General features: G+C 36.2%; 26 protein-coding genes and 3 long non-coding RNA genes across 42 annotated transcripts; 10 read left to right on the top strand and 19 right to left on the bottom strand.

Moving 5' to 3' along the window:
* Positions 1–3,353: 3,353 nt before the first annotated feature.
* LOC108862271 (heavy metal-associated isoprenylated plant protein 37) lies at positions 3,354–5,154 on the bottom strand. Its single transcript, XM_018636355.2, has 3 exons — positions 4,739–5,154; positions 4,572–4,647; positions 3,354–4,477 (listed from the first exon to the last, which is right to left on the bottom strand). Exons 1-3 carry the CDS (start codon positions 4,775–4,777, stop codon positions 3,525–3,527), a joined length of 1,068 nt encoding a protein of 355 aa, XP_018491857.1. The 5' UTR covers positions 4,778–5,154; the 3' UTR covers positions 3,354–3,524.
* Positions 5,155–9,517: 4,363 nt separating this feature from the next.
* Positions 9,518–10,696, bottom strand: LOC108855507 (heavy metal-associated isoprenylated plant protein 22). The gene is made up of 3 exons (XM_018629356.2): positions 10,560–10,696; positions 10,366–10,441; positions 9,518–10,029 (listed from the first exon to the last, which is right to left on the bottom strand). Exons 1-3 carry the CDS (start codon positions 10,644–10,646, stop codon positions 9,734–9,736), a joined length of 459 nt encoding a protein of 152 aa, XP_018484858.1. The 5' UTR covers positions 10,647–10,696; the 3' UTR covers positions 9,518–9,733.
* Positions 10,697–12,912: 2,216 nt separating this feature from the next.
* LOC108862280 (uncharacterized) lies at positions 12,913–14,479 on the top strand. The gene is made up of 4 exons (XM_018636366.2): positions 12,913–13,073; positions 13,175–13,268; positions 13,365–13,577; positions 13,656–14,479. Exons 1-4 carry the CDS (start codon positions 12,999–13,001, stop codon positions 14,324–14,326), a joined length of 1,053 nt encoding a protein of 350 aa, XP_018491868.1. The 5' UTR covers positions 12,913–12,998; the 3' UTR covers positions 14,327–14,479.
* A 447-nt stretch (positions 14,480–14,926) lies between these two features.
* On the top strand, positions 14,927–18,130 carry LOC108862240 (pentatricopeptide repeat-containing protein At1g22960, mitochondrial). 5 transcript variants are annotated; one of them, XM_057010233.1, is made up of 3 exons: positions 14,927–17,504; positions 17,593–17,928; positions 18,030–18,130. In XM_057010233.1, the coding sequence occupies exon 1, from the start codon at positions 15,124–15,126 to the stop codon at positions 17,377–17,379; it is 2,256 nt and encodes a 751-aa protein (XP_056866213.1). In that variant the 5' UTR covers positions 14,927–15,123; the 3' UTR covers positions 17,380–17,504; positions 17,593–17,928; positions 18,030–18,130. The 5 variants fall into 5 exon arrangements, with proteins under 5 accessions (XP_056866213.1, XP_018491811.1, XP_018491827.1 ...); XM_018636309.2 differs by lacking the exon at positions 18,030–18,130 and having other exon boundaries at positions 17,593–18,018; XM_018636325.2 differs by lacking the exon at positions 18,030–18,130 and having other exon boundaries at positions 17,581–18,018.
* A 375-nt stretch (positions 18,131–18,505) lies between these two features.
* LOC108812117 (2-oxoglutarate and iron-dependent oxygenase domain-containing protein ICU11) lies at positions 18,506–20,683 on the top strand. The gene is made up of 9 exons (XM_018584288.2): positions 18,506–18,887; positions 18,974–19,021; positions 19,112–19,288; positions 19,356–19,506; positions 19,583–19,669; positions 19,766–19,890; positions 19,999–20,117; positions 20,247–20,358; positions 20,459–20,683. The coding sequence occupies exons 1-9, from the start codon at positions 18,609–18,611 to the stop codon at positions 20,522–20,524; spliced, it is 1,164 nt and encodes a 387-aa protein (XP_018439790.1). The 5' UTR covers positions 18,506–18,608; the 3' UTR covers positions 20,525–20,683.
* A 233-nt stretch (positions 20,684–20,916) lies between these two features.
* Positions 20,917–23,468, bottom strand: LOC108812102 (thiamine biosynthetic bifunctional enzyme BTH1, chloroplastic). The gene is made up of 8 exons (XM_018584268.2): positions 23,122–23,468; positions 22,939–23,014; positions 22,757–22,832; positions 22,537–22,671; positions 22,359–22,423; positions 22,114–22,241; positions 21,740–21,993; positions 20,917–21,645 (listed from the first exon to the last, which is right to left on the bottom strand). The coding sequence occupies exons 1-8, from the start codon at positions 23,437–23,439 to the stop codon at positions 21,117–21,119; spliced, it is 1,581 nt and encodes a 526-aa protein (XP_018439770.1). The 5' UTR covers positions 23,440–23,468; the 3' UTR covers positions 20,917–21,116.
* Positions 23,469–32,808: 9,340 nt separating this feature from the next.
* LOC108806650 (uncharacterized) lies at positions 32,809–37,576 on the bottom strand. 2 transcript variants are annotated; one of them, XM_018578828.2, is made up of 11 exons: positions 37,199–37,576; positions 36,966–37,084; positions 36,446–36,890; positions 36,249–36,364; positions 35,427–36,168; positions 34,909–35,328; positions 34,634–34,822; positions 34,323–34,553; positions 33,929–34,247; positions 33,660–33,840; positions 32,809–33,577 (listed from the first exon to the last, which is right to left on the bottom strand). In XM_018578828.2, exons 1-11 carry the CDS (start codon positions 37,388–37,390, stop codon positions 33,127–33,129), a joined length of 3,405 nt encoding a protein of 1,134 aa, XP_018434330.2. In that variant the 5' UTR covers positions 37,391–37,576; the 3' UTR covers positions 32,809–33,126. The 2 variants fall into 2 exon arrangements, with proteins under 2 accessions (XP_018434330.2, XP_018434323.2); XM_018578821.2 differs by having other exon boundaries at positions 33,660–33,843; positions 37,199–37,575.
* Positions 37,577–40,389: 2,813 nt separating this feature from the next.
* Positions 40,390–42,524, top strand: LOC108842505 (COP9 signalosome complex subunit 5a). The gene is made up of 6 exons (XM_018615473.2): positions 40,390–40,846; positions 41,115–41,396; positions 41,489–41,636; positions 41,750–41,832; positions 42,092–42,169; positions 42,262–42,524. Exons 1-6 carry the CDS (start codon positions 40,457–40,459, stop codon positions 42,349–42,351), a joined length of 1,071 nt encoding a protein of 356 aa, XP_018470975.2. The 5' UTR covers positions 40,390–40,456; the 3' UTR covers positions 42,352–42,524.
* A 1,772-nt stretch (positions 42,525–44,296) lies between these two features.
* Positions 44,297–46,679, bottom strand: LOC108805949 (probable RNA-binding protein ARP1). Its single transcript, XM_018577946.2, has 6 exons — positions 46,326–46,679; positions 46,108–46,240; positions 45,718–45,826; positions 45,272–45,311; positions 44,921–45,152; positions 44,297–44,821 (listed from the first exon to the last, which is right to left on the bottom strand). Exons 1-6 carry the CDS (start codon positions 46,497–46,499, stop codon positions 44,775–44,777), a joined length of 735 nt encoding a protein of 244 aa, XP_018433448.1. The 5' UTR covers positions 46,500–46,679; the 3' UTR covers positions 44,297–44,774.
* Positions 46,680–50,920: 4,241 nt separating this feature from the next.
* On the bottom strand, positions 50,921–52,829 carry LOC130512341 (uncharacterized). 3 transcript variants are annotated; one of them, XR_008945847.1, is made up of 4 exons: positions 52,592–52,824; positions 52,093–52,234; positions 51,841–51,953; positions 50,921–51,673 (listed from the first exon to the last, which is right to left on the bottom strand). It is a non-coding gene; the product is annotated as an uncharacterized LOC130512341 (long non-coding RNA). The 3 variants fall into 3 exon arrangements; XR_008945848.1 differs by having other exon boundaries at positions 50,921–51,179; positions 51,258–51,673; positions 51,841–52,234; positions 52,592–52,821; XR_008945846.1 differs by having other exon boundaries at positions 51,841–52,234; positions 52,592–52,829.
* A 2,570-nt stretch (positions 52,830–55,399) lies between these two features.
* Positions 55,400–56,153, top strand: LOC130512340 (dirigent protein 2-like). Its single transcript, XM_057010215.1, has one exon. It carries the CDS (start codon positions 55,448–55,450, stop codon positions 56,003–56,005), a length of 558 nt encoding a protein of 185 aa, XP_056866195.1. The 5' UTR covers positions 55,400–55,447; the 3' UTR covers positions 56,006–56,153.
* Positions 56,154–57,253: 1,100 nt separating this feature from the next.
* On the top strand, positions 57,254–58,112 carry LOC108854938 (dirigent protein 2). The gene has a single exon (XM_018628618.2). The coding sequence runs from the start codon at positions 57,310–57,312 to the stop codon at positions 57,865–57,867; it is 558 nt and encodes a 185-aa protein (XP_018484120.1). The 5' UTR covers positions 57,254–57,309; the 3' UTR covers positions 57,868–58,112.
* Positions 58,113–59,397: 1,285 nt separating this feature from the next.
* Positions 59,398–59,888, bottom strand: LOC108812762 (serine rich endogenous peptide 13). The gene is made up of 2 exons (XM_018585112.2): positions 59,750–59,888; positions 59,398–59,611 (listed from the first exon to the last, which is right to left on the bottom strand). The coding sequence occupies exons 1-2, from the start codon at positions 59,856–59,858 to the stop codon at positions 59,523–59,525; spliced, it is 198 nt and encodes a 65-aa protein (XP_018440614.2). The 5' UTR covers positions 59,859–59,888; the 3' UTR covers positions 59,398–59,522.
* A 75-nt stretch (positions 59,889–59,963) lies between these two features.
* LOC108812753 (SUN domain-containing protein 3) lies at positions 59,964–62,961 on the bottom strand. Its single transcript, XM_057010205.1, has 3 exons — positions 62,654–62,961; positions 62,228–62,423; positions 59,964–62,114 (listed from the first exon to the last, which is right to left on the bottom strand). Exons 2-3 carry the CDS (start codon positions 62,373–62,375, stop codon positions 60,220–60,222), a joined length of 2,043 nt encoding a protein of 680 aa, XP_056866185.1. The 5' UTR covers positions 62,376–62,423; positions 62,654–62,961; the 3' UTR covers positions 59,964–60,219.
* Positions 62,962–65,402: 2,441 nt separating this feature from the next.
* Positions 65,403–69,779, bottom strand: LOC108844915 (SCY1-like protein 2 A). Its single transcript, XM_056989567.1, is given in 15 exon segments — positions 65,403–66,035; positions 66,038–66,421; positions 66,424–66,581; positions 66,688–66,806; positions 66,910–67,071; positions 67,175–67,237; positions 67,439–67,567; positions 67,914–68,027; positions 68,336–68,422; positions 68,530–68,616; positions 68,714–68,775; positions 68,866–68,992; positions 69,188–69,370; positions 69,453–69,491; positions 69,702–69,779. Coding segments are annotated over 15 exon segments (2,148 nt in total). The 3' UTR covers positions 65,403–65,679.
* Positions 69,538–75,301, bottom strand: LOC108812727 (vacuolar sorting protein 3). Its single transcript, XM_018585067.2, has 14 exons — positions 74,108–75,301; positions 73,732–74,007; positions 73,415–73,611; positions 73,159–73,300; positions 72,580–72,855; positions 72,405–72,477; positions 71,787–71,835; positions 71,335–71,620; positions 71,139–71,194; positions 70,945–71,013; positions 70,726–70,837; positions 70,514–70,603; positions 70,046–70,216; positions 69,538–69,970 (listed from the first exon to the last, which is right to left on the bottom strand). Exons 1-14 carry the CDS (start codon positions 75,185–75,187, stop codon positions 69,878–69,880), a joined length of 2,970 nt encoding a protein of 989 aa, XP_018440569.2. The 5' UTR covers positions 75,188–75,301; the 3' UTR covers positions 69,538–69,877.
* Positions 75,302–76,155: 854 nt separating this feature from the next.
* Positions 76,156–78,525, top strand: LOC108815061 (uncharacterized). The gene is made up of 7 exons (XM_018587744.2): positions 76,156–76,701; positions 76,841–76,893; positions 76,969–77,061; positions 77,159–77,382; positions 77,507–77,573; positions 78,034–78,144; positions 78,327–78,525. The coding sequence occupies exons 1-7, from the start codon at positions 76,314–76,316 to the stop codon at positions 78,354–78,356; spliced, it is 966 nt and encodes a 321-aa protein (XP_018443246.2). The 5' UTR covers positions 76,156–76,313; the 3' UTR covers positions 78,357–78,525.
* A 165-nt stretch (positions 78,526–78,690) lies between these two features.
* Positions 78,691–79,704, bottom strand: LOC108838674 (cytochrome c). Its single transcript, XM_018611564.2, has 3 exons — positions 79,515–79,704; positions 79,102–79,235; positions 78,691–79,015 (listed from the first exon to the last, which is right to left on the bottom strand). Exons 1-3 carry the CDS (start codon positions 79,624–79,626, stop codon positions 78,923–78,925), a joined length of 339 nt encoding a protein of 112 aa, XP_018467066.1. The 5' UTR covers positions 79,627–79,704; the 3' UTR covers positions 78,691–78,922.
* Positions 79,705–79,847: 143 nt separating this feature from the next.
* On the bottom strand, positions 79,848–82,385 carry LOC108838675 (pentatricopeptide repeat-containing protein At1g22830). The gene is made up of 2 exons (XM_057010199.1): positions 82,194–82,385; positions 79,848–82,101 (listed from the first exon to the last, which is right to left on the bottom strand). Exon 2 carries the CDS (start codon positions 81,995–81,997, stop codon positions 79,952–79,954), a length of 2,046 nt encoding a protein of 681 aa, XP_056866179.1. The 5' UTR covers positions 81,998–82,101; positions 82,194–82,385; the 3' UTR covers positions 79,848–79,951.
* A 4,205-nt stretch (positions 82,386–86,590) lies between these two features.
* LOC108813778 (ethylene-responsive transcription factor ERF019) lies at positions 86,591–87,228 on the top strand. Its single transcript, XM_018586436.2, has one exon. The coding sequence runs from the start codon at positions 86,630–86,632 to the stop codon at positions 87,020–87,022; it is 393 nt and encodes a 130-aa protein (XP_018441938.1). The 5' UTR covers positions 86,591–86,629; the 3' UTR covers positions 87,023–87,228.
* LOC108813761 (putative methyltransferase At1g22800, mitochondrial) lies at positions 87,200–89,553 on the bottom strand. The gene is made up of 11 exons (XM_018586411.2): positions 89,281–89,553; positions 89,093–89,176; positions 88,927–89,005; positions 88,683–88,833; positions 88,515–88,584; positions 88,348–88,412; positions 88,193–88,271; positions 88,029–88,116; positions 87,870–87,934; positions 87,688–87,777; positions 87,200–87,579 (listed from the first exon to the last, which is right to left on the bottom strand). Exons 1-11 carry the CDS (start codon positions 89,464–89,466, stop codon positions 87,469–87,471), a joined length of 1,068 nt encoding a protein of 355 aa, XP_018441913.1. The 5' UTR covers positions 89,467–89,553; the 3' UTR covers positions 87,200–87,468.
* Positions 89,554–89,720: 167 nt separating this feature from the next.
* Positions 89,721–91,413, bottom strand: LOC108813769 (uncharacterized). The gene is made up of 3 exons (XM_018586424.2): positions 91,253–91,413; positions 90,162–90,832; positions 89,721–90,036 (listed from the first exon to the last, which is right to left on the bottom strand). Exons 2-3 carry the CDS (start codon positions 90,728–90,730, stop codon positions 89,967–89,969), a joined length of 639 nt encoding a protein of 212 aa, XP_018441926.2. The 5' UTR covers positions 90,731–90,832; positions 91,253–91,413; the 3' UTR covers positions 89,721–89,966.
* An 876-nt stretch (positions 91,414–92,289) lies between these two features.
* On the bottom strand, positions 92,290–98,031 carry LOC108806054 (protein GIGANTEA). The gene is made up of 15 exons (XM_018578082.2): positions 97,675–98,031; positions 97,102–97,449; positions 96,909–96,980; positions 96,779–96,833; positions 96,542–96,684; positions 96,185–96,450; positions 96,040–96,095; positions 95,727–95,964; positions 95,505–95,655; positions 95,199–95,408; positions 93,598–95,124; positions 93,437–93,505; positions 93,112–93,330; positions 92,911–93,003; positions 92,290–92,835 (listed from the first exon to the last, which is right to left on the bottom strand). The coding sequence occupies exons 2-15, from the start codon at positions 97,192–97,194 to the stop codon at positions 92,494–92,496; spliced, it is 3,534 nt and encodes a 1,177-aa protein (XP_018433584.2). The 5' UTR covers positions 97,195–97,449; positions 97,675–98,031; the 3' UTR covers positions 92,290–92,493.
* Positions 98,032–100,556: 2,525 nt separating this feature from the next.
* LOC108806346 (uncharacterized) lies at positions 100,557–102,742 on the top strand. The gene is made up of 2 exons (XR_008945835.1): positions 100,557–102,107; positions 102,186–102,742. It is a non-coding gene; the product is annotated as an uncharacterized LOC108806346 (long non-coding RNA).
* Positions 102,440–102,975, bottom strand: LOC130512330 (uncharacterized). The gene is made up of 3 exons (XR_008945836.1): positions 102,812–102,975; positions 102,658–102,747; positions 102,440–102,578 (listed from the first exon to the last, which is right to left on the bottom strand). It is a non-coding gene; the product is annotated as an uncharacterized LOC130512330 (long non-coding RNA).
* Positions 102,976–103,609: 634 nt separating this feature from the next.
* LOC108806300 (uncharacterized) lies at positions 103,610–105,683 on the bottom strand. Of its 4 annotated transcripts, none has more exons than XM_018578393.2 (9): positions 105,406–105,683; positions 105,259–105,310; positions 105,113–105,186; positions 104,891–104,992; positions 104,641–104,784; positions 104,484–104,535; positions 104,231–104,304; positions 104,067–104,156; positions 103,610–103,917 (listed from the first exon to the last, which is right to left on the bottom strand). In XM_018578393.2, exons 1-9 carry the CDS (start codon positions 105,537–105,539, stop codon positions 103,899–103,901), a joined length of 741 nt encoding a protein of 246 aa, XP_018433895.2. In that variant the 5' UTR covers positions 105,540–105,683; the 3' UTR covers positions 103,610–103,898. The 4 variants fall into 4 exon arrangements, with proteins under 4 accessions (XP_018433895.2, XP_018433887.2, XP_018433903.2 ...); XM_018578385.2 differs by having other exon boundaries at positions 103,610–103,913; XM_018578401.2 differs by having other exon boundaries at positions 103,610–103,908.
* Positions 105,684–109,402: 3,719 nt separating this feature from the next.
* On the bottom strand, positions 109,403–112,477 carry LOC108806287 (MA3 DOMAIN-CONTAINING TRANSLATION REGULATORY FACTOR 2). 2 transcript variants are annotated; one of them, XM_018578356.2, is made up of 4 exons: positions 112,321–112,477; positions 111,651–111,877; positions 111,517–111,572; positions 109,403–111,436 (listed from the first exon to the last, which is right to left on the bottom strand). In XM_018578356.2, the coding sequence occupies exons 2-4, from the start codon at positions 111,811–111,813 to the stop codon at positions 109,592–109,594; spliced, it is 2,064 nt and encodes a 687-aa protein (XP_018433858.2). In that variant the 5' UTR covers positions 111,814–111,877; positions 112,321–112,477; the 3' UTR covers positions 109,403–109,591. The 2 variants fall into 2 exon arrangements, with proteins under 2 accessions (XP_018433858.2, XP_018433867.2); XM_018578365.2 differs by having other exon boundaries at positions 111,651–111,873; positions 112,321–112,474.
* A 1,309-nt stretch (positions 112,478–113,786) lies between these two features.
* LOC108806325 (co-chaperone protein p23-1) lies at positions 113,787–115,062 on the bottom strand. Of its 3 annotated transcripts, none has more exons than XM_018578421.2 (6): positions 114,910–115,062; positions 114,615–114,801; positions 114,376–114,532; positions 114,264–114,292; positions 114,123–114,162; positions 113,787–114,005 (listed from the first exon to the last, which is right to left on the bottom strand). In XM_018578421.2, the coding sequence occupies exons 1-6, from the start codon at positions 114,912–114,914 to the stop codon at positions 113,893–113,895; spliced, it is 531 nt and encodes a 176-aa protein (XP_018433923.1). In that variant the 5' UTR covers positions 114,915–115,062; the 3' UTR covers positions 113,787–113,892. The 3 variants fall into 3 exon arrangements, with proteins under 3 accessions (XP_018433923.1, XP_018433930.1, XP_018433914.1); XM_018578428.2 differs by having other exon boundaries at positions 113,787–114,035; positions 114,615–114,807; positions 114,910–115,058; XM_018578412.2 differs by having other exon boundaries at positions 114,615–114,807; positions 114,910–115,057.
* Positions 115,063–132,201: 17,139 nt separating this feature from the next.
* On the top strand, positions 132,202–133,089 carry LOC108844894 (uncharacterized). The gene has a single exon (XM_056989561.1). The coding sequence runs from the start codon at positions 132,202–132,204 to the stop codon at positions 133,087–133,089; it is 888 nt and encodes a 295-aa protein (XP_056845541.1).
* Positions 133,090–135,396: the final 2,307 nt, after the last annotated feature.

Here is a 135,396-nt window from a genome sequence, read left to right as displayed (position 1 = left end):
TTTTCGGCCATTCACAACACAACACGTGTCTCCTAAGGACGACACCGAAAAGTCCTTAACTAAGGACGTCCCAGCTTATCTTACCTAATTTTGATTTAAATTAAATCAGTTTAATCCTAAGATATGTCCTTAAGGACGCCGATAATAGTGCTCTAAGAACACAGAAAGCGAGGGAACATTGATGAGAACATGCAAAAAGTAGCAATAAGTATAAGCAAATTTCATTTAGCTCATGACGTGACAAACATTACTCAGATTATTGCTCGCTTAAGTCTCATAAACCTTATAAAACAATGAAACAATGGCGCACTAACGTTTCTGAAATTTTATTTTATTTTATGAATTCGAAAGTTATAGTATCCCAGACGTGTTTTGTATCCTCCATTATTCTTTATCCTCCATTATTCATGTGAAAGCGTTTGAAAAATGTATCCCAGACGTGTTAGCAAAGCACCTAATTACATCAAGGGACCGGAAGCTTTATACTAAATCTGTTTTTATATCTATCTACAAACTATAGACTATTACAATTTACAAAGTGTTTGAAAAATAGGTTTCATCATGAAAAGGTATACTTTACACAAAATTGTTCAAACACATATTTATGCTCGAGGACTTTAGCTAACATTTTTTGGTTGGAGCCACCCACATAATCCATTTTTCATATTTTCTCATAACATTATATAGTAGTGGCTCGTTGAATATGAATCTGCCATGTCAAAAAAAAATATGAATATGCATTCTGCAGTTGCTTAAATATTGATGCAGGTCGTTCGAACTCATGAAATGCAGGTCGTTTAAACACACAAGCAGAGAAGTAGGTCGTCAATGACTTTGAAAATTCATCAGACAAAATCGGATGATATGAAAATAAAGGTGAAAATGTCACGGCTCGTGTGTCGCAAAAGGTAGGAGCTCAAGTGTGAAAGGAATTTGAGAAATGGGTCCACTACCCTAATTTCTTACATGGATTCTTCTTCATTTCATGTATGTGTCCATTTGGTAATCCACAATAATGCGCAAACCACATTATAATATTAACATCAGTAAGCAAAAAGACCGAACATCAAGTAAAGTCATTGCACCTACCAAATATTTATTTATTACTTCTTGTTGTAGACTTGTTAATAGAAGTTTGGCAAAGAGTTTTTTTTTCATATATCGATTAGGCATTTTAGTTCAAACAGATATAACATATATTGATGGTATATTTAATATGAATGGTTTTAAAAAAACATTTTGTGAGAGATTATGTCTAAAACATATCAAATATCGACGCATTAACGAGAATTCTCTAGTTAAGAACATCTTCAGTCTTATGCTTTTTATGCTTCTAAATACTAAATAGAATGAAATTTATTCCAATCCACCTTTATTTTTCTTCTAAAATATAAATTGCTATTTTTCCTCTATATTTATAGATAAAAGTAGCATTTATATATAACAAAGACAAACCTTTTTATTGGTAAAGTAGTCTTTTAATTATAACTATAACTAAAATATATGTCTATAGAGAAATATAATTTATTTTTACATATAAGAACACATTTTTGTTTACATAATAATTCTTAAATTTCACAATTATAAAAATAAATAAACAATATTATTATTTTATTTTAAAGGAAAACTTTTATTTAAAAAGTAATATTTAAAGTTTTATATGTAAAAAAAATTAAAACTAAAATTTAATTGTGAAAAGTTCAACATAGATTTTTCATAATAATAACATATTTAAGCTCAACCTAAATATTAATTAATACAACATACTCCAGCAACTTTGTTCTCACTTTTTACTTCAGAATGTGTTGATTAATCATTTATAGGAAAGTATAGTAATGTTAATGGTTAGCTATTTTATTTTATTTTTTACTATGTCTGTTTAAAATTAAGTTTAAATAATATTGTGATTTCATGAAAAGGTCAAAATTACCATGAATAGATTAATTTTCAATATTTATAAGTTAAATGTGTTAATTGTAAAATATAAAAAGAATCTTGTAAGAATGTTTCTTTTTAAAAGAAAAAATAGAGAAATATATTAAACATGAACTCATTTCTTTTATAGAGAAGAAAAAAAGAGAATACAGTAGAGAAGGTCTGATACTTTTTTCCATGTTTACTTTTCCAATAGAAAGTAGACCCTATAATAAAGTGAGATATATCAACTTATCACTAAAAGTGACTGGACCATTCAAATATGACTATTCCATAGACACAGTCTTAGATGGTTGTCGTAATTAAGGAATCAATTAATTCAACACACAAACTATATGTTATACACCATTTGCATTTAGCTCTTAGTTAAAACTAATTCTTTACAACAAATAAATTATTTACTTTCTCCTATTCACTCATGGGATCATGATGGGAAAATCACATCTGGTTCAATGGATGTTGTGGTTGTGGCTGTGAAAAGTGAGCTTTTATTGAATTTTCAAAAAGCTAAAGTTGTTATTTGTTAACACATTTGAAACAAGATATACTCTTAACTCAACGTAGGCACAAACGATCAAGGCATGAAACACAACCAATTCGTATCAAAGAAAAAACACAACCACTTATTTCTGCGTTTGGTATGGTGATATATCGAATAGCCATACCAAAGTTTGATTGGTGAACAAAATGTGAGAATGTGGTAGCCTAGATAGATCGAAATCAATATAACATTAAACCCCGGAGCTTAGGGTACGTCTGTAAAGCGTAAATAAAAGATAAAATCTTCTTCCCGTATCCCGTTCCATCACAAAAATAATCAGACTATGTGTCTATGTTTTGCGCATTTGTTTGCATGTTTGTGTCACCTGGTTGAGGAATCTTGTGTGGTTGTCGAAAATTTTAAATAGGTTTCTGTTTTTCGTTTTACATTGCGGAACTGGAAACCCAAGTTGGGTTACCTTATATAGGCTCATACATTAATGATAGATTCACGAAGCCCATTTTCTCAAATTGTTTTGTATTTTCCATCTCCAAAATAATCTTGTAAATTGCAACTTTTAATCAGACTTGATTGATGCATGTCTGGCTAACACATTAACTTTACTAGTCAAATTTAAAAATAAACGAATTCAATGTCGCATTAAATAGTTTAGGTGACCCGTATAACGAGATACCTACCGAGAATCAGCCAGCAGGTGGAATCACTTTTGAGTAGATAGAGAGAATATCTTTTCCGAGGGATACACACAAACCACGTTCTGACAAAATCAACCGCTCCAAACGCTCTTCCACAAATGGTCGCAACGCACCAAACGCATTTCATGAATGTCTACTACAGATGTGGTGACAAAAGCCAAGAGGCTAACGCAAACCATCTAATATAACATAAGTGACTCAAAACAGTAACAACCAAAACGTTATACGACCAACACACTTCATATCAATCCAAAATGGCTTACATGAGAAAAAAAAAAAAAACCTAGTTGATAAAAGGGGAAATAATTAACACTAGTAACATATCACATAAGCCCTTGACAAAATAAAAGATTACACTTCAGAAAGGTACCTTCCTTAGCAAGCAACAACACTTACATGATGTTGCAGCTGCTGTTATTGCTAGCGTCTTCATCACCGGGCATGTTCGTTGCAGATGGATGACTAACATGCTGCTGTTGTTCTGTTGGGTAAGGATAATAAGGGTAATAAGTGTAAGGACTAGGGGTATAATTGTAGTAATACCCATTGCTTGGAGGTGGAACGAAAGCTGGTCGTTGGTACATCATCTGTTGAGGCTGATGATGATGCATCAATGGTCTGTTCTGCATGTTCATTGGATTGTATCCGTTCATGTTTATCATCATGCCTCCTCCGTTACCAGTGTTCATGCTGTGATTAGTGACGCTGTTGATGTTGTTTAACGGAGGAGCTTGAAGTTGTTGCATCCCGTTTTGGGGGTTAACGGCGGCGTTAGTTGCTGCGCCGTTAAATCCAGCTAGACCCATGAGAGCTCCGATCTCGTTGTTTTCTACACCGGAGTTCACTTTTGCGGCGTTTCTCATCCTCATAGCCGCCGCCATTGCTTGACTATTGTTCTGGTTTTGGCTGTTCTGTTTTTGGTTGACTTTCTTTGTCGCGTTGACTCCGTTGTTCCCACTGTTCACTGGCCCTCCTCCACTGTTTTTCTTGACGGCTTGTTGCTGCTGATTCACCGGTTTAGGTAACTGAACTTCCCCCTCTTCTTCCTCGCCTCCGTCCTCACCTTCTTCCTCCTTGACACATGCCGCACCTTTGGGGTTGTTCTTGGGTTTGAAGGTTTCAAGACCACTTTTGGCAGAGCCTTGCTTTTGACCCTTTTGAGTGTTCTTGACAACGTCATTAGTCTTGGGCTTCTGAGGCTGGTTAGGGTTGGTGGTTGGATTTGGAGACCAAACCTCGGCGTGTTTGCCTGCTTTCAGGAGCTTGTTGATGAGTGTGGCCGAGTCAACAGAGCCTGAAACGGTTACCTTTTGGTGCTCTGCTTCTACCTTTACGTGATACACTCCTGTTTGTGGTAAAAAAAAACAGATAATGCATATACTTCAAGATTCCAAGAGAAGTAAAGCAGAAATGTTTTGCATGTTTGAAGTAAAACAAACCTTCGATCCTCTGAAGAAGTTTCTTGACTTTCTTGTTACAACCTTCACAATGGATACTGACTCTGAGGGAATAAGTCTGTGATTTCATTAAAATATATATTAACTATTAACACAATCAGAGCTTAATCCAATAAAAGAAAGTGTTAAAGTCAGTAGATTAAAAGTACCTGAATCTTTAGGAGCTTAAAGTCTTCATCTTTAGTCATGGCTTGAAAGAAGAAGAGGAGTGAGTAAAGATGATGCTGGAGAGAAAAAGGTTATTGATTTTACAAACTTTTAAGGCTTTGAAAAGAAGAAGCTCAAGTTTTGATGGTAGGCAATTGAGTGGAGGCTTTGGGTTTAGAGACTTTTTGCTCTAAAATCTGAAACAATGTTGAGTGAGTGAGTGAGGTGGAGACTGACAGCTAAAAGTAAAAACAGTGACCTGACCATTTCCCACATTAAATGTCTTGAGTACTGGAGTTTAAATTGTATTTGAACAAAACATTTTAGAAGCACTAGAAAATAAATAAATAGACATTTAAGAAACATTTTGAATTGAAGGTTCTCATTATTTCAAGGCATGTAATTCTAGTACGTCCAAGTATTTTATTTATAAACTAGTTATAATTAATGCCAAAGAAGTTTAAAATGAACAGTATTATATTATAGAGAGAATAAGAAAGATGTCAGAAGAGTGCATGCATGCATGAAGAGTCGGGCCCAACGGTCTGTGTCTAGTCAGTGTTTTTGGGGTTTGCCTTCTCCCACACTCTTCTCGAGTTTCTCCCTCTCTTTCCCCAACCTTTTTCTCCCTTTCTATTATTTTTATAGTTCGCGCGTGCAACATCGTCTTCTCCTTTCTTTTGCTCTGTACTCCATTTCTTTTTGTAACATTTTGTTCTATTTTTCCATTATTTCAAGAATTTATAGGTTCTAGAGAACAAGGTACATGACATTTATTTTTGGTTTAAAAGTACATGCAATGCTACGACCTCGCGATATGTCTTAAACTTCGGGCCTTTAATCAATTTAGGATGTGGCGAAAAATAAACTTAGGCCCATATTGGGCCATTAATGCATGAATGTCTGCTTAGTGTTAATCTTTTGAACCCACTTCACTTTATCAGTTTATCCTACCTTCATGTAAGTAACGGGACGTAATTAGTTACCTTTTTCGACAGATTTTTCTTCTTGATCTAGTGTGAATTTAAAAACTATAAATATGTTGATTACGTTATATTTCACTTTCTCTTTTGTAACTGTAAACTCTGCATTTCTGCATAACAAAAACAAAACACCTGACAAGCATATGTAGCAACTATCTTCTTGTTTATTTTCCCAAGAAACCTGGAATCATATTCTACATTTTTTTTTTTTTGATAAACCCTATCGGCTGTCCGGTCAGCCCCGGTAAGAACGCACCGAAGTGCTACATTGTGGACTAACTCCCGCGGTTCAACGGTTCAACGAACACCATGAGCTCCGAGCAGACTCGGGTCGAACGGGCCATGAGATCCAAGTTGGACCACCACACTACATGTCCCGAGTTTAGAATGCATTCCGACTAATGCCAAAGGTAGACATGCCACCTACATTTCTGACTACCAGGTAAACCAATTGGGCCAAAGCCCAATTGACAGACTTCACAATAAAATGTTGTTAACAGCAAGGGAAGAGAATCAAACCCATAACTTGGGAGTTACACCCTTAGCCAAGAGCCGTCCTACCACTAGCCCACCACTTTGTAGGCAATTCTACAAAATTTTGTAAACTACACATAACAAAAACAAAATATCACTCATGTATAAAAACTATATATGACAGATTCAGTCTATATTTAGAAGCTGCCACCTCCAGTTGTCCAATATATTTTTCTCCAACGTAAAATATAAATCCCAAAAAATCATATTAATATTCTTTGCTGTATTGATCACATGATTTTGTTAGACGATAGCCAACCTTTCATTACATAGTAATAACTGTTGATGTAAACGGCATGCACATTTCAATACTGTATAATCTGTGTCCGGTGAATACTCATATGTATTCCCCGCCTTGATTAGTGTTCAAGTCGAATAATTTAGCCGTTCATGTCCCAAACACCGTACACGTTGCAGCAATATAACATAAGCCCCTTAACCCTGGGCCTCACCTGGTCGAAATATCATATCGGCATTATCGAAACGTTAACTCGCAGTTTCCAAGTCTTCGATCTCTAGCTATCTTATAGGCCACGCGTTTGATGTGTGGATTTCTGTCCATTTGTCTGTCTACATATATATCCATAACTAATCACATGCCATAATATTCAAGAAAATGTTGGGGCCGTTAATAATAATAACTAGTCATGTCATTACCCGACAATTTGTACTTAATGCCATATCTGATCGTGTTATCATATTTCAGTTGGAGCGTATATCTTTAGTTCTAGTCTTCCAGACTTCTAGTAGTTGACAACAACAAAAAGATAATGCATTAAGCTCTTTGCTCAGATGTAATTTATTCGTTAATAACATACGTGTTGATGCTACATCGAACTTTATATAACTTATTCAGGTACTTACATGTGTTTAATTTTTGTCAATTCGGGAAATAAATATATTAGACTGACATCATTCACAAGGTTTACTTATATCAATCACACAACATTGTTTAATGGCTACTGTAATACCTTTTGTAGTAAGTATATATACATTTAAGAAAAATGTTTTTTTTGTCGGGTTTATTATGCTATTAGAAACAAAGAGAAATATTACATAGACGATATTACAGCTGACCATTCTACCTGACTTATGAGAATTCATGTCTGACTGCATCACCATGAACTGCCCTATGAGATCTTTTCCTGACGGTATTCCTTGCGCCATGCTGAAGATCCCTTGTAAAATTTGTCTCCAATATTCTGCATAATTCGTCTTCTCCGGGAATTGAAACCCAGACCTCCTGGTGTAGAAACTGCGTCGCCTGAGATTCGAACCCCAGACTTGAGTGTATAAGCCTTTAAACCTTGACCATTAGGCCACGGTGCTTCCACAAGAAAAATGTTTTAACTAACTAATCGCATAAGTTAATATTTTTCTTAACCAACCACGTAGTCTTATAAGGAGAAACAGTTAATGAAATCGTTTTATTCACAAGAAGACTTATCCCCTTACTGGTGGTCGGCAGAATTTGCTATGTCCCAAAATTTAATAAATTCTTCCAAGAAAATGACCACAAAGGAAGATAAGCGCTAGCATATTGAATTATCTACTTTCGAATTGTATAACCAAACATTTGACTGACTGACACATAATCTTCTTATCGGAAGACAACATTAGCGACGTATCTAATTCCACCGAGGAACAATCCCATTAATTACGTAGAGATACAACAGGACCCACGAGAATAAATATATATCAACCGTAGGATCTTACATGTGTCCCCGTTGTGCAATTGAAGGCCATATATGGGATAGAAATGTTTGTTGTCTGGCTTTTTACTTGCCAAAGATTTCTCCAGTGTCATAGAATCTTTCAACTTTTTATCAACCAACCACTGCCTCCCAAAACTCATTTAATTAGAGGATTTCCATAATAATTCATTTCCACTTTTTGTTTCATTTTTTATTCTAATGACACTTTATTTCTTTTCATTTTAAAAAACTAAAGAATTGAACGGTATTTCTTAAAAATTTTAAAAATATTTTTCAGTTCTTCAATTTTAAGATGAACTTTTTATTTACAAAATAATCATTAATTTTAATTTATTATTTTTGTACTTAAATAAATTTAAGTGTTGATATCACCCAATTAATCATGAATATTAATTTTCAGAGAACTCCATGTTCGATTTGGAAGAATTTAAAATAATAAATCTTATTTTCTCGTTTTGAAATGTTTTATTTAATCACTTAAAGATGTATATATAGAGTGTTTCTTTATACAATCTAGTACTTTTGTTTATTATGTAAGGTAATTCTCTTAAATATCTAACTTTAAGTTTTGTTTCCAAAATAATCCTCAAAAAAGAAAATTACCAAAATAGACCATTTTTACTTTAAAAAAAAAGTTTGAAATCTCACCACTGAACCTTCACCTCTTAATTCCAAACTCTAAATGTAAGATAAATTCCAAACTCTAAATCTAAGATAATTAACCTTAGAGGTATAAGTATATATTTACCCTCTAACGAAACATATTTTGGTCATTTTCATCTTTGAAAGTTGTTTTTGTAAAAATAAATTTAAAAAGTTGTCATAAGAAATTTCTCTATTATATTTATTTTATATGTAATAACTATATCTTATATAATGTTTAACTTATAAAAAATAATAATTACTACTAAAAAATAACCAGGTTAGATTAGTAAACAAAAAATCCTATTAATAATTAATTATAAAATGGTGATAAAATATATTTAGAATATTTGTTTTTGAAAGAAAAATATGAAGCAAACTATTGGAAAACATGTTACTTCATTTTTGAAAAACTTCATATTTTGAAGAAATAAATGAAGTTAACCATTAGAAATGTTCTTAGTACATCAGATGAACACAACAAACATTGGTCTTAGATAGATAGGTATTTAAATACTTATTTCATTCTATAGGATATGAATTTGATACTATTACATATATTTTGATATTGTACATCTGTACTTTTGTCTATATTATTTGTTCACCGCCATACTTATCCATTAATCTCGGAAGCTCTTTTGGATAAATAAGGATGTCATGACCGTGAATGACTCTCTCACACCAAACGAATAAAACATTTCGCAGTTCTTGCGTAAAATATCAAATCTGATTCATGTAAACGTATATAAGTTTTGGGATGCAAGTAATCCAAGTAAACCGAACATAATATATATCAACTAGTTTTTGTTTCAGCTTGGTTCATCCCAATCACCTATTATAGTAGGATATTTTTCAAGGCGTATATATATAAAGTTAATCTTAGTTGCTTGCATGCCGTAACACAATGTAAACAAGCTGAATTATTCATTAAGATACGAGTAAAACTGTATACATGAATATAACAATATGAAACTGATACATATCTATATATGGTATTGGTAACTACTAGTCTATAAGTTTCTTTGCTTCTGATTCTATACACTAACAAAAAAAAGGTTCCAACATCAACTTTATAACTAAGACGTTACACCAGTTATAACGTCACGTGGTGAACTTATTCAATTCACATGATGGTGCAGGCGTTAGGGTTCTCGTCGCTGAAAAGGGACATGAGCTTATCGTCTGTACCTCCTGGTTGCGCCTGAGCTTGCTCCGACTTCCTCACAAATCCCGGTGGGGCCCTTTTGTCGTAAGCTCCAGCTGCGTATGGATAAGCCACCATCGTATATGGGACGTACGGCCATAGCTCAGCTTTCTTCTTCCCAGTGCTCTGCACTTTCTTCAACACTTTCTTAGGATCCACGTAACCACTTACCGTCACTTTGTGCATCTTTCTATTCACTTCCACAGATTTTGCTCCTTCAAAATAAAAAAAAGTGATGATCAGTATGTAATTAGTAAGGCCGTGTTTGGCTGATTTGGAAAGGGAGTTGTACTATTCCGATTATGGGCCTTTAAATTACATAAAACGTGGCTATTATTTCGCTAGAGAGTCAAAGTTCGGAACCTTCTTGTATGTGGTATAAGCGAAATTTCGTGTCAACGATAATTTACTTGTAGCTCACAATTAATTGATGTCATAAGCAATACAAACTATAACGTAAGAAAAAAACAAAAAACAAACTATAACGTAGAAAATCTCCTATATGAAAAAGTTGGGTCGTGTTTGACTAATGGAGGAGCTTAGAGATAAACCTTTCATGGAGGAAACTGCGTTCTTGATTTTGCGTTCGCATCCGTCACAGTCTATCTTCACCTTTATATTCACTGTCTGCTCGATAAAAAGGCTAAACAATTAGTTTTTTTTTTGGAACTGTTTTTCTAGGCTAAACAATTAGTTAACGAGGAAGTAATAGATAAACGCGCGAGTCGTTTAGGAATTATTATACCTGCATGATTTTACGCTTCTTCCTTTTTCTTATTGAAACGTAGAAATGATCAGATATATAGTCAGAGAGAAAATTTATAGCTCCCATGATTACAGACGCACGAGAAGAGAAGAGAGAGAGAGAGAGAGAGAGAGAGAGAGAGAGAGAGAGAGAGAGAGAGAGAGAGAGAGAGAAGAGAGAGAGAGAGAGAGAGAGAGAGAGGAGAGAGAGAGAGAGAGAGAGAGAGAGAGAGAGAGAGAGAGAGAGAGAGAGAGAGAGAGAGAGAGAGAGAGAGAGAGAGAGAGAGAGAGAGAGAGAGAGAGAGAGAGAGAGAGCTAACTCGTAGTGGATAGTATGGGAGCAGTGTCTATATATATAGGCTGGTGAATATTATGTTCCGAGGATTAGCAAACACACGTTAGATTATTTCTTGATGAAGTGAGCATTAGTTAAGTGTCATTAGGTGTAACGATAATTATTTAAACTTGGAGGTGTCCCTCTAATTGATGTGACCCTCTTAAATATTTCCTGGCGGACAACGAGGCTGTAGCCTGTAATTTCATAGGTTTTTCCTTTTGCTCATCGGGTCATCTTCATATTTTCTTACTTTCTTAATTGTTTGTGGAAATATAAAAGCAAGTGGTTTATTGAAATTTTTGGTTATCGAAGTTACTAGTTCTAGAGGGTCAATTTATGTAATATAAGGCGACTTCAAAGAAAAAAGTTGCAAAGCATCCGTTGATGAAACCAAATAAATCCGACTTAACTATTATAGACACTTTTAAGAATGTTTTTTTTGTTTCTGTCAGTTAATCAGCTCTGAGCTTATACCTATGAAAACTGGGGACAGACTTGTGTTTTACTTCCGGACAAAAGTCTTTTGGTTGGTTGTCTGGATTTGCAATTATCTTGCAAACATGATATGAAAACTATATAGTATCTGCAACGGAAAAATATATGAAGTACGTAACAATTATTGCACTTGGACTAAAGTTGCCTCTTAGGATTGATATTATTTCGGTGTATCACGCAAGATGCATTCCCGACATACACTACTATTACGGAATAATTGAAACATGAATATATATTGAACAAATTGGAGCCCACCTCCGAAATCAAAAATGTATATAGTATATGATTCAATCTCTACTTTACACATATATATCAACCAACGCAGGAGATGCATGCATTTTACATTTTTTTCCTATTCCATCGCGATTGCTTTTGTCATTGTAAATCCTCCAAAGATCTTCTTGCATCGAAATATATAGTGTTTTTCAGCAAGATGTAACTTTAGGCTTTAAATCAAGACTTAACAAGAGTATCAATATCCGTGTGGTTGAAACACATGGTAATAAGCAGATTGGCTGGCTTGTAGTCAACATCGTCATAGAACTGATCATGAGCTTATTTGCAAATTGACGGTTGGTTATAAGTTATAACTTAATAGATTAATCAACTATTGGAAAGCCATAATTTAAACATATAAAAAATAAGAAAACAGAACATGTTAATAAGATTATTTACATAAACTTCACAAACTTCTCTCTAAGTTAAGAAAAATTATACAAATAGACTTACTTACAGGAAGTGCAGTGTCAAAGGACATACATGCACCTTTCATAGACCACAAAACTTATTTGATAGAATATTTTAAATTTACAGAGTTGATTGTGATTAAAAAAACAAATTTTTTTTTGGCAAAATGGGGCGGATTAGGTTGAAATTTTGGTAAACGTCCCTTTTACCTATTCGGTAATATCTTCTCCTATATTTAGTGGTGCAAGGCAACTTGTGGATGCGATTTATCAATACTCCAGTAACTTGTTGAGACGAATGATTAATGATTTAGTTGCATCGCATCATGCATCAAAAGATATACTTTAATAATACAATTTAACTGTAAGGAGTATATATGGTTTAAAACGATACGAAAAGAAATTGTAATGCCCCATCGATTGAGGAAAAAAGTCGTATCCAACACTTGTTACAATCCCCACAGTCTTTGAGACTTTGACTCACACATTATGAACATGACATCATTTGTCTTACATCATTTGGGTGATGATTTAATTTTCATATACTTGTGGAAATTCAGGAGTTTTTTTTTTTGAGAAACAGGAAACTCAGGACTCTTAATCTATATATTTGTTTATTAGGATTAAGAGTTAAGTAACTTTACTGGCTACCAATTCCATTTCTATAAAACAAGCTTATGTAGTTTTTGGTCGAGTCCATGAAATGGTCAATATATAGCTCTAGAAATCACAGTGTCTGAATCCGCGTCACGCTATATTCAAAATGATCAATTTAAAAGGCCCAAAGGGCCGAAAAGCCCAAAATAACCATTTTAAAAAATCTTTCTGAAGACGACGTCGTTTGTCTGTAAAAGCTTCGTGCAAAAACCCTTGGCCACTAGAGAGAGAGGCGCAAGAGAGCTGAAGAAGGAGAAGAGGAGAAATGGGGAAAACAAAGAAAGAAGATCTGAATCAATTTCTGATCACTCATCTCAACACCATCTACGATACTCTCCAGGTAAATTCTTCTTCTTCTTTACCTATTTTATAAAGTGTATTAAATGAAATTAGAATCGTAATTTTAGACGCGAACTTATTGCTAAAACTTTTCGTTTGCAGTTGTTCGAACGAACAGCGTCTCCGACAGAGGAGAAAGTGAACTGGAGCGATGTTCTTCAGATGTCTGATCACCTCTCTAAACAAGCCACCATAGGTTTTTAACCCAAAAAAAAGTCTTCTCTTTTAGGTTCCTCTCTCTCTGAATTAGTCTCTTTTTTTTTTTAATTTTCATTTGTGAAACTTTGAATAGTGGGAATGCTGTGGAACGGAGGAGAAGCTCCAAAAGCTGAGTCACTTAAGGAGACTATGGAGTCTTACTTCAACGCTCTTCAAGGCTTCTTGCTTTGTTGCCATGGTAGCACTGTTGGTGCTGGGTCAACTCTTTCTTCGCTCATACATGTCTCCGTCAAGAAGATCGTTGATTCCAGCTTCAGATTGTTGCAGGGCTCTGTCTCCTTATACGGTAAATAATATTCAAAGGCTCTTACTTTTACTAGTGTGTGATCGAGATTACTTAATGGTGAATGTTTTTGGGAACTAGAGGGATCATATGAGAAGGAGAAGAAGCCGTCTATTCCGCAGCTTTCAGGAGCAGTTTGGGAAGCATGCTCGAGTTTCAAGAAGGTTCCTGCGACAAACATCACTGCCATTGGCAGGGCTATCACTCAGGTTGCTGTTTCTATGAAGGATGTTCTCAGGGAGATGAAAGAAGTCAAACCAGCTTCCCCCGAGGACGAGGCATCTGCTGATGACGACGACGATGATGATTTGGGGAATGATCTGTCCCCTGAAGAAATGGAAGTTGCTCAAATGGTAGCTGAGCTCGTGTCTGATACCATCACGGTGATAAAAGAACTCATCCGAGTCATCACGGGGATGATCAAGCTGGAGAATCCCAAGGATAACGGGTTTGTGGACTCGCTTGAGAAGCTGCTGAAGCTGTGTAAAGGAACCGGAGATCAAATCGATGAGATTGGAGCTTGCGTTTATCCTCCGCAGGAGATTGTCAAGATGAAGCAAGCGCTGAAGGTAATACAAGGAAATCTAGGTGAAGTCGAGGCTGAGGTCGAGGGTTTGAAGAATTCTTCAGAGGCGTTTACGGGAGCTTGCGGGAAGCTAAGAAGCTCGATGAAACACATTGAAGCTGAGCTAGACAAGAGATGCGAGGATGAAGTAGTTGCTGAAATGCAGAATGTTACTCTCGGCAGTTAGAGAGGGTTTGGGATTTTTGCAAGGTTTCTTCAAAGTTAGATTTTTGTGTGTGTGTTTATTACATCGTGGACTTTTTGTTCCTGTCGGAAAGTAGAACATTCATGTAATATGCATTGTTCAATGTGTTGCGTTATATTGCATAAACTTTATAGATATGTTTGCTTAGATTTTGCTTTCGGATCTTACCAAAGTTGGAACAATGAGAACTTCGTTTTGGAAATTAGATTAGATTTGGAACATTAATTCTATGGATCATTCATGTGGTATCATGTCTAAAGTCTTTGGTGACAAGGACTAGTACGTAATTTCAGATGATTACGTTGTTTCAAAACCGAATCCGATGGTAATACCGATGACATTTTTGGGTAATGGTTCAACCGGTCGTGGTTTTCTATTTCGTCTTACTATTCTATAAAATTTGTTGTAAATTACATTTGATTAGGAGCAGAAAGGTAAACAGAGAACCGGATTTAACGATTTTAACAGTGGTTTAAACTTTCTAACGGTTTCAGACAAAAATCTAAACCGGATGAGAAATTGGAAGAGTATTAAACCGATCCGGTTAAGAAAAACATTGGGATAAACCCTTGTTTTTGGGTAGTAGCAGCCTCCGGGAAGAGATTGAGATTGATCGCCGACGCCCACACACGGGAGGAGAGTGGGGAGAGAGAGAGAGAGAGAGAGAGAGATGACACAACAAGGCTTCGTGGAACTTTAATGGCCGCTCCCTCCTCCTTCTTCTCTTCAATTGATTCATTCCATTTCGTTCCTATGTGTTCCTCTTCTCCGTCTCTTCAATGATCCTATGTCTCCGCCTCTGCCTCAGAGCTTCCAGATCCTTCTTCTCCACTTCCACTTCCTCCACCAACACCAACAACAAAACCGTCTCCATCTCTAAGCTACGCCTCCTCTTCCTCCCCTCCTCCTCTCCTCCTCCTCAACCCCCGAATCTCGAGTCCCATTACGCTCATCTCATCTTGACTTCCCACGGCTACAATCCCACCAATCCCAATCGCAACTGGTCTCTCCGCCGCTTCCATCCCCTCGTCACCGACCCTGATCTCCTCATCAGAGTCCTCGCCATGATCCGAGACAAGCCCGACGTCGCTTTCCACTTCTTCAAGTGGATACAGAGCCAGCGCGATCTCAAACAGTCCCTCCTCTCCTTCGCCTCCATTCTCGAGATCCTGGTCGAGAACGATCTCATGAGCAAAGCGATCTGGGTCGCCGAGAGGAGCATCGACCTCGGTATGCACGAGATTCACGATCTTTTCGTTGTTGATAAAGGAATCGCTCGCAAGATTCTTGATCTCTTGCTCTTGGTTTACGCCAAGAAGTCTATGGTGAAGCATTGTTTATTAATCTTTGATAAGATGATTAGTAAAAGGTTTTTGCCTAGCGTTAGAAACTGTAACGTAGTTTTAAAGGTTCTTAGGGATAACAAGATGGTCGACGAGGCTCAAGAGGTTTATAGTAAGATGGTGAGGCACGGCGTTACGCCCACGGTTGTCACCGTGAACACTATCCTGGACGCTTGTTTCAAGTCTTCTGGTGACGATTTGGTGGTGCAGAGAGTTCCCGAGATTGTGTCGGAAGTTGTGCCTAATGTTATCACTTTCAACACTATGTTAGACTCTTGTTTCAAGGCTGGGGATTTGCAGCAGGTGGCAGAGATTTTGTGTGAGATGGAGAGGAGGGAGGTCGAGGCTACAGAGGTGACTTACAATATACTGATCAATGGGTTCTCCAAGAACGGGAAGATGGAGGAAGCGAGGCGGTTTCATGGAGATATGCGGAGATGTGGGTTCCCTGTTACGTTTTACTCGTTTAACCCTTTGATTGAAGGGTATTGTAAGCAAGGTTTGTTTGACGAAGCTTGGGGGGTTGTTGAGCTGATGCTCGACGCGGGTGTTTCTCCCACGACGTCTACTTATAATATTTATGTACGCGCGCTCTGCGAGTTTAGGAGAACGGACGATGCTAGACGGGTGCTGCTTGGTATGTCGGCTCCTGATGTTGTGTCTTATAACACTCTGATGCATGGGTACGTTAAGCTGGGGAAGATTAGAGAGGCTTTTCTCTTGTTTGGTGAGTTGATTGTTAGGGACATCGGTCCCAGCGTTGTCACTTATAATACTCTGATGGATGGTCTGTGCGAGTCAGGGGATTTGGTAACTGCTCAGCGGTTAAAAGCTGAGATGTTCAGGCAAGGGATTGATCCTGATGTGAAGACGTACACGACTCTTGTAAAAGGGTTTGTTAAGAGTGGGAATCTATCCTTGGCTACTGCAATTTATGATGAGATGTTGGAGAAAGGGATTAAGCCTGATAGATATGCGTGCACTACAAGGATCGTGGGGGAGCTGCAGCTTGGAGGTACGGACAAAGCGTTTCGTCTGCAGGAAGAGATGGGGGCTAAGGATCATAACGCTCGAGATCTGATCACATATAACGTTTGTATAGATGGACTCTGCAAGGTTGGGGATCTAGAGAAAGCGATTGAGTTTCAGCGTAAGATTTATAGAGATGGTCTCGTCCCTGATCATGTTACTTACACCACGGTTATTCGTGCTTATTTGGAGAAAGGTCGGTTTAAGATGGCCAAGGTCTTGTATCAAGAGATGCTGAGGAAAAAGTTATCTCCCTCTGTGGTAACCTACTTCGTGTTGATTCATGGTCATGCCAAAGTGGGGAGGCTACAGCAAGCGTTTCAGTATTCAGGCGAGATGGAAAAGAGAAACGTTCGTCCAAACGTCATGACGTGCAACGCTCTTCTACATGGGATCTGCAAAGCTGGTGAGGTAGACGAAGCTTACAGATACTTCCGCAAGATGGAAGCAGACGGGATTCCACCGAACAAATACAGCTATACTATGCTTATAAACAAGAACTCTGACCTCGGTAAATGGGAAGAGGTTGTCGAGTTGTATAAAGAGATGCTAGATAAAGAAATTGAGCCGGATGCTTACACACGCTGGGCCTTGTTCAAGCATTTGGACAAAGACCACGCATCACGAGAGGTTGAGTTCCTTGAAAAGATATTACGCAGTTGATGGGGAAGCAAAAGTTGCTGACTTTGAATGAACATATTTTTCTTGGAGCTGGCCGGTTTTGTCCCTGAGTGCATAATTTTACAATTACTATGCACAAAGATCTTACTGATGGCTCAGCTTGATTGGTAGGTACAAAAACTCTTCTCTCAGCTTTCACAAATACTTCTGCATCATCTATGTTATATCAGATTATAAATGCAGCTACTTCTTCAGGGGAAAACACAGCTCTATGCTATGGCCGGAATCGATCCAGTGTTGTTGAAGCTCTCGTTTACATTTAGCATATAACTCACTCTTACCTGCAAGTATGGCGCTATTATTTTTACACAGCAGAGGCAAGAAGAACAGGAATAAAAAGATGACACATAAATGGTGGTGTTGTTTGCAAGAAGATTCATGTGTATTTGTTTAATTCTTTTGAAAACATTTTTGTTTTTTTGAGGGAAAGAGAGAAAGTGTGAAACACATAACTTCATTGTAGGACATTTATGGGAAGAAAGCGAAAGTAACAAGGCTCTGCTTCTCTCAAGACTCTTGAGCATGTTTTAGGTAAACATTGTAGTCAATGCTCTGTTTTGTAATCTGTCACTCATTCTTCTTTCTGTCACTCTCTCATTAATCATGATACACTTTGGGTCATTTTTGTACAGATCATATGCACAGCAGTGTTATATCTATTTGCAGCAAAGAACCCAACAAAATGATTATTCAAACCTAAACTTTCACCAACAACATTAATCAGGTTTACTGTCTTTTTGGTTAAATATGTTTATACATATTATGTTTCAAAAGATATATGTTTTTACAAAATGATTTTGATTAGTTTGATAAATTGTAAAATTTACAAAACCGAATTTATTAAATTATCGTTGATATTAAATGATTGAAATTTTATTAATAAATCATAATGCATTAATAATCTTCAAAATGTTTAATGTGTGGAGAACATACATATTAATTCGAAACAGATGAAATATAATCTCAGATAAAGGATCAAATGATTTTCACTAATAAGATTCCAAATAACTTAATTACAAAAAAAAAAAAAAATCAACGTTACTAAAAATGACAGTGGTCCCACCACATTTTTTCTTGGGTTCTTTATAAAGACTTAACCCTAACCCCCCAGACAAACCATCATCATTCATCTGCCCAAACGTAAACCCTAGAATGACCACCATCGCCTCTCTCACCTGAATGTTGTCAATCCAACTCAGCTTAGATCTCTCATGGCTCTCGATTCTTCAGGCAAACAACCCGACCATCAGCAACCACCACCTCGACCCTACTCCAAAACCCGCGACGCAAGATTGAAGCTTCGGAGAACCCCTAACGAAGAGCACGAGCCGGAGAACTATGAGGATCTGCCGCTCGATTTCAGCCCGGCTCTGTTCAGCTCGCTGGAGCGGTACTTGCCCGAGAAGGTTCTCAATTCGACAAGAATCGAAAAGGCTCGTTTCATGAGTGAGCTTCTTCAGAGTTACTCCCCTGACAGTGAGCGGAACCGGGTAAAGTCTCCACCTTTTTTTTTTATAAAAAAACTCTGTTTCTTGTTACTTTCGAGAGCTCATTTCTTCTTCTTTGGGTAAAACAGATTCAGAGGCATAGAGAGTACAGGCAGAGGATCTTGTCTTCTTACCAGGTATAAAAAGTTTCTATCTTTTTTTCTTTCGTCTTGTGTTGTTATCTGGATTGTTGTCATTGAATCTTTGCTTCGTCTGATGTTCCTCAGCGTCTGCATGGAGATATCTATACTCTTGACCCTGCTAGGTTCTTCGTGCCTTCGTTTCTTGATGCTGTTAGTCAGCCCACCGAGGAGAGGCTTAGAAGCGCAATTGTTCGATCTGCTCCTGGGATTTACACTTTTGATATGCTTCAACCGCGGTTTTGTGAAATGTTACTAGCTGAGGTATATGTAATTGAGTTTAAAAAAGTTTTCGTTTTTTGGCTCAGATTCTAAACTTGTTTTTGGTCAGGTTGAACATATGGAGAAGTGGGTGTATGATTCAAGATCCACAATAATGAGACCCAATACTATGAACAGATTTGGTGTTGTCCTTGATGATTTTGGCTTTGAAAGCATGCTTCAGAAGTTGGTTGATGACTTCATTAGTCCTTTATCTCAAGGTTTAGCATTCTACTTTTGTTTGCAGAAGTTATATTCAGAGATGTGCTCATGGGTTTGGTTTTGATGTTCTATCAGTTCTGTTCCCGGAAGTCTCTGGAACCGGTTTGGATTCTCACCATGGCTTTATTGTTGAGTATGGAAAAGACAGGGATACTGATCTTGGTAAGTACTGGGAAGCTTTGCTATAGTCTCTTCATTGGTTAGTTTTGATTTGGACTACTGGTGGGAACTTCTAAAACTTGCTTTCTTGATTTTTAGGGTTCCATGTGGATGACTCGGAGGTTTCTTTGAATGTCTGCTTGGGTAAACAATTTTCTGGTGGGGAGCTCTACTTCCGAGGTGTGAGATGTGATCACCATGTGAATTCCGAAAGCGGTGAAAATGTATTATACTGATGTTGTCTCAACCTGAAAGATGTTTTCTCCATTGATTATAGTGAGCTTAAAACTTAGCATAAGCTCATGAAGATTCTCCACTTAATTTTTTTGTAGGAAAATTACGATTACTCTCATGTACCTGGTCGAGCCATTCTTCATCGTGGACGTCACCGTCATGGTGCTAAAGCTACTACTTCTGGACACCGAGTCAACTTGATTCTGTGGTGTAGAAGGTAAAAAGCCTTTCACATTGATCTCCCATTTAGCTGAAGTTTCATCAGTCAATGTCTAATGAACAATATCGAAAGTGGGAAGTTTTGTTCATGGTGATTTATATATTTCCCTGTCTTTGTCATGTATAGCTCAACTTTTCGAGAGATGAAGAGTTATCAAAGAGAATTTTCAAGTTGGTGCGGAGGATGCAAACTTGATAAACATAATAGGCTGCAAGCGTCAGTTAAAGCAACTACGGAGGTATATCAGTGCTCTGCATTATAGATGTAATATTTCAAGCAATTGTTTTCCTTTTCCTCACTTGGTTGTTTCTATTCTGTTTTGGGTGGGTAATTTGCAGTTGCTGAAGAGGAGAACAGCAGAGAAGACGCTTGTTGAGCTCTCTTCACCACCACCTGCCGACTAAACTTATTAACTGTGTAAAAAAATACACTACGTTCCTTGTATCATTTTGGTGTCTGACTGTGTATAGAGGCAATGGAAACGGTTTGTTTGTACTCATTTAAATTAAAATTTGTCACATTTTTCAGATTTCTGTATCAATAAATGAGAACACACTTCAGTATTTCCTATTAACTGCATCTGTTGGAGAGTTTGAGAATGTGAAAAGATTCTGAGGAAAAAATGTATGAATCAGGTTATGAGCAGGCGAAATAAACTTGAGGTTCTTCTTATAGCTGCAGAGAGATGATAATCCGGTGAGAATCTCTTGGATCACTAAGCTCCACTCTTCAATGATACAGCTTCTGAAGAAGAGTAGAAAGAGGCTGAGTTGTTGCACTATGTAGACTAAAACGATGAACGAAGGTTATGAAACCTACTGATCGGTACACAGGCCCATTGATAAGCACATTATTTACAAAACAGTAACAATTTTATTTTGGTTTCTTGATTTGCCTTTTGGTAATTTAACAAATTATTATTATTCATGATACATCTATCACCAGTTAAAAAAATAAATTGAAGTACCTTGCTGAAGTATTTTGTGGGGGTCTTCTTCAGTGTTCCCTTTTGCTTTCTTGAAGCGTTTTATGCAACTTCTTAGCTTGACTCAAAACACACTCTTGGTCGAACAAAGCCGACACAACCGCTACTCCTTTAAGATTCGGTTCATCGATCCTCATAACAGACTCTGCGTTTGAGATACCAATACCTCCGATGGCAACCACTGGTAATTTCGATGCCTTGCATACTTCTTTGAGTCCATCGAGTCCTATGGTACGATTGTTGGCCTTTGTGTTCGTTGGAAAAACTCCTCCTGACCCAATGTAGTCTGCACCATCTTTCCACGCTTGGTGGGCTTGTTCTTGTGTCTTACATGAGACGCCTATGATCTTGTCCGGGCCAAGAAGAGACCGTACTTGATCAACCGGCATGTCTGACTGGCCGACATGGACTCCATCAGCATCACAAGCAAGGGCAATGTCGATCCTGTCGTTTATTAGCAAACAAACTCCGTTGGAACGGCATATGTCAACGCACGCTTTTGCTTCTTCGAGAAACTCACGAGTTTCAGCTTCTTTCTCCCTGCAAAAACACTGATATGTTATTAACGGGATTCCATAAGAGAGACAAAACATAAAAGAGTTGAATCTACTCTAGGAGGAAGGCTCCAGTTTACCTTATCTGTACGATTGTGGCCCCTCCTTGTATAGCAGCTTTGACGGCATCCACAATGGACCGGTTCCATTTTTTGTTCATTCTAGAATCTGTAACAGCGTATAGAAACAGGTCATCTGGATTGAATGTGCTTTGTCGATAGCTTTGAGGATCCTTCTTAAGACCCAAAAAGTGGTCAAAGGGTCCTTGCATCCCTTTGCCAATCACAATATCTTTGCTATAGTTTAGGGCAGTGTCTACGAAGCGTTTAGCCACCTGCAAAAACAGCAGAAAGGTCCAGAACATGAGATTAGCGTTATTAAATACAGTTGTCATATCCAAAAACAGATAATCTCAATCCCAAAATACTGTTTCCTATGAGAAAAGAAATATTACCTTCACGGCTGAGAGCATGTTAGAGCCTTTTGCAAGCTCAGCTGCAATACATGAAGCCAAAGTGCAACCAGTCCCATGAGTATTTCTTGTAGCTATGCGAGGAGAATGGAGTTCATGAAACTCATTGCCTAAAAAAGAAAGGTCCCACACGTATACAAACAACCACATAAGTTTAAGTACATCAAGAAGAAAAAAAACAGATAAAAGAATCTCATTCTGGGGGAGAAAGGTGAGCTATATCATACCATCAAAGTAAACATCTACTGAATCTGATGAGTCAGGAAGATCACCACCTTTGACAAGCACAAATCTGAATAATTGAAAAGACAAGTGGATCAACATCACACAACAATGATGAACAAACTTTATATCCTCATAACTGCCAAGGAACAAGAAGGAGAAGGATGAGAGAGAAGGGGAAACCTAGGACCCATTTCATGCAACGATTTTGCAGCAGACCGCATCTCTGCAAGAGTCTGAATCGGGACACCACCAAGCAAAGCAGATGCTTCTTTGACATTAGGGGTTATAATGTCAGCAACTGGAAGCAATCTCTCTCTGCAAATTAGATAAACCATACTCAGAACATGCCTCTATCACTCTAGTTACAAACAAAGAACTACAAAAAGTTTTTTTTTTTTACCGAAAGATGGAGAGGATAGAAGAACCAGCAAGAACATGCCCACTTGTTGATACCATCACAGGATCAACAACCAAAGCTGCATTGATCAAAAACAAACTAACATTAACCTATTGAAAGACACAACCTTTCGTATCCGAAAAAAAAACAGAACAACAAGTGAGTATGTGTTTCGGTTTCTCTACCACGGACAGGATAATCTGACAGACTCTGAAGAAGAACTTGGACGATTTCAGGGGAAGGAAGCATCCCAGTCTTCACCTGTGACAGTTATCATCATCATCATAAGAGAACAGAGCAAGAGAGAAACAGAGCAAGAGAGAAACAGAGCAAGTCAAATCACTCAGAAGAAGAATGAAAGAGCTTACGACGTCGATTTCGAAGTCAGAAAGGACTGATTTTAGCTGCTCGGAGACGAAGTGCGGAGGGAGAAGATGAACGGATTGAACGCCACGAGTGTTCTGAGCTGTGACGGCGGTTATGACGGAAGCGCAATACACGCCACGAGCCGCGCATACTTTTATGTCGGCTTGGATTCCTGCTCCGGCGCCGGAATCTGATCCCGCTACGGTTAGTACCTGCGCGACTTTTCTGACGCTCTCCGTCGTCGTTGTCGTCGTCGTCATAGACGCCGTCGTGGTTCTCCAAGTCGCCGGCCAACTCCTAATCCCTCCCAAGCTTTGCATTTTTCCTTCCCTTTTTTTTAATTCCCTTGTTTAATTTCATTTTATTTATAACCATTTTTTTCTAAAGTTTGAAACCTATATATTAATTTATTTGAAAAAATTACTCACTCCCTTTCTAAAAAATAATTATTAAGAAAAAAGAGTTACCAATGCTTGTTTTTAATTAATTACTAGATTCTGATCCGCCCTTTAAAAGGGCGGGTATTTTTCTGTTGTTTTTTTCAATATAAAAGATGTTATAATATTCATTGTGTGGATGGACCATAACCAAGTACTTAACCAAGTACTAGACAAGTCCAACAAGTACAAGAGGAAGTCCAAGGAGGTTTACACCCGGTCTACATCGGTTCATCTACAAACCGGACCGAGATCAAAAGACTCAGTCAACCTTGGAGTTATCACCATGACCAAGTCTTCTCTATGACATGAATGTAGTCAATGTAATTAATGTATAGATTTCATTCCTTGTAAAGCACTTGTACAAACCACTATATAATGTGGTGTTGGCTAATGAGAAATATACACAACTTTCTCACAAATCACTCTCCACATTCTCTTTAGTTTATAACACGTTATCAGCACGAATGTGCTCTCCACCTGAGAAGTCTCTCTCCACCTGAGCTCTCTTTTCCGGCCACAAAATTCTAAATCCAGGCGCAACTTTAAACCGCCGTATCTCTAAAACCCTGTGGAGCCAGACGACGATCCACCTATCAATCTGAAGCCCAAGACGAGAAGAATCCGTTTCCGAAGACGGCTTGTCGATCCGATCTCTGACGCGTCTTCAATCGCATATACAATCGGCGCCGCCGACTCATGGTGTTTCCGGCCAGCTCCTCCACCTCTCTCTCAACCAGTTCATCCGTGGATCAGCTCTCTCTCATGGTGGTCCATTCAGATTCTTGTGGTGTAAAATGGTAAACTAATCTATCCATAAAATCTAAGAACACCATTATATCTGAAAAGAAATCTAGGATCTATATGAATCCATAATATTAATCTTGTTTCTATGATCCATTGATCCATAAGAAACTTGATTCTGAATTATGTTGAATCCATAAAAATTATCATCCTCTAAAGGTTCTAAGTATCTCAAAAATAGATTAAAATACCTAAAGATCTATATGAATCTTGTTTATAAAAACTTATGAACCATAAACTATTTGAGATAGCTTAAACCTATGGATGCTTTGGCCAATTTACCAGATGTGATAAACATGAATGTATAATCTGGCCAAAACAAAAATCCATGAATCCTTTTCTGTGCCACTTTCGGCCAGATCTCCCAAATTCAGTCAACACATTTATAAAATCGAAATTAAAATCATTCATTGCATATCCTTGACCAATAATTTTTATTTTGTATCTGTCAAGAGTTTTAAAACTTTTCTAAATGCAAAATCAGATTTTATAAACTGAAAATCGATTTTATAAATGCTTGCTTGATTTTATTAATTGCATATCTTTGACTGAAAATGTTTATAAAAGTTTTATAACATATAGTCTTGTTTTTAAAATTGATATGTCATAAGATAGAATAAATATGCATGAAATCATCTGATCATATAGGTTGATAGCTAAATAATTGAACCAACCTTGAATAGATTTCATATCATATTGAATATTGATCACATAAGTTGATAGTTAATCTTGATCTAGTCCAATGCTTGAAACTGATGATTAAATTATATAGTAATCTTGTTGCATACTTGATAGCATTCTTGAATCATCTTGAATCATCTTGAACCAACTTTGAATGAAATTGTCATATTGTTTGAAATCTGACCATGCATAATTGTCATATTGCTAAGACTGATTTTATGTTTGCATATTATTGACAATCCTGATAATAGTTCATATAAATTAAATTGGTTCATATTGCTTGCATCTAAATGGTTCACACTGCTTGCATATAATTAGACCAAATCGGTTTTCATTTAAACTTAGCATGTTTGCTTTGGTTGAAACTATAAACCGGTTTAAACCGATCAAACATGGATAAGTAAATTGTTAGATCATTCACATATCATGAACTGATCATTTCCATGCATCTTCTTGTCATATAGTTTTATTAAGAATTAAGCATGCTTGCTTTTATTAAAATATAAACCTTCCTTGAAACCAATTGATTGAAAATACAATTGAATTTAGTTTAGACATTTGCTGAAAATTATAAATTTTCTTGTCTTGGTTTACCCGGTAAAGGGGGGAAGTAATCGGTTATTATTTTATGATCTTTGAAAACCAAATATCCTCATGAATTAAGAATCACATTTATATTGGTCCAATGCTTAGCACAGAACATCCGATTAGTTCTTGAGCCATGCATTTATCATTCGACCATTGTGATTGACTTTCATCCATATTGCTTCATCTCATTTAAAATGATGATTGATCCTTATTCAAATCCTAAAGGGCCTTAATACCCTATATATATATAATCAATCCAGATTTGAATTATAATTAAAAGGATCACTAGATGCAGTGATCAATTGATCATTGTCATACTAGAAATGCTTAAAGCAAATATATTATATGATTTGGGGGAAGCCTTATTAAATCATAATTAAATCATATAAATTAAATCATATAAATTATGACTTTTATTGCTTGCATAAATTCTTGATGCTTGAAAGCAATGATTAAATATTCAGATGTTGAAAATCATCTTATCTAAATCTTGGTGATTGAATCAAAATCACCTTACTGAAAGTCTCAATGATCAATATCTCACTATTGAGAATCCTCTGGACCTTTGGATAAAAACTGAAATCCAGATATGATCACCATATAATGGTACTCTTACCAAAGGCCCTATATAATTTGAGGGACCTAAAGACCCAAGACTATAAGTCTGTGGATAAGTATAACTCGGCTCTATTCATGATAGTCTCAAAGTTGAAACTGTGTGGAGAGACTATCACATATGCTGACATGTTAGAGAAGAAATTCTCTACATTCCACAAGCAATGTTTTGCTTCAGCAATAATACCGAGAAAAAGGTTCCTCCATATATGCAAATTTAATCTCTTGTTTGTTGCTTGCTAAGCAAAACAATGAGTTACTCATGAGGAATAGTGAGATGAGGCCTCCTGGATTTTAAGGCATTGCCTAAGGCATATACGGCCACAGAGCCATATGAAAGAGTCAAACCATGGCCATATGAAAGGCCATGGAAGATGGCAAGGGTGTGCGTGGATATCACCCACAGTCACAGCATTAGTCGAGGCCGAGGCCAAGGTTATCAACCTAGCCGTGGGTATAAGTCCGTGGGAACAAGTCCGGGTTTAAAAACCCAGGCCTCGACCAAACCTGCTTATCATCAGTATGAGATGAATAATCATTGGGCCAACCGATGTAAAACTCCCAAACACCTTATTGAACTCTACCAGGAGAGCATAAAGGGATAAAACCCTATGACCCATTGGGTCCATCTAGATGGTGCGAATAATTTCGACCATAAGAATGATGATCAGCTTGAATACGAGACTTCATATTGCCTTAATAAAGGCCAATTAGATTTCGACATCATTTTACTTTGTCTTTGTTCTCTATAGTGGACCAAGCCACATTAATTTAAGAGACAAAAGATATTTTTCAAGGTCATGGCTAGTCCAACCTGATGATGCTTAAAAGCACACATCTAAAAATCTCTGATGCATTACATTCCACATAAATCAAAGTGGAATGTTCTACATATTGAAACTATGGGCAAAGGAAAGAAAGAATTCCTTATGATTTATGAAAATTCCCAAGGCCAAAGGAAAGTCCTAGAGACTATACCTACTATATCTATAGGCCTTCTTTGAGCCAAGATAAATATGATTGTGGGTTAATACCCCAAATCACTTTCCAAAGAGTTCAGAGAAGCCGTTATAAGTATGGCACGACACGCTCGGCCATCTAGGCTCTATTATGATGCATAAAATACTCCTGAACTCAACTGGACATTCCTTGAAAGAAAGGAAAAGAAGTCCGACCAAGGCTTTGCCTAAAAGGCATTATATTCACCCTGTAAGACCCATTGAATTAAGAAGAAAATATGGTTTCCAACAATGGGCAAAAAGAATAAGAGTACCTAAAATCGCCTACATGGTCGAGACTACATTCACTATTGATCTAATGATCAATATGATAATAGGCAAATAGCCAGGGCAATCATAATCATGTTTGATTAACCCACGAAAATTATCACTTAGATGGCATTACCATACTTAGCCATCTGAATTATGATGCAAAGATTTAAAAAGGGCACAAAAGCTATCCCATAAGATCTCACGTTTGTGCAATATATATCTATGCACAAGGGAATTTATTGTCCCAAGCACTACGAATTAGAGTATGTTCATGAGGGGGAGTGAGGACAAATCCCATGATACATGACCATACTAAAATTCGTGAAACATGGTCCACAACCATATTTCATATTGGTTGATTTTATGATATTATGACCATTACCTATAAGGTTCAAAATCTAAAAGTCCATATGCTTGGGGACATCATGAGTTATATAAGATTAACTTGCATCAGGCCATAGATATTATATCAGGCCATATAAGTGATAATTAACTTGCATCATTCCCACCTCAGACTAATACGGGTCATGAGTCTAGACATATATCATATTAAGATATTATGAATAAATCCACCACAAATATATGTGCCATCTAAGATCATATTATCTTAGAATCTTATAAGGAGGATTGGAAATATATGTTGGATACATATTATGAATATACTTTCTCCATAAGTTTAAAAGAAACCTTGAGCCAAAATGGGTGATTTAATCATAGGCCAAGGAACAAGGATTACATAAAATTTATGAATCCCAATATCCAACATTGAAAGGAGAGAAGTAGTAAGCTGGTAAAGAATGGTATCAACCATCATTGTCTTGGCAAAGATCCTCGGACTAGAAAAGATTTATAGACGTCCATATGCTACAATGATAGCAAAATAAAATGCCAGACACATTGACCCGAGAAAGAATGACTATGTCATCCCAGCTTAGCACCACACGGTTTTGATGTCTTAAAGACACAACCAAGTTGCTACTGAGTCTATGACACCCTAAAGCGTGGTAGACCGAATATATGTTCCAAAAGGAACCTCGGAAATTAAATAAAGGTGCAAAAGAAACCGAGGTCATAGACTTTCCAGACAAGGCCAAAATGGATATGCCGACAGTATCAACTATGGGGGTTCGGGACGCCGGGTCTCATGGTACTGAAGGCATTGATAATGATGAGATCTCGCGAATTATTTAAATGTCTGGAAGGAAACCATATATATATAAATGTGTCGACACAATACATTCATAGAAAAAGCGCAAATATGTAGCACATGAATAATGAATCGAGGATCATGAACCCACGCAAGAGTACTCATAATAATGAATAAAGAAAGAAACGTGGGGTTTCTAAAAGTGACGGATAAAGGCGTATTGAATTGGCCATGAATATGTAAACGCCATATGATGCCCAGTGAATAAATAAATCCTGAAAGAAGGATAAATCGTGAGACAGACCAAGGGAGGTCTATATAATCCAAAGTGGTGGATAATACTACATATGTCACTACATATAATGTCTGGAAGAAATTCAAAAGATGTAGTATGTTATATATATGACTCACTGGATGATAATAATATTATTGGTACCTAAAAGGTTTACCAAAATGTACTGAGCTCAGAATCATAAGATGAGAAAAGAAGTTCTCATGAACAGCATTTTCCTAAAGCTGTCCATGGACTGAATTAAATTGCTACATGTAAGCAAATGAAAAGGTTCTATAAGAACAATTCAAATCAGTCCATAGAGAAATTTTAAATTCCTTGTGATATACTAACCAGCCTAAGAAAGGTTAAATGGTTATTCATTAAACCTTATAAAGGTTATAGACCATCACCACAAATTAGCCAAATTTTGGTAATACTTATGGTTGGTCAAAATTCTCAGCATGAACCAACCAAGCTGTAGTATGAATGAATAAGCTATCATAAAGATAAGCTATAAGATCAAAGTTCATCTTTGAACAAAAGGTGTAGGACCGCATTATGTGTCCATATGCGACCAAACGGGTCCGACCATATTATAAGATTTGGTCCATGATAAAGCTGTAGATCATGGATGTCATTAGACATAAATTTGAGGATCAATTAGATCAATTCTATGTCATGATCGTGTCCGGCCTAGATCAATCCAATCGTCCATATATATATATGTGTACGAATTGCCGGCACACTAAGACTGCAAAATGTCTTAGATCAATCATAGATAAAACTATGGATATAAGGATCATGATCTAACCAACATGACCTACGTATAAAGTTGTCTATGGCAAATAATATTATACTCATAAAGCTAAGGCATGACCATAAGTCCTAAAGAGCTAAGTAGCTCATACTTGATATAATAATCCATATTATATAAAGGATCTAAAGTACTAGCCGACCAATATTATGGAAAGGCATATAAGAGTGATTTGGTCAAGGACCATAATCAAATGACCAGAGTATAAAATAGTACATTTTATCTAAAGTACTAAAGTGGTCGATATCAAAGAGGTACATTTTCTAAAGTACCATCAGGATTCTGAGAGACATGATATGTCCGAACAATACAAGACTGTTCAAGTAAGAATCCATGAACATCTATTCAGCAAGTGATGTTCAAATCAGGGGGAGTAATATGTGTTGTACTCTTTTTCCTTAACTATGGTTTTATCCCAATGGGTTTTCCTAGTAAGGTTTTAATGAGGTAACATTAAGCATATTATGAACTCATATGGTTATGGCATCCAAGGGGGAGTGTTATAATATTCATTGTGTGGATGGACCATAACCAAGTACTTAACCAAGTACTAGACAAGTCCAACAAGTACAAGAGGAAGTCCAAGGAGGTTTACACCCGGTCTACATCGGTTCATCTACAAACCGGACCGAGATCAGAAGACTCAGTCAACCTTGGAGTTATCACCATGACCAAGTCTTCTCTATGACATGAATGTAGTCAATGTAATTAATGTATAGATTTCATTCCTTGTAAAGCACTTGTACAAACCACTATATAATGTGGTGTTGGCTAATGAGAAATATACACAACTTTCTCACAAATCACTCTCCACATTCTCTTTAGTTTATAACAAAAGATTGATAATTCTTCGTTTTAATTATATAAACTGTGACATGATCAAGTTTCAATTATGCGGGTTTGTTATAGTGTGTACAGTATGACGAAATTTAAAATGCGCCACAGCCGTTTTATGTTTGTAAATAAGTTAAACAATAGTTTTATCCAGTATTTTAAAATCCGATCCGGACCCGCGGTTGAACCGGAAAACCCGGTGACCTAAAATAAATTCGGGTTGGGTTTTGTAAAAAACCCAAAAATTTAAAAACCCGCAAAAACCCGCTCAAACCCACTAAAACCCAAAACCCGGTACCAGTTGAACCATCGATTGAACCAGTAGATAATTTTTTTAGTTGTATATCAAATAAAAATAAAAATATAAAAAGTTAAGTTAAGTATTCTAAATGTTTATCTTATTATATAAAGTTTGGTTCTTTAAAGTTACTAATTAACATGATTGTGACATGTGTCAAACTTTTTTAAGATTATGACATGTGTCAAAAATATGATACAATTCTTTTTTTTAAGATTTAAAAGAGATTAAGAAAAGAAAAATTCTCGGTTTTAAAGATATACATATCCAAACTATTATTTTATGTTTTAAAGATATTTAGAAAGTAGTAACTTTAATTTTATATATTTTTATTTTTTTATTTTATTAGCTAATATATTATTATATAATAAAATTAATTCATTTATTAATCTGCGGTTCACCTGCAGTTTACCTGCAGTCGAGTCAATGATCCAGTAATCCGGTAAATTGTCCGGTTCAGTGTTCGGGTCAGTTTTCAAAATATTGTTATCCGAAATTTTTATTTGGGCTATTAAATAATTTTAAAGATTTATAATTTATATAAAATATTGCTAAACATATAAACTGGCCAATAATATTTTTGATTAAGTCTTATCCCGTGTAGTTACAAAATTTCAATCTTTAATATCAATTTATTAAAATTATTGCAGACTTTAATTTGTGGTATTGATATTAAAATTTTTATGGAATTTGAATTTGATTATATAAAAAAACATAACCCATTTAATTAGTTAGCAAGTTCATTTAAATGTTGAAATAAGTCCATAAAATCAAAAGACACTAATGTCATTAATGATTTTTTTTGTTTGTTCATGTCATTAAGAATATTTTTGGAAAACTTTAAAACATTCATTAAGGACATAAGTTGGGAATGATTCTGATTTAATGGTATTGATTCCCCATAATTTTTAACCGATAAAATTTTAATAAATACAATTATATTTTTAATTATATTTTTTGAAATATACTATTTATCATTAATCAATGTGCTTAAAACAAAAAAAAAATATCTTTTTGAAACGTAAATTTTTTCGAAACGTGAATTTTTAGAAACAGAAAAAATATTACATGCCATTTTATAGCAGCAATCATGTCGTTTCATGAGAAATTATATCATATTCTCTATGTTTCAAATAATTAATTTTAAAAATTTATACACACCGATTAAAAATTTATTTATTTTTCAGTCTAAAAACAATAATAACTACATCTAATTCAATTATAGTACAAGATATAAATATGTTAAACATTAATTTTTTTTTCAAAATATTAATCATTAAATTACAGTTACTTTTTACATAAAAACTTTAAAACATCAACTGAATTAAAAGGAAAAAATAAACCACCACTTAAACTGAGGAAGTATAAATCTATTTGCACCGTCAGCATTTTACAAAAAGTTATATCTAATGGTTTCGTGGTGGGAGAAGAGTTTTTTCCTCTTTGATTATTGTGTGGACTTAAAGGCCTGGTTTAGTCTAATGAATGTTTTATTTTGGGCTTTGTTTGCCTTTCTGTTTGTTGTTTGTGTTAGACTTGTCCTTTTGGACTTAATCCTTTTATAAAATTCCAGATGACAAAAAAAAAAAAAAAGTTTTATCTGCCTCTTTGAAACTTAAATCTATTAGCCATGCAACTAATCAAACTCTAGTCAAACCATTGGAACTAGAAGATTTTCGCATATCTTTTTGAATTTAATTGACTTTTTTTGTAAAAAATAAGTAACTCAGCCATTTTCATGATCTTCCTAATCAACTTTGGTAATCTCATTAGTCATTACACAAGTAAATGACTTTTTAATTATGCCATCAATAATCTCTGTCCAAAACTTAATCACGAATCTCTGTAAATACTTATGGTCCACGAAAAGGGAGAATAAATAAACACTTTTTTTTTTATCAAAGAGAATAAATAAACACATAAATACATTGATAAACTTGAAAGCAAGCTTTAGTATAATTTACATTAACCCCATTATATACAACGTTTCAGAATACAATAACACACAATTAACAAGCTATCCAAACACTTTATTCATTCGTACACTACACACTAAAGAGGGAGAAGAAGACCCAATTCAAAGCCGTTTTTGTTTTTACAAATCAGCATGTATGCATTATTATTGCATCATCATCATCAAATCATAAAGCAGCTTATTAATATTACATCACACGTGTTATTAAAAATACTATATATATATATATACAAATAGCTATACATACAATGTTACCAGAGTGGGTGCTTTCAATGCTGCAGGAGATGAGCTAACCATGGACCATGAACCCTGACCGAGACTTGAGCCACGACTCCAAGAACTCGACCCGTCTCTAAAACCCTCTCTTTCAAACCACCACTTCCTCCTCCTACTCCCACTTTCTTCATCTCCCTTTCCACCACCAACCTCTTCCCATTCTCACCGTTCCCAGCCAATAAAACTCCTCTCAATGCTTTGTATATACAACCTGTGACTCTCTCGTACACTGTGTTACCTTCTTCCAAGCTCTTCCTCAGTAATCCCCTCATCATAATCTTCTTCCCTTCTCCTTCTTCACTCATCGTTGTCTCAACAATCTCCATCAGTCCTGCTTCTTCCTTCCCGTCCAACAGATCCAACAACTTCTTTGCCATGCTTTCTGTTTCGCTTTCGCTCTTCACCACTCTCTCACTCGCTAGCATTTGTCGCCAAATGAGCAAGCTGCGGAACACAAGAAACTCCTTAATCAGGTAAAGAATCTCTATAATGAGTCTTTAACATATATAACCATATGATTCATTACCTTGTGGTTACTACAGTTATCTTCTGAATCTCAGCTTGTGTCCCCCTCAAGCGAGAGAGGTTGAGCAGAAAAGTCTCCGGTAAAACTTGTAGAGTTAAACCAGACACCTGACTCACCAGCTTCAACAATCCAAGCCTCGCTGTCAAATCAACTCTCTCTCCCTTGCATTCTAACACTTGACCTTCTGAACCAAACCATGTGCAAAACATAAGTTCTGTAATCTTTAAAAAAATGAATTTGTATTTAATCAAATGGCAACAATTACAAACCTGCAGCGTCCGTGACAGTTGATTGTGATGCAGCATTGGCTGTGGACAGAAAGCTTCCACCAGTTCTGAGAGATATGCCCATGGAGGATCTCTCTACCACATTCAGAGCTGAGAGCATACTGGTGTGCTCTTCCCACTCGTCTTTGCAAGAAGAAAGAGTTGATATCCACCTCCGTGTGGCTGGCAGTGAATCATAGGCTTGTGTGGAAGGTCCATAACGTTTTTCAAAAGCTTGTGTGAGGTAATCAAAGCCTGCTGGCCCTTTCAAGAAGGGTTTCATCATTGTTATCCGCCCAAGGCCTATCTCTCTCTTAAGTTCCTGTTTAAGTTGGACAAAGCAAAACAATAAGTTTTTTTCTCTCTTTCTAAAGCTAATGTTTGGTGAAGAACAGACCTGAATCTGCTCAAGAATGAAGCGGATCCCCTTGACTATAGCAACAGCATGGAGGTTACTACCAGACTCATCTTTAGCTTGACACAACCTGTGAAGTTCCTCTAGTAAACTCTGGTGGGTTCTTTCATTCTCACGGTCATTAACTGGGGCAGAGAGTTTCCGCAGAGTAGCCAACGCAAACTCAAGCATCTTTCCAAGGTAATCAACATCCAAGGTACCAGACCTAAGCAACTGTCAATGAACGAAGATATGAAAATTTAAAGAGATTAGTCACTTAAATATAAGATCAGAAGAGATGAGGAGGCACAAACCTGTGAGAGAAGGTCAAGATCAATAGTTTCAGTAATTTCTACATTCCAGCTATCTGGCACCATCTGGCAAAGTTCGTCTCTCACTTCTCTCATAAGGTTAGAGATGCAACTATAGTCTGGCTCCTCCACTTTCATTGATTCCATCACACTGTCCCAGAAAGCTTTCTCCATAGTCTCCTTTACCTTCCTCTGGCATCACACATTTTAAAAGAAAAAAAAATCAAATGCTGAGAGAACCTTGTAATCAAGTTACTTCAAATGCAAGGATAACAAACCTTAAGACCGTCCTCTTCATCCTCGACGCTGGTTCCACCAGGAAACTTGAAATCCCAATCGTGCAGAAGCTCGTTGACAAACAACTCATTCTGTTTTGAAACCTCGTCAGCAGTTCCATTACCAACTCTAGAGGGCTTAGATGAGGTTGATGCATCATCCTTAAACAAAGAACGAACCACACGTTTTGATCCGCTATCTTTACTCGTGCTGCTTGAACTAGACGCAGGTTGAACTGGAGATGAAGCTGCGGTAGGAGGAGAAAAGAAACAAGCGAGCTGATGAGCCATAGGGCTTCCATTCTCCTTGGCCTCAAAGTACTTTGACCTTGTTTCCGACAAGGCACTCTCCATGCGCTCCACTCCTGCGTTCCCACTCAAGTGCCGTACCTTCTCCGTTAGAAGTTCTTGATCTTGTGTTACCTATAATTAAATAAACAAACATAAAGTTTGAGTAAGAAGCTGCCAAAAATCTCAAAAAGGGAAATAATAACAGAGAGTTAAGAGTAAAAAAACAAAACCTGAATCTGAATCGCTTTCTTGTCGTGAGTGAGCATGATGTCATCATCTCCTTCCGGAGTAATCTTGCATTTCTGAATCATGGAAAGCTCAAGCTGACAAGCTGCTCTGACCAAATCATCTTCCAGCAACCGAGCATCCTTCACTTTCCAAATCACAAACGAATTCAAAAACCCGCACCACGCCTTATCAAACAAGTCCAACTGAGATCTCAACGTTCGAAGCTTCGATTCCTCTACAGACAGCTTAACAGGACCTTCTTTGATAACCTTTATCAACAACTTAAACTCCCTCAAGAAACCTTTCGCTGAGTCATTGAGAGCAGCCTCCTGATCACCTTGACCGTTAAAAACAGCGTCTGGATGACCGAGTATCATAAAAGCAGAGAGAACAACTCTGACAGGGTACCTAGACATCTTCGTCACGGCCACACTCCTACCAGGAGTAGCTTTCTTTCCTTTCCTGATCCTCGGATTGCTCGGCGTCATCTTCCTCCTCGGAGTTGCAACTCTTCTAAGAAGGTGATCGATGTTATCCATCATCGACGGTTGAGAAACATTCTTAGAAGCTTCTAAGCGGACTTGGAAGCGATCAAGCAAAGAGTTAACCGCTTTGAGAGTAGCAGGCGACTCAATCAGCACCGCAAGTTGCTCAAACGGTAATGACTCGTTGATCTTCAAAGAGTCATAAGCTTTAGCCAAGTCCAAGGTTGTCTTCTTCTTACTCACAAAGCACCTCCAACACCTAATAAACAAAACAAAAGCTCTAAGGGAGAGAGACCAATAAAAGTAAACAGAGAATTGAGTAGTGATTTTAGAACTTACCTAGACAGCTTCCTAGAGAGATGATCACCATCTTGCTGCATCATATCGCAGTAGAGACTAATCGAATCACGCTGTCTCCTTCTCTGAAGAAGAAACTCCGACCTATGTCTCTTTGCCTGTATCGTCAAAACAATAAGATCAAAGAAAACATAACAGAATCAGAGAGACAACAAAAGCTTGTGTTTACAATTATATACCCTCTGTAACTTGTCTTCGAGTTTGTCCCTCATTTTACTCCTCTCCATCTCACGCTGATACGAAACAGAGTTGGCAACGTGGCGCACTTGCTGGACGCGAGCACGTGCCTTCTTCTTCTCGGCTTCAAGCAACCCGAGCCGTTTCTTCTCAGCAGCCACACGTTTCTGATTGATCGAGGCGCGCACCCTCTCTTTATACTTGCTCTCCCTCGCCATCCTCCTCATCATCGACTGAGAAGTCCTCTCCTTCGCAGACGCCCGTTTCTGATGGGAAGCCTTGAGGATCCTCATCCTGTTGGCCTCGGCCTTTTGGACGCGTGACTCCACTCGAGTCCCGAGCTTCACGCGCTCCCTCTCGGACCGAATCTCCACGCTCGTCTTCGCCGCTTGTCTTAACTCGTCTAGTCTCGCCAAACGCGTCTGCGCTTTAGCGAGAATCTCCAATCTGTGTAATATTAAGAACACAATCAGAGAGAGAGAGACAAGGATCAAGTGAGAGACTTTTCACTTTAAAAGTTACCTTTTCTGTTCGGCGGCGAGGAGCCTTGCTTCGATTCGTTGGCCAAGCTCTTCATCACACGATCGTGATGGGCTTCTGGGTTTCGCACGGGCCTTTCTCACAACGTTGTGATAGAATTGCTTCACGTTACGTTTACATAACAACGAAAACAAAAAAAAACAAAAACCGTTTTGAATTTGATTGATTTAAATATAGAAATCAAAAACACTTTTGGCTTTAAAACACACACAAACCTGTCTACGAAGATGGGCGTGGAGAAGCTTGTCTTCGATATCTTGAACAGAAGGTACCGTCTTGTTGTTACTTGATTCAGGCAAAAGCCTCTCGCGAATCCTCCGTGGAACTCTCGTCGTCGCAGCCGCCGGAGGAACCTCCGTCGCGATTTCGATGGCGATCGGTTCTCCTCGATCTTTCTCCTTCTCCATCAGTGACCCGATCTCGATCACGAATCCAATCGATTTCAAACTACAACGATAAAAGTGAGTTTCAGGAAGAATTTGAGTTTGCTTTGTGTTTCTTTCTTCCTACAGAGAAAAAGAGATTCGGTTTTTGTTTTAATTTTTTTTTTTTTGAAAAAAAAAAGAAAGAAACAAAAGTCTGTTTGGTCACAAAGCGATGCCTTGTGGATCGAAACTATTAAAGCGTAGTTTGTTTTTGTCATTCAAAAGTTATCTCAAAACTCGACACGTCAGCGTAGAACCTAACCGTGTTTAATTTATTATGAATGGACGATAATACCCTTTTGTTGTAGCCGAATTTCTTGACGCCCACCTACTTCTCGAAATGATTTGATTACTTCTTCTAGATACTATACAAGTAAATAATGCGACTTTATAAATACTTACAAAAAGATTAAGAATATAATTAGTAATATTATTTTTTACCCACATTCTCGCATGATCTTTAAGTGGCAAATAAGAAAAATGAATAAAATAATAAAATAATCGACAGCTAACCAGATTGAAATAAATCAATGTGGATCAAATTCAATTCGTTCTTTTCTTAAGAATAGAAAAGTTTAGTGTGGAGAAAAGCATGATATAATTGCAAGTAAGCAATAAAGAAGATCAAATAAATCAATGGCCTGCAACATGTCATACTGCCGGTTTCAAAAAAAAAAACATGTCATACTGCCATTTACGTAACGTTCATGATAAACTTTACTTATTGTCTATGTCATCTTTCATGTATATTTAGTCATTTATTAGATCTTGACATGTAATTATAGTAGTAATCTACCGATTGTAACTCATAGTCATTGCTTTTCTTTACTCTAGATGAACAAATATACGCTGAGATTTATAAATCTTTTTAAAAATATACACGATATGGACATCTGACCTAATATCATTCACTCAATTTATGGAGGTGAACACGACCAAAACTCAGAATGATATCTCTCAAGAAGAAGAAGGATGATATTTAATTGGCAACTTGGCTTGAAGGTTATTCCACCAATTGGTTCTACCTAAAGTTTTGAGTGTTGAGCCTTTGAGTAACACATTGGTCTCTCCGTTCGATTGGAAGCACATGGCATAGAGATCGTAACGCTTCAGTTTCAATAAAAATTTTAGTAGACTTTTATGATCATATTGATCAGCTTTATAGAATCTATATATGGACACTCTGGATTATATGCAGAAGTTAAAAAGGATCAATAGTTTCTAGGGATATATTTGATCCATATATACTATCTATAAAAGTTGATTTATATGTTGACGAAGTCTAGTTGACAAAAAAAATGTTGACAAAGTCTACAAAAGTGATTGGAACTTAAGCGTTACAATCTTGGTATGATATACGTAAGTTGATCAACAAACTGAATAAAATAAATTCACCTTAGTGTATCATTGTAGAATCATGTCAAAATTTAAATCTTAGCCTCAAGTCTCACACTCACAGACAAGTACTTAAAAATGAAAAGGAGTCAGGCCATTCCAACATATACATTAACAGAATGCCTTTTTTTTTTTCACAAATTGGATTATATTTAAATGGGTCGAAGCCCAACATATACATAAAACCTACGGCCCAACAGAACACGGCCCAGGTGAACAAAATACAATAAAAACAAGATGAACCAGGTCCAGGAGAAGCACCTCTCCATCTACCCCCTTCTGCCCTAATCGAGAAACCCTACTTCGCCGCGACGCCACCGCCGGAAGAAACTTCTCTGTTGCTGGCCAGCGTCTCAACAGCCACATCACGCGCATACAACTGCGCCACTTCCGACTTCAGTCCCGTAGCTTCTTCCAGTGGAGAACTTCAATCGATTAAATAGATCGAGATCTCATCCTTAGCGCTCTAAAGCCACCAGACACAGACCTCTCTATGATCCGTCAGAGAACGTCATCCACCGCTTCGTCCTCTTCACCAACGCTTTCTTCCACAGCGAGCTTTACTTGTGACTCGAGAGCTCATCTTGAAGCAAAGCCCCAAACACCAGATCGACAATAAAAGGAGACAAATAAACCCTAACTAAGCCGCCGTCGCCTACGGAGACAAGACGACGCGGGAGCTTGAGCCAACCGTTTACCCTTGACGGAAGGGTGCAAACGCCGGCGGGCGGAACCGAACGCCCACCACAGAAAAGATGCGGCGCCGGGAGCAAAAAAAAAAACTTTTCTTCTTCACATGCACATAGATCAAGCAAGAAAATAGAACGGTCGATCAACACAAACGCCGGACCGACGGTGGCTGAGGAAGCCCCGCCGTCGGCGGGAAAAACCAAATCGCTTTTCTTTTTCTCTCTCTTCTCTCTCTAGGTGGTGAAACTTTTTTGATGAAATAACTCCGTAATACAGAACAATAACATAATGCCTTTTCTCAAAAAAAGAAGAAGCATATATACATTTATGAAATAACTCCGTAATACAGAACAATAATTTTATGTAGACATAAGAGACTTTCTTATAATTTTTGTTATTTATTAGATTTAATTTAAAACTAGATTTTGACCCGTCATTAAAAGAATGAGTATATTTTTCTGTTTTATATTTTAAAAAAAAAATTAATGTTATATTTGTATTTTAAATTATATTTCTTTTTTTATTTGTATAATAATTTTCCTAAATGATTAATAAGAGGTTCAAATAATTATATTAAAATAATTAGACCACACATATATCAATAGGTCATGTTCATATTTTAATAGTATTGATAAATTACAAATATTTTCACCAGGGATTTCATCTAGTAAAATACTTACCAAAAAAACTAATATAAAATCTCTAGTATTTTAAAGAAAATGAAATTAGAAAAGTAAAATAAAATAGAATTAAATATAGAAAGGTATAAACTATAAACATTAGTCCACAAGGCCCATCCCAATAAAAAAAAGAGGTGTAAACTCCTAAATCCAGAAAAAGCCCAAAGCTTTCTCTCCGTCGGTTCAAACAAACTCTATATTTCATCGCTTCTTCTCCTTCCTTCTTATCACTACTCAAAAACCCTAACATTGATTCTCGCGATTTGATCAAAATCACCAAACAATGGACGATTCTTCGACCATCGCTCGCAAGACATGGGAGCTCGAGAACAACATCCTCACCGTGGACCAACCCGATTCATCCTCCTCCGACGGAATATTCTACTACGACGAAGCTTCTCAGACCAAGGTCCAGCAGGAGAAGCCTTGGACCTCCGACCCCAACTACTTCAAGCGCGTCCAGATCTCGGCACTCGCGCTCCTCAAGATGGTCGTCCACGCGCGCTCCGGCGGGACGATTGAGATCATGGGTCTTATGCAGGGGAAGACCGATGGCGATACCATCATCGTGATGGACGCTTTCGCCTTGCCTGTCGAAGGAACCGAGACTAGGGTTAATGCTCAGGCTGATGCTTATGAGTACATGGTTGAGTACTCTCAGACCAACAAGCTGGTACCTTTCTCTCTCTGTAGCTCGTTATCTCTTTACAAAGTTTCGATTTTTCGAGATGTTTAAGGTTGGTTACTTCTAGGGTTTGTGATATACTAGGGTTTTAGAGATGCCCGAAGCGTAAAGTCTCTGTCTTTCGAACTGTTTGATTGGTTACTACTAGGGTTTGTGGTGTATACTAGGGTTTTAGAGATACCCTCATCGTTAGAAGCTTAAAGTCTCTGTCTTTCGAACTGTTTGATTGGTTATTGATGTATCTTTGGACCATTAGGCTGGGAGATTGGAGAATGTTGTGGGATGGTATCACTCACACCCTGGGTATGGATGCTGGCTCTCGGGTATCGATGTCTCAACGCAGATGCTTAACCAGCAGTATCAGGAGCCTTTCTTGGCTGTTGTGATTGATCCGACGAGGACTGTTTCGGCTGGTAAGGTTGAGATTGGGGCGTTCAGGACTTATCCGGAGGGGCATAAGATCTCTGATGATCATGTTTCTGAGTATCAGACTATCCCTTTGAACAAGATTGAGGACTTTGGTGTTCATTGCAAGCAGGTGCTACTACTTGTTGTATTATCTTCGTTTTATTGGCTTTTCTTTTAATCTTGGAGGCGTTTCTTATGTTTGATTGGTTTTGGATGTGGCAGTACTATTCGTTGGACATCACTTATTTCAAGTCATCTCTTGATAGCCACCTTCTGGATCTCCTTTGGAACAAGTACTGGGTGAACACTCTCTCTTCTTCCCCGCTACTGGGCAATGGAGACTATGTTGCTGGACAGATATCAGACTTGGGTAAATGATTCTTGGATATGCAAAGAGCAAGTTGATTTTTAACCTTTTTCATCGAGGTAGTTTTTAATATTTTTCTCTTTTTTCTTATCACTGTAATCCTTATGCCAATGAAGCTGAGAAGCTTGAGCAAGCAGAGAGTCAGCTGGCGCACTCCCGGTTTGGAGGAATACCGGCCAGTCTTCACAGGAAGAAAGAGGTTTGTCTAAATATAGGGGCTTTATGTTCTCAGTGTTTCTTGACTGTCTGAGATTATGAACTTGAGCTCTTCCACATGCCTCTTTTCAAAGTTTTTACTTATCTAGAGGTTTAACATTTGGCTAAATTAACTGCTACTATCAACATATAGCTACTTTGATTGATAGTTCGTAGATTAAAATCTTGTCAATAGTCTGTGTTTGGTTCCTAGAGTTCTGTTTTGGGAGCCCTAACTATGTGTGTTGTGGATCACTTTCTAGGATGAGCCTCCACTGGCTAAGATTACTCGGGATAGTGCAAAGATAACTGTTGAGCAGGTCCATGGATTAATGTCACAGGTGAGTAAATACAATCTGACATACTGAATACTGTTTTTTTTCCATTTTGGCTCATGAATCCATGAGATTGACTCTCATTCATCCCTGTGCAGGTTATCAAAGACATATTGTTCAATTCAGCACGCCAGTCCGAGAAAACTCCCAGCGACCCGTCAGAACCAGAGCCGATGATTACATCGTGAAGTTGTTCTTTTGTTTTGTCTTACGCAAGTGCAAATTGACTTTGCTTTTACCCGGTTTATGAGGCAAATATGCACACTGTTTTTCGTTTAAACTCCCCTCTAGTGTAGTACCTGCTTTAGACAAGTTCTTTGGGATGAGCTTTCATTAAATGACATTAACATGACAAGCATCAGTCATTGTGTTGTCGCCTTGAAAACTATCTTGAAGTTGTTATCAAAGGATTAACCATCTTAAAAGCTGCTAGAAAGTGCAAACAATGCTACATCCAGAAACAGAGAGCGTATAAACATGTAAATGTGGAGTGTCAATTTAAAAAAAAAAGCATGTGAAGTGTTTTTGGTCCATCATTGGTAATTTAGTCAAAAATCAGACTCGGCACCCATTTTTTCTAACTATTTTTTTTAACTGCGAAAAAATCTAGTCAGAAGCGATCACGCTGCAGCGTTAAAGTTGTGGATCCGTGAAGCATTCAACTTTTTTTAATCTTTTAGAAAGAGCTATTGGTGTGGTGGAGCATTTCTACAATTTCTTTCTTGTCCTCTCTAACACATCAATTTGTGAGGTAAAAATGACACTAATCTATGGATTATGCATAAAGAAGCTGAGGATTCAAGTTCAAAATCCTCCTGATAGATCCATTTCGGTTGCTCAAGTAGAGAGTGGAACTAATCAGATTTGTTTCTTTTTTGTTTGTATACTCTGTTTTCTGTTTTATCTTTCTTGTGCAAGAACATGTTTTACTCGAACACTCTTTTTCACTCATTTTCTTTTCATACATTAAAATAGACCACTCGTACATCTTTATAGTAGTCATTGTACTAACTACACATGCTTACTTGCACAACAACAACTAGTTTACACTCCTCGTCTCTAGATCAATCTCACACTTCAAACTTCAACTATTCTGACAACTCTTACCAACCAATAACCATTAACTTAACAACTTGACTTGGTTGTCTTTTAACCAACCTAATGCTAACTAATCTTATTCTCCTTAGTGTGTAACTCCTCGTTACACGATCCAGTCTCATCCTTGACTTCTTGCTTCTTCCACTTCATTGTAGTTGTGACTTGTTTTAGCTTCCTCTGTTTTACATTTCTTCACTGGTTACTCTTCTGCATTCTCTTACTTCTATCTTCTATATTGCAGGTTTAATCAAGGAATCAACTCTCAACATAGAGACACTAGCCATAGCAGATGGAACACACAGATATAGAGTTGATGCACAAAGATATTATCACTTCCTTCAGTTTGTTTGGTATGGATATATTGAGGACTGCCGAACACAAGTGGCCTGGTGGCTCTGGCCTGAACAAGGATCTCACAGTGTCTCAGCTTCTACTGAGTGCGGCTTCAGAGCAATATGTAAGACAAGGCGTCTCTCAGAAGCGAATCGGTGAACCCAACATTGCTACGGTTTGTGTCTTAGACTCGAATTTTTATCAACTTCAGTGGGCTGATGGAAGCAAGCAGATCATAATTAAAGCTTTCGTGATGTTATTTTTTAATATTTTTCTTACAAGATGTTGCGAGGAAAGACTTGAAAGATGAATATGGATGGGCTATAAGATGCTAAAATATAGCACAGAACCATATGTAAGAAAACATGTACTCTTAATTTGTCACTTGAGGTCGACTCAAACAGTAGTAGAGGTTGCAGTACTAGAAGAGGTTGTGTGCAACTGGACTGAAAAGCATACACCGAGATAGAGCTAAAAACAAGAATAAATGTGAGTACAGTGGTCACTATTGTTCTGAAGAATGGGGTTGTAAAACTAACAAAGACTTTGAATAATGCATTTTTTATATAAGAAGGATAATCTTAGACATTCCTCCCCTCCAAGGGTAAGAAGTAGAGACTTGATGACCTAATTAAGTTCTAAGGCTACAACTAACATGTCCATCATGCAACTAAAAGGCTATTGCAGCTTGTTGTTCTGATATTATACTTAAATATGCAATCATTTTTTCAGTCTTTCAAAAAGCACATAGTTTTTAGTGCTTGATTTTCTTACATTAAATCCTAAACAGACATTTTTTTTTTGTTTTGTTGATTAGCCATCCCTAGGCTAAAACAAGATAACAAAATAAGCTGATACATGCATCAGCTTTGAGTTTAGCACATGAGTGATTTTGATGCTTGTGCTCCATTAGCAACATCATCACTCTATCTAGAGAGAACCCTTTTCTCTCGTGAAGATGCAGTTGCAAAGAAGGTGGGAGATGACAATACGACATAACCACCATATGAAATTGGAGATCCCATTGGGAATCCGCAAATAAAAGCCACCTCAAGTTCCATAAAATGGGGTGGCTTTTAGAGTGAAACAAAAGTGTTGAGAGATAGCCAGAGAGTATCCAATAAACCATAGATGACTCGTGACTCGATGATGACGACGATTGTGATAGCTTTGATTGCTATCAAAGGTAAGGAATGAGAGGTGGCTGAAGGGGAAAGCCTGTTACACCTGTGACACAAAAGTACACTCTTAATAACTTTATAACAATGCATCTCTTTTTTTTGGCTTGTGGTGTATATATATTAGTATATGTATCATAATACGAACCTTGTTGAAGAGAAATGGTGGCAGGAGAGTAATGGTGAGGGTTGTCATAAGCAGAGAAATGGTGATAAAATGGCTGTGGTTGTGAGAATTGGACCCCACCTTGTCCTCCACCGCACGGATAAAAAGGAGCGGCCGATGCAGCAGCTGCGGTTAGTCCACTGCCTCCACCGTTTCCGTTTCCATACAGTCCGTATTGTCCCCCTGAGTTGCATCCGTACACGCCGTATAAGTTCTGTAAAACATCACATTATAGATTATAAGGTTATAGTATGTATTATATGATCATGACATGAACAACTGTATTGTTAAAGACAAAAGAGAATATTCGATTCGTTATACAAAGTTACTGACCGTAGGAAATGGAGAGTAATCTGACGAGTAAGGTGAGTACCTGCGCGTATCAAAATCCAATGTTTTATTACAAAACAAATTAAAGTGACATCAAGTACGAGTACACGTTGTCATGACACAAGACAGCATGGAAGCATGTGAGGAGAGAGAGGAGTTAAAAGGAAATGATTGGTGAAAGAGGGAATCAGTTTTATTTTTACAAGCTGTCGTTGACCACCTTTGTCAGGCATTATTAAACAGTGAAAATTAAAAAGAGTTATCTAATTACTAATAGTAATAATAGTGTCGGTCCACAAATTAAAATGGAAACATCAAAGGACAGCCAGCTATGTTATGCAAATTGTTTTGTTCGATTTTATTGATGACTATGAGTTGTATGGTATCATGCATGCATGTACTATCATCATGATCATTACATGTAATAAAGAAAAGAATGAAGAGTATACCCAAAGAGATTGAGAGGGAGGTGGGGATAGTGAGTGAAAGTGGGTGGTGGTCCAAAACCAGTTTGCATTGTGCTCATCATCACTCTCATATTATTAATCCTTCCTCCTCCTAGCACATTCATCAACCATCATCATCAGCATGACTTTGATATGATCAACAAGAAAGCTGTATCTATGGTCCATTAACATCAATCACCAGCTATATAGACAATGTAACTCCAAAACTTAATTGGCCACACCAATTTATAATCAATATAAACTTTATATAGACATTAACCATATATTAACTAAGAATTATTCTTTTCTTCTCTTGCTGTAATTTGCATAAATCATGAAGGCATATATATACAAACACACGTAGAAAGAGAGAAGGAGAATATATATTAAAACCATGGTTAGGAGTGGAGGGTTTGGATCTTTGAAGACCAAGAGAGGCAAGGTTGCAATTAGCTCTTCTTCCGTCGATCACCGGAGTACCGTCCACACAAGCCCTCCTCGCTGCCTCTGCTTCCTTGAATGTCACCTGAGATCATTATAACTTTACGTAATTAGTTCCCCTTCTCTCTATATATATGTATAAATAGAAACAAGGATATGTTTGTACATACGAATCCATATCCCTTGGATCTGCCGGAAGCCTTGTCGGTGATGACTACAGCTTCCAAGATCTCACCAAACTGCTCAAAGTGCTTCTTCATCGTATCCTTGTCCGTCTCCCAAGCTAATCCTCCCACAAACACCTTTGTGTACGTCGTGTCACCCAACCCTATTCCTCCCGCCATTTAGTTTTATCTTTGTGAGATTGTGAGGGACACAAAAGGTTAGTAGAAGTAGGCTATAAAAGAGACTATATATAAATAGTAGGCAAAGAGATTAGAGATCTGCTTAATAGATTCACAAGATAAGTTTATTTTTAGGGTTTGATTGGTTTTTTTTTTTTTGTCACTGAGGGTTTGATTGGTTATGTAATGAGAATAAGAAGATGGTAGAGGAAAGAAAAGCGAAAAATAACAATAATGATAAAAGTGACACTCGGAAAAAGATATTTGTATAGACAATATTGCCCCCAACTTCTCAATGCTTTCTTTTACGCGATTCGTAGCTTGTGTCTTTCACGAAGCCTCTACTCAAAGGTTATGTGGTGTTGACGCGCGGCTGATAGGCATGGTGATAGAGGCTTTGGTGTTTCTTGTTTATTGCATCTCCTACGGTACGTTCAATTATTTAAATGGAGAGTAAAGGAAGAAAATGGAATTTAGATTTTTAAAATGTTTTGTGTCCTCTTTTTCCTGAACAACACACATATTATACAGTTGGCTGAAGTTAATCAACGGCTGTAGTTGAATTTGCAATTGTGCTTATATATGCGAACTACTTGATTTTATTGATGAATAGTTTGTGGTTCTTTTTTTTTTTTTTGCTAAAATTTGAATAGTTTGTGGTGCTTGCAACAGGTTATATGAAATTTGCAGGATAAATCCGTTGTAAGTTTAGTTGTGTAGATGGAGTAGATTTGAGGCATTAGTTGTTGTATCACTTGTAAATCAAATATACTCAGTCACTTGTATAGTTTATATATTTCAAAGAGAGCCTAAAGTTTAAAAATAAACTTTAAAAGGCTTGTATTACTTTTTTTTCTAAGAAGAAACCAAAGCCAACCATACAGTCTCATCTCAGTATAGTGGTTAGAAAATAGAAAGTAAGATCATAAATATTTTAACCAACTAGACCGAACATTCTTATCTAAATATGGTCTTTCACTTACCAATTCTTTTCTGGCAGCCTAAAAGCTAAAGGATGAAGTATATAGAAGAAGGAGATGGTGTTTGTCTTTCATTGTTGCTTGTATGTTGCAAATGATGTTCCTGTTGGGAAGTATGAATAGAAAGGAAACTATACTAGAAAAAAGAGAATTAGATGGCGACCTACCGGTCGATGAACCAAAAGGGATGCTCATCCACGAGTTAATCAATGCAAGACGTCGATGGAGGACACGATTCTATGGAGGTCTGGGTCAGATGCGTATAACTCCTGGTCTTCATTTTCTAAAACATAGGAGCAGATCCGATTGCATAAAGAAAAACATAGAGGGAGCAAGGTGGTTTGGTTTGTTCAGGGGGTGCCTAGATTTGCATTTATTTCTTGGCTAGCAGTGAGCAGTCTATGATAAACTTGCAACAGGCACACAAATAGAAAGTTGGGAAGTAGCATAAGGTTGTCTGTTTTTGGTGAATCTAATGAGTCTAGGGATATATCACCTTTTTCGTCTGCCCTTACACTTTCACTGTATGGTTGGCGGTTATGGGTGATCTATTAGAAATTAATGCTGATCCAGATTGGGAGACAACCCTTACTCTTCTGGTGACAGGTTAATCTTAATACTGCTGCGGTTGGTGTTTCAACCATCAATGTACTACATATGGAAAGAGAGAAATGATAAGAGACACACATGAAAACTAAAGTCGGTGGTCCAGATAGATGACTATACTTATTTTTTTTTTCGAACTTAAGATGACTATACTTATTAATAAAACTGTTAGAAACATGATTTTGTCCTCTCGTTACTCTGAGAATCCCAAACTTCTGGAACTGCTCCAAAAATGACTCAGAGGACATTAGTTCATCGCAAAAGTTTCAGTTTTTCAGTCTTATTCTTGTGATTCGTTTGTGTACATAAACATTTACTTACTTAATTAATACTCTCTCCGTTTGAATAAGTGTCGATTTGACATTTTTCATAAAAATTAACAAAGCGACAAAAATATATGTAAGTTGTTATTAATTACATCTCTCCAACCAATAGTATTTGAGATAAATATTCTATCCATTTTCGAAAGTAAGATTTTCTAGATTTTATTCTTATTTCACAAAGATAATTTTTTTATATTTTTAAGATACTTTGTATATTTTTGAGAAACAATAATTGTGAACTAGATTTTGACCAAAAGGGCGGAACAATTTAATAAATTTTTAAAAATAAAAATATATATTTATATTTATGTTTTAATTTTATTTGTAGTTCAATTGCTTTTTTAAATTTTTATGATAAACACGATAGATGTTCGTAATAATGGTTTGAGATTAAATTATTTGATTTTACCTTTTTCTTTGGTTTATGACAAAGGTTAGTGATGACTTGTGCGCGAATATTATTTTTCTAATTATTTTATATATTTGGTGGTATATAATATACATATATAATATTTTAATGTAATTTACATGTATATAATACATGTACGTATATATATTGAATTGTGATGGAGTTATAAGTATGTTGTACATGGTTATTTTTATGAAAAAATTTAAAATTTGGTATATGATGTTTTTCTTTTCTTTTAGTTTTAGATGTTTTGGTTGTAAATTAATATTTTTTAAACTCGATAATTTTCAATATTATTTTTAAATATAAATTATTAAATTTTATTTATTTACAGTATTAATTTTAACTATGTAAATTAATATATATGACAAATCCTATCTTAATTATTGTAGTTGTTAAAAAGATCAAATATATATGGACCAAAATTTTATGAATTTACTTAGAATATAAAAAGGGTTGGGCTAACTAATTAATTTTTAGATGAAACCCATGTATTAACAAAAAACAGCTTAACATATAAAAGATTCAACGAGAGGTCGTGTATAGACAATTTAATTTGGTTTACTTATAATAGATTAGATGCTGTTTTAATTCAAGTTAGCTGGTTTGGTCTGTAATAATTAGATTATAGTGTATTAAATTAAATGGTCCATAAATTATGCACTTTTTTAACAAACTTAATAGAGTCTAAATTATGGTAGATACATTTAATACTCTATTTTAATAGAGTAGATATTTGAACTGATTAAATTTTATTGGTGGATAATTATTGGAAAGCGTATGAAAAAATAAATAGTAAAATAAACTGTAAACATTTATTATATTTCTGTTAAACGTGAAAACTCTAGAAATTTTTATTTTGTGGAACGGAGGGAGTAAAATTATTTATAAGAACAATGTAGTTTGCAATTAATTTTCAGATAAAAATAAATATTATTTGCATTGCAATTGTTAAGTGACATTTTTATGTAAAAAAAATGGCTAAAATAACACTTATTATGAAATAGATGGAGTATAAATTTAACGTTTCACCAAAAAGAAGTATTCCATAAAGTTGAACCCGTCAATTACTGATTTTGAGGATTCATATTAAGGATGAAATTACTCACTATATTCAGTTACAAAGAGTCCAGGATGTCAATGAAGGTCCAGTCTGGAAAATAAATTATTATTTTTTTGACGAAGAACAATTAATTAACACAGAGAATGCAAATGATTACTTATTATAAGCTAACAACGTTTCAAAACACGAAATTCCACTAAACTAAATGATAATTGACCAAATCCATTTAACAAATAAATAAATTCTATCAGACAACAAATGTAACAGACAACTTTCAAACAACTAGATTATCATCATCGATCAAATTTCGTTTTACCTCAACAATGTTGTAATCCAAATCTTCGAGGAGTGTATGCTGCAATGGCTTGATCATTCACTGGTATATAAACAACTAGGGTTGGCCCGCCCTACGGGCGGGAAGTTATAATTTTTTTTTGTCATCGGAAGTTATAACTAAACTATTTTATATGAATTTATAAAATTTTATGAAGTATTTTTAAAAATATTTTAGATTGAAAATGATATTATAAATAAATAATGAACAGAATTCTGAGATAATATTGTAATTTTTAATAACATATTTGGTTTGAACTGAATTCATGTATAACCTTTCTTATATTTCATAAATATAATGTAAGTATAATGTCTTTAACGATTCTTCCTCCCAACACAACTATGCTTCGCGCGGGATTTGGTATTTTGGCAAATGTATATTTTATGTTTGTTTCTAGATTAATCAGGTTGTTTCATGTTTGGTTGGAACCAATATCTAATTTTCAAAATCTTGTTGTTTGCCTCCTGCTAGAGACGATATAGGATTTCTCTTCACCATATTTTCGGCAAGGCATACATGTTGATTCTCTGAAGCTCAATTTAATTTGTCGTCAGAACCTAAAGACACAGAGGGTCATGATTTTTTTTTTGTCTGTGTTAGTTTCACGTTATGAGACTTGGGATTGCTTTAATCATTTAATTTAATGGGAGTTTCTGAACTTAATTTTTATGGATGTTATACTGGGGTAATGAGCCAGACAACTTGGTCCAAAATGTTTTTTTTTTTGAACTAAAGCTAAACTAAAAACGATTGAATTACAAAAAAAAGTTCAAGTGATCTTATATATCTTTGATCTGCTTCAAGCTCTGCATCACCACGTATCTTTTTAGGAGTAGCCAAACTTTTATGTCCACTACTCATGTTTTTCTTTGTTTCAGATGATGCTTCCTTCTTACTCTGAACACCTTTGAAGCTAGCTGCAACAACACACACAGTCTTCCCTTTTACATCTCCATCGCTTATTCCTGGAGCAGAAACCTAGAAATTTCAGCATCACTGATTCTTGAAACCTTCTTCAAATCAGAACTTTACATTTCATTAACCTTTTTAACAACAGCTGAAACAGTCAGAGTACTCTTTGTTGCTTTGTTATTCTGAGCTTTATCATTGCTTTTAACCTCGAACCATCAGCAGATCTGGCCACCTCACCATCTTTTTTAAGGCCAGATGTTTCAGTGTTCACGGAATCACATGGTTGTTGCTTTACAGCCAACGCATCTCTCTTTGCAGCAACAGAATTGTCTAGTTTGGTACCGAGAACCTTTTTAGTCAACGACTTCCTTCTCAGACCTGAAGTCTTAACTTTTTCTGTCTCTGAGATTTCAAAACTCTTCCTCCGCACAATCTTCTATGCATTCACCGCATCATGATGATCACACCTCTTGCCATGTTTACAGTGATCATGATTTGAGCTCACATGATGATCCCCACGATAACAGGTCCTTAATCTGTGGTTTACCTGAGCATGCCAATAGCTCCAGTTTTAGTGTTTCGAATTTACACACAGTGGATTAAACACATGCACATCTTTAATCTCTGATACAGTCGCTTCTTAGAGAGCCATAAGGACCTAATCAATTTTGGTCTTATAATTGTTCAACTGAGGTTTACTTCGCTCATCCTTACCTCTGCAGTGACCAAACATACGAAAGTAAATTGAGTTGTGAGCTCATAAATTGCTCATTCTCTAATGAGGTGTTAAACGGGCTGACGGGTATAGATCCCTGGATCAGAGTCAACTGCAATCAAGAATAAACAATCAAACATTTGCAATAAACATAATTGCCAAAGACTTCAACTATCATAGATTCAGATGTGAATAGTATCATAGATTCAAATGTGAATAATATCATAGATTCAAATGTGAATAAATACCACCTCATCTACCATAATCATAAGCTCTACATCCTTCCTCACGTTCCTTGCTTCTCAAAAATGGAGGACCTGTGTCACAACAGTCTCCCTGCAACGACCATTTTTCAAATCAGACAGAAGCTGTTTAGGGTTGGTCTCCCTGCAACTAAACGAAGAATCACGATCAGCTAAATTACAAAACTGGAGTAACATGTTCAGCTCTACGGTAACCTATTACAAAACTGAAGAATCCTGATCAGTTCTACGGAAACCAAATTATATTAAAAAACCAAAGTATCATGATCGGTTCAACAGAAACACTAACAGAACTCATAAAATGGCTAAAGAAACACGTGAGTTAACATCAATACAGAGAAAGGAAAAAAGTAAACCAAAAACTCAAAACAATCGATATCTAGAGGAGCAAATCGGCTAGAAACACTCACGTTAACCTTCGATTTAACCATCAAGAGAGATGAGGAGCAAGAATACATGAAAGATGGAAAGTGAGTGAGATTCGAACCTATTTAAACACGAAGTCAACATATGAGCAACGCAAGAGGTTGTAGTGAACTCACGAATTAAAGACACTGGGAGTAATCACGCAGGAATCGCAACGCATCACTTATAGAAACAGAATCGCCATCATCGCCGCCGGAAAGAAACTGAGAAAACGAAGGGGTTTGTGTTCGATCACCTGATCTTTGGGCTAAAGTCAGAGTATGTAAGAAGCCCAAATCAAGTCCATGTGACGCAGAATTAACTCAGCACACTCCGTTTCATTTAACGCGCCACATGTCGAACGTTCGGAGATTCAATTTGTGACATGGCGTCTGACGTGTCAGCAGGAGAGAAACAACTCTCTTTTATATATATAGATTAATCTTATTGATAAACAAGGTTTGTACAAGTTTACAACTGATTTTGAAAAAAAAAATTGATTTTTTTTTCCTAGCACCGTTTTGAGTTTATTAGGATATGTACTTTGCGTAGATGGAGTAAATTTGAGGGTAAATCAAATACACTAAATCACTTGTAGTGCCTAGATTTGTAGAGATTTTATGTATATTACTAGATCCTGACCCGCCCTTAAAAGGGCGGGTATATTTTTTGTTTTACATTTTTTTAAAGTTTAATTTTTATATTTATGTTTTTAATTATTTTTGTTTTATATTTGTATAATATTTTTCTTAAATGATTTATAAGAGGCTTTAATAATTATATCAAAATAGTTAGATCACACCTATATCAACCTATATCAATAGGTCATGTTCTTATTTTAATAGTATTGATATTTTTTGGTAACTATATTAAATATGTCAAATTGCATAACTATACACTTGTATCATATGCATTTCAAAATTTATTTTTAAACTATATTCCTAAAGTTTGCAACACATTATTATTTTCTTATTAATTACCTAATATAATTAGTCAAAAATACCGGTATCCTTAAAACCTGATTTGGAATCGATCCAAAAAAACAAAGTCTCATTCTCTATTAGACCTGACTTATATACTTGAACGGATCTTAAAATGTTATATCTAAAAACCAATATCAAATCCAGCCGGTACTGAAAATCGAATTTGTTTTTGAAAAATGTTTGAAAAATAAATCTTAATATATATACACGTAAATGGGTTAATATGATCTTCACTAATTTTAAGTAAAATCACATTTAATAAATATTTTTTAATCAAATAACCTATTTAAAATCCGTTAAATTAAATGAATTTATATGAATATTTATTTCTATTAAGAGTCCACTTAAACTCCGTTAAATTTTATTTTAATATTATGTGTTTTGTTAATTGATAAATTTAATGTCTATGTAAAATATTTAAAATTTGAATAAATTAATTTTTGGTTGGAAAAATTTCAATTTTTGGGTGAGATGTAAGTTATATTGTTGTAATATGATAATGATTTTTGAAAAAACTGATATTATAAATAACATTTAAAAATTATAGTAAAGTACACGTTTATTGTTGCAGTTATTTTCAAAAGAATCGGGACAGTTTTCACTTCACAAAGCTTAAGTCATCATCACCATTTCAAATGAAGTTTGGCCATAGAAATTTTTTGCCCCGACATGGATTGCGTCTTCACCGTGAGACCTCTGTCACTTGCTTGCACCAAATGCAGCATTTTAGGATGATAACTGGAAAAAAAAATGCAAGAATTTGTGACAGGCATGCACTTTAGGATTGTCTTAAAACAGAGTATTCTTGTCATCATCTAAATTATCATTCGTCTCTAAACCAACCTAATCATTTTGACCGTTCACCCAAAGAGAACCTTCGCTGCATAATCCCTTATAGTAAAAGCGAAGAATTACTTTCACCTGTGAAAAATATTAAAATAAATAGCCTTTTAAAAAAAAAATTAAAATAAATCAATGTATACGTACATAATAATATTATGAAGGAAGAAACGTAACCGTTTTGTTACAGAACAAAACATAACTGTTTCTGTTAGTTAGAAATAGAACATGGTTAGTGTTTAAATAATATATTGTTATATAAAAAGATGAAGAAATTGTTGGACATAACATTTCTCAACTGGTCATACTTCAACTTTAATAGTATTGATAGGATATGTATTTCTCTTTTTAATTTTTTAGTTTATTTATTTTTTTAGCAAAATATGATTTTAAAGCATCAAAAATCACTATATTACTTTTGAATAAAATTTAACTTCACAACGCATCGTTCGAGTAAATGTATATCGCTTGTAAACAAACCTAAAATCTAAACAAGATTTCTACCGCGTGCTTGACTACAGTACATAATCCTCTCCATGGATGCATCATGCATGTGTTGTACTGTGTGGTACCATTGCCAAACCAGTTTCCCGAGAGGAATCAGAACTCTCATCTTCTCAATTGATTCGTGAAGTGGATGGGATATTCATTGTCTATAAAAAGAATGTCACCAGAGAAAACTGATATTATGTTTGGAACCATTCTTACAAGCAAACAAGCTCATCAACGTAGACAACAATGTCTAATTACAATATATCTATATATCATTATCTCTTAATATTTTAAAGTCATGGGATTCCCGAATCTACATGTTTATTCTTTTCTTTTTCGACTAAGCTATATGTCTATTCTCATTTGTCTATTTATACCTTATCATTTACATAGTTTATGTATATATCAGGATTTGTCAGGGTCGGAATATCAAGTTGTTTATATAAATCTAGTTAACTCCCTCCTCGTCAACGAACATGTTGTTTTCGCTTAACTGTAAACTAGATACAAACAAATTCGTGCGTTCCTTAAATTACGTATACTGACCATGTGGTGTGTATAAATAAACTACCTTTGCATACAATAGCCTAGAGTATAGTTTGTGGCTAATACGAACAACGAACATGGCTAAATGTTTTGTGCCTCTTCTTCCTATCTTATTGACTATTCTTCTTCTTGCCTTCGCCGTTACAGAATCCAAAGCATACTCCACAACAACGCCGTTCGAAGGACATAAGCCAGATAAACTCACCCACCTCCACTTCTACTTCCATGACGTAATCACCGGTGACAAACCAACCGCCATAAGAGTCGCTGCGCCCCCTGGAACAAACTCCTCCACAGTCTCATTTGGTGTGGTTATGATAGCCGACGACCCGTTGACAGAGGGACCAGACCCGAGCTCGAAGGAAGTCGGGAGAGCTCAGGGAATGTACACATCTACGGATATGAAAATCTTAAGCTTCACAATGGTCTTTAACTTGGTGTTCACGGAAGGAGAGTTTAACGGCAGCACCGTAGCGATGTATGGACGGAATCCGATAATGTCGAAGGTGAGAGAGATGCCGATCATCGGAGGCACCGGTGCGTTCAGGTTTGCTAGAGGCTATGCACAAGCCAGAACTTATAAACTTGTTGGTTTAAATGCCGTGGTTGAATACAATGTATTCATTTGGCATTAATTATTTGGGATTTTGTTTATTATGTAATTCGAAAACGAAATATTGTTTCACTTTTGTTTGTCGTGGTTTGTATCGTTGAAATTTTGTTCGGTTTTGTTGTGTGTAACTTGGTGAGTTATATTGATATGGCTAGCTCTGTCTATATGCACATTGTATTCCAAATCTTGTACGAGTGACTGCAATTGCGTGTGGAATCGCATGTTTTAGCCACACATATAGCCATATAGGTAAGTACAGTTTCCTTTAACTGGTGGTACCTATAGTTAGACTTAGATACAAATTGAGTTTCGTGACAAAAAAAAAGATACAAATTGAGTTTAGACTGCTCGTACGCAATGTTCGAAGCTACAAAAACCAAAGAAATCCAAAGCTTAATTCAAGACCTACTACTACTAGTGTTCCAAAAAAAAAAAAATCAATACCTACTGAATTGTTTGGACTCTAAACAACTTTTGATTGTTATTAGTATATGACTTAATTATGTTTGGCTTGAAATGGTTTATTCTACTAATTCCACCAGTATTAAAAATAATTAATTTGAATGAAATGTAATGACCATTTCATCATTTCCATAAAATACAAACAAAATATAAAGAATAACATTTATATATAATTTTTGAATGAAAAATATTTCTATACATTTCTCTATAATGTTGATAAAAGTATAAATGACTAAATGACTATCAGAACATGAACACTTCTGTCGTACGTAGAATTACCGACTTTGAAAAGAAAGAACATGCAATCTGATTTTAGGAAATATCAATTGATTTCGTTCAAAAAAAAAAAAAAGGAAATATCAATTGATATAATGGTAGCAAAACGCAACACAATATTCAATTTTCTATATACTTACTGAAATACTGTATATATAAATACAAATAAAATTGTAAGAATAGGAGAAATTTTAAAATAAAATATAAAAGATAATCTTCAAATATAATAAAATAATTCTACTATAACCTAGTAGGGAAAATGTGCAATCCACGAAAAAAGTAATGGTATGCGGACAAAATCAAAGGCTCATTCCGTTAGTTTCTTCTAGGTTTGGTAACATTTCTCAATACATTATGGGCGTATGCAGCCGGTCCCTCTAATAAAGACCCACATCAATATCTATTTGTTAATCTCTCGTCAACGGACATGTTATTGTCACCAATAAACCAATAAAGTTGAAAGTTGAAACGTTACAAAAAAAAATATTATATAAACCAATAAGGCAATAACTATGTGTACAAATATCACATTTACACACAATAGCCTAATGTAGTATTTCTTGACTTTGTAGCCAACAAACAACAATCATGGCTAAACGTTTTCAGCTTATTCTTCCTCTCTTCTCAACGATTCTTCTTCTTGCCGTCACTGCAGAATCCAACTCTTACTCCAAAACGACTCCGTTTCAAGGATACAAGCCAGAGAAACTCACGCACCTCCACTTCTACTTCCATGACGTAATATCCGGTGACAAACCCACCGCCATAAGAGTCACAGTGCCCCCCGTCGTAAACTCCTCCGCCGTCTCATCATTTGGTGTGGTTGTGATAGCCGACATCCCTTTGACTGAGGGACCCGACCGGAGCTCCAAGGAAATCGGGAGGGCTCAGGGGATGTATGCGTCGACGGATATGAACACCTTAAGCTTCACCATGGTGTTTAACTTGGTGTTCACGGAAGGTGAGTTTAACGGCAGCACCGTCTCTATGTACGGACGGAATCCGATATTCTCAAAAGTGAGAGAGTTTCCGATAATAGGAGGTACCGGTGCGTTCAGGCTCGCTAGAGGCTATGCACAGGCCGACACTTACTCGATTAGTGGTTTGGATGCCGTGGTCGAGTATAATGTCTTCGTTTCGCACTAAATGACGATGAAATACAAATATCGAACTTGGTACGTAATGACTAGAGTGAACGAACGTAACCAATAACGCTGAATCATTCAAACATTTGGCAGTAATGTTTGGGGATCTTTTTTTATGTAACTCGAGAATAAATTGTAGTTACACTTCTTTTGTTGATGTTCTTATATTTTGATTTTGCTTTTCTTTGAAACCTGATGTTGTTGTTGTTGTGTCGACTAAAGTTTAATAAAAGGTGTGTGAGTATATTTTATTGGGAAAACTCGACAATAAATTGATTGACTCCTAGATATTATACTGGAAACATGCCTTTCAACAAAGTCTATAATCTATAAAACTTTTTTTTATATTCGTCCGCTTAGTTCAAGCTTACTATGAAAACTTCTCTTAAAATCACCACCAAAATCGTGTCTACTTCTAGTATAGCACTATTTCATATTCAACACTCCCACTAGTGATTTTGCTGCCACCAATCCTGAATAAAACCACCTGCCGCTGCTAAAAAAGTATCTATACCATCAAATGACCACGTTAGATGTTCGTGACCTATGACATTGACAACTAACTTAGCCAAAGACTTTAGTAGTTAAACGGTACATGTTGAGTGCCTCAAGCTTTGGCCTGACGAATAAGGTTTCCATGTTTTCCAGTTTTTACTATGTTTCCTTCTCAAATTTTTGATTTATTGATTAATGTTTCCTTTGTTGAAACTTGAAACAATAATTTTTCAGTAGTGATAACTGCAATTGAGTTCGACAATAAGTCAATAACACTTCTGGAAGGTCGACTATGGCAATTTTTCATCAAGACATAACTATTCATTATAATTTAATAAAAAGCAAATCAAAGCTGTAAATTTTAATCTTATAACAACAAACTATAAAATAAGTAATGTGGGTTAAATTTGCTTTGAATGTGTGGTTTTAGAAAAGATGTTAGGTTTTTTTTTCTGAACAAAAGAAAAGATGTTAGGTAAAGTAACATAAAAGGTCAATGAAATCGTTATTTTAGACTGTAAAAAAATAGAATAATAAATTTATTTGAATCACCAAATCCAATTTTTATATTAAGATACATGGAGTTTTTGTTATTGTGAAAGGAATAATTGAAAAAGTTAATGGATCAAATAAAGTATTTAGCTATATTTTATATTTTGGTATAGATTTTATTTATTTTTAAAAAATCCTACAAACATGTACCATCAGTATAATCTCTTTAGATTAATAATTTATAAATTAATATCTCTATAAATTAATATAATTTTATAGTCTCAAATTAAGTTTTTGGTTCAATTAGTATCTCGATAAATTAATAATTTTTATAAATTAATAAAAAATTATAGTTTTGGTATAGTCCCAACATTATTAATTTATAGAGGTTTCACTGTAATAATAAAATGAGTTAGTACTGTACTTTTTTCAACCGCTTTATTTTAGTGCAACACTGCTAATATTATGATTGAAAATTTTCTGATTGAAAATTATGACAATGTTCAAATAATTTTGTAACGGTAAATTGATCCGTGTGTAGCCGGGCGATAATACTAGTTTTATTATAAAGCGTACAACATGGTCATGGTCATGAAGTGAACAACGATAAACTTGTCGATTACATAAGATTCTTCTCCGTGACTTCTCAAAAGGTACTTTGGTATATAATTATGGACCTCTTCCTCTACGCGATTTAGAGGGCGGCAGATATATAGGAGCAGTGGGAGGGAGAGGGGACTCTAGAAACCGTTCTTGACCTGCCAATTAGCAATAGATACATCACATATGTACCCAGAAGTTATAATAACCACAAGTTAGAAAATATAGCTAGTAAAGTCATTTATGATATGTAAGCTGCTTTCAGCAAAAGCAAGAGCTTGGATATGTATACTAACGTAGGTTGCGTTTAGCCTCGGCGACTCCAGTTTGAAAGGAGACTAATAAGAGCAGAAGAATGAAAGAGATAACAAAACCAACTATATCTGGTGTCTTGGTGGCAGCCATTGATTAAGATAAAACACTCGACTCTCCCTCAGTTCCATATATAACAACAACACAAGCTCATGCTATATAATCTTTTTTTTCTTCTTTCAAAAAAGCTCGTGTGAAAGCACTGAAAATGAAACATCGTTGAAATTGTAGTACTCACCTACTACATTTGTTATTTTAAATTTTATATAGAACTGTCTGATAGTTGACTAATTACTTCTTGAACAGTCAGCTACAGAAACCGGTTAGATTCCATATACCGGTTCAAGACTGAATCGCAGCAGTATCTTTCCGGTTTTTGAATCTCAAGGCGAACTTGAATAAGTAACATGGCTCTACAGTGTACAAAAAGAAAAAAAAAACAAAACTCTCATCATCAAAGAGACAGAACGAGCATAATGAATGTTGAGCAAATCAATAACAAGATCCAAGCCCCACCACCGGTCTTTTCTGCTCGTCTTGTCCCTATACCGACCAAAACTGCAATAACCGCTATAGTTCCAAAACCTATACACAAGGTGAACACTATCAAACCTTTCTTCTCCATCCACTCCACTCTCTGCCAAACTTCTTCAACCCTCTTACTCACGTTTTCATTCTCTTTCTCAGCTCTCTCCATCTCTTTCTCTACTCTCTTTCTCCACTCTTTCATCTCCTCTGCTTCACTCACCATCCTCTCTTGTCTCTCCTTCATACTTTCCACGTCAAGTCTCAAAGTCGCAATCGTCTTTTCTCTCACTTCGGTTTCGCGGTCCATCTCCTTGAATATGTTCCCGTATCTCGTGTTCAGTTCCTCTAAGTATCTCTCTAGAACTGATAGGTTCACGTCCAGTGACCTTAACTTCTGCATCAGTATCTTCAGTACCGTGTCTCCTGGCATTCTGCTTCCTGGCTGATGACGTCTTACCTCTTCCACTGGCTCTGTAACCTTATTACTAGCCATTGATGATTCAGCTTTTGCTACTGTATTCTCTGGTGATGTTTCCCGTTCCTTCTCTCTCTCTGTCGAACCATCATCGCCTTCAGAGGACTCTGCTTGCTGCTTTACAGGCTTCTCCTTCTGCTCAGAATCTCCCTCTCGCGTGTTGAATACTTTTTTGTTGTCTTCCACAGATATCAAATCCTCCAGCATTCTTTCTACGGCATCCACCCCGTACACCTCTACTAAACTCAACGTGCAGTAGAATTCCGAACCATAATGGCTTAGAAATTTCAGTTTCAAGTACCTCACCCACTTCGGCTCCACGAGTGTGAAGTTCTGCTCTTGCTTCACGTTCGCAGCTGTGAAGTTACCCATGTGAACCCACGTATCAGTCGGATAAACCAAGGTGCCTTGAAGCTCAAACTCTTTTAAGTTGGACGAGTAATGCTCGAAGTTGGCGATCTTGATGGTATTGACCAACGTTTCCTCTGAAAGTTCTATGACAACATATTTACCTTCAGCAGAACACGGGTTCCTGAGGTACTTGTCGCTGTCGCGGCTTAGGATGCTCGTAGCCCCCTTTGCTTCCTTGTTAGAAGACAGAACCTTGGCTCCTTTTGAAGCAGATGCATAGTTGTACTCTTTCCCTCCAGGCTCCATCCTGTGAGTCACACCGCTGACTTGACTTGATAACGATTTGTTTCTGGAGTGAGAGGCTCTGCTCTTGAACTCATCAAGGCCAAGCGGGACAGCACGAGAGAGTTGATCAGCCTTTGAAGCATTGGTCTCTGTACCATTCCCTGGATCTGTTGTTTTGTTCATCTTCTGATTTTGCTTCAGAATCTCATTGTTTTCTGTATCATCCCCGGTGTCTGTCTTGTTCGTTTGACTTTGATTCAAAGACGTATTGACTTTGGTGTCTGTATCATTCCCCACTGTGCTTGTCTTGTTCGCCTGACTTTGCTTCAAAAGGTGGACATTGTCATTGCCCTCTACATCATTCAATATACATGTCTTGTTCATCTCGCTTTGCTTGGAAAAGTCAGTGTCTTTGCCTTCCGTATCTGTCTTGTTTGTCTCACTTTGAATCGAAAGATCATTATCGTCCTTGTTTTCTGAACCATCACTCCCAGCATCTGTGCTATTGATAATATCTTCTTGCTTCACAGACTTTTCTTGGTCTTCACTTTCCTCAGACGGGGTAGTTATATCATCGTTATGACTGAGATCAGAAGTACCACGAAGAGAATCAGGCTCAAGTAATGGCGGTGCATCATCATCATGGAAAGGCACAGCCGTCTCATCTGTCCGACCACCAACAAGATCAGGTATTCCAACAGAGTCAACATCTGCAAGTAAGTAGACAAGAGTTTGGTTCTTAATATGCTGCTGATAGGTAAAAAAATCTCTCTAATGAGGTAGAGATCATAGTGATGATTCACAGAACTTCGAAAAGGTGTACCTTTGCGACCATCTCCATGGCTGGAGAGGAAGAGAAGTAGCCAAAGGAGAAAAACAAGAGAAAGAGAGACTTTGTAGAAACTCATCATCCCATTAGAAGAATTGTGGTCAGAAACTCTTCGTCTAGTCCTAGCCAGAAGAGTTTGCATTGGCACATCCACAAATCCAAGAGAGGAGCAGCAGCAGCAGTAAACGCCCTGTTTTTTATAACGACTGCTTTATTGATTTAACTTGAAATTACAAAGTCACCAGAGACACACATTAAAACGAAGACTTGTTTCTTCTATAGAAAAAAAAAAGCTGAAAGCAAAGACACATAGGAGGCGTTTTGTTTCGACAATGATAAGAGCAAATATCTGACGAGTAGTTTAGAGGAAAACTAAAGATGATACAAAAGCTCAATATTTTTGATCGGGTAGAGAATGACCTGTGAGAGGGAATCGAAGCAAGGATTCCTCTCTAGAGGATTATTCGGGTAGGGTTATCCGATTCGCCGATTATGATTCGAATATAGGAGATAATGATGATGTGCGGGGTAGTATCACTGACGACGACGAGGCGTAGACGGAAACAGCAATCTATCTTTCTCTTGGGGGAATCTAAATACGTCTACGCCAAGCAGAAACTAACACGAGATGCAAACGGTTTGCACCGTGAAAAAAAAGAAGAGAAGAGTCAAAAGCGACTTGAAACTGAAATCTTAGGCAGAGTCGAGGAGGAAAAAGACGAAGATGATGACTTGTTCCCCATTCTTTTAGATTTTTTTATTTTGTATATTATTTTTTCCTTTTTTTTTCTTTTTGATGAGTAAGAAATACTCCAATATGATAGCGCAAAACAATGCAAATTTTTTTCTTCATTTTACAGTTTTTTTTTTGTGATTCCCAAATATTGTGCTAATGTCCACTACTTGTTTTTTTTTTAAATTCAAATAGTACTCTCTCTCTCTCTCTTTTATAATATAAATTATATTAAAATATATTTTTGGTTTCAAAATGTATATAATTTTATATTTTAATATAATTTTTTATTTCAAAACAGAAATTATTTATTTTATTGTGTCAGTAATGAAATAACGAATTTTGTGATTGGTTAAAGTTTTAATATTAAATTGAATTTTTAATAATAATATTTCTAATTAAAATTACATTTTGAAACTAGATTTATGATGACAGTAAGTATCTTTTTTTTTTGTGATGACAGTAAGTATCTATTTTCTACTATCTTGAACATTCTCAACTTTTTTTCTTTTTTTGACTACACATCCTCAACTATTTTGTAAATTTTTTTTTTTGTCAATCTATTTTGTAAATCTATAACAACACAATCTTGAGTGAGACAATCAATGTGCAATAATTAAAAAAAAAAAGATTGGGGTAAAAAAGCAGGTACATAGCTCTGAAGCGTAATTGCGTAAAGTAGTTACAATTCTTCTTCTTTCTATAAACCAGAAAAGGTAGGTGTGCATTGCGGGGGAAGAATGTGAACTGATTTGGGAAGAATGCCACCCACTAGAATAACATATATGATCATCTTAATTGATGATTTGGAATTATTACGGTAAAAAGCCAATAAAAAGGGATGGCCCCACAAGGTTTGATGAGCTGTGATTGTGCTGTTGCGGCACGTTAACGTGATTGCCAGCTTGGACTTGTCCCCCCCTTCCCTTCCCTTCTTGAAGAATGTATAAATTTGAAAACAAAAAGTCCATTATTCTAAAATTTGTTGGTTTAAACTTTACCAAGATTATTTAATTACAACAAATAAAAGTCGTTGCTTCTGTGTCTTTCTGATCCCACTAATTCTTTAACTAGCCAATAGCCGAAGATGGGTTTTCTAAACTAATTCTATTAATCATGGACCTATAAGCCTACTAAAGTTTATATTTCAAGCTGAATATCTTGCACTGTAATTTTGAGAACTTGCTTGACTTTATTCATCTTGCATACAAGGTATATAACAGACTTCTTGTTACAACATATTTCTACAGACTCCTATATTACAGGAAGATAATATATTTACAAAACTGATACGAGAATATTTGGAGAATATCCAGAGTATATTCTTTCACCCTCCTTTAGTGAGAAGGTCGGAGTCTCTGACGTTTAATTCTATAGACTCCTATATTACAGGAAGATAATATATTTACAAAACTGATATGAGAATATCCGGAATATATTCTTTCACCCTCCCTCAGTGAGAACGTCGGAATCTCTGACGTTTAATCCTTTTGTGAAAATGTCAGCATATTGGAAGGTTGTGGGGACATGAAGAACCTTAACTTGACCAAGTGCTACCTTCTCCCTAACGAAATGGAGGTCATTTCAACATGTTTGGTCCTCTGATGCTGAACGGGATTGGAGAACATGTAGACGGCGCTGATGTTATCACAAAAGACCAATGTAGCTTTCTTGATTGGAAGCCGAAGTTCAAGTAAGAGGTTTTTTATCCAGCAAGTTTCTGCTACCTCGTTAGCAACACTTCTGTATTCGGCTTCGGCACTTGATCGAGAGATTGTCTGTTGACGCTTAGAAGACCAGGAGATAAGATTGTCTCCAAAGTGAAGGCAGTATCCTGACGTGGAGCGTCTTGTGTCAGGGCATCCAGCCTAGAGTCTGTTTTTGATTTGTAAATCTTTAGTCCTTGGCTCAGAGAAAGGCTTTGATACCATGTAATTTTGAGAACTTGCTTGACTTTATTCATTTTGCGTACAAGGTATATAACAGAGTTCTTGTTACAATAGATTTCTACAGACTCCTATATTACAGCCGGAGTATATTCTTTCATGCACCGTGATACAGTAATCCATATGAGATCCCCGATAAATTTGATAATTGTTTACTCGTATCAAACAACAAAAGTAATTTCTCCACCCGTGGGAAAAATTATTTCAGACCGGAAGAACGTCGTTCACTGCTCGAAGAGATACAAATGTTAGGTTAATCGGTTAATCATTAGGGACAAGGTAACCTTTCATAGACTTATGTTGCCCACAAGAATTAAATTGAATTGATTGATATAAGCAGATTACTATCGTATAATATAGCAAAGAATGTGATATAAGTTATAAACCAAATTAGGAGATGTTATCATGAATAACGATCGCCATACGATTTTTCTTTGGAACATGTATATATCAAATGCAAGAGAAAATATAATGTACATGAAAACGATAAACATCTTCTACATAACATATCCCATCGCACTGCACATAAACTCGAATTTAAATCTATGATAAAAAAATATACTAACGAAATTTAGAGTGACTATTGAAGAAACAATAATGAGCAAATATTGAGAGAGTTCAGAGAAAGAACCTGTGGCAGTGATGTATAAATAATATATGGTGGAATTCTAGCCTGAAGAATTAACAAAACAAACGACCAACTCACTCACTCCCTCACTCTGCAAATGTTTTTGACCAAACCCAATGTTGTCTCAACGAACGATTGATCACAATGGATCCAACAGCGACTGCTCGGTTTGTTGCTGCTTGGAACCACTTGACCTCGAGGTAGATGTCCCACTTCTGCCCCTTCCCCTTCCTCTTCCCACTGCTGTCGAAGGTGGTGGTGCGAGTCTCATTGCAGCTTGCTCAGTTTTGCTTGACTTGAATATTGAACTTATGTCTGCTGGCGGCTTTTGGTTACTGTATGAACTGCTTCCGAAAGACAACGGCATTCCTTCGTTCTGATTTTGAATACCAAAAGAGTTCATAGGATCTTGGTTACTTGCACTGATACCTGAACCTCCTTGCTGTGATTTCAAAGAAGACAAGAAAGCATTGCCAAAGGCCCAGAAGTCGTTTTAGCTCTCGGAAACTGCTTCATTTCTGGTATATTATTGCTCAAACTAGAACCACTGTTGTTCGGTGGAGGTCGAGTGGCGGCAGTACCGTTGTGGAAACCCCCAGAAGCAATGGAAGCACTGTTCGCTCGCGGTGGCCAATTAGCAAAAGGGTCTAGTTCATCAAAACTAGGAGTTGATGATGTTCCTCCTGAGTTTAGCCGTGCCTCATCATTAGCTAGATGAGAAGTAACATTGGAAGATTGTCTTGGTGGCCACTCTATATCAACTGGAGCGCATGTCGTTGGCACTGTTGTCTTGTTCGATGGCTGTGGTTGAACTGTAGAATTGTTAAACTGAGAGTTTGCGGGTGCAGGATCTCTCGAAGCAGAACTTTTGGTCGGAATGGCCAGTCGTCATCCCATGCAGGACTGTTCTTTGCTGCAGAAGCAACCTTCTCAATTTTTTGGATTGGTGTTTGTAACTGGATCCCATCTGCAGCAGAGCCTGGTTTAACTTCTGGAACTCCAGAATCATTGACAGTAACTCCCCTTTTCTCCTCTATTTTCCTGTTCCCAGCCCAAAAGATAGACAAGCCAGATGTTAAAAACAAAAACAGTTCGCAGTTTTGTAAGGGGTCCTTGGAAACAGGGACGGGAAAGCTCGAAGGCATACCTGAGAATATCCTTGATAAATAGCATATATTTGGCAAATTGTTGGACGTTCAATTGTTGGGCTGTGAGAAGTGGTATAATTAGGGGAAGCACGTGTTCGGCAGTGAATTCAATTCCATACTAAAGAACAATTAGGGAGAGTGACAAGTAAATCATCTTATACGTTACCACAGGTATAAAAGCAAAGTTAGGATCACTGACACATGTAAGCTATTTTACCCACCTGCTTGAGAATTGCGTTTGCGATTGCAAGAGTACACATAAGCGTAGGTGCAGAACGATCAACGGCAGTACAACGTTGAATTGTTTGCAAGATTTCAGTAACAGCGTGTTTATCAAGCGTTTGAACCAGCTCTGCTAAGCAGAGCAAAGCATTTACTCTGACCTGCACTGCACCACACGAAATTTGGATTAGATGATGGAGCTCATCATTTAATCTCTCTATTCTTTAAAGGACACAAATATTGAACCAATCAAGGCTAACATACGGCAACAACTGTAGTCTTGAGAGCCAAGCCATGAACACGAAGCAAAATTGCTTGCCTTACGACCTGCAGAAACAAGTTGGAAAAGAATCAGAAAGAAACTCACCAATGCAAATAACCAAAATTATCTTGCAGAACCAAAATTCAAATGCATTTGAAATTACGCTTGTGTAAGCCACACATCAATCCTGAAGCTTGTATCATCCCATATTAGATGATGCACTCAGATAAAATATTAAACACAAAGCATCAAGCATCAAGCATCACCTGACCATCAAGTTGTTTAGCAACAGATGTAGATCTTTTCAGAACTTCCTCCTTTATCCGGACATCGTTGTCATTGTAGGTTCGGAGAAGCAAAGGGAGGACATGAGATCCAAGATGCTCTGCACTAGTCTAAAAATACAAAAGCACACTAGTAAAAAAATCTGAGGGCCTAACCGCGTAAGATGTAATACGAAAAGGGGAAAGTGATTCCATTTTAGAGCAGTTTTAAAAGTAGCAATATGAATCAGCTTTAGATGTGACGGTCTTGTACTAGTTTACGGCAGCACAAAAACAATGTTTGGCTGTGGCACTGCCAAGTAACGGCACAAGATATCTCATAGGCACTAAGGCACAGCTCATAGGTAACAATACTTTACACCTTCCCAATGTGTCAAATTAGTAGAACTTAGCAGACAATAATGCATGATTCGAAAACATAACTCCACTTCTGAATACATACAGGTTAAAGTTTTACCTTGTTAATTAAAAGCTCTGCACGCTTTACAAGCAACAGTAGAGTATCACCCGTAGCAGAACTCAAAACAGGAACAAGAGCTGGGAGCGTTGTCAACTCAAAGTCATTCTTATCCTGTGAATTGTAGTTCAAGGTCAAGCAATAATTAAAACATGATAGAGATCCAAGAAAAATTCTTGTCAAAGGTCAATGTGAAGCAACTTCCAAGTTTTTGTACAGATAACAGGTTGATAAATAGCCGTTATCTATTGATTTATTTGTACAATCGGAAAGAGAGTTTAAGTATAGGTCATAAAACACAAGTAATAAGAGAGAGAAAATACATCTAGAACCAGTTCTATAAATCTCAAAGAAAGAGAAGAAATGAAATGCATGGAAACCTGACTGACCCAATGCAAGATACCCAAGATTAGAAAAATCACCAGAGACTCTGCAATAGTTAGAACCATAGGAAAAATCACTGGCTGCATAACCAAATTCCTGAGTTCAGCACAAAGAGGCGGAAGCACCTGCATAACAAAACCTAGTTTGATTAATTGTAACAAGGCAAAGCACTTGAGCAATTGATTTCTTTTTCTGTTAACAGTATATGGGAAAGAAGCCATGAAGTGACTACCTTATACCGTAATACACGCAAATCAAAATATTTCCACATATCTGACAATGCTATTAAGAACTCAGACTTTTGCATGTTGTCTCGTTCCTGTGGTAAATATAAAAATTTCCCCAAAGGTTATATATATTTCCTACTATCTAGATGATGTCTGTCTGAAACAATGTTTGAAAGTATATATACATACAAGCATATGATCAAGAAAACGGAGGGCACGTAACCTAGTGTCGCTTCTGAAAAAATTAGATCATGCAGATGAAAGGTCAAGTCCAAGATGTAAGTGCACAAGCAACGAGGTAAAACTTTGTCACAAGAAACTTGAAGATTCGGTATTCCTACCTGTGAAATCTAATGTTGTTGGTCTGAAGGACTCGTTCGTTGATAGCATCCGTTGCAAATCAGATACCAAGTCCGAGGGTATAGATGAGAAAGTTTCATTTGTTAAATAGTTCAATGTGTTCATGTACTGCAACAAAATTGCAGGTCCAATAATCAGCAATGGAAAATACAGATATTCTACTACTTTATATCATGAAAATGTGAAATTTAACCTAAAACGGAAACTAGTTCTGAGTCTGCTTCCTTTTTACAGGAAAAAAAAACACCTATCAGATCGTCTTAGCCTGAAGATTGGACTAATGAGCTTGAGATTCAGAATTACCATTTTGACATTGTTGTGGCAATCAAACAATGGTTTCCGTGCAACTAAATGATAAGCGAGGCATCCGAAACTAAAAATATCTGAAGAAGCTCCAGCCGATGGAGTTTTGCTCCGCACCAATTCAGGTGCAGTATAGTTTAAAGATGGTTGGAGTGGCAAAATCGAGTCTTCAACATCATATTCCTACACAGATCCATTCATATCGAAACACTTTCATCATACCATGCATATCCAGTAACCAAATCATGAGTTTTAATGTACTCACAGCGTAGTGAAATGATTGCATGGTATCCAAATTCCCAGCCTGTGCATATCCAGTAACCAAATCATGAGTTTTATTTTCCTCTTAATTTTTTATTTTTATTTTCATTTATTAGCCAAACAGGTCCTTCGTCTTGATAAGAAAGTAACAACAAGGTACTATATAAAATTATTTGCAACATTTGCCCATTTGTAACTGCCACAAAGTCAGAAATGTCCCTATAGAACTCCTCTATGCCCCTACAACATTTACCACTACTCGTTGCATGAAGAATCTGTTGAAACGTTGCAGATTCGAATCTCTCTCCACAAGCATAGAGAAGAACTTCATGAAATCTCCTTATGTTGTTCTTCAAGTATCTGTACTGTACAGTCTTCTATGCGTTTGTGAGAGATTTGAGGTCAACTTTTAAACAAAGAGGGCTTCTGCTACCGGTTCACTAACCAACCGGGTTTTATCAGAACATCTCGCTTGAAGTCACGGCCCGTTACTGACTTTGATTCACCCAGGCGTCGGTAACACTGTGAACAAGAGCAGCAACCTCAGAGGAAAGGAAGCATTGTTGCAAGAGATGTAAGTAAGGGTTGCGGACTAACCTTGTAACACACAATGGTATCATCAGGGTACATAGCAAATAGCTTAGTTCCCAGGCGGGCGAAGCAAGAATCACAGAGGCTCTCATCATTTATCTGCACGTGACGTGATCTTTCTTCTAATCTTGCCAACCTTGAATCCACATCCAATGCACGAGAGACATTGTGTACGATCTGTAGCAATTAACATAAGAACCATTCAGACACTCAAGCTCCACCCACACCACCATATATATATTCAAGAACTTAAAAGCACAGTAACAATTTATTCATAAGCTTTATAAATGCTACTTCACTGATGACTTCTTCTTAGGATGTAACTGTGCATGTTACTCTTGCTAATGTGACATTTGACAAGAGAAACACACAATCTTACTTCCCCCACAAAGTTAAGGGCATTCACAACAGTAGCAGCCACATAACATAATACGCGAATATTATTTTTTTTAAAGGGATTTGTGAATTATTTACTTGGCCTTGACGATGATGATGAACCCGAGCCCTGAGCATTCTCAAAATTGTATCTGACGCCAGTTTTAAAGGCATGTCAGGAGACAATTTCTGGAAGAAAAAAAAATGATATCAGCACTATCAAACAAGCGTCGATGAACTAACAAATGCAAACGCTGTAGTATAAGAAGCATTATCAGCTTCATTAACATATGGACTGTGAGATCTCTTACTTCCAAAACTTGCAAAGGATCAAGTGATTCCCCATGGTTGTGGAGAAGACGAACCGCAGCTTTGAACATAGGCTCTTTACCATTTTGAGGCTCCAGATACATATCAAGTAACCTAACATAACTTTCTGTTATATGGGGATTTTAAAAAAGGAAAAGTGGAACTCGAGTCATGGGATTCACACAATAAATCTAGATTAAATTGAGAAAAAAAAAACCTACTGCATAAATGCATCTGGTCTTCCAATTTCTACACAATATTGCTCTGCAGCTGCACAATCCTCAAGCTTCCTGGTTCCCATGACAAAAGATCTTATCAGTAGTCATATATTCAAAATCACTATACACTGTATAAGGTCTCAAATCTTTGATTAACAATCATCAACAGTTCAACTTCGTTATTAATGAGAACTTACAGAGCAAGAATTTGAAGGACAACTGTCTCCTGTCCTATCCTTCGGTATAGGATAGCCTGCCAAAAGAGTTTCACACACATATCAGAAGATAAAACAACAAGATATCAGTTGTTTCGATTGTAGAAAATTTGTTGAATAATCATCGGTGCTACTGTTTACACACATAAAACGAAGGAAACAAATTTGACCCACAAACCTTTTCCAACCACAGTTCTGATCCTTCAATCAAATTCAATATTTCTTCAGGGTCATACAGATCTGAGGACTGCAAAAAGGTCTGCAACCTTTCCCGCACATCACTTTCAAATAGAGAAATACTTCCTACATTACAATCACGGGCCTCTTTTCCTCCAGCATCAGTTTCTTGGTTACCATTTTGAACTTCAACACACTCAAGTGCTGACTTGGCAAGTGAGAGAGCATATGATGTATGCAGCTGCGGGTCGTTATAGTCTCTATCTTCAATCAGCCATTGGAAGTACCTGGCCCATACATAAAGAATCCGATGAGAAGAAAACTTCAAAAAATTCCCAACTTCACTACAAAAAAAACTCTGGTCGACCGTTCTTTTACTAATTACTAATAAGTAATAAGCTTTAAGAAAAAGTCAATAGGATGAAAACTACTTATGGTGTAAGTAAACCATACCTCTGTATGATTTCAACTTTTTGGGGATCAATAGCTTGGATCACTTTCTCTGCAACAAGATTAAGAAACACAGACCCTTACATCAATGAAAAGATCTAGTGTTTTATCCACCATTATACAAATAATGTCATGTGCCAAGCCACTCAAAATCCCATAGCCAAATTATAACAAAAATAAAATATAACTGCCTACTGTAAGGGACATCAATAGCCGAATAAGCAGATTACGGAGGTAAAGCACACTATGGACATGAGAATATATGCATGCATAGATCAAAATCCCATAGCCAAATTATAACAAAATTAAAATAAAACTGCCTACTGTAAGGGACATCAATAGCCGAATAAGCAGACTATGGAGGTAAAGCACACTATGGATATGAGAATATATGCATGCATAGATTAAGTTACCCCGAAGCAAAAAAGCAGTATTGGACTTCTGGCGTTACCTAAATCATCTCAGACTTCAGCTAAGCCATTATTTATCAATACAATTCCAACAGAGACCAACAGTTCAAAACTCAAGAAACAGTTGCCAAGATGTTTCTAATAAGAGCGAAAAGAGATCAACATCCGACTCACAACCAAACACAAATGTCCTTATAACCATGATTCCCACCTGGCAAAAGCTCTTCTGTCCTTTTATCTGACGTCAAGACTTGGATAGCAAACAATGGGTTTATATCTGAAATCTAAAATTGATACCCACAATCATCAATTATATTCGTAAGATGCAAATATTAGAATTTAAAAAAGTAACAACAACTTGGGGTTATATCATATATATTTCATACCCAACTAAGATGCTGCAATGCCAGTTCTGGATCACAGGGTTCCTCAAGAATCCTGGCTGCTTCTGCAGCAGCAGCCTCTTTTCCAGATAGCCTAATGAGCTCGTTTTCGTGTAAGTAAGGCACCAAGTCATCTGAGTCTTGCCACAGACCAGATGAATAATTCTTCGCAAAGAGACGCCAAATAGCAAGAGCCTTTGCACTCATCCCCTTACTTGCATATAGGAATGCAAGTGTCCGCAGATGTTCAGATTCATTTAAAAGAGACTCCAACTCCTCCTGCACCGCTCACACAAATTGTACTGTCATCCCCGCAAGCAACTTTCTGATAACAAGATCTCTATATTCAATGCATTGTAATGCTAAGAAGATGATAAATGCACCTACAGACCTAGGCACTAAATTTTTCTCTCTTTCTAACCAAGCTATAGCTGTCTTAGTCAAATATTTCTGTCAAATAAATAGATAAGCTAGATCCAAATTACAGATTTCTTACATCTTTCTGTTGTTAATTTCTAAAACAACGTACCATTTGGTGCTATAAAATACGTGTGTGAATAATGTATGCACTAAAAGACATACCACAACACAGTTGTTAACAGAAGATGCAAGATTCTCCATATCTTCAACACGGTTTAGTGCTCTATACAGAAGCATTAGAAGCGTGTCTATTCCCTCTCTTACTGGGTGACTTAAGTCCTTCTCACGAGAGACCTCGAGGTACCTTTTGCCACAGGTAACATTAACTCGTTATATGCCAATTCCCACCTCAGAGAACAGGGGTATACTAAAAACTGTTGGGGGGGGGAAATGTACACAAATAGAGAAACTGTAGCACCTTGTCATGTTTTTGATTGCTGACTCTAGTAAATCAGCTCTACTTGGAGGATTTGAGGAAAACTCTTCGTCAACCGGAGTATCCATTCCCGCTTTTCTTAGGAAGATGGCTCTTTGGATGGCCATCAATCCATTATCTACAACATCTTCAAGAGGAGCAGGAGGGGGATGCAATCCCCAGTATCTGTTTCTTGGAACCTGAAAGAAAGTGAAAACCTTGTTGAAGCAGAGAGAAGTTTAATCAAGGTTTGAGAAGCTAGCTCTTTAAAACAAATTTAAAGCACAACACAAGTAGCCACTGCCAGGAGAAAAATAAACCTGCAAAGACCATCGATTAGGATCTCGCATGATAAAAGGAAAAACTTCAGAAGGTTCCATGCTTTCTGACTTTAAAAACTGATTCACTGCCTCCTCAAAGCGCAAATCAAAAAGTAGTAGATACCCTATCTGAGCATGAAGAAAAGAAAGCATCTCTTTCGAAATTTCCCCCTCTGAGTCAAGCTCCTCCACCAGGGAGATGGCTTCTCTGTATCTCTTTTTCCTCAAGAGGTCTTTAATCTGTTCTTCATAAGGCACTCTTCGATAAAAAATAACCTGAAACATCACAGCGAATAATCAGACATAGTATTCATGACCACTTCATCATAAAGACAAACTTTAGGGAATTGAAGAAAGCCATTGTTGAGATAGGTACCTTTGATATGGTAGTAACAGCCAAAAGGTTCCCGTCTCCTGCCTCATCAACTGCCAAAACCGAAGGCCCACACCCTTCAGGACCAAAACTAACCGACTGAACACAAGCACCCGACTTCTTCTGATGTATCTCCATTTTCCCATCCCCAACAGTCACCAAATAGAAAGACAATTCTCCAACAGAGTCAGGCCTCCTACGAAACACAAGACTCCCACCAACAGGCTGACCATTCGTATCCACAACAACCCCAACATTATCCACCAACAACAACACCTTCCACTCTTTACAAAGCAACTTGAGCAGCGGGGGACCAGAGACATCAGGCAACGCGAATATCACCCCGCTTTTCCCAGTAACACACGAGATCAAACTATAACCTTTATCAGTCCCGGCAACAACATAATCATCAAGCCAAACCAAAGTCTTGATCCCACCGATCCCAACAATCTCTTTCAACACAACAAAGGAATCACCTTTCCCATCTTCCTCATCAAGCTCAACCAGCAACATCCTCTCACCAATCGCAACAGCGAAAACATAACGAACTCCCTCGCGCCGACGACGTCGAGAGTCCTTCCCTTTAACATCACTCCCCACACGACTCCCACCGCCAAGCATCTGTAGAAACTTCTTGCTCGAGCTAGACTCACCTGAAACCTCGGAAGAAGGCAGCAACGACAACAAGTCAGATGACTCCTCGCGTCCCCTCACTCTCTTAGCGACGACACTGATCCCTCTCAACACCCCGCCCAGTCTCTTAGCGGGTGTTGAGAGAAGCGAATCCGCCAAGAACAAGTGGCCGTTGCAGAGCGCTAGAACTTTCCCTCTCTCCTCGTGGCCGAGCACGAAGATGGACTCGACCGGGGAAGCGCTTAGAGATAGAGCTCCGAGACGCGCGACGATGTTGGTCGAAGTGTCGAGGGAGAGGAGGAGAAGGGATCCGGAGAAGGTGCCGATGTAGACTAGGGTTTGGGAATCGGAGTGTGGGGAGAGGCATAGGGATCGGATCTTGTCGACGCCGCCGCCGACGCCGAGATCGTAGCGGGTAGTGAGCTCCACGACTGATCGAGATTTGGCCATTAGTTAGAGTGGTTGAACGGAGACAATGTCAGTGAAAGGGATTCGAGGAGATTGAAACTCCGGCGATCACCGATCAGTCTCGCCTAACCGGTAAAGCTGAAGAGGAGTTCTCATTTTGACTTCTCGGTAGATTTTCTTCGCTTTATCTTCGTGGAATAAACGGCGTCGTTTCAAAAAAATTTTTAAAAACTATTGGGCCCGGACCTGGCCTGAAAAGTAACATCGAACCCCCATGAATAAAAGCCTACTTATAGGAAACCACAAAGATTTGTAATTGGTAACTTGAGATGGCCGAGCTTGCTTTCTATAACTTCTCTATGATCAAGAAAAAAGGATTCAGATTGTAATTTGCTGGTTTTATTGTCTTACACTCCCACTTCTGTTATAAGTTATTTTGGATATGGGATTTGTAATTTGCTCTAATACTTTTAAATATTTGCTATAAAATATTTAGTTTTCAATTAAAAAAGTAGAGAAAACTAGAATGGCTAATAATAAACCATCATTCAAATTTTACTTTCTTAGTTTTTAAATTAAATACTGTACTATTTTGTTAGTTAATGTTTTTAATTTGATCTTTTAAGTTGATATATACTGTAAAGAACTTCTTAAATAACTTATAGTATACTAGACAAAGAATAAATAATTTCGTAACACCGTGACTGTCCACGGCAAATGGACCATCCACGTCGGTTCATTCGGTTCGTGGACTTCATTCCATCCAACGATCTTAAACTTTTTCATATATCAATTTGAGATTTTGCTAATTTATTCCTGGCAAATTGTACTAAACATATAATATGACAAAAAAAAATGAAACTATTATGAATTTGTCTTGTGACTTTCGATGCGAATATGCGATAGAATTATTGTTTTAAATTTTTAATTTCGTTAGTTGGTTATTTTATTTTTCAGAAAAAAATGAAAACTACATCGTGATCCTTAGAAAGAAAAAACACGTGGCACTCTAGAAAGCCAGAAGCCACATCGTCTTCTTCTTCTTCTTCTTCGGTATGAAAAAAAACACCGCGCCAACAAATCCCATCATCCCACAGAGAAAACTTTCTGGATGGAAAACAGAAGAAGCAGCTTTAACTCAATCATCATCGTCAACGCTGCTTGAAAGATGCGCAGCCTCACTCTAACTCTCAGATCCTCTTCCCTCCCATTATTCACCTTCACCTCCTCCTTCAGACGATTCCATTTCCTCAAGCCATGCTCTTCCCTCAAACAAACGAAGAAGAACCAACAGTCTCTCCGCCGTTCCCCGCCTCCTCCTTCCAAGAGTCTCCGATGGTTCTTCAATCCCAAATCCAGTAGCGACGAAAACGACGACGCTAAATCCTCCAAAGCTGAGAGCGACGAAGGATCAGGTGGGGAGGATGCTGCTATCAAGGGTACTATTCTTGCCGGAGTTTTGTTGATTGGCACCGTTGGCGGATTCGCCGGCGTTGGATACGTCTACAGAGACCAGATCAATTCCTTTCTCACTCAGTTCTCCACTTTCATCGAAGGTTCTATTAACACACTGAATCGATTGAACTCGTTGACAGACAAAAAAAAGATGCATTTTAGGACAAGTTTTGAGATCAGTTTTGAGATCAGTTTTGAGGAGCTGACATGAGTTCTCTGTCTTGTCGGATTAATAAACAGGTTATGGTCCGGCTGGGTATGCACTGTTCATTGCCGTCTATGCTGGCCTTGAGGCAAGCTTCTTCCTACTCTCTTGTCATTAAGACTCTTTAGCCTAAAGTTTCAAGCTTTTGTGTTTTGTTTCTTAGATCCTAGCCATTCCGGCTCTCCCGTTGACCATGTCGGCTGGTCTTCTCTTTGGTTCCCTCGTTGGCACCATCATTGTTTCTATCAGTGGAACTGTAAGTTATTTCATCAAGTAACTTTCCCAAAATGTTTAAATTTGTTTGGTTATGTGATTCTCTTTTGGTTTTGCTTTTTTTTTTGTTTTTGGGTTAGATGGCTGCTAGTGTTGCTTTTCTAATTGCTAGATACTTTGCCAGAGAGCGTATCCTTAAGTTAGTTGAAGGCAACAAGAAGTTCCTCGCCATTGATAAAGCCATCGGTGAAAATGGGTTTAGGGTTGTTACTCTCCTTCGCCTAAGCCCTCTGCTTCCTTTCTCTCTTGGCAATTACCTCTACGGATTGACATCGGTCAAGTTTGTGCCTTATGTACTTGGAAGGTCTGTATTATTAAAAGGATTTTTTTTATGAATTTAGTTAGCATTTAAGGACACAAGATCTCAACTGGATAAATGTACATTTTGAGTACTCGTACTTATTTGAGGATTATATTGTTTTGTGCAGCTGGTTAGGTATGCTTCCAGGATCTTGGGCTTATGTCAGCGCTGGAGCTTTCGGACGAGCTATCATTGTAAGTTTTGTTGTCTTTTAATCTAGTTTATCTAGCCCTCATGCTATGAACATATTCCTTTCTCATTTCAAGCACAATAAGATCCACCGAGCTTTTACTTCTTACGTTGTTGGGCGTACAATAGGTCCATGCTGGTCTGCTTTAGTCTATGGTAGAAGAACTAAATTGAAAGCTAGCTTAGAAAGGTAGGGCGTTAAAAGAGGGTCATAGAATGGGATCACATCAAAAGGTTTTGTTTTTACATAATGGAAAAGGAGATTGATATAGAATGAAAGGCACTCAGCACGAGGAAGACTAGTCATTACTTATGGATGTTAACTTGAGTTGAAGAAATTGAATCTCTGATGGATCAGTGGAGACTTGATTGTTGATGAATGTGCTGAACTGTGGATACGTTGTGATTCTAGCAAGCAACATAACTACCATCAAATGACAATGTTTACTATATGTGTTGTTTCAGCAAGAAGAATCAACTGTTGGGTTGCCTGGAGGAAACGGCCAGCTTCTAACGCTCGGGTTGGGTCTGTTGGTAACTGCATTAGCTGCAACATATGTAACTGGCCTTGCAAAGGTAACTAAGTACTACTCAGTAGTAGTAACTGTTGTGCTCTTTCTCTTGTGTACTTTATATTAAACCCCTTTTAATGTCAGACCAACTAGTGCGAAGCTTTTGTAGCATAAGTACACACAAGTCCCATCTGATCGAACAAGGTTAAACACACTTGTATCTAATTCACTTGTTTGGTGTTGCAGGATGCCATAAAGGATATTGATGATGAGTAGAGATATGCGTACTAGGAGAAGGGAACAGAACAGTCACGGATTCAGCTGGATGAGCTCTAGGATCTGTAAAACCTTAGTGGAGAACCATGTTTCAGTCGTTGAATGTTATATACGTGATGACATTATCATTGTTCATAATTTGACAATATAGTTCCATTTTTGTTCTCTACACTGCAATATGTTGAAAGGTACCAAGATAGATGCATCTAAATGAATGAAAGTGATCTAGGATGATTGCTAAAGATAACATGTTATATCTAGGTTGTCATTGATCTTGCCCCATTGTTCATAGTTTATATAGCTTGATATTTGTTATCTACAATGCAAAAATATGTTGATAGGAAAGAAAGTGCTTCTAGATAGATGCATTTTATATGAATGAGCCTCAGAAAATGTAAGGACTCGAGTACATTTGGAACTCAAACAACCAAATTTCCCCCACCAAAACGTGTAATTGAAGATGAGGAGAGCATTTCCAAAAACCAAAAACAAAAGTTTGGAGATTTTATTTGTCAAAAGAATATCTTGATCAGAGAAGACTAAAAAGTCATGATCATGTAGTCCCACTAAGCAGTAGCTTCCTTCAAGTAGGCAATGAGATCAGCACGTTCTTGGGGCTTCTTGAGCCCAGGGAAGACCATCTTCGTTCCAGGAATGTACTGTTGCACATCACGAGAACAAATCAGAATGCAATCAATCCCAATGTCAAATTCACAACAACAAAACAAAGAGGATAAAGTTATACCTTCTTGGGGTTGAGCAAGTAATCGTACAAGGTCTTCTCTTCCCATTCGACAGCTTTGTTCTTGTTAGCAGCAGAGTAAGAGTAACCAGCTGTTGTCCCAGATTGTCTTCCAAACAGACCGTTTAGGTTCGGTCCTATTAAAAACCATTTACCAAAAAAAAGTTAAAGGTTATTCACAAGCCACAATACTTCGAGGAATCAAAATCACATTCCACCATAACACGAAATCGAGTTTTTGGATCGGATCTAATAATGATTTGACAAAACAAGCGTTGCTAATCAACGAATTTTCAAAACGGATCAAACATCAGGGACACAAGAACAGATCTATTCTAACTCAAAAAGGTAAAGAAGATTCGGATCCGAACATAGAGAATAAAAGTCAAAGAGATGAGAGATGGATCAGATCTAACCTTGTTTGTGACCGGCGCCTTTGTCGACGGTGTGACACTGAGCACACTTGGTCCTGAAGATCTTCTCTCCGGCCTTGGAGTTTCCTGGTGGTGCTTCATCAAACGACGCCATTCTTCGCCTGGAGAAAACAAAGACGGAACTCGCTTCGCTGGAGCTTCTGAGGGTTTCTGTTAGGTGTGTGACATCAATACACGAAAGAGCTCCTCTTATTAACATCAACAGTAATGGGCCAATAGAATAATGGGCTCTTACTGGGCTTCAATTTTGTCATCCAAATATAAAATATTGCCTTTATTTGTTGTTTGTTTATTAGTTCAGCTGTTCACGTATACTTGTAAAACACGATTGTGTATAGCAGTATAAGATTATGTACAATCAACAAACCAATGTTCCCAGTTTGATCATTCTCAAAATCAGGACCGTCAGATAACACATTTTACCCTACTTCTACAAGACGTTCTTCGTCTGAACTTTGCTCCTGATTGATTGAAGAAGAACCAAGAGTAGCAAACTCATCATGAGCAGCTCGCACACTCATCAGCCTCTTCACCTCTTCAAGCTTGCTCCAAGAACCAGAAGCCGTATACATATCAGCAATCAACAAACAGTGTCCCCAATTCACTGCCCCCATCTCCCGTAGCAAATCTGCAGCCCATTCACCAATGTCTCTGTTCCCGTGGACCAAACAAGCTATGATCAGGGTAGCGCACATTGCACGGGACGGCTCGTAAGGCATTCTCCGGATTACATCTCTGGCGGTAACAAGCAGACCTGCTCTGCAGTAGAGATCAACCATACAAGAATAGTGTTCAAGGCGAGGGAGTATACCAAACACATACTGCATCTTCTTAAACTGCCTTTCTCCTTCATGAACTAAACCGGAGTGGCTACAAGCTGATAAAACTGCAACCATGGTTATATGATCAGGTTCCATACCGGATCTGATCATTTCCTTGAACCACGCCAAGGCGACATCTCCTTCACCCACCATGCCGTATCCATCTATCAATGAAGTGTACGTCACTTTATCCCTCTTGCTCATCAAATCAAACACCCGCTTGGAAGCTACGACTTTCCCGGATTTCGCATACATATCAACAAGGGAGTTCCACAGGGTTAAACTGTCCTTGAAGCAGCTTTGGTGCCTCAGGATGTAGCAGTGCACCTCTCTCCCATGCTGCAGGTTTGCAAACCGAGCGCAAAGCGAGAGAACGCTGGCGAGAGTGACGTGATTTGGGTGGAAGCCAGAGAGCATCATCTCCTTTAGCAGGAAACATGCTTCTTCTGATCTCTCGTTGTTCGCATAACCGGAGATGATAGAGTTCCATGTACTCAAATCAATCCCTTCCATCTGCTGAAACACTATAAAAGCGTGCTTAAGATCACCACATCTCGAGTACATTGTGATCAGCGAGTTTCCAACATTGTCTATCCGAGCGTAACAACTACGTATCGCAAGGCAATGGAACTCTTTACCCCACCGCACCGCTCCAATGTGTGAGCATGCCTTCAGACCATTAACCATAGCTACAGAATCTAAACTCACATTGTGATTTCTCATCTTAGCGACAAAACTCAAAGCCTTTACATGATCTCCCGTCTGCAAAAAACCTCCAGCTAACGTGTTCCAAGTTACAACAGTCGCTTCTACACCAGAGAGACTCATTTTATCGAAAAACTCGATTGCTTCCTCCCACTTGCCATGAGACGCATAACAGTTAATCAACGTGTTCCACGAGACAGCATCCCGTTCAGACATCATGTCAAACAATCTCCGAGCAATATCCACATCACCAAATCTAGCATACATAGATATCAACGCGTTGCATACATACAAGCAGCGTCTGTGAGGGCTAACCTCAACGGAGCCGTGAACCACTCTCCCAGAAGAAGAATCCAGCAACGCTCCACAAGCCTTGAGAACAGACGGGTAAGTAAACTCATCAGGTTGAACTCCTTTACTCATCATTCTCTTGTAAGCAGAGACTGCCTCAACAAACCGTTTGTTCCTAACATACGATCCGATGAGCACATTCCACGGCAAGGGATGGGAAACGCCAGAGCTCTCAGTAACGGTCCGTGCTTCGTGGAGGAGATTAAAAGCAGAGTAGAAAGTAACAAGCTTTGGGACCAGAACCGGATCAAACTCCAAACCGGACGAGATACAACGAGCGTGAATCTGCTGACCTGGAACGAACTCGTTAACCGCCACGCAAGTCGATAAAAGGGAAGCAGCTGATTGCAGAACGAGTTCATGAGAACCAGACTGGTGGTGACGAAGAAGGAGAAGAGAGAAAGTTCTGAAAGCTTCAGAGAGATGACCTTGGGAGATGAAACGTCCGAGAGATTTGAACAGAACAACAACCGGAACTGGTGTTGTTTCATCTAGGATGATGCGGTGTCTCGGTGGCTGTTTCCAAGATTTGGGTATGAACTTGCGAAGCTCGGTTACAGTGGGACAGCGGTAAGGAGAAGACGGCATATACAGTAAGCGGCATATGATTCGAAGAGAAAAGGATCGGTTTTGATTGTTGTTTCACTATGAGTATGATCCATTAAAGCAAAAAGTCAACCAATTGCGCTTCTCTGTTTGAGAATCAAAGCAAGAAAGGTTTGAACAAAAAAAAAGGAAGTTTCGTTGAGGTATATCATCGAACAAGTGGTGTGCTAGATCGTACCGTGTACGGGGCAAACATGGAAGGACAAGGTACATCTAGAGGAGCATAGAAGTGAGGCGACAGAACACGTGTGATAAGGAGACAAAAGAGGTTCGGTCTGAGACTGAATTGGACGAAACCAAAGTAGGAGAAGCCGCGCGTGGAGGGTGGAACAGGTTTTGCTTGCAGAAGAGGTAGAAACTAGAAAGCGAGGCAAGCCATTGAATATATTTTGCTTGTTTGATGTTAAACCAAATAAAACTGGGCCACTTGTTTAGATCTTTTTTCTACTTTTCAGGACCCATTTATATATATATTCGAAGCCCACGTAGCTTTTATAACGTATATATGAAAAAGAAAAAAAAACAATTGTGAGGAAACAAATTTTGACAGTAAAAGAATTATAAATAGACGTAGCGGAAGATTTTTTTTTAGTTTTAGGATGCTTGAAAACTAAACATAAACCATGAGGGAAATAGGATATTCGAAGAATAAGGTGTAAAAAAATTGCAGTGAATTATTTTGATGAATTGTTTCAGATAATTTCTTCTTCTGAATTTGAAGATTTTTTGGACAAGATTGAACTTACCATCACTTTCCATATGAATCATCAAGACTTAGGTTCACCCCCTATGGTGAACATTTAAATTCACCACACCATTTATAACCAATGAAAATGACATGTAGATAATTAAATAAAACATTATAAATTTATTTTAAAATAGTTAAAAAAGAATAATGTCAATTCTAAACCACAAATCTTAATTTTTAAACCTTAAATACTAATTTCTAAATCCAAATTCTATACCCTAAACCAAAATCATATACCCTAAACCCAAATCTTAGACCCTAAACCCAAACCATAAACCTTAAATCTAAATATAATATCCTAAACCCAAACTATATACCCTAAACCCAAACCGTATACCCTAAACCCAAATCCTAGATATTAAACCTAAACCGTAAACCCTAAATTTAAATTTAAATTTTAGGGTTTACGGTTTGAATTTAAGGTCTAGGATTCGGATTTATGATATACGGTTTGGGTTTAGAGTTTACGATTTGGGTTTAGGGTATAGAATTTGGGTATAGGATATAAGGTTTGGGTTTAGGGTCTACGATTTGGGTTTAGGATACTTGGTTTAGATTTAAGATTTATGGTTTGGGTTTAGGGTTTAGAATTTTGGTTTGGGTTTAGGGTTTAGAATTTTGGTTTGGGTTTAGGGTATAGAATTTGGGTTTGGGTTTAGGATCTAGGATTTGGGTTTAGGGTATAGAATTTTGATTTAGGGTATAGGATTTAGATTTAGAAATTACTATTTAGGGTTTAAAATTAAGATTTGTGGTTTAGAATTGTCATTATTTTTTTAACTATTTTAAAATAAATTTAATATGTTTTATTTAATTATCTACGTGTAATTTTTATTAGTCATAAATGGTGTGGTAAATTTAAAGATTCACCATAGAGGATGAACCTAAGTCTTGTCGTTGATCAAACTAGCAGCTGAGGATGAAATAAGCCAAAACCTTTTTATTATAATGCATCTAGAAAAAGTTCATAGGACGGATATAATGATTTTTCATTACTCTTGGCATATAATAAAAATGATATATTGAAAATGGTTGATATATTTTTGGTCTCACGGAAATTGGATTAAAGATCAAATATTACAAATATATGTTTGATCTCTAAAACAGAAAGGTCTTATGTAGAAATATAAAATATTAATGAAATGGTGTAACGATTTTTGAAGTAAATTTTTTGGGAAAGATTTCTTCTTAATAGTGTAGATATTACTATTTCAGTACGGAGTATATTTAAAATAGAGTAACAAGTGAAAATAATAATAAATATAATGTTTATTTTTGAGTAATTTTATTTTGGAGTAAAAAGTTGAACTAAAAGATTCATTAAAATAAAATCTAGACTCAAATATATAATGAGATTGTATATCTTTCTTTTTTTAGAGACCCATCTGTACGACGGTCGAGTTCCACAAATATATAATTTATACTATTAAGTAGATAATTGAACAAATGGAATTTAAGGTTGACGAAAGTTTTTTTTTTTTGAGAATTAAAGGTTGACGAAAGTTTGTGAATTATTGTGCCACTACAATACTGAAGAAAAAGATTCAGAATTTATATCTTCTTTGCCTTTTTTACAAAAAATAAATTTATATCTTCTTGGTCAACTCGTAAATCCTTTTTATTGTTACAGAATGCATTTTTTTCGATAACTTTCCAAGCTCAATAAATGTAGCTTTTTCTTGAAACTTATATGGTTTATTTTTTGAAATATGTTTTTTAACTAAGAGGTTATGAATACTTATAACAGAAGCAATATAGTATTATATATACTTATAACAGAAGCAATATAGTATATATATAACCCCTAAACTGGCAATATCTCTGATTACGTGTTTCATATGCTAGACGTTTTCATGTTCTCTTGTAATTAAACAAGATAGAGCGGACAAATGTCTCATAAAACCTCTCGAGAAATAATTATTCATAAATACTGTCACATCTTCCTCATGAGTCGGTATATATAAACAAACAACTACTGTCAGTCTGTCACGTCTTCCATATGAGTCGGTGTATATAAACAAATAACAAGTAAAGTCCAAAATGTGTACAAGGGAGTAAATACAAGAACCTACTCGACTAAACAAATGGTTGTGCGTCTCATTCTCAAGCATTAGGCATATGAACCACATTGATTACATGATGAAGACTACTCGGCTTGTACGTGGGTGCTCCGTGTGACATTTACAGTTATGTGTGAACTTAAACTCGACTATTGTTTCCCTCTCCGAATATTAATCACACCAACAGGACAAAAAACAGTTTTTTGCAACTCGTTTTCGCTGTGCCTGTTTGTATGTCAACCGTGGAACTGGATTACTCAATGAGATTCTTGGTCAAATACCCCTAAAAAATGGAAAATAAGAGCATCATTAAAGGGGGTAGTTTAGGAGTGGCTTATGATTAAAAAAATAGGAAAAAGAGGAAGAAAGAGAAGAAAGAAGAAGCATCGACGCCTGATTAAGCACCAACAAGCGGTGTTGCTTGTCTTTTTCGTGGGCCCCACTGACACGTGGTGGCCCGCGAGTGGTCATTTTCGTTTTTTTTTTTTTTTTTTAACAAAACCAAAAAAAAAGAAAAAATAATAATAAAAAATTTTAAACAACCCTACTTAAGCTACCTGTGCGTTGATGGTGCTCTAAGGGACCCGGTTTAGACGGTGCTTAAACCGTCACGCATGACGTATTAGTAAAAAAAAATCGAATAAAATAGTTTTCTCACCTCCCCCCACGTGGGTTAACTGCAGCCAACATCTAGAGTATTGAGTCTATTGACCGAGTCTTGGTGGGTTTTGTGTTTTACTGTTTACTGTTTTCTCTTACTGTATGACACATTTCGAGTAAATAGAATGAAAAAATCAATTCACTTTTATTTACATTGAAAATTACCAAATAAATGAAAACTCCTTTTTTCATATTTTCTTTAGTTATAGAAAAGTTAAAATACATAAATAAATTTAATGGGTTGACAAAAAAAAAACATAAATAAATTTATTATAGCTCAAACAAGAGTACTCTCCTCTCTTCTGTCTCTCTCATTTCTTTTTCCTTTCATTTTCACCTTTTCTAATAATCTCTTTTATTTTCTTTCTGTTTACTCCAATACTTTTCCATTCACACTCTGTTCCTTAGATTAGATGCATGTTTTTGAGAGATGCATGAATTATTGACAAAATTACAAAACGCACTGACCGAATCTTTTTTATAGATGATAAAAACAATGTTTGACAAAAAAAAAAGATGATAAAAACAACAATAAATTACCTAATTAGTTTAGGTGTATATTGTCTAGTTTACGTATTTATTTGGGTTGGCAAAAAGGTATTTATTTGCAGAAATGACTATGATATAGAATGACACAATGTAACTTTTCAATAATATTAAATTCACTTTGAAAATTTGAATATGAAAGAACAAATATATAAGTCTCTGGTAGTTGTTCTTCAGCCTTAACTTAGCTTTTTTAAAATAAGTCAATTCTACTGCTAATATATACCAGAGTAAGACTTTATTCTTTTCCAGTATGGTCCATCCATAAATATATAAATGTTTTTTATTAAATAAACAACTTTCGAGTTTACAAATAAATAACTATTACAAACAAATCCAAAAGTTACAACTTGAAACCAGTCTTCACCAAAGGGTCAAAATCATATTGATAACAATGTCCGAAAAGGGGTCCATACTTTGACCCGTTGAATTCTTCTTTTGAACAAAAAAAACAAATATCTTTTCAATTTTTTCGAAGTTTTACCGGTCAACCTAAATTTATAATAGTAATAGTTTATCCATTTGACTTCTCAACTTCAACGTATAAATAGCCCACCGTGTCTCCTATCCAGATTCAAACACAAACACAAACACACGAACATGGATTACAGAGACACCATTGAAACTCAATCTAAGTACAAAGGCATCCGTCGTCGGAAATGGGGAAAATGGGTATCGGAGATACGAGTTCCGGGAACTCGCGACCGTCTCTGGCTAGGCTCATTCTCAACGGCCGAAGGAGCGGCCGTAGCGCACGACGTGGCTTTCTACTGTTTGCACCAACCGAACTCGCTAGAGTCTCTCAACTTCCCTCACTTGCTTCCTCCTTCCATCGCTTCTAAAACTTCGCCGAGGTCTATCCAGCAAGCTGCTTCTAACGCCGGAATGGCCGTTGACGCCGGGATCGTTAACAGTGATCATCGCACGTCCGGGGATGGAGGTGCTTTGAATATATCAGTGTATGATTATCTGGACGGTCACAATCACGTTTGATCTTCTTCTTCTTTGTTTTTAAAAATTAAGATACAGCTATGGAAAGACGACACTGATGGAGGAGCCTGGTGTAAGTAAACAGAACGTTGTGAATATACATGTATACGATTATGTTTTCGGTATCGGCCCAATTCTTGGAAACTTCGGTTGTAACGCTTTGATTGTTTCAGACAATAATTATACACGTATTGTTGTGTTTGATAAAATATCTGGAAACATTTTTGAAATACAAATTGTATGTTGCACAATATAATAATCAACTTCCTCTCAAATATGTATCTGCATATCTGGTCAGATAGTCCATTATTTATTCCATGCGAGACATCATGATGGTTTACAAGAAGATCTCACCTCAGTAAGGGCATATGCATGCACACTACAATTAAAAAAGTCACTGATTCTGACTCGAGTCTTTTTTTTTTTTTTTTTTTTGTAAAAGTGTCGCTTTATTGACCACCGAATTGCTTATGGATATCGGTGAAGGATACGGTGGCAGAACCTCTGCGTTTGGCCTGAGGATGAGACGCGTGTTCTCTCCACCCCGTCATGTAAATCACCTTGATACACAAACAAAAAAAAATGCAAAAAACGATATATAAACCTTGTCCACTATGCACAGTATTGCCTTTGTTGTTTCAGTCTGTACTCTATTATACATTGCATACCTGAAAAGTAGCAGGTATGGTGCCGTCTTCAGTGGCGAACATGGAGTCATATATGGCGGCCGTGGCAAGAGCAGTTTCACGATTCAATATCTGTTTATATAGAAGATGAAGACGTGGGGCTTTAGTTAAGAAAATATGTAAATGTATGCTAGTTGAGAGACGGGAAGAAAGAAAACTCTTGCCTTGTTTCTCTGGAGAAGAGCGTTGGTTTCACCCATTGCACGAAGATGCTCTATAAGATCCAGCGCTGCGTAGAAAGAAAGAGGAAATATATAATAAGCAAGATTACAAACACGCTTTGGAAGAAGAGAAGGTGGGAATAGTAGTTTGTTTTTTTTTACCACTCTTGTATTTAACAACATACTCGTCAACGTCAACACCAGGAAGACTAAAACCCGCCCTGGTCAACAGATTCCCTGCGTCCCTAACCTGAAAGCAAAAGAAAGAAAGAGAGATAAGCCAGTGTTCTTCAGCTCGGTAATCACATGTTAACACACAAACACACCTGTGCCAAAGGAGATAGGCGGGGACTAATCCCTCCTTCGCGCTCCATGTGAGCCAAAGTGCATGCTATTCTCAGCTCCCTGATTAGAAACAAAGATAATAAGAAGGAAGATATGGGAGATGTATTCAATATTGAGATGGAAGAGAGAAACGAACTTTAAGGTTTCTCCACCAAGAATGGCTGCTAAAAACAAGCCATCAGGCTTCAGAGCCAGTTTGCACTGCACCCAATCCCAAAACCCAACACATTAATAAGTCTCTCCCACTCAAGAGTTACAAACCAATTCACATATACACAGGCAAAAATAAAAAAAAAGTAAAACCTGTATCATGGAACCTGGAAGATCGTTTGTCCAATGAAGCCCCAAGGAACTTATGATCAAATCAACCGAACTTTTTAAAATGACAAACAATTTCCAAAAAAAAGAAAAATGTTAGTAGTTGATATAGATAGAACTCTGGTGAATGGCAATAGTGTTGTTGTTAACTACCTCTCTTTGATAGGGAGAAACTCTTCGTCACCAACCAAGTAAGATGTGTCGATGGAGGAGTTACCGAGTGAAACATCATGTTGAGCAGCATCTCTACATGATTTAATCATGTCATGTGAGGTATCCATCATGATAAGCTTTTCAATCCCACCTGTTGCAAACAAAATCCACCACCAACATCAACATCATATCAAAATAAGACATGTAAAATAAAAAAAATCAAGGAGAGTGAAAAAGAACAAACCGCGAGCACGTAGTAAACGCTGAACAGCACCAAGAGATCCTCCCAAACACAATGCAGATGGAAAACTCTTCTTACAATCCTTAGAACACACAGAGGAATTCAAAAATTCAAGAAATGCTACTCACAAGAGAAGCTTAATTAATACTCTTCAAAAGAGTGTTGTTACCTCTAAGCGGTCAAGAAGATTCTCAGCAACAGCGTCGACAAAGGTGTCGTTTTTATTGCGAGACAGCCATGCCGCTCTGTCACGCTTTTAGTCAAAATCATCCCAAACACACACAAAAAAAAATAGTCACAAGAAATATAAGAAAACAAAAGGGAGATAATGTAAGGATGAATCTGAGCTCTACAGACATGTACGCGCTTGAGATCTCGATCGAAGATCTTCACCCTCGAGGAGCTATTCTGCTGCTGAGACTCACCGCCACCGCCATAACCACTACCGTCCTCTGTAGAGAAAGAGAGAAAGGGCAGCAATGTGTGAGATTGCTTCCTAGGTTTTTCGAGTACTCTCTTGAGACTCCCGATTCGTCCGTACATCGAATCCTCTCTCGCTTCACCGGGAAAACGTCGGACCAGTGTTTCTGAGTTTGGTTTTACTTCTGTCTGATTCTTTTTTTCATTTCAGTCCCTACTATTTATCTATATCCCATAGTTATTCTTTTACTTTTACATTTAATACTTACACCCAGTAAATTGCTTTTCATAACATTGTCTTCCTGATTGAGATTGTATATGCTTATCTGATTTGTTACAAGAGTTGTTATTTCGATCAGTCTCTGGCTCTCAGCATCGATATGATGTCATTCTCTTATTGTGTGTTTTTTATTAGAAAAAGGAAACAGTGAATAAAGTAGTTTGCCACTCAAAACATATGGGGAGCGGGAGGGGGAAATGTACACGCCAACAAAACCTTGGTGAGACCTCTTTTTGTAATAAACAGACCCTAAATACACCCTTTCTTTTTTCCTTGGAAAACTGTGAGAGAAACGAAACACACAAGAACAGGTGAGTAAGTAACAGGAGTGATGACTGATGATCTACATGATTACACAAGAACATGTCCTTTGTTGCCCCGTCTCCCATTCTTCATCTGATAATCCCATCTCACTAAAAAAAAGAATATCAAAGTTTATTCAGTAGCAACACTAAATCATCATCATCTATGCTTCTTCTTAAAAGGATGTATAATAAAACAATGTGGATTCTAACATATTGGGGATTTAAGCAAAGACCTGGGCTCAAATTCTCGAACTTGAGTGAGTTCACTACCACAAGCATCTGGCCACTTCACTTTCCTCTTTCCCATATCCTCGTCACCACCACCACAACCAGTGAGGCCGCTAGCATTGTCATGGACACTCAACGTCTCCTCGTCTTCTTTGATATCCTCAAGAGTGCGTGACTCCACAACAGACGGCGGCCTCTTCAAGCTGCTCCTCAACGAGAGTTTGAAAGCTTCTTTGCTGCTGCTGTTATCATCCTCATTATCAGCTTTATTTGAGTCGTGGTCTTCGTCCTTCTCAGAAACAGCAACAACATCAGCTTTATTTGCGCCGTTGTCTTTGTCATTGTCAGGAACAGCAACAGACTCTGGTAGTAACGTGGATACAACGGGATGCTGCAGATGTTCTACTTTAAGAGGACATGGGGTGGTATCAGGTCCCGCGGAAGCGCCTCCGCCGCAGCCACAAGAAAAACAAGAAAAGGAAGCGCAACCGCGGGAAACACGGTTCTTGATGGAATCCAGCTGAAGAAGAAGAGGGTCAGGGTAATGATGATGATTGAAAGGGACAACTCTCATGGGTTTTTTTTATCACCGGAGAGAAGAAGGGGTTAGTAGTCTCCCCCAGACGAGGACGCTGAGAAGAAAACCTCCTCCTTCAACAGCAGGCAGTTACATTTGCTGACAACATATATACATACATGAATCAAGATTCCACAACCAAAAAAAACAAAAAAGTTTCCAAATTTGGGATCCGAAAAGCTAATCAAACTATTAGATGAATTCACCACTCTCGGAGGAAGATAAAGTTGTATATAAAAAGAGATTGATCAACTCGGAAGAGATCTAAAACGCCGAGACAGACAGACAGAGAGAGAGAGAGAGATAGTGGAATGAAAGGAAAAATGAGAGAGAGTTGGATCCGTAACACAATGAGAAGAGTTTAAACATGCAATTAGCTCTACTCTACTCAAGCAACCACAATAAGACCTCTTACCATTCTCTCTCTCAGAAGCTCCTCTTCTTCCTCGCTACTTACTATTTACTACTCTTTTTTTTTCTTGCGAGGAGAAATAAACAGAGAAAGAAGGAAAAGCTCACCTGAGGGATCAGCCCAGTGTATGACTTAAAGGTCAGCGCCGGCCTTTGAGATCGCCGCTCTCTCTCTCTCTCTCGTTTCTAGTGTGAATCACAAATCGGCGATGAGAGACAGACAAGAAAGTGATGAAAACATGAAACTTTTAATTATTTTAATTAGCCATGGCATTCGGTTATAGAGGTTTAGGATCTGATATTCAGAAAATTTGGTTCGGTTTGGTATTTTGATTCTCAGCTCGGTTCGATTGGCAAATTTAAAAACCGACTTACATCTAAAATAATTTTGAATTTCATTCGGTTTCAGTTTGGTTCCAATTTTCTGGTTAATTCCGATTAAGAGGTAAAAAATTGGATTAGTATAAACTAAATATATATATATATATATATTCAGTTTCAGTTTTTAGCTTTAGAAATATAAAATTTAATATTATAGTTAACATGATATTTGATTTACTAGTATAATTAACATGATTCAAATCCGAACCGTTCGATTCGGTTTTTTTATTTCGGATAAATGTATCCATGCCTAATATTAGTGTTTAAAGTAGCCCGGTTTTGATCTTTTTCCTATCGGGTATTTTCGGTACAATCCCACTGTATTAAACCAAATTCAAAACCGAAAATATGGGTTGGGTTCGGCTCAGCTGGTTCAGTTTAAATCCGCAGGGTACTTGTAATGAACGACGACCATGTACTTACTAACTTGCGTATGATAGCGACTGGTCCTTGTTTTATTAATCCAACTGATTAATTAACTCAACTCTCTCTCTCTCTCTCTGTAAGAAGCATATTTGATTTATTTTTACTCCTTTCATTCAATAGCATCGTCAAAGGATTGTGAGAGTTCACTCTTCTCCTATCCTACCCTCCTAGGAGTAGTCGCCAGTAGGCAGTAGCTATTGAATGAGTTTATGCACAATATGAAATGGGATAAGTGTAGTAACATAGTGCAGCCATGGTTAGTGATACACAACTTGCATAAAGAAAGATAACATAGCGGTTTAGATCCCTTGTAGTAGTCAAGAACGAACAACAAAAAAAATAGAAAAGTGGATTTGTGCTGCTTCATCATGTTAAAAATGTACAACCGATAAAGAGACCCAAGCGCGAAGCACCGGTGGGAATAGGATTTTCGTTAGTCACTCACTCATCATACATACATACATACTAAATACAAAAGTAACAACATCATATTGGTTGTCTACTTCCAATTCCATTAAATAAAAGAGCCGCTGCTGCTCGTGTTATTGGGACGACATTGATATGGTACATCCTAATTCTCGAGCCGCTGTGTCAAGAAACTGAGTCGGCATCGTTGTGGACAGCAAGCTGTGAGCTTCCCAGTTCAAACACTTTTGTATGTCTGCTTTCCAGTCTATTGCCCCCGCGTTGAAGAACCTGTACGACGGGCTGTCCGTTCCATTCTTCTCTGTTGTTATTGTTGGCGGTGGTGGTTTTGGAGTTGCCTTGGTGGTGGTGGTGGTTATAGCGCTTTGGTTCATGATGTCTCGTAGTACTGATGTGCTCAAGGCACGTACGTGTGCACTTGGGTGTGATAGGCACCGTATTGTTGCCGGCAGACGACACTATAAAGAATCAAAAAGTCAGTGTCATACTTGTTTTACTGATAGGAAGCCATAGGTAGTAGGCTGATGCTTTACCTTCAATAGATTGGATAAACCGTCAACTACTGCTAGTCCAGATGGCCCCCAAGCTAACACTGGCTGTATTGCTCTTGCCGTTGCTTCAAGTAGCTGCAAAAAAAAGTTAGAAAGTAAACAAAAAAAAATTTCAGTCTAGTCAGAGGAAGGGTAAACCTTAATCTATGAAGGTGTATAGACTATACAGTATAGTATTATTACCTCAAGTTGAGGTAAAGTACAAGCTTCTCCATCAACAAGCATTCCATCAGTTGCCCTGAGAAGAAGATCCGATGCACTTGCCAGGATCACCAGTGACTCAGGCCTGTCATGATTTCTCATGAGTTCCACCATCACTTTCACTATCCTTTGGTTGATTTTCCACATTTTCTGACCTTCTTCATCATCTTTGGCTATCCAAGGCTGCAACTCTCTCTCAGCCTGTATATAATAAACACAAGACCAACCATTCAACACACTAGAGTATCAAGGTAGATCCTTCAGCTGATTGATCTTAATCTTTACACAGGTCAAGAGAAATATGGACCTGAAGAACAACGGCTGCAGCTGCTTTTGCTGGCGTTGCAGATACCACATTGCACAGTGCATCAACTACCTGGTACATGAGATATAATATATGATTAGTGAATGAACACTTGAGCACTTGTTGGATTCGTGAAGAACCACAAAAACGTTTAAGTAGATTACCTGTCTCCATCCTTGCTGAGCAGAGGTGCTTTCAGCGGTGGGCTGGATTTCAGGAGAAGCAATCAGTTTGTGCCACAACAGCGAAACAACGGAGAAAGAAAGCTCCGGTTTCTCCGCAAGTATTGACCTCAAAAGAACTTGTGTGCCACGGTAAAACCCTGCCAGCCTATCAGCTGTGAGGAAATTCGCTAGATCAGAAGCATCCAAGAGCAGATCTTTGATACCCTTCTCTGAGGAGGATCTACTAGACCCTGAGCCTTCATCTGAATGTCTAGCATACTTATGGTTGCCTCCTCTTGGAGTCATTTCGTTACGTGATGTTGACGTCGCCGCTGTAGTACCAAACCCTGCTGATGTGTTGTTCTGTTGTTTCCAGTTACAAGTCAGCGAATCCTTCTGGACCGGTGCGTTCTTAAGGTATGCTTCTAAAGGTTCAGCTTTGTCCACAATGGACGCTACAACTTTGCTGTGAACATCGATGAGGTTATACAACGACGATGCTCTTTTATGAATCTCCTTGTCCCATTTGCATCTCATCAAGCCGGACAACGCATGCGTCAAGGCCTTTGAACGTCTGAACAGTTCGGAGATATGAGCTGCAACCATGGCCGCAGCAACTATCTCGCTAGAGCTGTAACTCCATGGAGTCCCTACAGAAGATGGTTTCAGTGAAAAGAGTGCCTCAAGAATCGCCAAGATTCGGCGAGTATGCTTGATCGCCGAGTCAACCCCAGCTCCGTACTCGTTAGATGAACCGTTTATCTTTACAGACTTTGTAACTGTCGCAGCCACTGCAGAGTTGGAGAAGTTCCCTCCTCCAGAGATCATAGGATACAGCTGAACCTCACAGGCAAGAGCACAAACAGCAGCGAGAACGTATGAATCAAACGCTGCCACAGGTCCCTGCCCCTTGACGTTCCTACTTTTACGGTTACTAGTTTGATTGTCAGATACAGCTTGATGATTCTCCTCCGCGGTGCTACTAGCATCTTCGCTTCTCCGTCTCTTGCTCCCACTAGACTGCGCTTCATGGCTAACACATACAGTCAACACAACAAACAGTAACCGTGAAGCTATCTCCACACCAGCGCATGATTCTAAAAAGAGAGAATGGACCATAGCACGAAGCTCAGCCATAGCGATGTTCTTGGCCGCTGATCTCGTGGTTAAACTCGATCTAGCTTTCCTGATACAAGTCTCCGGCGGAAAAGTTCTAGTGAGGATTGTTTCCACGGTGGCAACAAATATTTTCATCAAGCATGCCTCGGAAGGGCTCCCACGTGGAAGATATTCAAGTACTTTGAGGAGTGGGATGTATAGATTCCATGACAAGATGGGAGGTTGCAGTGGGGTGGCAACAATGATCTCTGGAAGATCAACCGCTGAGGAGTTTAAAGGGATCAATCCATAGGCAGCTTCCCATATAGTGCAGATTCTCCACTCCACTTCAGGACCATGAGCACAAAGCATCGAGGCGATTCCTTGAGCAGTGGCTTCAATGGTTGCTTCTGCTGCAGGAACTTCTATCTGGTAAGAAACACATGGTTGTGTTATTAGTCAGTCTCAATATAATTTTCATATCAGAGATAAAGAAACCATGCCTGCTTTCTCTGATTTGGACTGTAGCCACCAATAGGAGCGTGTTGAATTTCTACTCCCTCAACTTGGCCTAGCGGAGGAAAAAGCAGTGCTGGCTGTGAGAGTATGCGGAAGAGCAAAGCGGCTGCAGCGTCAGCAGCAACACCTGCCCTCATCGACATGGCGATTCCTATTGCACGCAAGAAGTGCAAATGCATCCAGTTCCTGGGTAGCTACATCAAAGAAAAGAGAGTGTGTGAGATCAAAGTTGATCCTTTTTAGTGACCTATCAAAGGTGATGATGAAGTTTCAAAGGAGCCAATGCTTACCCTTACACCAGATGCATAATCTTCAGCAGCTCGAAGAAGTTCCACAAGCTGCACAGCAGCATCGAGTGCATCTGGAGCCCAAGACGGTGGCGCTTCTAAGAGTCCAAGAAGAAGTCTCTGAGTAGCACTTGGAGTTGCAATCGCATAATATCTGACAGGTAGTACAAGAAAGTGAGAAGCAGTTCTGAACAACATATGCCTCCAAGTGCTAGAAAACACTACCTATGAAACAATCGAGCATATGGCTCAAGAGCTGGAAGGCCAGCAACTAAATGCTCATCTAGGGATGTCGTTGGGGGAGGAAGGAGAAGCGCAGGGACAGCAACAGCTGTTAACGTAGCAGTCTCATACCGAGCAACTTCATCATCACAAACACTCAGTATGACACCAGCTCCATTAGCAACCGCCCATCTTGGCGTCGAAGGCATATATTGAGGATGTTTACCAGATCCTCTAGTAGCTGCAAAATCAGGCAAGTGCTAAGCGTGAGTGTTATAAGACGTTAATAGCCACAGGTGAAGTGATGGAAACTCACCAATGGTAGGTGGCTTGAGCTCTCCAGCAGCATATTTACCCATGACACCACTACACCTGTAGATATAAACAAGTTTTAGTTGAAGCTTAAGCACAGTACAAAACTATAGAAGGCATCATCAAGTAAAGTAACAGAATCTACTTACCAACGAAAGTAGTCACTTCTGATACCAAGGGGAGCAGCAAGTAGTATATCACTGATCCATGGAGACAAAGGCCTCAACGGTTTCCTTTCATGCTGTCCTCCTGGTGATACAGCCTTAGTCTCAGAAAGCGTAGGAGAGCCACTAGTTGAAGCCTTGCTCTCTGTTTCTCCATTTTGCTGCTCCGTCTTGTATATGGGACGATTGTAATGAGTCAAAATGCGGAGGATTTCTCCGCACGCCAAAGCCCATTGCTCTGAATAGTCATTCTGTAAAAGGATCGTGAACACACATGTATGTCAGCATTAAAAAAAACAAAGTTCCAGAAAAAGACAGTAACGCTGTTGGGAAACTATATACCTCACTAGTTGGGGAAACTAAAGAAATGAAAGAGGCAAAAGGATGAGCTTCCTTGGTGTAGACTAGAGTGCCATCGATGAGACATGAAATAATCGGAAGGATGACCGCATGACCATGCTCCGGGTGATGGAGGACGAACGTTGCTGTTGTTTCATCAGCAAAGCCAACATCAGATAAGAACATTCAAAACAAACAGGTTGTGGATCATAAGTGTTTGATAGAGAAGCTCATACATACCCAACACATCATCCAAAAGGCGCTTCTCAGTTGATGGATACTGATTACGGACCAACTGATCGAGAGATATTTACACATCAGTTTATCATTACTAGTGAGAAAAGCTTTATTCATAACAGACAACAAGTACCTCAGCAATATCATCAGGGAATTGCTCTGATGTAAACTGACCAAAGTATTCGACATAAGCAACGACTTGATCCTAAAGGAGAAAGACAATCAGTAAGTAACCATCAGATAAGTCCAAGATATCAGATCAGTACCGGTTAAATGGATGAGACAGCTTATAAAAAGAAGAGGCCTTTTTATTGATTGTTAAGTACCTTATGTTGTTGAGGGTCTCGTGGGGGAGACCATAACAAGGAAGAGAACTGAAGACCATCGGTCCACCTCTCAGATGAAGTAGGCGAAGTCATCTAAAGAATTGGTTACAATCTTTAACACCACCAGCCAAAACCCAAAAAAAAAAAAGAGAAGATCCACCCTTCCTTTCTACAGATCGAGAATCAATAGGTCGTGGTTTAACAGTTCTTGATCTACTAACTATTCTACTACCGAACACCCATCGAACTCTGATGAGTTTTAACAACAGTCTATAGAGTTCTTTTCTCTATAAAAAAACAAAGGAATCACTCTTATACAAGGCTGGTAAAACTGATATTGGCTCCTTCCTGTAGACACAACACAATTAAGAAGAAAGAATCAGATAAACAAAAGACAAAGACGAGAGATGTGTTGAGAAAGAACAGATCTTTGCTCAGAGAAATGCAAGCAGAGAGATAAAGGTAACCAAATTAAGGAGAAAATCATCAGATTACTACATCTGAAAACATCAAAATCTAATCTTAACCATAGAAGAGGAACAAGACAGAAGAAGAAGGAGACCAAACACGGACCTGTCAGGAGGAATCTTCCTATGCACTTGGCTCTGTGTTTTTTTTTTTCTTCTGGATATTTTTGTGAGAGCTAAAAAAAAATCGATGATGGATTGAATATCAGTGGTGAAAGAGAGAAAGATTTAGGAAATATCAGAGAAATGATTCTGGAGGATTATTATTACACAAAGAGGAGGAGGAGATAAAGAGAGAGAGAGAGAGATTGGTGTTTTTGTTAGAAATGAGAGGAAGAGAGAAAGAGATTTTGGAGGCTTCTCCACTCGGTTTAAGATTTTCCGAACCCCTGACGTGGCGTACTACCGATACTCCTCTGCCTTTGCCACCACGACCCTTTCTTTATGCTCTCGTTTTAGATCTCATCGCCCATATGCAACATCATCATCATCATCATCATTCATCCCTCTCACATACATGCACATTTATTCCCATGGTTGTTTTAATTTACGATTGTTTTTTTTCTTCTTATCCTTAGTAAATTAACTAATTTAGTTTTAAACTCCAGATAAACTTTTCTACTGTAAAAATCACAAATTCAGTTCATTTTAACTAGTTTAGTATTTAAATTTTTATAAATTTTAGCTATAAGATATGTCACAAAATCTGATTTTAAATTTGGTTTACTTCAAAATTCGGTATATTCTAAATTTAAAAAAAAAAAGTTTATTCTTTGGACAAAAAGGGTTTCTGAATACAAAAATTTACCGGTAAAATTGTGTATATAGATAAATAAGCTTATTTGTTGTTTATTTACAAATAAAGAAATCTACTTCATGGTATGGTGAGATTGGTTAAATAAACTCTTCCCCGTTAATTACATATTCTATTATTTAAAGGTGGTCGTGGTTGTATTATTTCCTGCTTTAACACCTAAGCTCCTGTCATGTGATTAGTTAATTACTTTTCTTACAAAGCCAAGTGCCATGTGTCCCTAGATATTTTCGGAGGAGCTAGGTTCAGATGCTACGCAGTGTTGCGTACACCTTCGAAATTTCCTCCGTTGATTTCAGTGGTGAGCGAGTCCCACACAAATTCCTCGACAAAGTTTTCGGGCAGCTTGACCCGAAGAGATTCGCGCCGTCTGATGGTGGGTATTTGATTAACGGGGCAGCTTTTTCTGGAGACAGCCCGTTGAGAAAATATCTCAAGAGTTAAATGTGGCCCACACCCTTTTTAGATATTTATCTTCTTCTTCCCACTTGTCTACTCTACCACATAAACAAGTTGAACATAAACCAAGATGATGTGTACCAATCACACAGAAGCAAGAGATATATGGACGTTGATCTTCTTCCTAACGACGACGTGGCGCAACAGGATGCCAGCAATATATTGTAGTGATCTACCATACGATTCGTGGTGTGTGGGGTCCACACTCTGGTGGATGGCTGGCTGGTTGGTGTCTGGAGATGGAACATAACTGTGGGCTTTTCATGGTCATGCTGTATGGTATGGGCTCTAAACCATACGTGGAGACTTGTAACTGGGCTGGAAATAATTTCCATAAAAAACAATCATTTATTTTTAATTATTAAGCACTGTAACTACTTTTAAAGTAATATAATTTCATTTTAAACTCTGAAAATAAATATTATCTTTAATTATAGTAATGAATATAAAAAAGAAAAATAAATAGTGTAATTTTTCTTATATCTCAAATTTATGATTGTTGATATTGATGACTTTTTTTTTTGATATTGATGACTTGCTAGAGACTCTTTGAACATTATGCGTAATTATTTACTTTTCTGCTCTAATAAATAGTTCAATTGTTGATGTAATAGAATCTCGTAAGCATTAACGCACCAAATAAACAAACGAACTTCACATCATTTTCTCCTTCTAATAATTTGTGGAAGCTATAGTTGTTTCAACATATGAAGCACATATATATGTTCTAATGATGTGATATCAGAAGGGATGCTAGATGTACCGAACTAACCTCTAAGATAACTCCACATCCATGTCCTAAATGCCATTGACTATATCTCTCTGTTCTAGCATGTTTATATATCTCCCAGCCGTTTACTTATAACGACTCGGAAAGCAGAGTTGTATGATTGTTGTGATTACCAAACTTGTACACAAATAAATTCATTATTATTGATTATCAGATTGTGTTTTTGTGAAGGTCAATGCAAACTTATTAAGAGTGGCGATACTTTTTTTTCCTTTTGACCACCAAGAGGGGCAATACAAAAAAGCTTTGTTCATTGAACTTGGCTTCAATTTTGGTTTACTATTTACCTTTGTGAAATAAAAATTGTTAATCTAAAGAGTATTCAGGTCTGATAAAGCTAGCATGTCTACTTTTTGTTATTATATCATGTTTAAAACCATATTCTATTTAAAGTGATACTATGGTGGAGAAAACTTTTTACAAAAACTTCAAAAGCTTTTTGAAAAGTCGTAAGCTCTCACACGGTAGACATTTCTTTAGATTTAATTTAAGATATAGTCCAATGAATCGATTCTATTGTGGTTTACTGAACGAGATATTCATTACACCTTACATTGTCAACAGTCTTTTTTATTCGTCTTCAAGTGTTACTCTATTATTATGTTACATACTTTTTCCATCGGAGAACCGTGACGTTAATCAATATAATATAAGAGAATCGAACATTTTTCCAACCGAGGTAGATTTCAAAACGCAACTTCGACTATCGATCTCGATTCACTCATTAGGTTATACTTTAATCTTTTATGCATCTAATTGTTGAATTCACCATTTCTAATCAGATATTACCTTGTTTTACTGTCATTTGGTCATATAATTGAGAGTGGTTTTACATAAAATAGTTTCCTTGCATGTTAGGATCCATTTTTCAATTACAGTTCATCTTTATTTCAACACCAAATAAACGAAAGGATCTTTCTTTTTTTGTGCACAGATGTAGGAATCTAAATTCGATTAAAAATATTACAAACACACGCACAAAATATTCATTCACTACGTTGATATAATGAATTTAAGTTTTTAAAGAAAGAAACAAAGTGGATGGAAGTATGGAACAATCTAGAAACCGAAAGAAATGAGTTTTCAGTAAAAATATGTAAATAAAGTTGAGTGAAGTCAACAAATGATGAGGCAAAGGTCGGCTAGTGAAGCTCCAATGAGAAGGGGATGCCACATTTTGGCCGGTGACACGTATCAAACCCACTCACCTCTCTTCATTATTCAATCATATTTTATAAGTATAGTCAATTTGAAAATTAGAGCACTGATGTTGACTTTTCATAATATATGTCGCATGAATAGAGTGTGTTCATTCACTCATTGCATGTATGTATCATCTCATATTTTAATTAAAAACAAAAATCTGATAAGAAGTCTCAGCAAAACTAATATTATATGCCAGCAAGTGTTTTCCCAATAAACTAAAATGAGTTAGATTCTTGCTCTTGTTCAGAGAATATTCGATCAACATAAACTATTTTAATCAACGTCATATCAAACCATTTGTTATGAAATGAAAATGGTATAACCATTCAGTTTTGCTCATTTCTGATTTTAAAACCATAAATGTTTTAAAAGAAGTTTGTGCGTATATATATATAACTGAAATCAAGCATGTTACGCCTTTCCTCAAGAAAAAAAGAAGAAATCAAGCATATTGACTGCAGAACCACAAATTCCAAGTAGGACACATTCGAATCAATTCATCACAGAAAACACCCGTGTTTGGATTCGCAACATCATGTCACTCAGCTGTTACCATATATGATTGAGTGGCTTCTTGTTGCTGACAATGACTACTAAATGATAAACGACTTAAATTTCATGTAGCGTTAAAGACTCTAAATAAAATTGGACCAACCACAATAAATTAAAAGTTTCAAAAACATAAACTAAGTTTAAAATAAAAATTGCTAAAAGTACTAAAAGAAATACTCTAAAGTTGAACTAGAAAAATAGAGGTGTGGAGATTTCAGTCGGTGGTAGAGAAACCGAGATCATGATCAGGTGCATCAACAGATAGGCTGAGAACATATAAAGCCCTTAGAGAATTTAGACTTGAGTGCCTCTGGCGACTCCATCAGGAGCTAGATCTGCGATTGATCCACATCTCCAACAGCATTCCTGTGACTTTACCCACGTGAAGTGGTCCTGCCTTTCCACAAGTGGGTAAAAGTCACTCTCCAAGCATGCATGTTGGCAACCAAATAAGTAAAAATATAAATGAACATGCCAACCTTTATCAACTCTCTGTAAACGTCTTCTTTAAAAGATATTTAAAGTTAGAGATACGCTTTGAAATATACATTAAATGCAAAAGCAAACGCAAAAGAAAAAAGAGAGAGGGGGCAAACCCGTGTGCGATCAGCTAAGACTAGAGGAAGCTTAGAGAGAAGTAAGCTTAGAGATCGGAAGTAAGGAAACTTTCTCGTGATGTTTGAAGAAGCATCAATTCGCAAAGGCATGACTGGAGGAGGTAAGGTTCCTTGCGAAACACTCAAATCATTCCGTTCCTCCCGCTACCCACACCATTCATATATATATCTCATTCCAGGGCTCAAATTACAGTGCATAAGCTGGCAATATCCATCCAAACCAACTCAGTTTCATGTTTATCTGAAAAAACTATAAACCAAACTCTGTAAGCTTAATTTGTTGTTGTTGGATGTGATGCGGCATGTTAGTAGCACCGCGTCCCGAATCCCATTTGACGACCGGCCTAGGGCTGTCTCTGAAGAGGATAATGCATGATGAAGTTCCCCGGGCCAGAACCTGGACGCATCCCGTGCGTGAACTTAGGCTGAAAACCATATCCAATGGTCTGGGACGGGACCAGGTTTGGTCTGTGATGAGGTGGACCAGGCATTGGTTCACCTGGCGGGTGATGGAACCCCCGTCACTGGAGATGGCACTGACCCTGGTGCTCTATAACCTGTGAAACCAGCGCCTGAAACACACAAAACAGCTTTAACAAACTCCTAGTTTCTTAAATATGTAACTAAAGAGAGTTTAATATAAAAACCTACAAGTGTGCTTGTCTATCTTCTTTGCGCTGCGCAAAATTAAGCTATGTAAAGTGGTTTCTTTCCTATCATCTTCCCTTAAGCTTCATTCAGCTGCATTGTTATAAATATTAGTTTATATCTCAGACAGAAGAACAAAAATCTTTTAACAACTCACGGCTCTTGAAGCTTCTTCAGGATTGTAATAAGCAACGAAACTAAATCCTCTGCTAATGCCTTGTGGATTGACCATAATCTGTACGTATGGTTATGGCACAAACGTAACATCAACAACAAGACATATATCTATGGGCTTTTAGTTGTTACCTTGGAAGAGGTTACTTTTTTTTTTCTCTTTGAATAGGTTACATTACATTATGAGAAACTTAAGGAGATGTTCTCTGAGTTTGGTACTGAAGAGGTTTCAAGTAAAGATTCGCTCCTTGAGATTTCTCAAACCGGGTTTATCCTCTCTTGCTTCAACTTCCTTCTCAGCTCTTGCTCTTGCTCTTTCTCTCTCTCAGACTTCTTCTGCGCCCAGTGCCCTCCCAACGTACAACGCATCATCTAAATTGTGTCGATTGTGTTTCAAAAACAAAAAAGACAGGAAACTTTTTTGTTTGAAAACTTATAGAAACATTTGAGCAGAACTGAATAATTACAAGTCGCTTTTATCTTCACCGTTCGAATCCCATTATTCATTTCGTTTAAATTCATGTATCTAGTAATCACCAATTATTAAAGCATGAATGTGTTCATTTCTCATTGTCAGCTAATTATGCTTTGTCATGTTAAATTTTCATCGACCGAGAAATAGATGACCAACTCTTTTTTTTTTGTTCAAAGATGACCAACTCTTTGCTTTGGACAAAACTAAAGGCTAGCTAGAAAAGCAAAACGATTCGTAGCAAAAGAGCTCACTCCATTCCATAAAAACGATTGCATCGATTCATTTGCATCACCATGCCCCAAGAAAAACGACAACTATTTTATTAAACAGGTTAACGGCAAGGTTTCTATGTATGTCAAATAAAAGGACTGATATACAGAAGAATCATCCACATATTTTGAGGAATACATAAATGCATCATACAGACATGTATTGTGTGGGTGGATAAAGAAATGTTTTTTTTTTTAAATGTGTGGGAAAAAATAAAATCAAGAAGCTTCACATACGCAGAACCGCAGAATAAGTGCGCTCATACATATCTCCAGCCCTGCCATGACCCATGAGAGAGAAGAGAGAGAGTTCACTAACTTAGCCCTTATTTAGTTCTTTGCTTCCTCCAACACAACAAATGTAACAAGAATTATAAGCAGTATGTTGATGAGCTACCTTTTTGAGTATATCTATATATTAATCCCATCTTCTTAGATTTACATTTTCTGGATGAAGAATATAGTTTTTCTTTAGTTGCATATTCGGAGCTTACCGATTGCTGTTTTTCACAAGAACGAGGTATAGCGGGTCAAGAGGAGAGAGACGGAATAGCTGCACAACAATGACTACGCTCGTTCCAAAGCTGAGAAAAAGATACAATAAAATAAACACATGAATGGATCATTCAAGGGTTAAACGTTTTAAAATATATTGTACCTGCCAAGAGATAGTAATAGAGCAACCCAGAGAACTCCAATGATCCAGCTAGATTCTTTGTAGACAACCCAAACCTGAAATATCAAAAAAGATAAATGATAAACGACTTTCTGTACATACGGTGTTATATGATTTCAAGACCAGGAATATGATGAGAGCCTATTAATAACACCATCCAAACCAAAGCACAACTCCAGGGTTCAAGACTGCCTCAAAGAGAACAAGAGATGGTTTAAAATTATTGGGGACTTACTGATAAAACCGCAACATGAATGTAGAAGCTAACCAGTAAAACCACCATCCACCTTAGAAGATAAATAAGCAAATGTTGAAGGACAGAATCACACTTGAGATGATTTCAAAGCACACAGAACAATGAACAAAAGAAAAAATAATAGAGAAAAACTGACGGGTAAAGAAGCTCCATGCGGAAAGGAGAACCATCGGTCAAGCAGGTGTAAACCAAAGCTCCGAGCATGACACAGCCTAAGGCACCAAAGACAAATCTTGCTGAGACGACAAGGGATTTCTTGTCTCTGAGACCCACTCCATCCCTAACAAAATAAAAAACATATTACTTACATTTAATATGAATGACTAAATAGATACTAATGGGAAGTTCAAAAAAGAAACGGGGGAAACACACACAAATTGACATACTTGAAGGAATCACGGAGTAACAAGTGGTACATAGGATCTTCAGAAGCCTCTTGAGGTGTGAGCTTGATAAGTTGCATAAACAGATACACACACGTCGTCAGGCTGCCAAATAAAAATTCGAAAACAAAACAACAAATCATTACAAAATAAAAAAAAAGAAAAATGTTTTCCATGATTGTTATATCCTTCCATGAACCTAAAGTGATAGACTTTATTATGTACCTTCCAAATACGATGAGCAGAATGGCCCATAGAATAGAACCAAACCATGTCGACTCCTTGTACACAATCCAGACCTGATGCGATTCTAAAATTACTCAAACCGTTCAATCAAATTCTAGAAAATTAGAGGAAATTAAAAAACGAACCGCAATAGGAACGATATTGATGTAGAAATCCAAAATCGTCGTAGCGAACCATCTGAACAGACACCAACCAACCAACCAACATGAAAGAGTAAATAAATATATACTATAGAGACAAAGGTGAAAATGAAGAGAATGGAATAAAAATACGGAGTGAAGACATCACGACGGTCTGGTAGGGGAAGGCCATCGGTAATGATGGTGTAGATTAGTGTCGCGAGCATGACGCTGAACATCACCGGTAAAAACACTTTCAGTCCCATCACTAAACTATTCGTCGCCATTTTTTCTCTTTTTCTTTTTTGTTGTTTGTTAAACCACAAACACACGCACAACGAGACGAGACGAGACGATAATTGCAGAGATTTGACGATGAATGATGATCAGAGAGAGAGAGAGAGAGAGAAGAGTCGAGTTTTCAACTGAATTGGAATTCCAAACGGAGCGAAACAAGTGGAATAGGAAGAGCCACGTCCCTCACTGATCCTCTCCGGTTACTGATAACTCACACTAAACCGGATTTTGGTTTAGCTCGGTTCAACCGGAAACTTTAAGTTTATTAATTACTAGATGTTTTCCTGCACCATGTGCAGTAAAAGAATTTTAAAATATTTTTTAAAAGATAAATATAAATTATATTTATTTTTATTAATGTTATAAATTTTCTTTTTTCTTATCAATATTTTAATATAAATTTGATTTAACTGAACATTAAAATTAAAATAAAACTAATTTTGTTTATTTTAAATTATATTTAAGAATGTGCATGTATATATTTAAAATTATAATATTAGGTAGATTTTTCTATCTATTTATTTTAATTAAATATATTAAATAAATATGTAAAATTTCAGAATTGTCAAAAATTAAAATTAAACAATATTTATAAAATCTGTAAATATATATAAGAAACTAATGATTTTACGATTTAATTTGATTTTATGATTTAATTTTATAATTTTCTAAAAATATGTATATATTTTTGAAATATTTTTAATTTAAATGATATTTCAAAATTTGAAATGCCATAATTGAATATATTTATTTTAATGATGATTTATGCGTTATTGCCATATTTTTAAAAGTCCAAAAATATAAATCGATAATAAATATAATATATGAGTTATTACCATATTTTAAAAATTTTATCAAAAATATAAATTAACATTATATATAATTATCCATGTCATATTAATCTATAAGACATGTCATCAATTTTAGTAGCTATGTCACAATTATTAATCTAGGTGTTTTCATGCACCATGTGTACTGATGAATTTTTTAAAAGTTAAATTTTATATTTTAAAATGTAATTTATTAATATTATATATTTTATTATTTTGACTAATAATTAATACAAATATCATTAATTAAGCATAAAATTAAGAGAAAATATTTTTTTTTATTTTAAATTATATTTAAGAATATATATGTATATATATAAAGTTAAAATCTTAGATTAAAAATTATTTATTTCATTTGGTTAAATTATTATATCAACTTGTACAAAATTACTAAAAATCATATAAAATTGTATAGTTATCAAAATTTAAAACTAAATAATATTTATATAATTTGTAGATATCTAAAAGAAACTAATGATATTACGATTTATTTTTTTTAATTCAGAAAATTTAGAAAATTTTAGATAATAAAAATTTTATTATTATAAAAGTAAAATTATATAATATTTCGAAATTCAAAATATCATATTTGAATATATTTATTTTAGTGATGATTTATGAGTTATTACCATATTCTACAAAGTTTACCAAAAATATAAATCAATATTAAATGTAATATATGAGTTATTGCCATATTCTAAAAAGATTTTCAAAAATATATATTAGCATTAAATGTAATTGTCCATGTCATATTTAACCATATGACATGTCATCAATCTTAATAGACACGTCACAATTTTTTTTGTGAAAACGATTGTAGAGAAGACATGTGGCAAATCACTTCTCAAATATAGACTAGGGGATTTCAATGTGATCGGGTGGATAGTAGACAGTAGTAATTAAGGTAACATAAATAAAAGTAAGCTTTCACAGTTGCAGACTTTGCCTACTATTTTGTGATGGACAAGGTGAGTCGTTCACATTGTAACGCGTATGTCTCTAAATATATTAGTATGTTTCCCTTTTGAGCACATCATTCTCTAGCTTTCTTCTCTAACTAACAAGTAACTCACATGACAAGTATCCAAATACACAACTCGAGAAGAAAGCTAAAAAAGCACTAATTAAACTGCTTAGAAAAAAATGTCGAAAGAATCAAAGGACATTAGTTGATTAACATAAACAAGCATACAACATTCTGCACCCTATCTTGCCCATCTGCATTCCAAATCTATTAAGAAAAAATGGAGAATTATAATAAAGAGAGAGAAACAGTATCATGTTGATTCTTTTCTGGAGTATTAAGTCTGTTTCCAGATTGACACATGGTGTAAAAGTATATTATTACAAGAACCAAAAAAATCTAATACTAATGATATGATGATTGATGACACTAAAACAGAACCAAAAAAAAACAAAACAGGTCAATTTTAAAATTAAGGAGGAACAAAATAAGTAAATAAGTTATAACAAAATGTCACCAAGATGAGATGCTTTCTCTAAGATCATCATCATCATCAAAGTACCAAAACTTTTAGTATATATACTAGATTTTGACCCGCCCTTTTAAGGGCGGATATATTTTTTGTTTGAAATTTAATTTTTGATATTTGTTTTTTCTTTCTGATTATATTTGTATATGTTTCTTTAATTATATTTGTGTATAAATTTTAATCAAAATATATTTTATTAAATAATAGCAATTTAAAATTTGATCCGGTAAACGCAAGGCTAAGGCTAGGTTGCGGGTCAAACTCGCCCGCCGACCCGCCAGCCCGCGGATTTTCAATTTTCTTTTGGCTAAAAAATATGACCGGCACAATCCGCAAACAATTAATTTGGTATCCGCTCCGCTTAATTTTATGGTTATCCGCGGGTTATATATATTTTAAAAATTATTATAAAAAATATATTTATAATAAAAACTTATACATGATTTAAATTTTAAATTATTATTTTTAAATTCCTGTATTTTTCAAAAAGTATTTAAAAAGGACGGATATATTTTTTGTTTAATATTTTTAAGAAATATAATTTTTGTAAAATCGAGGCTGTAACCAGCAACAAACAACAAAATATCGTCCATTCAACAAACTGCCACATGTCAGTTCGGACTCTTTTGAAAAAGGTTATGCAACTGTTTATTTGACCAACCAGTTATTATCTGCGTATTCCTAAGAAAATAATAGTCTTTTCCACCAGTTAGTTGTTGGCGTAGTTTTTTCTAAATAAGGTTAAAGGTTAAGTAGTTATATTTATATGGACATATAAGCAATTATATATATCTTTTTTAGTTGGATTCAACTAACATCAATTGGACATGTTCCAAATTTAATAGTATTGATATTTTTTTTTTATTAAAAATTATTTATTAAATATGATTTTCTTAATATATTTGGTTTTAAGATATAATATTTTAATAACCGTTTCGAATATATAAGCATGTTTAATATAGTATGAAATTTCGATTTTCGGGTCGATTCCAAATTGGATTTTTTGAATACAAATATTCTTCACTAATTATTTTAGATAACTAATAAGAAAATATAATATATTGTAATATCTATGAACAAAGTTTTAAAATAATTTCTGAAATGCATATAGCAAAAATGTATAGTTATGCAACTTGATATCCAAAATTTTAAAATAAAATTATATACCCACATACATTAATTCTATTTAATTTCTAAATAACTAAATCTATGTACTAAAAATATTATTTATTAACAAAATGACCCAGAAACAATTTTTATCCATAAATTTAAAATTATTTGAATTGTTCTATATTTGTATTCAAATAGTCCGATATTTAAAGTTGGCATAGTTATATATTTATTTGTAAGCATAGTTCTTAATACTATGAATATAAATGTTATTAATTGTTATTGATATAATATATATAAAAGATGGTATCAGATATGTGGAAGTCAAAGCATATAACAGATGTGTAAGTTATTTTTTTTTCTATTCAAAATAGTGCATCCCTAAATTATAGGAAGTAAATGGGAGGGGAAGTTATAAAATATCACAAACCACGTTATATTACATATGTTAAATATTGGCAGTTAGTTATTTCAAAAAGTAGATTGTAAATAATTGGATCTAACATGTATCAATAGGTCACACTGCAAATTTAATAGTATTGATAAAACCAGAAAAAAATAAAAAAGGATTCAAAATGTAAATTTGCGTCTCTCTAGTTAAAAGAGGTTTCAGAATGCTGCAGACGAAGACGAGCCCTCCTCAATAGCAAATGACTCATCCAAGAATCCTTCAACCTTGGCTCTTTCCACGCAACTCTTAAACTTGTCCCAAGCATCAGGGACATCCAAACACAGATCCTCAACCGCCTCACCCACTCTCTTAAACCCTTTAGTCATCTGATAAATCGTCACCAGCCCCGACTCGAAACACACTCTCAGCAGCTCCCACACCCGCTCCTTCTTCTCCTGCTCCTCTATGATCCTCACCACCGACTTCTTCACCACCTCGTGGTGGAAAAACGGCATCCCTAGCTCCTTCACGCACCTACAAGCCTCCCCCACTTCCCCACCAGATACATACTCATCAAGAAGCACCTGAATCTTCACCTTCACCTCGCTCGCAGTGCACCCGGGGGAGTTCGTCTCCACCACCCCTCCTCCTCCCCAGCAACGCAATATCCTTTCCCCGGAGAGACGCGCTTTCAGCAACGTCTTCGCCGTCTGGATCACCTTCTCCCCCACGCTCGACCACCCTGGCGTCTGGCTCAGCAGCTCGTCAAGATCACGCGGAGCTAACACCTCGTCAACCACGGCTCTGGCTAAGAACATGGCGAGGTCTTCAACGACCACCGGGTTATCCAAAGCAGTGTCATCCGCAGACTCTATCAGCATCGAGAACGCTTTCCTGACGTCTTTGGCAGGGAAGCCAAGAGACGAGACGAGAACACAAGCCATCTCTTTCTCTCTCTTCTTCCTGTCCATCGCTAGAGTTATCAGATACTTCACAAACATCGCACGCAGCTGACTCGAACACGCACCCAGCTCGGTTTCGAGACAATGCACAACCTCCAAAGCGTCACCCGACATGAAATACTCCCGGACAGTCGACTTAACCTTGTCTTTAAACTCACATGCCTTGGAGTTTTCAAGCAGCTTCTCACCCGAATCATCATCGAGCGTCTTCAGAGAAGAAGCACACAACCATCCTTCAGAAGCACCTTTAGAGATAAAACACTGCAACACACTCCTCGCCTCCGGTATATCAAGGGAAAGATCTTCAATCAAATCGATGATTCTGCTAAACCCTTTCGTCACCTGAGTGGAGTTTATGAGCCCGACCTCCGTCGCTTCTCTCAACAGCTCTAACAGCTTCCCCTGCGCCTTACGCCTCTCCATGGCCATGATCAGCGCTCTTTTGACAATCTCGTGATGGAAGAAAGGAACCTTCAACGCTTTGATGCATCTAAACGCTTCCTTCTTGTCTCCACTCATCACATACTCTTTCAACAGCTCGTTGATCCTCCCTTTAACATCCTCCGCCGTCCAGTTATCAGCCCCTCCCCATCTCTTCTCAACGACTTCCGCGTGAAGCGGAGCCGCTAGGTAGCTCTTCTCCGCTTTCCTCAGCACCTCCGCTCCTTTGGAGCCCTCAGGGAGCACCTTCATCTGTTTCTTTAGAAACGCGGGAGGGAGGATGTCGTCGACGATGGCACGTGCCACGAAGACTGCGAGAACGTCGACCGCGTCGGGTATATCTACGGAGAGATCGTCTGCGGAGGTCACCAGCTTGTTGAAACCTCTGTAGAGTTCTTGAGGGTCGATGACGTCGGCGTAGAGGGTGGACAGGAGAAACGCAGCCATTTCTTTCTCCTTGTCGTGCCTGTCCATTGCCATGGAGACCAGCTTCTTGACGAAATAGTAACGGTACTCGGCCATACCGAGCTCTTTTAGCTCGTTGGCGACTGATGCAGCGTCGTTGGTGCTGAAGTATTCCTCGACGATGATCGTGGCTTTTTTCTTGTACTCGCATAGATCTGCGTCGAAGGTTGTTGGATCTGAATGTCCGTTGTTGCCCTGGTTCCACACCAAAAGTTACATATATACATCACTCTAATAGAGTAATACAATGAGACATTTTTATAACGAGAGTATACCTCGATAGGGTCGTAGTTTGGGTCGGTAGAGTCATCATCTAAATCTCCCCAAGTTTCTACATAGTGAGAAAGTTTTTAAAACCATAAGTTAAAAGTAGATCAATATTTAAGACGAAGGGTATATATATATATACCATTTGAGGGGAGATCAGAATGTCTATGACTCTTTAACAGTTCCTCCGCCGTGTTGGCCTGTGGCAATGGCGAAGGAGAAGAAGAAGATATATTCAATTGAGAAATGGAGAGTGGATCCGTTTTTGAGTCTACAAGTTGTTGTTGCTGCTTTTTGGACTCCATTGAATCCCTCCAATTCCTCAACTTTTGGATTGTCTAACAATTAGTTTTGCATTCTCCTGCCTGACTAACATAATAAGAACGAGTCATATCAGTACCAAACACGTTGACTAATTAATGTAACCGCATGAAAGCCTAAAAACTTTTGCTATATGATTGGCAAAATATAAAGCGACGAAGAGCAGATAAAAACTCTAGGATTAAATTGAATCAGTTCAAGTAAAAGTTCTCCAATATATCAAAAACAATCAAACACCTATCTAATGGTTAATCAATCTATGCCAAGTAACAGCACCAACGTATGTAACAAGAAAAAGGAGAAGATTTGCAAAATAGACACCGATGATGGATTTAGATCAAAACATCGTTCATCGATCCATCATCACAGCGATGGCCATCGATACATTCCAATCTCATTAAACGTGAAAAAAAAACATAAATCTGAATTGAATCAATTAAATAAAGGAAGAAAACAGAGAGAGATGGTGGATAAGAGATAATAAAGCGTACTCGAGAGGAAAAGGTGAAAGACTTGGCCGGAGTGACACAGAACGCCGGCGATCAAAGCAGGCGTCTCTGTCTTCTTTTATTTTTATTTTTTATGTTTCTCCTTCCTTAACACGGTTGTGGCTTTTATGTAACCGAAATCTTTTATTTTATTTTATTTACCTTTTTAGGATTTTTATTTACTTTTTCTTCCCCCATGGAATAAGGCCTTCCTTAAGTAACAGAAAGCCCCCTTTGGTCTTTGCCTTTTGTCCGTAATTTGCTTATGTCTGAACCACTACGATCTCGACATTTGTTACCCCTTTTCCCCCAACCACGTCCCGCTCGAGTCATTCACGCTCCTTCACTCTCTTTTTTTTAATATTCTTTTTAGTTTAACCCAGAAAATAATTGTGACCGATGTATCTAGGTTCATGGCTTAGCACGATCACATATTCATGTTTTTGTAGATATTTTTGATTTATTTTGTATGTTATACGTATCTAATTTTTCAATTTTTTTTTATTAAAAAAATTACGAATATAAAAAATAATAATTTACAGATATTTTATGAATATTTAAAGATATCTCATATGTTTTGATAAATACAAATAATCTTAAAATTTAATACAAATTTATTTTTAAAATATTTTCTGCATGATATTTAAAATAAAAATTAAAAAATAGTAAATCTACATATTTTATAAGTTTTAAAATTTTAGTTAACAAAAACATTATAATTGTCATAAATTATTTATCTTCTTTTATGTACTAGAATAATGTAAATAGAATTTATCAAATCATATGTTAGAATAATAATTACATAATTTTATATATTCAAAATTTTAAATATAATCAATATATATACAGAATGGATATCTATTTCTTAAAATTTTAATATTTGTGATTTGTTTCGCTAAAAATTGAATCAAATCAAATTTAAGGAATAAAATATTTAAATTTAATTTAGATATCATGATGTATTAAAATCAGTAATCCTTGTTAAAAGTACATTCTTTAATATAAATTGTTTTAAACTTGTATACACCGAATAAAAATAATTAATTTTCACATTTTTTAAATAAAAATATTATTAATTGTTTACCTAACTATAATTCAATTAATAATAAAATATATATTATTATTGGTTAAATAACACTAATTATTAATAAATTTTATATAGAAAACTGAAAACATCTTATAATTCGGAACAAAAAATTTCTCTAAAACGACTTCTACTAGAAAACAAGGGAGTATTTCATTTAGAAGTCCATTGCATCATGATATATATGTAAACGTGGCTAGTAACATTCTGCTGGCAGTTTTCAAAAAAAAAAAACATTCTGCTGGGAGTAAACACTTTTATTTAGCTTACAACTCGATTAGGTAAGTGTTGATTAATTTCTTCAACATTATTTAGAATGTTGATGCTTATCCTCGGAATATTCCCAGATACGTGCCAAAGGTTGATTCTGTAAAATCACAGTGCGAAAAGAAGAGAAGGTTCATTGAAAGTTGAAACTATGTCCTTCATACCACTACAAAACCCATTTCAAGTAAAAACAGTAGTAGAGAAATCTTAGAATAACATGAAGCTCAATCCTTCTTCACATCTACTTCTTCATCTTTCTCTCCGTTGCCTTCTTCCACAATGTCCTTCGTTTCTTTTGTCTCTGCCACAGTTTCACCCTCTAGCTCACTATCCTCCTCTGCAACAACAGCAGGAAAACACCTCCTCACTACTACCAAAATCTAACCATCAAGTATACTTGGGTTTGCTTTAAATAACACCAAGTCATGACCCTAGACACGGTCCAAAACATTACCTTCGTCTCCAATCTCGTCACTATCTCCCATGTTCAGACCCTAAAAAGAGAAAGAAAAAAAACAACAACAAAGCATTATTTTCTAATCCAAAGACGAGTGTTGATACTTAAGGAAATCTCAAGAGAGTTCATTAGCCTTACACTGAAATCAAAATCTCCAAAGTCCATATCTGCTTCAAAAAGACCAGTCAGCTAAGTAGATAAAATATAACTATTAGCTCCTTCTTCCACACTAAAGTAAATCACCATTTACCTTTGTCATCTTCGTCTTCATCAACCCATTTATCCCAATCAACTTTCAAGTACACAGGAGGTTTCCCTTCCTGTTTAATCAACCTGTTCCACCACTTGCTCTCTGCTTTCTTCACCAGGTAACACACACTCCTCGAGCTCACACTCGCTTTGCTCTCCTGCAATAAGAAAAAGATCACCATTTCCGACAAACGATCGCAGTTAAAGAAAAGTAGCAAGATTCATCATCTCTGCACATACATTCACATCGACACTGTCGAACAGATCGAGGTCCACCTCGTACTTTGTCTTGCTGGCTCCACCTGTAGCAGAGAAAAAGAACTTGCCTTGAGGCTCAAGCTTAAGCTTTACATCTTCAGCGTCTGGCAACTCCACTGTTATGTAAACCTTATCCGACCTTTGCGCCCACTTCACCGTAGGATGTCGACTGCAACTTTGAAAGCATATTATTATCAACAAAAACGTTCACAAAGCATTGCGCAACGTAACGGAAGAGAGGTATAAAAAGCTAAAAAAAAAGTGAATGAATAAGTACCTCATTTTCCAACGTTCAACGAGAATTAATTCCAGAAATCAGAAACAGAGGATTCGAGGAAAAGGAAAGACAAGTGGCTACGTATATACACGGACCAAGGTTCTGTCTCTAGATGCTTCCCTTGTGTTCTATCCCCTTGGAGATAAATCGAATTTCTATAAATTTAACGAACACCGTGTGGGCTTTTCTCCTTATTAAAAGCCCACTATTTATCTCACATATAATGGGCCTATGTGCGTGGTTCCCATGCAGTCAACAATAAGAAGGTTCCTCCTCGCAGGTCCCACCAGTCGCCTCAATAAGTTTTGTTGGGTGAACCTTGTAACATCTGATGTTGCTTTCTACTACAGTGGACCCTTTTTTTTTTTTTGTCGTCACTACAGTGGACCCTTTAAAACTGTAGTGTTAAAACTTAAAACAAAGTAGACTTTAATCTACATCCGTGCAAATGCATTTTTTCAAAAAATATATTGCTATTTATCTTTTATGTCATCATTATATAAATATCATATATGTATCATTATACAATTAATCGTATTTTATATGTACCGTCATATAAATAATCATATAACTAATAGTATTTTATATAAATAACCACATATATTGTACTTTTAAATCTAATGTGAAATATAAAAACCATAGTTTAAGTTGGTGTTTGAAATTTGAATTTATATTGTATTTTTCTTATATATTTAAAACATTTTTTATAATGGTTATTGAAAAATAGTTTAGTAAAAACCAATTTTTGAATATATATATATATATATATATATATATATATATATATATATAATATATATATATATTTGAATCAATTTTTGGTATAAATCAATTTCAAATTATTATTTTGATTTGAAATATGTATATAAAGTTTAAGTTGTGTTTCATGATTATTTTAGACAAAAATAGGTAACTAAATTGTGTAATTTTCATATATTTTAAAACTGGCTTGGATAGATAATTTTCTCATATATAATGGATTTCTAATTTTCTTAATAACATAAGCCATTTACTTTTATTTCTTAATATGCTACTATCCATGTTACATTATATTATTTTTTTTATATTGTTATTCATGTTTCCAAACAATTTTTAAAGGTATTTCAGTTTTAATAATATAGATATAATAAAAAGATATCCAAATTCTATAATTTTATTTAGGGCAATTCTCCTAAATAGACTACAAGTTTTGTCACAAAATAGTCTATAAAGAGAAAATGACTAAAAAGACATTTATATCCTAGATATATAAATGCAAATAAATAAAATAATTTTTTAAAAATATTTTTTTTACAGTTTCTAAATATATGTTTTCAAACTCAATTTTCTTTTAAAAGAAATTCAAAAAACTTTTTTCGAAATTTCGTTTTATTTTTCAAATTTTCTTTTTGAAATTCGAAATTATTTTAAACTATTTAAAAAATATTTTCAATTTTTATATATATTTTATTTTATAAAATTTTAAATTCTGATCTTAAAATCACACATTTTAACTCTAAACTCTAAGATCTAGATTAATTAATCCTAGGGATATAAGTGTATATATACCTATTTAATAAAAAATTTTAGTCACTTTGATCTTTGGAAGCTATATTTGTGACAAACAAAAAATTTAAGGTTATTCTAGGATATTTTCTTTGATTTATTTTGCTTTACTTTATTAAAATAACCAATTTTAAAATAATCTCTGAAAAAATATCGCACAAGAAATATTATAACTATTATTTTAAAATCAATGAAAATATAAAGAATTTATCATTTATACCAAATCAGGTATCCCACATTTTTAATATATGTTTTTATTGCCATGGAATTTTTAGACCTTTTTTTGTAAAAAAATGGATTTTTTAGACCTTAAAGCTTATAATCTTCCATAGATCTACAGTCAACCTTTTGAAAATTCAGATTTAAATAATAACATTTCGTACCATGTGTGATTTGAATCTGGGGCATAAAAACAATTCCTTGTACTTCTGCTAGGCCACCAACATCATGAGTATGCTTTTCTATTTTTAAATTACAATAAATATGATTTGAACAACTCTTAAATTATGTGTTTCCCGATACACATGTAAAAAGTGTGGACAAAAAAATCATTTAAATGGGTGTAAAAGAGTGTAGTAAACTCATTTCAAAGTATGTGGTTGTAATTTCAACAATATTTTGAAATATAGAAAAGTCTATATTATTTTGGCAAACGGAAAAGTCCATATTACTATAATATTGTACACAATTGATTGATTCGACACACAAGACAGAAACAATAAAAGTGAAAATTGAAAGAGTTGTGTTTCTGGTAGGGGCACTTTGGGAAAGAGAAGAAGGCTGCAGTGAGAAGAAACAGATCTTCAGTGTGATGATTTTAGAGGATGCAACATGGAACGAGAAGAGCCACACGACATGTTAGCAAGTTCACATTCACGAATAAGTGGTCTCTGCAGTGTTGGGTTGGGTGGAATCTCAGGGCGGTTAGGTCTTTATTGACTGCGACCATTTCTTTTCTTTTTATCGAGTGAAACTGTGAATAAGTTGTACTCAATAGTTATATTACTTTTGTTCTTTCCTGATGTGATCAGCTATCTATATTTTTAAAACTGAAATACATTTGAGATTTGTTTAGAAACATAGATATTAATATAAAAAGTATAATGTTATTTAAAAATATGGATAACAGTATATTAAAAAGTAATAGATTTAATTTATTAAGAAAAATTGGAAATTTATTATATTATGAAAATTATCTATTTCAACCAAATTTAAAATATATGAAAATAATTCAATCTAATTACCTGAAAACATATTTTATCTAAAATAATACTAAAAAAATAAACCTTATATACATATTTAAATAAGAAAAATTAAAATTATTCTGTATCAAAAACTGATTAAAAATATACATATATTCAAAAAGTGACTTTTACTAAAATATTTTTCCAATAACCCTTATAATTTTTTTTTCAATATATATAAGAAAACCACAATGCAAAACCTAATTTCAAACACCAACTTATATTCAGTGACAAAAAAAAAATTTACATTAAGTTTTATCTATATTATTAAAACTAAAATATATTTGAGATTTGTTTGGAAACATGGATAACTGTATAAAAATATAATATTGTTTAGAAACACAGATAGCAATATATTATAAAAATTAATTAATTTAACTTATTAAGAAAAATTAGAAGTCCATTATATTATGAGAAGATATCTATTTGGGTCAACTTTAAAATATATATGAAAATAGCTCAATCTAATTATCTAAAAACATCTTTTGTCTAAAATAATTATAAAACAATGACATCTATATAATATATAATAGTAACATAAAAATAAATAACAACATATTTTCAAAAAAATACATTCACACGGATGCGTAGATCAGAATCTAGTTATCATTCTAGTTCATATTCATAAACCATCGTTGTATATAACGTTAATACAACAATCATGAATAAGATAATAAACTATGCTTAGTATTTTGTTAGAACTATCTCCCACGTAGTTTGGTATTTTTATAATAGAGATGAAATTTACTTCAATATATTATTTTAAATAACATTTTTGTCACAAAATAAAAATAGAGAATTACTATTTCTTCTTCTATTTATAGAAAAAAAAATTATGTTATACAAGAAAAAATAAGGGAGAATTACCAATTGTGACTCAAAACTTGGAGTCAAACCCAAAAGAGTACCCCAACTTGGGTCAAAGGCAAAAGTAACTTAAAAGGCTATTGAAATTACAACTATCTCCTTGTGAACAAACAAAAAAACGGATTTTTTTTTACGTTTCTACCCCTCGCAAGTCGTCTGTAAACAGACGACTTGAAAATAAGTCGTCCAGACGACTTTAAGTTAAGTCGTCTGGACAGTTATTCTTAAACATAATTTAAAAATTTTGTAAAAAATATTTTGATAAGTGAAAAATTGGAATTATGTAATTAACATATGTCTTAAGAGATATAAATTAATATATAACAAATTTCAATTGTTTTCAGCCCAGATGAGTGAAAGTAGTGAGTCATGATATTCTTTAGTTTATGTTTCATCAACATATGTTGTAGTATTGTATGTGTTCTTAGGGTTAGATTTTGGAAAGCATTAAAACCGTTTTTGAAAATTTTTAAAATTACCTAGGCGTGTTCGTTTCTGTGTATAGTAAACACTATTGAAGTATAATTTGATTTTATAACGTGGTTAGTAAGTTAATTTAGTCATTTTAGTTTAGGGGTTCATTTTAGGGTATTGGACGACTTAATATTTAGTCTTCTGTTCCCAGACGACTAAATATTAGGTCGTCTGATGTACATTATCAGCCAGAATAAGTCGTCTAAACCGGACTAAACCTTAAAGTTTACCAATGTACTTTTAAAGCTAACCGGATTATTTACCCAATATATAAGGTGATTTTTTTTTTTTTTTTTTCATTTTCCGCGAACAGAAACCCTAACAGTTCTCTCTCACCGGCGATATCAAAGGCGATTCGAATTCCCACTATTTCCGAACAACCATCGTTCTCAACGTCGGCTATCTATCTCACTTCATTCTCACCGTTGTCGCCGCAGCTTCTTCTAACCCTAGCGCCGCCGATTCCTCTAAACCCTAGCGCCCCCGCTTCCACTATTTCCGAACAAACCGTCGCCCTCGCCACCGTGCTCACCAACGTTCTCACCGCCGCTTACTCTAAACACTAGCTAGCACCGCCGTTTCTTCTAAACCCTAGCGCCGCCGCTTCTTCTAAACCCTAGCGCCGCCGCTTCTTCTCTGTAAACCGTAGCGCCGTTTCTCTGTAAACCCTAACGCCGGTAAGTCATCAAACTCGTGGAAAAGATGAACATAAAACGTTGTCTCTTTCAATTTACTCATTCTCACCGTTTCACGTTTATTTTTTCAGATCTATAACCACAATGACGAGTACTCGAACTCCTTCTGCGACTAATCAGGTCCGCTTGAAATTTTTCTACTGGAAGACTTGTAAGTAAGTCGTCTGGAAAGTCTTCAACCTGGACGACTTAGTACGTCCATTTGGAAGACTTTCCAGACGACTTAAATATAAGTCGTCAACTAAGTCGTCCAGTTGGACGACTTTCTAGACGACTTATATTTAAGTCGTCTACTAAGTCGTCTGGAGTAACAATTAAGGCGTGATTGATTTAGCTTGTGTTCTGACTTCTATTGTTGTCTTTGATTATTTTGCAGACAAAAAGGATGGATATTCCAGAACTCCCCCGTAGGTTATACACATTAGGGGAAGAGCCAGAACCCCACAATAGCATTTCGTATCATACGGATAACACGAAGTTGCATACTGCTCTTAGGGAAGCTCTCACTGATGCTGAATTTGAAGAGCTCAAGGAGTCGAGATTGGGAGTTTTCATCAAGTTCAAGGAGCAGGGATTTGGTTGGGCTTCAAGGCTGGTTCACCACTTGCTCGGTTTAAAGCTGGACATTAAGAAGAAGTACGAGATGTGGTGTCTCGTTGGTCCAGAACCTGCGAGGTTTTCACTGTTAGAGTTTGAAAACATCACTGGTCTAAACTGCGACTACATCGAGGACCTTGAGGCAGAGGTATAAGGAGAACCCACAATGTTTCCGGAGCGAGCGAATGTGCTTCCTGGATCACAACTTTACCCAGTCTTGGAGAGAACAGTATCTGGTCTTCAAAACATCGTCGTCTGATCACAATGGTTTAGGAAAAATGCTACCTAGTGGGGCGGCGAGTTTGTATGACGGATCAATGCCTTCATTTTGCCAATCAAACAAGAAGTGGGGGGAGGACATTGATGATATCTATGCGCCACTGAACTTGGACAACAAACATTGGGTGGCTATTTGGATATCGATCCCTAAGAGGCACATAGTCGTCTGGGACAGCATACCTTCAACTACCATACCAGAAAGATGGGATGAGATAATGGAGCCTTTTCTCGAGATGGTCCCTTATCTGATTGTGGAGTGCGGAGACCAGATGCATGGGTTGGAGCGATACACTTATGAGAGACTCCTCAAAGATGTACCCACGGCCAACAATGGTGATTGTGGCGTGTACGCTGCAAAGTACATTGAATGTCATGCTCTTGGGGTCCCCTTTAGCCCTAAAGACTTTGCTAGGTCCAATGCGAAGACTATGAGGGATACTATGGCTTTGGCTATATGGACGGAGCTTGTTGATCAGCATCTGAAAGATAATGAGGATGGTGGTATGTTTGTAGGCATGTATGATTAGATACACAAATCAATTTGTATAGATTTTTTAACTTGTATAGATTTTTTAACTTGTATAGATTTTTTAACTTGTATAGATACACAAATCAATTTGTATATTTGAACTATTTGTATACACAAATCTATTTGTATATTTGAACTATTTGTTTACACAAATCTATTTGTATGTTTGTGGGCATGTATGATTTATTTGATTTTCTAACTTGTATAGATTTTCTAACTTACAAATAAGTCGTCTGGAAGGTTTTCCAGCTGGACGACTTACAAATAAGTCGTCTGGAAGGTTTTCCAGCTGGACGACTTACAAATAAGTCGTCTGGAAGGTTTTCCAGCTGGACGACTTACAAATAAGTCGTCTGGAAGGTTTTCCAGCTGGACGACTTACAAATAAGGTCGTCTAAAAAAAATAAGGTAGTCTAAAAATAAAATACACTGGACGACTTACAAATAAGGTCGTCTAAAAAAATAAGGTAGTCTAAAAATAAAATACACTGGACGACTTCGTAAAAGGTCGTCTAAAAAAAAATACACTTGAAGGGATAGTAGAAGGTAGTCTAAACACTGGACGACTTAAATACACTGGACGACTTAAATACACTGGACGACTTCGTAAAAGGTCGTCTAAAAAAATACACTTGAAGGGATAGTAGAAGGTAGTATAATACACTGGACGACTTCGTAGAAGGTAGACGAAACACTGGACGACTTAGAAATTAGTCGTCTGGACGGGTAATCAAGACTGGACGACTTATATTTAGGTCGTCTGGACAACTAGTCAACTGGTTGTGTACATTGTGGTTTCGTATGGCCAGTTTCCTTGCAGTTTGAGCATCTCCGTGCCCTGTGTTTCTTCCTGGGTTTGTGTCCCCTCATCCTAGATAGCTCCAACCAAGATTGCCATCTTGATTTCTTCTGTCTCCCCGGACCACGCTTTACGTTTGGAGGAAAGCATTCTCGTTCCTCAATATGTTGTGACACGATAGGATATATATTCTCTGAGTATCCTGCATACAGATGATTCTTTGAGTAAAGTGGACATACAAGTGTGTCGATATGCACACCAGCATGTGTTCCAGCTGCTATAGCATGAGAGCAAGGTATTTTCTCCACTCCATAGACACCACAACCACACTTTACATGTTCCAAATCAACCGCACAGTCCATTTTGCCACCTTTGACAAAGAAACGCCATCCATCAATTGGTTCGACCGTCATCGTATCCGCTATCTCTGATCGAACAGCAAGCAAGTATTCAACACCCCGGCTATGTACAGTTGGGAGACTCAAAGCATCTTGTCTCCTTTTCCAATACCATTTTCCTAACTTCTGCCTTATGAACTCCAGCAGGAACGGAATCGGAAATCCTCTTGCTCGCTTCAGTGCGGAATTAATAGATTCAGCGATGTTGCTTGTTTTTATGTTGAACCTGTTCCCCTTACAATAAACCCTTGACCATAGCTTGGCGTCGGCCTTCTCCAAATACGTTGCAAGTTCCGGGTTTGCACTCCGTATCTCAGCCATGTACCGGTTAAAATCGTGAACCGTGTGCGCATAAGCAGCCCCTTTCACCAAGTACATGAGATGTTTCCCTTTAAACTTTTTGACAATGTTATCTTGAAGGTGATAATAACATATTCCTCGGGTTGCCCAAGGAAACACCTTCTCACACGCACTTTTAATGGCCGCGTGCCGGTCAGAGACTATCACCAGAGGCTTGTCATGAGATATACAACTAGCCAATTTTGTGAAAAACCATTCCCAAGAAGGTTCATCTTCAGCATCCACGATCCCAAAAGCCAATGGGAATATCTGAAAATTGCCATCTTGTGCGGCTGCAACTAACATAACACCTCCATACTTTCCACTTAGGTGAGTTCCATCCACCACAATGACCCTTCTCTGATACTTAAAACCTTTGATAGAAGCTCCAAAAGAGAGAAATAGATACTTAAATCTTTTCTCAGAATCAAGTTCTATAGCCGTGATAGAATCAGGATTTGCAATGGAGATTTGCTCGAGATATGAAGGCAGACGCGAATACCCTTCTTCTGCTGATCCTCTCACCAATTTCTGTGCATATAACAGTGCTCTGTATGAAGTGGTGTAATCAAGCGTCATGCCAAACATGTTCTTCATTGCATCAGTGATATGCTGTGGAGTTATCCCATCAATGATCCCAACACGATCAATGAAAAGACTACCAACATACTTTGGAGTACAGTGTCTCCGCTGAGCGATTCGGTCTCCAATTGAGCATAAATGTTTTTCCACATACTTTGTTACCCAAAACGTGTTTGACCCATGTTTCACACTCGCTCTGATCTTCCATCCACAACCGCTAACCCGACATATTGCCACAAGGAGAGTTTTTGTTGATTTGTATATTCTGAAAGAAAACCTACCCCTCACTGCTGTCAACCGCAGCTCTGAAAGCAGTGCATCCTTGCTAACAAAACTCTGGTTGACATAGATGCTGGTACAATCCGATTTTCCTCCTTCAATAGCATTTGTCTTAGCATATGTCTTTTCAATTTCTTCAAAACAAATATTATCATCATCTTCCTCGTCCTCATCTAGAACCTTTCCATAAAGACTGTAATCCCCACCATTCTGATCCGTTTCACCAACAATAGTGTTATCAGCATCCTCCTCCCCATTTTCCTCCTCCCCATTTTCCTCCTCCCCATCTTGATTTTCATCTTCAACAGACTCATTATCACCAACATCTTCAAAACATTCATCAGCCTCATCATTATCACCAACATCTTCTTCCCATTCACCAGCTTCATCATTATCACCAACATCTTCTTCCCATTCACCAGCTTCATCATTATCACCAGCTTCTTCTCTTTTCTCTGAAACCGTTTCCACCTTGCTGCGGCTTGATACACAAAGACATACTCTATGCGTTTTGAGTATCTCGAGCAAGTTTCGAACTTGTCTATCACTTGTAACATGAATGGGAGGACTGCTTGGAGTCATCATCATTTCTGCTGGTAATGAGTAGCTAATCTCCACAGTCACTGATCTCATGTCCAGGTTATAATCTTCTTGAGCCATTGCAACAAGTTCAGCATGTGTTGAATCTTCATTCAATAAAAACAATCTTGCTCCTTTGAGATCATCAACCACAAAATCCCAACGGAAATCTCTCAACAACCATTCTCCATACACTGCATGTAACTTAAAAATCATCTGCAAATATTCAAAATAAAACACATTAGTAAACATAGAGAAAATGAAGAAGTTCAACAAACATTATCGCAGACGACTTAGATTTAAGTCGTCCAGAAGACTTAAAGGTAAGTCGTCTAAAGAGGTCACTTTTGCAATTGAAAATTAAAAGGGACGACTTAATTCTAAGTCGTCCGGCTTTGTTTGTTAAAAAAAAAAATTCAGACGACTTATATATAAGTCGTCTACGAAAAACGGGCTAGTTTTGCATTTGACCGAATCGTGTCAGATCTTTGACTATTTCTGGACGACTTATAAATCAGTCGTCTCTGGAAAGTAAAAATTTCAATATTTTATTCAAACTAGACGACTTACACGTAAGTCGTCCCAGGTTAGTTTTGTAATTGAAAAATAAAACTTGAAATTTAACTTTCTCCAGACGACTTAACTAAAAGTCGTCCAGCTAGACGACTTAATTTAAGGTCGTCCGGGATAAGCAAGGTTTGGACGACTTAATTGGGAAAAATTCTGGACGACTTTGCTTTCCCCGGACGACTTTAAATTAAGTCTTCTGACGGGACGACTTTATATTATGTCGTCTGGTAAAAATTAAATTATGAAGTTTTATTTTTCAACTACAAAACTAACCTAAGACGACTTACACGTAAGTCGTCTAGTTTAATAAAATATTGAAATTTTAACTTTCCGAGAGACGACTGAATTATAAGTCGTCCAGAAATAGTCAAAGATCTGACACGATTCGGTCAAATGCAAAACTAGCCTGTTTCTCGTAGACGACTTATATATAAGTCGTCTGGACTGTTTTTTTTCACCAAACAAAGCTGGACGACTTAGTTTAAGTCGTCCGTTTGACCAGAAGACTCATCAGTAAGTCTTCTACATACAGATGACTTACTTGTAAGTCTTCTACGCGAACAGATTTTGAAAAAAATTCAAATTCGTACCTTCAACTAGGTGAGATGACTTTGTTTGCACACAGGGTCTTCTCCAACCACCCAGAACCTCAAACGAAAGCAACCGTAAGTCAAAACGAAAGAAATATGGCTCCAAACAATTTTGAATCAAAAGCTTCAGTTTTTTGGATGAATATGGAGAGAAAGTGAAAAAATGTTGTTTTTAGTTCATAACAATTGAAACAGAGAGAGTGTAAAGAGATTTACGTGCATTAAAGGGCATTAAAAGCTCCAAACAGTTCGTACAAGGTTGTTCCCACTATTCATGGCAGTGGCAATATTGTAAATACTTGAAGAAAATGAGGTTGAGACAGTAAAGAAGCCATTTTCGAAAAAAAAAAAAAAAAAAGGGTTAATGGCATTTTCGTAGATAAAATGCAGATGTGGGGTTAAAAACTCAAAAAAAAATGAGTCAAAAGAAAAGGTTAGTTTTCTGTTTGAATTCAAGTTTTGAGTCACTTTTGCAATAAGCCCAAAAAATAATAGTAAATTGAAGCAATTTCACATCTAAATTCTATTATAAAAATGAAAATATAGCAATGGGTTGGAGATGATCTTGAGGATTCAATGTTCATTTAGATCTGAAAACTAATATTGATTTAGCTCTGAAAATCTCTCGGTTATCCAAAAATACAAGAAGTTTAGACGTCAGTATAGCAAAGAATTCTTACTGATTTTCATGAACATGTGATGAGATGGATGGAGATGAGAAACCCTAAAGCATAAGACAACACGTATATCAAATAGAGTTTTTGATCGTGACAAAACCAAACACAACCAATATGCATGTGACTTTTTATTATAGAAAAACAAATTGGCACGTCTGTGTTAATTAGTGTTACATTTCCACTTCGTTCTAGTGATGATGTCTTGTTGACGCAAGCATGCGGCTGGTAAAACCAACCACAAAGCTCATGTGCTCTCTATTTCTCAAGTACATTTGCAACTGGTCTCTGTTCATTAACATCGTCTAGCCCTAGCAACTGGTCTCTGTACAAAGCTCATGTGCTCTCTAATTCTATGAAAACCATTTTATACTGGGTTTTAAATAAAAAGATCGATTATATAATATTTTATTTGGTCTTGTACGATTTAAAGTTTAGATTGAACGATTACTATGGACAAAATACCACTAGTTTCTGGTTTTTGATTTTCCAAAAACCACTTTTTATCCAATTATGATTTTGGCAAAATAGATTTCCTATTTTTTTTAGGGAAACTGATTTTTGATCCATTTTACTATTATATTCATAGAAACCAAAATTTCTATTCTAGTGGATTCTTCCTAGAAAAAGCTACGACCAAAAACAAAACAAAAAATGATTTCCTATTTTTTTTTTCTGTTAACACTACAAACACACAAAGCAAAGCAAACGTAAACCTCAAATAATGCATCACCCAATTCTCCAGTTTTAACAAGCCTGCTGATCATACACATTTGGTTTCAAACCCTATTCTCTACATGCAATCGAGAAGGTATTTTGCTACCTGGAAATAATTTTTGTAGTTATCTATTTATGAATATATACAATAGTTATGATTAATTTTATTTTTCAAATTATGGATCTACACATTTTACTTGCTGTTTTAAAGGTACGGTTTCTATATATTATATCTACAAGTTTGTTATATATATTATAGTTACATATATAAAAAAAATTGTGTCTACATAGGGAATTAATTTTTTATTCTTATAGGCATGGCACACCAAGTGACCAAGGACAATCATCAAATGGCAAAGAGATATTTACTTACTAAATAAATTATTTTAATTGACTGATTATATAGTTTAATTGACCAACTTATGTATGATATTAATATTAAAAGAAAAATACAATGGAACGATAGCAGGGTTTATATATTTCTTGAAATATATGAAAATGAAATGGAAAAATAAATTGGTGTACCGATCATTTAAATAAAGAGTGTAAAATGAAAATTATAAACGACTTTCGTGAAACAATATGTCAAAATCTAGAATGGCTTCCGTTGAAAAACAAATTGTATCTTATAAAATAGTACATTATTTTATATTATTCCAGAATAAACATTTTATTACTAATAATATTTTTATTTTATTATTTTTAAAAGTAAAAACCAAAAACTAAAAACCAAAATCTAAAATCATCAATCAAGTTTTTCATAAAACTAAAATCTACTGCAAAATCAAAATCAAAAACTAAAATCCAAAAACTAAAAATAAAAAACCAGAAACCAAAATCTAAAAACCAGAAACCAAAATCGAAAAACCAATGAAACAATCATCGCCCTATTTTGACTACCTGAATAGCAAGAGTATGCATGCAATTCGGTTAGCTATTTCACATTGTTCGGTGATTACTAAAGACTTTGTTCTATTCAGTTTAAACATGCATCTCCAATAGTATTTTATTTTATTATTTTACACTAAGATATAGTAATTTTATTATTGAGTAATTTTGCTTCAATAGTGCTATTATATAATAAAATTACTCTATTGAGGATGATCTTAAGTTTTGGTGACTGAATTATTATTGATTAAGTTTGAATTAGAGGGATAACTCAAAAAATGTCACCAATCATGAATTAGTTTTAAAATTTTGAGTTACTATTTGAATTATAATGTGTTATAGACTTGTGTTTCAAAAAAAAGTGTTATATACTTATATTTGAGTTACAACTCTGAATTATCTCTTTAGTAAAATTGATAAATTAAGTGGTAATTCAACATCAAGAAAAATGGCATGTGTTAAGATTTGAGTTCGTATTTCTTTTTGGTTTCAAAAGCACACGTTTACTTTTAATTATATTTAACAATCTTTTTTAAAAAACAAATTCATTTCATAGTTGTCTACATTTATCCATGTAACTATTTAAACACTTCTTCTATAATTTTAATTATTAGTTCTATTTGGTGACTATTGTTATAACATAAAATTATTTATTTATATAGGTGCCTTTTATTAAGTTTTTAATAAATATTATTGTTATTTGTATTTTTTAGAACAAAATATACATCACAAAACTACTAAAATTATTTCAATTTTTTTTTTCATATTTCAGTGCAAAGTCATTATATAAATTATATATAACTATTATATAATAAATATATGTTCAAATACATTCCATAGTTTTAATTTAATTTAATACATTTTAACTCTTCTAATATACTTTGTCAAATTTATAATAAATTTTAATAATGATATCCATAACATTCTTTATATAATACATACTAAAACGTATACATCTAAAAATGTTACCAATCACTTATTTGAAAACATTCAATAATTCGTATTTTTACCACAGTACCTTTACTGCGTACTACATGGAATTATAACTTTTTCTCTAATTCAACTCTAAATATTACATGTCACTAATTAGAGCCTTAGGGCATCTCCATTAGTGAGACTAATGAGGTCACGCTTTCCAATGCAAACAATTAATTTTTAATTTTTTTTCGTTGGATTTAAAAAAAAAAAGAACCGAACCAATCGTGGGCCGCCACGTGTCGTGGGCCCACGAAACTCTGATGATATCGTCTCTTCCAAGCGAGACTGCAAAGGGCGGATTCACTCCTTTTGGTATACTATAATACTTTTTTTTTCTGGAATTTGTGCACAAATCTCTAATGGAGATGCTCTTAGAAGCCTTTTAAATTTTATAATTCATAAACCCACTAATGAGCGAATACGATCATTTTCTTAATTTTATTACCACCCATGTGCTGACAAAAAAAATTACCACCTCTTCAGTTTAAACAAAGAATAATCAAGTCCTGAATCCAAGACATTTAACTTTTCATTATATTTTTGAGTGATAACTATTTGTTATGTACCAAATAAGAATCGATTGTTGTCCTAACCAACTAAACAACACAACAGTATAGTAGATTATGCTTCCTTCACTTAGAGCTGGATCAACACGAATCCAAAATCAGCAAGTTGATATGCATACTTAAATTGATGTATACATAAGCATATATTCGAACTTACACTGATCAAATCAAAACACTTTTTAAAAAACATTAAGGATTGGGTGAGAATGTCTATTAACTCTGGAAAAAAGAAGAGCAACATAACGAGGAATATCAAGAAAAGACAAACAATTTACAGTAACAAATCAAATCATGACAGTATGCTCCCAAATAGTAATAACTGAAAAGATGGTGAACGAAACTTATTCTTACCACCATATAAAATCGAACATTGTCGTTGTTATTGAATTCGGGAATTTGGATTTTGGACAATGGGCATTTTCTTCTATTCTTATTCTTTTATGTGGCCAATAATTGAGAATATTGGAATTAGAATTCCACAAATGACATTATTACGAAACTTTTTTATTATAAATTTATTATTATGTCGTTGTTGTGCTGGCTGGGATGGGTTCGAATAAAAAAATGACATTCCCAAGTATGGCCACAGTTCCATACCTTTGAGGCTTTGACATTATTATGTTCATGTGTGCATGGTCATATGTTCTCATCAATATCATGCACGGTCTATCTATGTAGGCATGAATGTTTAATAATCACATGTATGCATATATTTGTGTGTGAGATTCATCACATACACATACAGGATACAGCCATACTAACTCGTAAACATCACGTTTGTTAGCATTTTTAGATAGACTTATTGAATAAAAATGATTTTCTATAGGGTGTGTATGTGGTTTGTAGATGCAGATACATGTAAGGCACTATACCAAACGAGTGTTGATTATTCTCACAATCCTTGGGCCAAATTCGTCGCGACATCTTTTGTCGTGAACGTCTGTGTATGTGTGCATCTTTTTTTCACAGTCACTCGTACGAGCACTATACCCTTGCGAATATGATCATTATGATTAGTAAAAAGTAGCACTCAGATTCATATTTACCATATGATTCTTATAGATTTTTATTTATTTTATCCAAATAACTATTTACACTAGAAGACAATATAGACGATGATTATCAGAAAATGGTATTGGGTTTCATTGTCCAAGAAAACAAAATGTGTTTAAACACGGTATATACTCCTAGTACTTCACTATCGATTGATGTGGGATATTTTCCCGTAACATGTTGGTTTCAGTTTTATACGTATGCATAGTTTAATTCATCAATAGAGGTTTTTGATGGATACGCTCATGTAATGTAATTGTTGCAAGAGAAGAACATGTGAAATTTTTATAGCATGTTATTTTTCTATGTATATACTACTGATCAGTGGAATACCCCTATCATTAGTTATAAAACTAAATGACACGCCATAATCAATAATAATGGTTCTTAATCTATGTGAAAATTATAGAAATCGTTCTTTTAAAAACTGAGAGGATATTATGTAGTGTCTTAATTTTATCAAATGAACCTTAGTTTTTAAATAGTATTTATTACTGAGACTAGTTGTACCGCTCTCCTTTTTAGTTTTGATCCATTATAATTTGATTAGAATTCTATGTAGAACCATTTCCCTCTAGATTATAAATATTGTTAGCCTATTATCACGATGGAGTAACTCTTTAAACATAAGAATTTCTTATAATTAGTTAATCAAGTGGCTGAAAAAGGTTATATCTTTTAACATTTTGACCCAAAAAAAAAGGTTATATCTTTTCGTTGTTCCTAATGTATGACATTGTATATAAATTCGATGCCCATGATGAAAATTCGTTTTATATATCTTATCTAGCTAAATATTTAGCCATTGCCAGTGTTGTCCAAAAGCAAGTAATTATATGAGTATCATGTGTGATGTGTTTAATATAATTTATTCCATGAATTATAAAAGAATAGAGTAGATGAGATATAAAAATATACAGTAACAAATCAAATCATGTGTCTATTATGAGTGAAAGATATACGATACTTTTTCTATATGTAACAACCGGCTCGATCGGTACAAACATGGACCGTATATTAGCAAGTGGTGGAGACCGCAATCCCACTTGGTCCATAAACCGGACGGTGATGATACTCTTCTGATGTTTGTTGTTTTTATTGTTTTCTTGTTCTTTGAGATTTCAAAGTAGAATTTGAATACTTTTTATATCCTCTTTGATCGGGAATAATCGATCGGTACCATATTTTATATGTCAACAATACTCCAAAAAATATTCTGAAAGCTACATATATATGAAATTCAAGGATTAAAGTATGCAAAAAATAGAATCGATAATATCTATATTATTAAAACTGAAGTACATTTTGTGCTGTTTGGAAACATGAATAGAAGGATAATGAAAATTGTTTAGAAACATAGATAGCAGATTAAGTACTTTATTTTATTTATACACTTATACATTGCATTTACAATAAATTATGTATTGCCTTTTGTATTTTTTTTATTTACAGATTCTACCAATGCATTTAAAATAAATTTTAATTAATTAATTACAATGGTTGTTGTTTTTTTGTGGTGAAATTTAAAAGAAAAACTGAAATATAAAATATATATTATAGAAAAAAATAAATAGAGTATTACTTTATTTAGTTTAGTTCAATAGAAAATTTCGAGAATTCAATTTTCAAGAAAATAAAATATCATAAAATTAATAATAATTCATATAAAACAAATGCAAAAATTAAAAAAATTTAGCATATTGCTTTATTTTAAAATAAATTAATAAAAAAACAACAGGTTAATATATGAATATTACAATTACATCAAACTGTATCAGGTTATAATTTCTTTTAATATAATATTACGTACAAATAAAAAATAATTATTAGACATTTATATTATAAAATAATATATTATACTCTGTATGTAAATTGCAAAATATAAAAAATATATATGGAAGTTTTTTATAAAACCAACAGTTTAGAATTTACGTTGAAGATAAATTAAATTAAACACCCGTAACTGCGGATCGAATTCTAGTTAAAGTTTGTAACAACTTTCTGGACGGCAGATTTCAGTGACACCGGGAGCTGGATTTGGAAGCAAATTATGAAGCTCCGTACTCTTGCCAGACCTTTCATCAAGTGCTCCTTAATCTCTGGAAATGATGCTTTCTTTTGGCATGATGACTGGACTGAGTTGGGTCCGCTGTTGGGAATTGTTGGGGACACGGGTCCTATGGTTACGGGGATCTCCTTGGAAGCTAAAATTTCGGATGTTTGTGTTGATAATGTCTGGAACCTGCCGAGAAGCCGTCATCCAATCGCAAGGGTCCTCAAGGCCTCTATTCCGCAATCATCCTTGAATCTCATCTCTCAAGGAAAGGACACTTTCTATTTGAAAATCGGTCCGGATGATACAACTGGAAGATTCTCTGCAGCAAAAACATGGAAGGCTTTGAACCCTTGTACAGACTCTTTTTCCTGGCACAAAACAGTGTGGTTTACAGGGGGTATTCCAAAACATGCTTTTAATACTTGGGTTGTCTTCCGTGATCGGCTTCCCACTCGAGACCGGCTTATTAGTTGGGGATTGATTGTCCCTTCTCATTGTCTGCTGTGTCAGAACGGTGATGAGTCTAGAGGTCACTTCTTTTTGGTTTGTCAGTTTTCTTCTCAACTTTGGATTTCTATGTTTGATCAATCGAGCCAAACACCGCCTTCGGATTTGGAGAGCACTAGAATCTGGATTCCTTTAGTTGCATCAGATCAAAAACTGCGAACAGTGCTTCTGCTTATCTTTCATGCTGTTGTGTATTTTGTATGGAAAGAGAGGAATAGCAGACTTCATCTAAACCCATCGAGATCAACATCCTCTCTAAAGAAGGAGATTGCAACTCTGCTGAGAGCAAAGTTAGCAGCTCTTGATAGAGTCAGCTTATCTTCTCATCATCCCTCGACAACTCTTGTCACCGCTACTACTTATCTTCGTACTTGATTCACCTCTATCCAGCCAGCCTAAAGTTCACATGACACTTGGATTGCTTCGACCTAGTGTCTTTTTGTTTTTTGTAATCAATGGTTCTGGCGGGTTATTTTAGCCGATCCATTTAATTTCATCTTTGCACTATTTTGTAAATGGTACTTCTCCAGAAGGGAAGAAAGATGAAATAAAGGAATTTTAAAGAAAAAAAAAAGTTTGTAACAACAACAAAAAACAATAATATATGGAAGTATTTCAAATACATATATATATATATATATATACATAATTTAATCTCTTTTGTAAGAAGTGGATAATCAAAGTAGTTGTTTTCCATTAATGACAGTCTATTTTTATATATCGATACGTTTTTGAGAATTTCACAGTATTGTTTGAATTTTCTTATTTTACCTCATTTTTAGGTACCACTGCGTGTTTAGTTAGGATATAACATCAAATTGGCACATAGGTTAACACGTCTCGCATACAAAAATCTTGTGTTACCAACCGATTATACGTCTCCTTGTTAATCTCATAGATGAAGTAGTCTAACCGGAAAGGCTGGGTCCAACATGTATTGAACTTATAACCTAAACTCATTTTTTGACTTTTCAAGCACGCAAATGATTTCTTTTGAGGTTGACACAAATTCAGAAGAGAGCAAAATAGTGGGGTGTTCGCATACCCGTCCGGGTTCGGATTGAATATTTCGGTATAGGAGAATATGTATTTCTATTTTTCGGATCGGGTTCAAATATTTTTAGTTCGGATTCGGTTAATCTCGGGTCAGGTTTTTGGATATTTAAATTTTGGAAAAAAAAAAATTTCGTTTCTCAAGTTTTTTGTATTTAAAATGTAACTTTTACTTAACTTATATTTTATTTTTAATAGATTGAATGATTTGAAGATAAAATTTTAAAAATAAAAGACACTAATTTGATTATTGTTTTTAAATTTTAGATATAACTTTTTTAATTCATGAAGCAAAAAATTTGACATGCATTTTAAACATTTTAAGTGAATAAAAATTCACTTTTCTTGCAATTCTATGTATGTTATCTAATTTTGAACCATGTGTATAATCAATATAAATATTTTGAGAAAAATTAGAGAAATAAACTAGGAATATAGGGTTAAAAATAAATAATGGTTATCTTCGGATATTCATTCGGGTTTGGTTATTATCCGTTCGAATTTGGATATCAAATTTCTCCTAATTTAATACGCGTTTGGGTATTTTGTTATTTCAGTTCAGATTTTGGTTCGGGTTTGGATATGGATTCGGGTTTCTGGTAAAATGCCAACCATACGCCATAGCTTGAGATCTTGTTGTGCAATCTTACCAAATTGGTGTGGACTTTAGCTCATACATTTTTTCCAAATGAATAAATAGTAAATATTTTCTAGAATTCTTTTTAGTATTTAGCTGAAACACTTGACGACCATAAACTCAACTAAACCGTATTTTCAAGTTTACTACTTTTTTTTACTATGCATAAGTATTTTAGTTTCACAGAAATAATCCAAACTAATCATGTATTATCATATGTCGATCATCTATTTTTGGTGATGCCGAAATGTTAATTATTCAGTGACCAGGATTCGAACCCAAGTGGCGGAATTCACAGCTCTGATCTCTTTACCACCTGAACTAGAAGTCCCGATTCAAGTTTATTACTTTAGTGACGTCGGCGTGTGATTGTATCATATAACAAATGGGTTGGGTGGATATCTTTTTGGAGAAAACAAAAGTTTGGGTAGGTGATCTACATCATCATTAAATATATCGGGTAGATCAGAAATTATCCTTTTCAGGAAAGGAACAAACGAAAATATTTGGAAAGACTATTAGTTTTTGATTTTGACGAATAAGACCCTAGTTGATTGATGAAAGTGTGTGTCAACCTCATACATGTAACTTGTTTTAACAGTCTCAAATAAAAGACTCGATATTTTGATAAATCGAGTAATTAACTAAATACTAGAAAAAATGTGAACTAAAAAATGGGACCAAACGTTTATGCCATTTTCTTGGCCTTGCGCGAGAGTATTAATTCGATCATTATTTGTTAGGTTTAAATCGACTTATAGAGATAGAGTCAGGTATGTTTTAATGGGAAATGACGATCTGATCATTATACATCATTGGTGTATTTGTACTCGATCTATAAGCTAAACGTTATGGTCGCCTGGTCGGTCGAAAGTTCAGTTTAATTTTGTGTTAGGTACTACACTAGGATATATAGTCATATCTCTTGTGAGTTTGTTAGCATACCTGACGAATTTCCTCGATGGTCACTGTTGTTTGACACGCATACAGAA

Source organism: Raphanus sativus, chromosome 1 (genome assembly GCF_000801105.2).
Source record: "Raphanus sativus cultivar WK10039 chromosome 1, ASM80110v3, whole genome shotgun sequence".
Taxonomy (NCBI): Eukaryota; Viridiplantae; Streptophyta; class Magnoliopsida; order Brassicales; family Brassicaceae; genus Raphanus; species Raphanus sativus.
This window is presented reverse-complemented; position numbering and strand designations above follow the sequence as displayed.

Bases quoted from the DNA above. Each gene is read 5' to 3' on its own strand.
- LOC108862271 (XM_018636355.2), bottom strand. From the start codon at position 4,777: ATGACTAAAGATGAAGACTTTAAGCTCCTAAAGATTCAG. The intron at 4,648-4,738 runs GTACTTTTAATC...ATGAAATCACAG, and splicing joins TTAAGCTCCTAAAGATTCAG to ACTTATTCCCTCAGAGTCAG. The intron at 4,478-4,571 runs GTTTGTTTTACT...TACCACAAACAG, and splicing joins ACTTCTTCAGAGGATCGAAG to GAGTGTATCACGTAAAGGTA.
- LOC108855507 (XM_018629356.2), bottom strand. From the start codon at position 10,646: ATGGGAGCTATAAATTTTCTCTCTGACTATATATCTGATCATTTCTAC. The intron at 10,442-10,559 runs GTATAATAATTC...TTTATCGAGCAG, and splicing joins AGAAGCGTAAAATCATGCAG to ACAGTGAATATAAAGGTGAA. The intron at 10,030-10,365 runs GTTTATCTCTAA...TTTATTTTGAAG, and splicing joins CGCAGTTTCCTCCATGAAAG to GAGCAAAATCTGTGGAAGTG.
- LOC108862280 (XM_018636366.2), top strand. From the start codon at position 12,999: ATGGGGAAAACAAAGAAAGAAGATCTGAATCAATTTCTGATCACTCAT. The intron at 13,074-13,174 runs GTAAATTCTTCT...TTTCGTTTGCAG, and splicing joins CCATCTACGATACTCTCCAG to TTGTTCGAACGAACAGCGTC. The intron at 13,269-13,364 runs GTTTTTAACCCA...AACTTTGAATAG, and splicing joins CTCTAAACAAGCCACCATAG to TGGGAATGCTGTGGAACGGA.
- LOC108862240 (XM_057010233.1), top strand. From the start codon at position 15,124: ATGATCCTATGTCTCCGCCTCTGCCTCAGAGCTTCCAGATCCTTCTTC.
- LOC108812117 (XM_018584288.2), top strand. From the start codon at position 18,609: ATGGCTCTCGATTCTTCAGGCAAACAACCCGACCATCAGCAACCACCA. The intron at 19,022-19,111 runs GTATAAAAAGTT...GATGTTCCTCAG, and splicing joins GGATCTTGTCTTCTTACCAG to CGTCTGCATGGAGATATCTA. The intron at 19,289-19,355 runs GTATATGTAATT...GTTTTTGGTCAG, and splicing joins GTGAAATGTTACTAGCTGAG to GTTGAACATATGGAGAAGTG.
- LOC108812102 (XM_018584268.2), bottom strand. From the start codon at position 23,439: ATGCAAAGCTTGGGAGGGATTAGGAGTTGGCCGGCGACTTGGAGAACC. The intron at 22,424-22,536 runs GTTTCCCCTTCT...TCAATTATTCAG, and splicing joins TTGCATGAAATGGGTCCTAG to ATTTGTGCTTGTCAAAGGTG. The intron at 21,646-21,739 runs GTAAACTGGAGC...GTGTTTTTGCAG, and splicing joins GCCACAATCGTACAGATAAG to GGAGAAAGAAGCTGAAACTC.
- LOC108806650 (XM_018578821.2), bottom strand. From the start codon at position 37,390: ATGGAGAAGGAGAAAGATCGAGGAGAACCGATCGCCATCGAAATCGCG. The intron at 36,169-36,248 runs GTAAGTTCTAAA...TTTGTTTATTAG, and splicing joins CTCTCTAGGAAGCTGTCTAG to GTGTTGGAGGTGCTTTGTGA. The intron at 34,554-34,633 runs GTTTGTGCCTCC...GTTCATTGACAG, and splicing joins ATCTTGACCTTCTCTCACAG to TTGCTTAGGTCTGGTACCTT.
- LOC108842505 (XM_018615473.2), top strand. From the start codon at position 40,457: ATGGACGATTCTTCGACCATCGCTCGCAAGACATGGGAGCTCGAGAAC. The intron at 41,833-42,091 runs GTTTGTCTAAAT...ATCACTTTCTAG, and splicing joins GTCTTCACAGGAAGAAAGAG to GATGAGCCTCCACTGGCTAA. The intron at 42,170-42,261 runs GTGAGTAAATAC...ATCCCTGTGCAG, and splicing joins TCCATGGATTAATGTCACAG to GTTATCAAAGACATATTGTT.
- LOC108805949 (XM_018577946.2), bottom strand. From the start codon at position 46,499: ATGGCGGGAGGAATAGGGTTGGGTGACACGACGTACACAAAGGTGTTT. The intron at 45,312-45,717 runs GTATACTCTTCA...TGATACGCGCAG, and splicing joins CTCCCTCTCAATCTCTTTGG to GTACTCACCTTACTCGTCAG. The intron at 44,822-44,920 runs GTTCGTATTATG...TTTGTGTCACAG, and splicing joins CACCATTTCTCTTCAACAAG to GTGTAACAGGCTTTCCCCTT.
- LOC130512340 (XM_057010215.1), top strand. From the start codon at position 55,448: ATGGCTAAATGTTTTGTGCCTCTTCTTCCTATCTTATTGACTATTCTT.
- LOC108854938 (XM_018628618.2), top strand. From the start codon at position 57,310: ATGGCTAAACGTTTTCAGCTTATTCTTCCTCTCTTCTCAACGATTCTT.
- LOC108812762 (XM_018585112.2), bottom strand. From the start codon at position 59,858: ATGGCTGCCACCAAGACACCAGATATAGTTGGTTTTGTTATCTCTTTC. The intron at 59,612-59,749 runs GTTAGTATACAT...GCTAATTGGCAG, and splicing joins CGAGGCTAAACGCAACCTAC to GTCAAGAACGGTTTCTAGAG.
- LOC108812753 (XM_057010205.1), bottom strand. From the start codon at position 62,375: ATGCAAACTCTTCTGGCTAGGACTAGACGAAGAGTTTCTGACCACAAT. The intron at 62,115-62,227 runs GTACACCTTTTC...ACTTACTTGCAG, and splicing joins CCATGGAGATGGTCGCAAAG to ATGTTGACTCTGTTGGAATA.
- LOC108812727 (XM_018585067.2), bottom strand. From the start codon at position 75,187: ATGGCCAAATCTCGATCAGTCGTGGAGCTCACTACCCGCTACGATCTC. The intron at 73,301-73,414 runs GTGCTACAGTTT...CTGTGGCAAAAG, and splicing joins GCAATCAAAAACATGACAAG to GTACCTCGAGGTCTCTCGTG. The intron at 71,836-72,404 runs GTGGGAATCATG...ATCTTGTTGCAG, and splicing joins GACAGAAGAGCTTTTGCCAG to AGAAAGTGATCCAAGCTATT.
- LOC108815061 (XM_018587744.2), top strand. From the start codon at position 76,314: ATGCGCAGCCTCACTCTAACTCTCAGATCCTCTTCCCTCCCATTATTC. The intron at 76,702-76,840 runs GTTCTATTAACA...ATTAATAAACAG, and splicing joins GTTCTCCACTTTCATCGAAG to GTTATGGTCCGGCTGGGTAT. The intron at 77,574-78,033 runs GTAAGTTTTGTT...GTGTTGTTTCAG, and splicing joins CTTTCGGACGAGCTATCATT to CAAGAAGAATCAACTGTTGG.
- LOC108838674 (XM_018611564.2), bottom strand. From the start codon at position 79,626: ATGGCGTCGTTTGATGAAGCACCACCAGGAAACTCCAAGGCCGGAGAG. The intron at 79,236-79,514 runs GTTAGATCTGAT...GGTTTTTAATAG, and splicing joins AGGCGCCGGTCACAAACAAG to GACCGAACCTAAACGGTCTG. The intron at 79,016-79,101 runs GTATAACTTTAT...GATGTGCAACAG, and splicing joins ACTTGCTCAACCCCAAGAAG to TACATTCCTGGAACGAAGAT.
- LOC108838675 (XM_057010199.1), bottom strand. From the start codon at position 81,997: ATGCCGTCTTCTCCTTACCGCTGTCCCACTGTAACCGAGCTTCGCAAG.
- LOC108813778 (XM_018586436.2), top strand. From the start codon at position 86,630: ATGGATTACAGAGACACCATTGAAACTCAATCTAAGTACAAAGGCATC.
- LOC108813761 (XM_018586411.2), bottom strand. From the start codon at position 89,466: ATGTACGGACGAATCGGGAGTCTCAAGAGAGTACTCGAAAAACCTAGG. The intron at 89,006-89,092 runs GTAACAACACTC...GTGTGTTCTAAG, and splicing joins ATCTTCTTGACCGCTTAGAG to GATTGTAAGAAGAGTTTTCC. The intron at 87,580-87,687 runs GTATGCAATGTA...TTGTGTATCAAG, and splicing joins CCATACCTGCTACTTTTCAG to GTGATTTACATGACGGGGTG.
- LOC108813769 (XM_018586424.2), bottom strand. From the start codon at position 90,730: ATGAGAGTTGTCCCTTTCAATCATCATCATTACCCTGACCCTCTTCTT. The intron at 90,037-90,161 runs GTCTTTGCTTAA...TCTTTTTTTTAG, and splicing joins GTTCGAGAATTTGAGCCCAG to TGAGATGGGATTATCAGATG.
- LOC108806054 (XM_018578082.2), bottom strand. From the start codon at position 97,194: ATGACTTCGCCTACTTCATCTGAGAGGTGGACCGATGGTCTTCAGTTC. The intron at 96,451-96,541 runs GTATATAGTTTC...ATCCTTTTACAG, and splicing joins TAGTTTCCCCAACTAGTGAG to AATGACTATTCAGAGCAATG. The intron at 93,331-93,436 runs GTCCATATTTCT...TATTATATACAG, and splicing joins CTGCAGCCGTTGTTCTTCAG to GCTGAGAGAGAGTTGCAGCC.
- LOC108806300 (XM_018578376.2), bottom strand. From the start codon at position 105,539: ATGGCGACGAATAGTTTAGTGATGGGACTGAAAGTGTTTTTACCGGTG. The intron at 105,311-105,405 runs GTATTTTTATTC...GTGTCTGTTCAG, and splicing joins CGTCGTGATGTCTTCACTCC to ATGGTTCGCTACGACGATTT. The intron at 104,305-104,483 runs GTAAGTCCCCAA...TTGATATTTCAG, and splicing joins TTCATGTTGCGGTTTTATCA to GTTTGGGTTGTCTACAAAGA.
- LOC108806287 (XM_018578356.2), bottom strand. From the start codon at position 111,813: ATGGAGTCCAAAAAGCAGCAACAACAACTTGTAGACTCAAAAACGGAT. The intron at 111,573-111,650 runs GTATATATATAT...CTCACTATGTAG, and splicing joins TTCTGATCTCCCCTCAAATG to AAACTTGGGGAGATTTAGAT. The intron at 111,437-111,516 runs GTATACTCTCGT...GTGTGGAACCAG, and splicing joins CAAACTACGACCCTATCGAG to GGCAACAACGGACATTCAGA.
- LOC108806325 (XM_018578428.2), bottom strand. The intron at 114,533-114,614 runs GTATGTGCAGAG...TTCTTATTGCAG, and splicing joins TCGACAGTGTCGATGTGAAT to GAGAGCAAAGCGAGTGTGAG. The intron at 114,293-114,375 runs GTAAATGGTGAT...TTTTTGAAGCAG, and splicing joins TGAAGACGAAGATGACAAAG to ATATGGACTTTGGAGATTTT.
- LOC108844894 (XM_056989561.1), top strand. From the start codon at position 132,202: ATGAAGCTCCGTACTCTTGCCAGACCTTTCATCAAGTGCTCCTTAATC.